This window comes from Dama dama, chromosome X, assembly GCF_033118175.1.
Source record: "Dama dama isolate Ldn47 chromosome X, ASM3311817v1, whole genome shotgun sequence".
Classification (NCBI taxonomy): Eukaryota; Metazoa; Chordata; class Mammalia; order Artiodactyla; family Cervidae; genus Dama; species Dama dama.
The window spans coordinates 109,893,721-110,020,868 of record NC_083714.1 but is presented as its reverse complement, the minus strand read 5'-3'; the positions used below and the strand labels follow the sequence as shown (position 1 = coordinate 110,020,868).

At 40.8% G+C, this 127,148-nt stretch overlaps 1 protein-coding gene across 2 annotated transcripts; it reads right to left on the bottom strand.

Moving 5' to 3' along the window:
- Positions 1 to 9,585: 9,585 nt before the first annotated feature.
- On the bottom strand, positions 9,586 to 123,221 carry MAOB (monoamine oxidase B). 2 transcript variants are annotated; one of them, XM_061137382.1, is made up of 16 exons: positions 123,053 to 123,185; positions 107,105 to 107,219; positions 86,417 to 86,511; positions 84,651 to 84,788; positions 43,388 to 43,492; positions 42,604 to 42,695; positions 35,701 to 35,842; positions 34,093 to 34,242; positions 32,938 to 33,097; positions 27,481 to 27,577; positions 26,261 to 26,314; positions 22,944 to 23,001; positions 19,519 to 19,616; positions 12,644 to 12,755; positions 11,793 to 11,855; positions 9,586 to 10,600 (listed from the first exon to the last, which is right to left on the bottom strand). In XM_061137382.1, exons 2-16 carry the CDS (start codon positions 107,175 to 107,177, stop codon positions 10,448 to 10,450), a joined length of 1,590 nt encoding a protein of 529 aa, XP_060993365.1. In that variant the 5' UTR covers positions 107,178 to 107,219; positions 123,053 to 123,185; the 3' UTR covers positions 9,586 to 10,447. The 2 variants fall into 2 exon arrangements, with proteins under 2 accessions (XP_060993365.1, XP_060993366.1); XM_061137383.1 differs by lacking the exon at positions 107,105 to 107,219 and having other exon boundaries at positions 123,053 to 123,221.
- Positions 123,222 to 127,148: the final 3,927 nt, after the last annotated feature.

The following is a 127,148-nucleotide window of genomic DNA, read 5'->3' as shown; positions in this document are numbered from 1 at the left end:
GATATAAGCAAGTAAGGATCAAGGATCTTCATTAATATTCAGATTTTACTGTGAAACATCATCTGCAAGAGAAAAATTAAAAACCCTCTATCATTTTCCTGGCCCAAAATTTCATATGGTGCCCAGTATCATAATGGTAATGACATAGCTTCAAACATATCCAACCACAAATTCAAGTCTTCTGCTCTTTAATTATTTTGCTTCCATTGTAACATGTCCTCAAAGGAAGGAATTTAAATGAGCCAATTAGTAACCGGAGGTCAGTCTGGAAGAAATAATTGACAAGACCAGTCCTCAGATCTCACCAGGGCTCCTTGGATTTAAATTGGAATCCAAGAGAGAAGCATTTATTCATTATTTATTTCACTCGATCATTTATGACATGCCCAATCTTGAGGGGAAACCAGGTGTCTGGCTGAAATACAAAATTAACAAATTAAAATTAACAAGCACAGAAAGGAACAAATCCAGTCTTGCCTCAGCTCACTTCAAGGGCTGGGACTGACACAGAAGCATCTAGGAAGGGCACCCCTGGCTTCTCGAAGTTGGGCCAGTCTTTTCCTCCACCTTCTGCACCCCCACAGTCAAGCATGCTTGAATATGTCCAATGTAGACATTTCTAGTTAGGTAAAGACACAGGACAGTATTAGGACAGTATGAGCATTGTTTGGGCTGCCCAGGTATACTAGTGATAATGAACCTGCCTGCCAATGTAGGAGGTGCCAGAGACATGGGTCAGGAAGATCCCTGGGTCAGGATGATCCCCAGGATGAGGCCATGGCAACCCACTCCAGTATTCTTGTCTGTAGAATTCCATGGAGCCTGGCGGGCTCCAGTCCATGGGGGTCACAGAGTTGGATATGACTGAAGCGACTTAGCGTGCATGCACCAGGGTTGTTTAGCATCAGGTGGGTGCTTTCAAGCACTTGGCAGACAACATCCTTCATGGATCAATGTCCAGGAAAATTAGATCTGCATGGCCAGTCCCTCTGAGACAGAAAGAAGAAGCCTGTGCTTGGCACAATTCTGTCTCCTGGGGCAGAGGCATCATGGGGCCGAGGGGAGGGGGGCGGCTAGGGTGAGCCAAAGGGAAATGACAGTCTTGGTGGTCAAGGAGCATTCAGGGTAAAAGAAGAGCTTGTCATGCAAGGGTCCAGCCATTCTCAGTCTGGGTTTCTCTGGAAGTTGGCAGAGAATAACAACAGGAAATATTAATCTGGGGCAGGACACCTTTTCGAGTTCAGGCAGGAGGGCCTTCCCTCCCCCAGGCCAAGGAGCAGAGGCTGAGCCTCCCACAGAATTCCCAAGGGACTGCTGATGGCTACTGGACATGGAGCCTCTGTCATGTCCCCTCAGGCAGACCCTTTGTGAAAAGATGAGGTCTGGGGCCATCCTAAGTCAGGGGTCAGCACTGAGCACCTCACCCTGTTCTCACCACATCTCCCTATGAGACACAGATATCACTGGAACCCAGATGCTGCCAGTCTCCTACCTCCCCACCCTCACAGCTGAAGTAGACCTTTCATACCCCTGTTGAGGTCTGGGCCCCTGAATCCACCTGCACTGGTCTCCATGGAACCACAACTGAATCACCTACCAACCTGGGATCTGGTGTTCTGCCCCACTCACCTGGGCTTCCCTGGTGGCTCAGATAGTAAAGAAGCTGCCTATAATGCAGGAGACCTGAGTTCCATCCTTGGGTCAGGAAGATTCCCTAGAGCTGGAAATGGCAACACATTCCAGTATTCTTGCCTGGAGAATCCCATGGGCAGAGGAGTCTGGTGAGCTACAGTCCATGGGGTCACAAAGAGTTGGACACGACTGACTGACTAACATCCTCCACTCACCTGTCCGGGTCACCCTACCAAGCCAGGTGTTCTGTGTGATTGGCACTACAAGCCTCGATGGGTTGGCTTAGGGGGAAGGGTATGGGCTGGCTTTCTTCCCCTTGCCTTCCTGAAGAAGGATATTCTGGAGTTGAGTGGCTGAAGACAAAATGTAGCCATTCTCCAGGCTGACAACAGGGAAGGACACCCAAGGCAGAGGAAATAGTATTGTCCACAGGTACAAGTCCCGGGAGAAGGTTCTCAGGCCGCGGTCAGCTGAGTAGACAAAAGGTCAACCAAACTCATTGGAGCCTTCCCTGCTCCCTCCACCTATGTTTTGGTTCTCTCACCCATCCACTTTTTCATGGAACTCTTTCAAATAAGGAACCCATCTTTCTGAGGGCAAGCATGAAAAGTATCCTTTAGCATCCCCCTGTTGGTCCCTGGGAAACACTGGACATGCATGGCACCATCTTCTCTCCATCAGCAAGATCTTGGCACCATTTATGTCAAAGAGTATCCTTCCTATGCTTTCCTCTAGGAATTTTATAGTACCTAGTCTTACATTTAGGTCTTTAATCCATTTTGAGTTTATTTTTGTGTATGATGTTAGATAGTGTTCTAATTTTACTCTTTTACATGGAGCTGTCTAGTTTTCCCAACACCACTTATTGAAAAGACTGTCTTTTCCTCCATTGTATATTTTTGCCTCCTTGAAAGTAAAAGCATTAGTCACTCAGTCATGTCCGCCTCTTTGTGAGTCTGTGAACTGTAGCCCACCAGGCTCTTCAGTCCAGGGAATTCTCCATGCAAGAATGCTGGAGTGGGTAGCCATGCCCTCCTCCAGGGGATCTTCCTGTTGCAGGGATAGAACCCAGGTCTCCCACATTGCAGGCAGATTCCTTATCATCTGAGTCACCAGGGAACATTCTCCTTGACTCCTTGGAATCCTTTGCCTCCTTGGTCATAGATTAATTGATCATAGGTACATGGGTTTATCTCTGGGCATCAGCAGGATCTTGGAAAGGAGGAGGTCATCAACTGAAAGGGCTCCAGGCAGAGGTCAAGGAGAGACATGAGGAAAAGCTGATGTGGAGGAAGAGGGCAGAAAGAGGAGCCCAGAAAGCCATGGGGAAGGAGGAATCCTTGGGGCTCCCGACATTCTGCAGTCACCTCAAGCTGATGCTCCCCAGAAATTCATTTTCAGAGTAGATTTTATTCTAGGTTGACCATAGTTTGATGAAGCTTATTTATACTAGCTGGGAAAGACTAAGGGCAAGAGGAGAAGGGGGCGATGGAGGATGAGATGGTTGGATGGCATCACTGACTCAGTGGACAAGAATTGGAGCAAACTCTGGGAGATAGGACAGGGAGGCCTGGTGTGCTGCAATCCATGGGGTTGCAAAGAGTCAGACATGACTGCGTGACTGAACAACAGCAATAAAGACTGCCAGGAATCGACTTGGTGAGTTGAATGTCCATTTTGAGAAACCCTGATCCAAGAGGATTTCTAATGTAATATTTCACCAGTGTGACAAAACAAAATAGCAACATTTCAGGCCTGGGTCAATGTGTCCCTGCTAACTCAGATTCTGCACTTCAATGGCAGTTGGCCTTCCCTGTGGCCGGCTCTTCATCCATCTTCTCTTCAACCACTTACAGCTCATCCACCATCTCCTTTTTGGCATGAGTCTTGATATTCTGTTTTTGTTTTGTTAAGTTTATATGTTCATGTACTGCTGGATGTTGTCTCAAATTCTTTGGGAGGTAGCAGACAATAAACAAACACCTAAATACAGCAGCAGATTGTTTAACTAGGTGTCTGAGCTCCAGAAATATATAACACAAATGTTGAAAGGACATTTTTTAAAAAATAACTACTCACTTTTTAACATCAGGTTATAATATTCATTGAAAAGCTGTAATAGTGTGGCTTAGAAGGCATGTCCATACTTAACTAATTATGAGACCTTAGGCTCATAGCATCTCTGAGAGTCAGACTCCTCATCTGCAAAATGTAGATGGGGATGATGTCATGATAAAATGAGATGATGTACAGTGCACGCCTGTACGTGCTAAGTCGCTTCAGTTGTGTCCAACCCTTTGCGATCCCATGGAGTGTAGCCCACCAGGCTCCTCTGTCCATGAAATTCTCCAGGCAGGAATACTGGAATGGGTTGCCATGAAAAGATTTTTGACAGCAGGTTAGGGAAAAGAAACTGTAATGCAATGAAGATAGCCTAGAGGTAAGACAGTTAAATATGTCAAACTCAAGAGCAAAAAGCTCAGTGCCACTGAGCATTCTGCCTTGCATGGAAATGGATTTTTGAGGAGAATAAACTGAACCACAGTGCTTGAGGAAGAAATGGCTGAGGATTAGAGATGTAAAGAAGGGTGAAAGAAGAGGTCAAAGTGATCATGGATGGAGGCCAGAGGCTAAAATGTCTTTCTGCCGGAGTGGTATATGTCTTGTCAGTGACTCACTGTGAGATCTCAGCAGAAACGCCAAGAACAATCACATCAGAAAGGAGCAGCCCAGGCTAAGTGCAGGGTCTGATTAGATCAGCTGTTTCTAATATAGGGGCTTGGCTTCCACTGTCCACAGGCTGAAATGTCATTAAGATCACTCTCCAGGAGACGTTTCCACTTGGATGAACCTTGCTCAGCACTTAAAAAGCAAACTGCTGCTGTTGCTAAGTCACTTCAGTCATGGCCGACTCTGTGTGACCCCATAGACGGCAGCCCACCAGGCTCCCCCGTCCCTGGGATTCTCCAGGCAAGAACACTGGAGTGGGTTGCCATTTCCTCCTCCAATGCGTGAAAGTGAAAAGTGAAAGTGAAGTCGTGTCCGACTCTTAGCGACCCCGTGGACTGCAGCCTACCAGGCTCCTCCATCCATGGGATTTTCCAGGTAAGAGTACTGGAGTGGGGTGCCATTGCCTTCTCCATAAAAAGCAAACTAACAGAAAACAAATGACAAACCCACCACCACATTCTACCAAGCTGTCTTTACATTCACTTAGAGTACAGAGCATTCTAGATTTTTCCCATCTCTTATGTCTCCTGCATTGGCAGGCAGAGTCTTTACCACTAGCACCACCTGGGAAGTCCTCTATTTGGTTACAAGATGTAATTTATTGTGAAAATGGGAACCCACTCTTCTTAGTTTGGAGCCAAGGCTAAGATGGAAGTTAAGGGATCCTACCAGATTATCCAGGAGACAAGACCCTTAAAGGTATACAGTGACAGGGGTCATTGGGGACAAGCAGAAGTTGAAATTCGAGAGGAAGCAGATAGGAGGGAGGTGAATGTTGGCAGGAAAAAAGACATCTCTTTTAGATACATTGAGTTTCTATAGAAAAACTAGAGGAAGTAAAGAAGTTGGGGAGATTAGGCCACTAGGGTTCAGGACACTTCTAATGTCCTGGCACATTGGCCATTGCTGCTGAGATGCGTCAATAGGTCGAGTGACACAGAAACCACTCTACTGTCACTCCCTTGGAATCAGCCAACACTTCTCCATTCCTATGTCTTGGTCTGCCCCTCCTTGTGTCCATTTTACCTTCACCACTGCCACAGAAAGGCTTTGGGTCAGGCCAACTCATGGGCCACTGCCCACTCATAGAGTTCTATCTTTGACTCAGGAATCAACCCTAGTCCAATCTGTTGTGGCCAGAGTAGTAGGATCACAAAAGAAGGTGTCCTACCTGCAAGGATCCACTTTTGACCACTTAAAAAAATTTTTTTTAATTTTCAGTTTTAGTTTTAGTTATGTGTATGTGCTGGCTTCCCAGGTAGCACTAGTGGTAAAGAACCCACCTGTCAATGCAGAAGATGTAAGAGACCTGGGTTTGATCCCTGGGTCAGGGAAGATCCCCTGGAGGAGGACATAGCAACCCGCTCCAGTATTCTTGCCAGGAGAATCCCATGGACAGAAGAGCCTGGTGGGCTACAGTCCATGGGGTTGCAAAGAGTCAGACATGACTGAAGTGACTTAGCATTCACGCAAAACCTTCACAAAGTTCTATGAAGAGACTTGCCTTCTTCTCAACCTGCTAAATTAAACTTATGTAAAGCATGAAGACATGTGGGTCTTTCCAAAGCACCCCACTAATTTTGGTGTGTACCCTCAGTTGAGAATCATTGCTTTAGACTCATCACCTACTCAAGAAGAAAATCAGATCCAACCACTTATTAGAGCTACCTCAACTAAAACATGATCAAGGCAGTTGATACTTTCAAAATGAATATGAGGAAATATGAAAATTAGCTCTCACTGATACATTCTCTTTAAAAAGAGTAGGTATGATAGGATCATCAAATCCAAAATTATAATGAAAATTACAGGAATCTATTCATTTATTTTTGAGAAATTTTGATGGCTTATACACCATAGTGATAAGGAAGATGAAAAGATGAATACAAGACAGTCTCTGCTCTCATGAATAGGTGACAATAACATCAGTGCATTGAATAGGATGCATAGAAATCACAAGTTTATCTTCTGTTGTTCATTTAAACCTGAACAGTGAGAGAAGTGTCTTCCCTTCTTGCTGAAAACCTGGGCAGGTCTATGATTTTACCAATCACTCTTAAATTAGAGGCAATCCTAAGGTTTCTTTAAATCACAAAGCACAGCTTCAATTCAGTAATTTGAATGTCTAATATTAAAAGTGTGAAAGTGTTAGTCCCTCAGTCGTGTCTGACTCTTTGTGACCCTAGGGACTGTAGCCAGCCAGGCTCCTCTGTTCATAAAATCATCCAGGCAAGAATACTGGAGTAGGTTGCCATTCCCTTCTCCAGAGGATCTTTCCAACCCAGGTATCGAACCAGCGTCTCCTGCATTGCAGGCAGATTTTTTTTTTTTTTTTTTTTTTTTTTTTTTTACCATCTGAGCCACCAGGGAAGCCTGTCTAATACTGTGGAAGAAGCAAACCTCTAAACTTGATTTAGGATCTTGCAGGAGCCTCTCCTTGCTTATCTTGCCAAATGTGAACTCTGGGACTTCATGGGTTGAGTGTGGAAAGTGAGGAGGGAAAAGGGCCCCTGAACATTCCTACTTGACTTGTCCTCTTCTAAGAGTTTTATATGCTCTGGGCCTGGCTGTTATGAGAACTGACTTTTTCTTGTGGGGACACTTACAGACTTTTTTTCAGGGAATTTTGCGCTGGCCTTTTCTGACTTTGACTACCATAACACAGGAAGACCTCTCCTTTGTCCCTCAATGTTGATCCCCATGCAGCTTCTGTTTTCTGGCAGTCTCAGTGACATACCCTCACTCTCTAGTCAGAAGTGTCTTGAACAAAAGCCAAAACTTTAAATTCCTCTGGGGTGTTTCAAGTGGTCGAAAGGGTATCCTTGAAGCCCTTCTCACAAAGCTTCAGATGAGAAGGTAAAACCCTGGCCCTCCCTTTTGGGGTGGGTTGGACTCAAGAATGGTAACTCTCTCTAAAGAGATCTCTTCACAAATCTACCCCTTCAAATCCCCTCCGTGTGCTAGACAGTAGAGCCTTGTTATTTATTTTATATTCTCATGCATGTATGCTAAGTCACTTCAGTTGTGTCCGAATCTTTGCAACCCCATGGACTGTAGCCCGCCAGGCTCCTCTGTCCATGGGATTCTTCAGGCAAGAATACTGGAGTGGGTTCCACGCCCTCCTCCAGGGGATCTTCTGATCCAAGGATTGAAACTGCATCTCTTAATTCTCCTGCATTGACAGGCGGATTCCTTATCACTAGTGCCACCTGGGAATCCCATTTTATATACAGTAGTGTGCATATTTTCATCTCAAACTCCTAATTTATCCCTCCCCCCTTTCCCCTTTAGTAACCATAAGTTTGTGTACTATGTGAGTCTATTTCTGTTTTTTTTTATTTTTTTTTATTTCTGTTTTGTAAAACAGTTCATTTGTATCATTTTTTAGATCCCACATATATTCATTTTCTTGAAAAAAACCTATAACAGAAGAAAATGAAAAAAATATATGTACATATATGTATGTATACATATGTAACTGAATAACTTTGCTTTACACCTGAAGCTAAACAGAATATTGTAAATCAACTATATTTCAAGAAAAAAAATTTTTTTAATTCCCATTCTTTTCATACTCAAAACTGATGAGAGGTTTCATCAGACAAGAAATTGGTTTTTAGGTCTTTCATTTACAGTTTTCCATTTTCATCTATCTCAGGATTTACCTTGGTAATTAATATCGAATGTAACTTGGCACCTCAAATCATGTAATTTAACAAGATGTCATAATTGCAGTATCACAGTTTAAGTGTTACTCTGGTGGCTCAGACGGTAAAGAGTCTGCCTGCAGTGTGAGAGGCCCACATTCAATCCCTGGGTTGGGAAGATTCCCTGGAGAAGGGCATGGCAACCCACTCCAGTATTCTTCCCTGGAGAACCCCATGGACAGAGGAGCCTGGAGGGCCACAATCCATGGGGTCACAAAGAGTCGGACACGACTGAGCGACTAACACTTTCATTTTCTTTTCTATGTCAGTACAGGACAAGAAGTAATACTGGGAGAACACTGAGCATCATCCACTGGCCTGGCTGGAGGACGAGTGGTCCAGGAGATTCCTGAAGAAGGTAATCCCTTACTTGACTCTTTCATAATGGATGTTCCCTCATGGCTCAGATGGTAAAGAACCTGCCTGTATATGCGAGAGACCCAGGTTTGATCCCTGGATCAGGAAGATGACTCAGAGAAGGGAATGGCAACCCACTCCAGAATCCTTGCCTGGAGAATTCCACGGACAGAGGAGCCTGGTGAGCAACAAACATTTTTCACTTAATGGATATGCTGGAGTTGAGTAGTATGACAACTCTCAGGGTGGGTGGGGCTGTTTTAAAGGGCAACATGCTCAAGTAGACACTCCTAGGACAAATACATTATATTTCTAGACAGATCCAAAAACCAAAATTGTTGCAGAAGTCTTTTTATTTTGGCCATGCCACACAGCATGTGGGAACCTCAGTACCCTGACTAGGGATCCAAACTGTACCTCTTACAGTAGAAACTCAGAGTCCCAACCACCAGACTGCCAGGGAAATCACTTTAGAAGTCTTAGTTGGTTTTTTCATCTCCTCATTTAGTCTCTAAAGTTCCTACAAATTCACAAGTGTAAATGTCACTGTAAAATCAGAAACTATATTATTATTGATTAATCCTAGGAGATTTCTTAAATGTCATTTATGCTAAGAATAATAACATTCATTTTCTAAAGGAGCATGTGAGAATTGTCATTTATGGATTTAAAATATATCCTGATAAAAGCTGATCTTGGGAGTTGAGATGTATGAGTACTTTGAAATGAAGATCTCATTTAAAAAGTAGTTCAAATAGGATTAATGGACTGTGGAACTGTGGTTTTAAATTAATGAGTGTACCTAGTAAAAAGCTTTGCACTAACAGGCATATGAAAGGCCAACTGAAATATTACAATTATCTTAATTGTTAAAGCATCTTGCTTATTAATATGTCAATTATTTTGACAGCCTTTTGTGGGGCAGAAACAAGGAGCTCTGTCTTTTAGCATCCTTATCATATCATTATAAATCACTTGCCAAGTGCTCACATAGACGCCACCCATGATGGATCACACAATCAAAATGCATGCATCATCTGAGCTTCAAGGAAATTTTGACTAAATGCTTTTAAGCCTCAATTATATGCCTAATACTGAATCTTGATTTGATCTATCAAAACCCTGAAAGTCATTACCCAAAAAGAGAAGACAACAGACATCTGGTCAATCAATTTTATTTGAATTACCCAAATGTGCACCAACCTTTGTATCCAGATTCAGTGGAGGATACAAAAGGAAGAAAAGACAAGAACTCTTACCATGAAAAAAAGTAAAATGAGCTGAAGACACACTGCCTAAGACAGTAAGACTTAAGGATATATACTGAGTAGTAGCATCTGAGTAGCACAAAACAACTTAGTACAGAGTAAACCCACCCAAGGGGACACTATCAGCGACCTTGGCAGGGAGTAGAGAAGGGTGATTGGGCAATCCATCCTGAGAGACGGGATAAAGCAATGGACCTGTGTCCTAGTCACCAAAATATCAGTGGCTTATTGTGGACATTAAGCCATTAAGTTCCTCCTCTCTCCATTTCAGTTTGCTCAACTCTAAAACAGAAAGTAAGGATTTGATGGTGTCTAAGTTCTTCCAGCTGTAACAATATGGGATTTTAAAGACAAATGCAGAGAGCCTGGAAGGTTGTGGACATTACAGGAAAGAGGAAGGACAAGCACAAAGCCACAGAGGTAAGAAAAAAGTAGTGTTTTATGTGTGTGTGTGTGTGTGTGTGTGTGCCTGGGCAATGTATAGTAGGATAGCAAGGACCTTTCACAAGCCAGTTTAACTACTGTAAAGATTCTGGAGCCAGTGAACTTGGAAGTGGGTGAGACAGAGCTAGGTACTAGACAATACACAGGTGTCAAAATGGAGAAAGAGAGACTGTGTATTCTGTGGTCAGAAAGTCTGACTGATCGTCATGCTCCCCGCCTCACTCTACATTCTTCGCGTCTTTGTGCAACTTTATTACAGTGCCTTCCCCCAAACCCATACACCAGGGTGTGGTTACAGATGCCCTCTCTTTAGATTCGCACCAGGAGCCCCCTCTTGTGGGCCAGGTAGCCGAGAGCAGTTGCTGAAAAGATGGTGGTCATTCCAATCAGCTTCAGCAGGCCAGGCACAGAGGGCAGATGCCTTTGCAAGAAGGTGGTGGTGATGGGCTTTGCAGGAACATCCTGGGGGCAGAGAATACTTGGTGTCAGTACAGGGCTTGTGCACCTTGCTCCAGGAAGTCTGTATTTCCCCCAGTTCTCTGAATGTGGCTCACATTTGCCAACCTCCAGGCCACAAAACATCACACTCCCTTTGCTCAGAACATTCATCTCCATTCCCCACTGGTTGTTATTGTTCCGTTGCTTGGTCACGTCCAACTCTCTGCGACCCCATGGACTGCAGCATGCCAGGCCTCCCTGTCCCTCACCAACTCCCAGAGTTTGCCCAAGTTCACAGCCACTGAGTGTGATGCTCTCCTTGAATTAGTTAACTCTGACCACTAACTTCAAGCCTCAGTTTCCCCCTCACTTCCTCCGGGAGCCTTTCCAATATCCCCAAGCTAAGTTGACTCTCTCTGTTTACATTCTCAGCATGTCATCTTCATCACACATGGGGCTTTTTGGTTGTCATCTCTTTTCTCCACCACGTGCTGAGCTCTCAAAGTATGGTTGTACCATTATCCCAGTGGCTGATGACACAATAAGTATTGTGCCAGTGGCGGGTTGCACAATAAATATGTGTTGAGTGAATGGATCTGTGGTCCACTCAGTCCTCAGTCCCATCTCTGACAGAAGCACTAAGAGAAAGACTTTGGAGTGACCAGGCTATTGCCTTTGACCTTCTACCTGATAGACGAGTAACTCTGACCAGATACTTGTCCTCTACAATGCATTTCACTCTATCCCCCTATGTATCCTTCCTTCCAGTCAGGAAAATCTCCTGGGGTCTTATTACAAAATGATAGGCTTATTGAAAATGCATTTTTAATTTAAATCTGCCCTGTTTCATTCCACTTCTTTGCCCTCCTAACAGAGGATACTACTTATCTTCCCTTCATTTCCTCCACCCTATCACCAGGTTAGAGAGTTATTCAAGAGACCTTTATCGAGTTCTTAATAAGCCTAGAATTCTCTGAGTAATCTTACCCGACCCAAAAATATTTTTCCTAATAATCTGCAAGGCATGTGGCAGCTACAAATTTATCAAAGTTCTTCTAAATCCCTCACCTCTGCCCTTACCCATGAAATCCCTTTAAACATCCATGGGTTGAATCACTATGGGGAGGGTCTGTGAATATATGCAAGTGTGTTCTATTTGCAAATAACTGTTCTCAAAGGAAAGAGATTTAAATTCATGAAATAAAATAGAACCTACCACAGACTCCGGTTCAGGCAGCCAGATTTCATCCTCTGGGATCTTGCCCATGGCATGCAGGATCTGAAAAGAAAGAGCATCTTGGTGAATAACAAAAACAACACTGTCTTTCTCCTCATCTACTAATCTTTCTCTTAATCTCCTAATCTGCTCTTTAAATACAGATTAACAATGTCTTTTGGGATATCCATTAAACGCCCCAGGGTACAGGCCAGTGTAGTCCACTGAACCTTCAAAAAAGATCCAAAAGATCTTTCATCTGTGGCATCTTGGGCTTCCTTGGTGGCTCAGTGGTAAGGAATCTGCCTGCAACGCAGGAGACTCGGGTTCGATCCCTGGGTTGGGAAGATGCCCTGGAGGAGGGCATGGCAACCCACTCCAATATTCTTGTCTGGAGAATTCCAAGGACAGAGGAGCCTGGTGGGCTACAGTCCATAGGGTTGCACAGAGTCAGACAAGACTGAGCAACTAAGCACAATCATTAGACTCACAATAAATTTTAGTAGCCGCAAACACGTCTTAATAGGGATGAGACCAGAGGAACTGTCAGGAAATATATAAATGAATTCTGAGTCCTAGGCTAAACATGTTTGGTTTCATAATATTAGACCGAGGTTCTCTCTCAAGTATAGCCATGGTGATATTTTGCCCCATGGAGTCTTTTTACCTTGGACTCATTACTTTGGGGTTAAGGTGCTTGTTTCACCCAAGACTACTGTTAAAAGGGTGTTCTGTGGTTTTTCAGATGGGGGTTAATGGGGAGTTGGCCTCTAGGATCTCAGACATCTTTAACCTGCTTGTCAGGACCCTGAGTTACTTCCTTCTCCACAGCATGTGACCTCAGGCCCTACCTCTCGGGCTGCTCTCTCGCCAGCCTCCACAGCTCCCTCCATGTAGCCACTCCAGTGTGTAGCAGTCTCTGTGCCTGCGAAGTAAATCCTGCCCACTGGCTGGCGTAGAACCCTTGAAATGAAAGCAAAGAGGTAACTGGTCAGTCTCAGAGAGCCGGAGGACAGCCTTCCTACAAAATCCAAGGCTGGTCACTTTCCTCAGATTCTAAATGTCAGGAGGTCCAATGGCAATTTTGGAATGAAGTTCATAGTTTCCTTCAGTTCTTGCATTATCTCTGTCACAGACAAAAGTGGAATAAAAGCCAAAATTCACTCCTGCACCAAGAAACTTACAGGTAAAGGGGCTGTGATCAACCGAGGTAAAAGAAGCATTTGCTTCCAGTACATGAAGTGAGGGACTATATGTGCCCGGTCATGGATAGCTCCTTTTATGATTCACCAGGTTTGAGCAAGGAGACCCGTGCCCCCAGTTTCCCACCTGGTCATTCCACCAGTGAATTTGGCAAAGTGTTCTCTCACTGAGCTCCAGCTTCCCCAACCCTTAAGGGGCATGATCCAATGATTTTTAAAACCTTTCTTACCAGCAACATTCAACAAACCTGTGCATATCACTATGGCTCCACAATAACCATTCATTAAGCACTTTATCAATGTGAAGAGTTTTATTGCATTAAATGATAACAGTTAACATTTTGGGGGGCACCAAGCGCTCCTCTAAGTGCATTAATCTTTACCACAGCCTTAAGAGTCAATACTATCATTATCCTCATTTTGCAGATGAGAATATGAAGGTACAGGAACTATGGTGGACATTAGGTCCACCTAGACCTTCCTTCAAGAATGAAGGACTTACTCCCAGCTGCTGAAAGGTAGTCTTCTGATGTCAGCACTGTTTGGCTATTGCCTCAACTAAAGAAAATTGCCCTAGGCTTCCTGGTGGCTTAGTGGTAAAGAATCCCCCTGCAATGCAGGAAATGTAAGAGATGCAGGTTTGATCCCTGGGTCAGGAAGATCCACTGGAGGAGGAAATGGCAACCCACTCCAGTATTCTTGTCTGGAGAATCCCCATGGACAGAGGAGCCTGGTGGGCTATAGTGCATGGGGTTGCAAAGAGTCGGATATGATTGAGTGACTAAACAACAGCAACAACAAGAAGCCCATATGCTACATAATAGTACAGAAGGTCACAGCATTTGGTTTCTAAGAGGGGTAGTTTGCTGTTACCTTGACAAAAATACCATAAGGGAGGCACCATCAATATGGCATTATTCATCCTAGTCCATGTTTCCATTATATTCCAGATAATGGATGTGGATGTCCAGAGCTAATACCCTGACTCTTAGCCACCACTGTACACCACTGAACTTTTCAGAGAAAACAAAACGAATTGGTTCAAACTGGTGGGTTTTCTTTCACCTAACCTTATTGCAGCCATCAAGAAAAAAAAAGGAGGAGAATAGAAGATATTATAAAAGACTAGAATGCTGATAACAATACACAGCATCATCTGGAACTACCCATAGCCAGCATGGGTTGCAGAGCCTAAGGGTCTTCAGGAAGGGTTCTCCAAGCAAGAATACCGAAGTGGGTTGCCAGGCCCTTCTCCAGGGTATCTTCCCAACCGAGGGATTGAACCCGAGTCTCCTGCATTGCAGGCAGACTCTTTACCACAGTGCCACCTGGGAAGCTCCAAAAGAGCTCACCTCCGCTTCGGGGAATGTAACCCCGGTCTCCCACCTGACAGGCGGGGATACTCATCACTGTACTAACAAGGAAACTATGCACTACGAAACCAAAAAAAAAAAAAAAATTGTGTGACTCACTTTATTGTAGTGGTCTGGAACTGAACCCTCAATATCTTCCAGGTCTGCCTATACTGAAGTTTTCAACAGAATGCTTGGCAAATAGTTGGCACATAGGTAATAAGTGATGAATGAAATAATTATTACTGACATAGTCTACAATCAGCATATACAAAAATTAGCTTATTGACCCAGTAACTAATCAGGTGGCACCCTTTTACCCCAGAATGATCTCATAGATGATATTTTGCCATCTTCAGGAAGATGCAGACAGTGCTAACCAAAGCCTCTATGTATCTTCTCACAAGCAGGTTTTAATCCTTCTTTGACTGGTTTTTACGAACATATTGATTAGCCATTTACATTTACTCACACCCTTTTTTTTTTCTGTTGCATATTCAGCCTTTTACTCATCACTCTACATTTCTTATTCTGTTTAGATTGAGCTCTTGATACCAAATGATTCCTTGGTTTAGTATTGCTCTAACGGTCATAATAATTACTGCTGTATTATTAATTCATACCTTGTTAACTACAATAAACTAAACACTAATGATTCATACTTGTCTGCACAACACTATAAAATGCTAAAGCCATTGAATTATGCATTTTGAATGGGTGGATTTTATGGTATGTGAATTCAGTTCAGTCTCTCAGTTGTGTCCAACTCTTTGCGACCCCATGGACTGCAGCATGCCAGGCTTCCTTGTCCATCACCAACTCCCAGAGCTTACTCAAACTCATGTCCATCGAGTCAGTGATGCCATCCAACCATCTCATCCTCTGTCATCCCCCTCTCCTCCTGCCTTCAATCTTTCCCAGCATCAGGGTCTTTTCCAGTGAATTAATTCTTCCCATCATGTGGCCAAAGTATTGGAGTTTCAGCTTCAGCATCAGTCCTTCCAATGAATATTCAGGACTGATTTTCTTTAGGATGGACTGGTCAGATCTCCTTGCAGTCCAAGGGACTCTCAAGAGTCTTCTCCAACACCACAGTTAAAAAATTTTCAGTGCTCAGTTTTCTTTATAGTCCAACTCTCGCCTTTCCCAATAAAATCTCTTGCTTTATCAGCACATGTGTCTCCTCGGACAGTTCATTTCTGAGTATTAGAAAAGAGCCCAGTTTTGGGCCCTGGAAGGAGTCCTCCTTCCTGCAACAAATGGCAACTCTGGTGGGATTCTTCTTTGCTGAGACTGACATCCTGACCACTTGGGGTACTCAGGGGCCTGCTTGCCTGCCAATGGACCAGACCCAGTGGCCGCAACTGGGACCCTTTTGTCCCTGGTCTCCTCCTGACATGGACAACTGGCTAGAGTGCCCTGATCGGCCCTGGATTGGTCTATAGAGAAGACAGCTGACCTGATCTCACCTTAATGATGCTCAAACAGGAGAAACTACACTACACCAGGATGAGAAGACAGCAACATCAGAGGTAGACAGCTTGTCCAAGATGCTGGACCTGATTCGTATGATCATTTATGTTTTCTTGACTTCTTAGACCTTTGTGTATAAATCAAATGCTTTTTTATCATAGGCCTGATCCTATGCTAGTTTTAGAAATCAATCCAATTGTTGGGTTTGTGGCCAATTACCTGTGTCTATCTCTGGGTTACTTTAGTAAATTTCTCTACTCCAAGGCTCTAACTGGTTGGCCATGAGAAAATTCACTTAAAAAAAATTATAGTCATATTCAGGTCACTGTGATATTACTAGATGGGATCCCCTCACCGGGCCAATTAATAATGTCTGCTCTGACTCTGGCCATAAATTTGAGCTTTTATCTATTACTCAAGCTCAATCAGAGCAGCAAGAAAAGTTTCAGCAAAGGAGAAAGAAATCTCCCACAATTATGAGAAGGATTTATATAGATAACACCAGGCTATGGTAATTTAGGTTTAAAGTCTCCTCTGTGTTGGAAACAATTAAATCATACTAAGGATAATCAGTCTAGTAACACTAGAAAACTGGGCTATGTGCCTTATAGATGGTGGTGCCAATGTATAATTTCCCTGAAAGATAAAGATTCGTACAGAGTAGAATAAGTCAGATGACCTGGGATATACTGGGCTACATCTAATGGAAGCTCTTAACTTAGGTCTTACTTCTGACTTTACTAATACTGCTGGCTATGTTCTTTATATTTCACCTGTTTTACAAAACTGCTGTTTCTTACACTGCCAAATGTATGACTGAGGCCTCTGATAGAATAATACATAGTTCCCTATGAGATCAATGATGATAACAGTATAACTCTAGATATGAGAAAAAGCAACAAGAGGGAATGTTTTCCTGGACCAAGAGGCTAGTAAGACAGGTGGTCCAGAGAATTTTGGATACTGTTTAATGGCCTAGTCCAGTAACAGCACATTGAGTGGCCTGTCAACAAAATCTTTGCCAAACCTGAGAATAGACATTCTCAGCACTATGGGATAAAATGGTCACGAAATGCCCCCCTCAAAATCATAGTCAAGTTTGTGAGCAAAAAGGGGCTCTGCCAATTGAAGATTGACACTTGCCATCTGCATCTACAGAGATTAAATCATGGCCTGTGCAACTGCTGACTTTCAACGGCCCTGAAGGGAGTTCAGGGTGAAAATCAGGAATGAGGCACTCTGTGCTCTAAAAAAAACTGGCAAAACAGGCCTTCAGATAGTTAGATCTTTTCAAGAGATTTTATGAGTCCCAATTCTTGCATCTTCTCATACCTAGAGAAACACTGACATCATTAATAGTGACATCTGCTTTGGCTATTAAAGAAAATTTTACAATTAAAAGTCAAAATAGAGTACTCAGCTATGGTTCAGACATCCTGGGGAATAACCAGGTGTTACTATGGGTGTAATTTCAGACTAGACCTTGTATTGTTAAACACTTGAGTTTTCTGAGTCGTGTCAGGCTTAGATACCACCATTCTCAAAACAATGTCTGCTGGAAGCTAGTAACTTATACCTTACTTTTTATAAAACTAGGCAACTGGCCACCTGGCTAAAAGTCTCCCCGAAGTGCCAGGTACAGACTGGGTTTCAGACCTATTCTTCTAAAAAAAAAGAGAGAGATTTATTTTGTCTACTAAAATTCCAGTTATCCCTCCTCCAGCTACTACTAATTGGGTCTGTTACAACAAAATGGCAGACCAAGAGATTGAGATTTTAATCATACAAGGCTCAGAGGACTTGGAACTCAGGAATACTTCCAATTCAGTGTCTCTTCTCCAAGCTGAGGCAGTCCTATGCCCCATTTTGACAGGAAGTTATCACAGTCATAGTTGCCCTATTCCCTAAATTAAAACTGAGCAGGACTCTGTGGGGTGGCGATTCTGGAGTACAGATCTGCTGTGTGTTCTCCATTTCTTATCTGTAGGATATAGGCTTCATTCAGCCTCCTTGACCTTCCCTGAGTTCCAAAGGGTGGATTCAAACAATTGCTAATCAGGGAAGGGAGGGAATACAGAAACAGAGGAGAAACAATCAAATGGTGGTACAGCCTTGAGACAGGGTCCTAGTTCCTACTCAAAGAAATATGCATAACAATGTCTTTTGAGTTCTTCTACAGAACTGGAGCCCCCACCCAGGTGGAAGGTGGTAACTTCAGACTAAACACAAGATTCCTGGAGCACAGCTCTGTTGCTTCACCACCAGCCAATCCAAAAAAAAAAAAAAAGTCACAAACCCTGCAGCCCTCACCCCAAATGTTGCCTCCTGTTTCTGGGGACCAGTGATGACCATCCTTTTAGGTCTCCTGTTTGGCCCCTGTCTATTTCAACTCTGAGAGACGCCAACAGTTTCAAACTAAAATGCTGTTATTACAAGAGTGAAAGCTGGTTTCAGATATGGAACACCCCAACTTAGATCAGGTAGAGAGAGACTTCTGCTCTGCTAGGCAGACCTACGCCCAGGCACAGCAGGAAGAAGTTACAGAAGAAAGAGACCTCTGCCCCAATTCCCAAGAAGCATCTTGAGTATGAAGTCTCTCGGGGAAGTTGTTAGGGGAAGCACACTGACTGAAACCGCCCACCCTGGCCAGGCACCATAGTAACCATTTGCATGAGTTGTTTTATGACAGGAGATCCTGATAAGGAATACGGAACTAATAAGCCACCATCAACCGGAAGAGTTCCAGAAAGGTCAAAAGGAGACACTGCGTGTCTGTCCACTTCCCAGAATCCCTCTCACTAGCACCCATCTTGGCTGATGCGTGTGCCACCAGGAAAGACTCTGAATTAGAATGATTGGCCAAAGACTACCCGGAAACAAATCCCATCACCATAAAACCCAAGACTGCGAGCCACGCAGCAGAGCAGTTCTCCTGGGTTCCCTTACCCTCCTGCTCTCCACCCGGGTGCCCTTTCCCAATAAAATCTCTTGCTTTATCAGCAAAAAAAAAAAAAAAATAGTCCAACTCTCACATCCATACATGACTACTGGAAAAACCATAGCTTTGACTAGACAGACCTTTGTTGGCAAAGTAATGGTATGTGAATTATATCCCAATAAAGATGTTTTTTAAAAGTATGCTCTCATTAATATACTGATTCTTGTCTACTGTATGCTACCTTGTGTTTTCTCATACACCTGATAAGGAAAATAAGGTTCAGAGAGAAATGGCCTGTCCAGGATGGAAAAGTTGGTTATTGGTAGAATCAAGAGTGGAACCCAAGTCCCTTTATCCTCAGTCTAGAACTTGATTTGTTTTTATAATGCTGTACCCATGTTGGCACTTATGTGGTGCCATTTGAGGAAGTTTCACTGAGCCCTACACTTGCTATAGAGACAGTTCTTCTGACAATATACATGAATCCCCTATCTAAATTCCTAATCTTAGGCTGCAATCTTCTTTGGTTCTATTGACTGGGATTGCTCCTTCAGAGGAATTCAGAGTCCAAAGTGCCACCATGATGTAGCATTGCAAAGACTTCAGTAGTGAGATTGACAAGATACAAAGGAACCCGGGGATTTGGGGATTTTTTCCAAGCATTTACAAGAAACAAGAGAGAAGAGCTACATGAACCTTCTTAGAGTTATGGATTCAGGTTCAGGGAATTTCAGTTAGAACTGAGCCCACTTTTACTCTACCTTCCATATTGAGTCATGATCCCAGGAGGGAAATAAGAAGTGTAGCAACCTGCTGAGTACTGCTCCTCACACCAGTTCTTCTCTTCATAGTGCACCGGCTGCAAGGCAGAGTGACAAAAACTCAGAGAAGAATCAAAGGAAGTGATCTCATCCAGAATAAATCAAACACATCACGGTAGGCTTCACTGGAGAACCAACATATATCTAAAGTATCACTCAGTTGTGTCCAAAACTTTGCGACCCCATGGACTATACAGTCCATGGAATTCTCCAGGTCAGAATACTGGAGTGGGTAACCATTCCCTACTCCAGGGGATCTTCCCAACCCAGGGATCGAATCCAGGTCTCCTGTATTGCAGGCAGATTCTTTACCAGCTGAGCCACAATGGAAGCCCAAGAATACTGGAGTGGGTAGCCTATCCCTTCTCCAGTGGCTCTTCCTGACCCAGGAATCGAACGGGGGTCTCCTGCGTTGCAGGCAGGTTCTTTACCAATTGAGCTATCAGGGAAGCCCTATGTCTAAAATAAAGCCTTATCGTTCTAATGTTTTTAGAGATATGACTTTGAACATGTAAATGTCCTTGGTTATAAACTTCTAAGAAATTCTGACTTAGAAAGTTTTCACACTTGCTTCATTCATGTCCCAGGTACCATTCATAAATTGCAACTGTCTAGCTCCATGTTTAGAGTGGTCTTAGGTATTAAGAAGCTTTTAGTGCCTAATAGTTTCAGGACAAGTTTGAAAAAGGATTTATGCTTAATGGAGTAAAGAGGAGGAAAAAAAGTAGAAAGACTGACTGTTAAGTAAAAAGAATGACCAGATTCACGTTTTTGGTGCAAGTCAATTTTGTTAAGAGAAGCTAGGACAGACAAATTAATGTTTTCATGGGATGTAGGCAATTCTGTTGATGGCAATGTGCAGTGCTGTGCTGTGTTTAGTCGCTCAGTCATGTCCGACTGTTTGAGACCCCATGGACTGTAACCCATCAGGCTCCTTTGCCCATGGGGATTCTCCAGGCAAGAATACTGGAGTAGGTTGCCATGCCCTCTTCCAGGGGATCTTCCCAACCCAGGGATCAAACACAGGTCTCCTGCATTGCAGGCAGATTCTTTACCATCTGAGCCATGAGGGTAGCCCAAGAATACTGGAGTGGGTAGCCTATCCCTTCTCCAGGGGAACTTCCTGACCCAGGAATCAAACTGGAGTCTCTTGCATTGCAGGCAGATTCTTTACCAGCTGAAGCCCATTGATGGCAATACATGCAGGCAATGATCAGCCTGAAAAATATGTTTTTGCCATGAATAGGCAAAACATTAGCTGAGGTTTTGTGAAGTGCAAGTTTTATTTAAAAAAAAAGTAAACGTAAGTGTTATCATTAAGCATTATTTTGAAAAGTTATTAATAAAATCAACATGGCAAGTCTTAAGAGAAAAATGTTAGTTGTAAAAAGAGATTTGGAAAAGTTGTTTCATTTAAAACAATTGCAGTCACACATGGGACTTTGAATAGCTATTTGTAACAGTTAACAAAGCACAAGGCCCTTTATGTGAAGTATAAGTGGCTCCTATGCCTCTGGCCCAGCCCTCTTCCCTCTCTGCATCTGAGTGTGATAACCACCTCATAAGCATCCTTCTCTGCCTATATCCAGTCAGCCAATCAGAAGAAAGTTTGGATTTCATGTTTCACCTTTCCCTGCTCCCAGGACAAATGCCAAAGCAAGTGCCACTCTCTATGCCAAGAACAAACAACTCATTCTTATCATCAAAAATTAATTATCCATATTTTTCTAAGAAAAAGAGACTGTCCCCCTGTTAAAAATGATCAGCTTTTGGGGAATTTGAGAACTGTTTTCCCCTCCCACTGGGGTTCCCCAAACAACCATCTCACAGGTGGTCGGAGGATTCTCAGCTCTGCACTGCCTCAGCCTGAGGGTGTCTCAGAACGTAACTTCAAAAAAACTTGAGTATCTACCAGGGAGAAATATCTTGAACTGTATTTTTTAAATAGAAAGACCAGCCAATTTCAGCAGCTGTGACAGGATTAATTTTTAATGTGCGTATAGTTTGGGTTTTGCTTCTTCACTCATAGTATCCTTGTGTCCAGAGGCTATGCTTATACTTAATCTTGTTAAATGGTGTATGATAATGAAAAATGAAACAAAACCCATTCTTCATTATTATTATGTTTCTCTCCAAACCAATCAATTTGTCATTCTTGTTCATTTGCTGAGGACGAATTCTTCGAAGCTTCAAGAGCATGTGTTTCACCTATAACAAGTAACTCTTGCTTTAAAAGGATGAACAAAAATGACAAATTCAAAAACCACAACTTGACTAGGAGGAAGTCAGGCATTGCAAAGTTGAGCAAAATAAATGTTCAAGGGATTAGATGAAGCCATGGAGCTGTTCAACTAGGTCATGATGTGTGGTGCAGAGATTTAGATTTAAGAGGCTTAACAAGTTAAACATTCTTAGCCCCTTCATTAGATTTTCCTTATGCTTTAACCGCTCACTCGTACATTGTTTTCCATTGTCTTCAAATGCTTCATGGATAACTGGATTTAATAATAACTTGCAAAAGGTGCTGTAATCCGTGTCAAAACATTAAAAACCCAGCAGTCTGGTGAATGGAAGGAAACGTCGGCTTGTTTTAAATATTGATGGGGGTGGTGGTTATGGCTACTGGTTATGGGCACATTGGGTCCTTTGACTATATCACCAAATGCCCCTACAGCCCTACCTCCCATATCATCCCGTCTTTAGCCATGAGGAGGGGAGGAGAACTACCTGCAAAGATGTCTAGGAAGCTCAGCTGACAAGGCTCACCTTGAGCCAATCAGCATGTCTTCCCTGCTCCAGGAAGAGCTCTGAACTCAGGGACAAGGGTAGCATCACATAAAACACATTAGTTTGCAGGGTCCCTAAGCTGCCACTTGGAGAAGGAAATGGCAACTCACTCCAGTACTCTTGCCTGGAAAATCCCATGGATGGAGTGGCCTGGTAGGCTATAGTCCATGGGGCCACAAAGAGTCAGACATGACTGAACGACTTCACTTTCACATTTCAAGCTGCCACTAGCCAGGGCCCATGCCCTCTGGGACAACTCATAAGTTGACCAGCCCTGTTGTGCACACCCCACCAAGAATAGATCAAGGAAAACATGAACTCTAGAACCTGACTTGCATGAGCCCATCACTGCTAGGCCCAACACAACAAAGAAAGATCTCTCGGGTTCCCTGGTGGTCCAGTGGTTAAGATTCCCAGCTTCCACTGCAGGGTGCACAGGTTCAATCCCTGGTCAGGGAACTAAGATCCCACATGCTGCACAGTGCTGCCAAAGTTGGGAAAAAAAAGAAAGAAAGAAAGAAAAAAAGAAAAAGAAAAGCAAGATCTCTCTCCCATAGGGAAGGGTTGGGAAGCCTTACGTGCAAAGCTTCTTGTGAGCCCAGAACCTTTGCATAGAGGTCGCAGAGTTTCTTCAACCTATGGGAAGAGGGGAGAAAAAAAATAAATGAAAATGAAGAAGGAAGCAAAAGTGGAAGAGGTGTCTATGATTCTCATCATTCAAAAAGATTCTGAGCCTCTGAACTTTTGCTTCCACTTGACATTTGATTTTAACTTTTCAAAGCAAGGCACTTTATTTTAGTTCCAGTATCTGAAATCTACGAGGTCACAAAAAGTTATAATGAAAAGAAAGGGATGCATTGCCTGCATCACCAGGGGCACAGGGCAATTTATTCATTCATTGAAGGAAAACTTGTGTACCTGTTGTCAATTTCCTAAGCACTGGAGATTCTGGGAGGACCAAGATAGGATTCCTGCTACCTTCCTCTCTTCTCATCCCACTAAGAGGAAATGGGCAAAGTGGAGCAAGAACAACTTTGAATTCTGCTTCTGTCTCTTCTATGCTGTGAAGTCTTAAGCAGGTTACTTAAGCTCTCTGACCTTTAGTTTTGTCCACAAACTCGTCTGATTTTTTCACTAATCACGGTAAAACAGTGTGGCCCCAGGACCAGTAGCAACTGCATCATTTGGGAGCTTGTCAGAAATGCAGACTCTCAGATCTCATCCCAGACCTGCCAACTCAGAAACAGCAGTGGCAGCATCTGTGTTTTCACAAACCTTCTAGGTGATTAAGTTTGAGAACCATGGGTAGAAAGCATATAAAGTTTCCAGTTGAATAACTGGTTATTGTTGTTCAGTTGCTCAGTCATGTCCGACTCTTTTTGACCCCATGGACTTCATGCGGCACTCCAGGCTTCCCTGTCTCTCATCATCTCCACAACAACTGGTACATACATAATAATGCTTGATAAATGATAGCTCTTAAGAGATTTAGTCTTATGGGGGAATCGTATATAAGCCAAAAGTTATAATTAGTCAATTATGGTATAAGATTAGACTTATTTCCATTCTGATTTTTATAGAATAATATTGTTAAATGTGATCTTATAGGTGATATAGAGTTAGGCCAATGACTTTCAAAAGTATTATTAGTATTATCATTATCATTATTTTAAATACAGGAACTCTTTCTACAAATAAAAATATATGAAAATGCCTACCTAGTATATATATGTATAATTGAGTCACCTTGCTGTGCAGAAGAAATTAACATAACATTGTAAATTAACTATATTTCAATAAAATAAATTAAAAAAGAAAATTCCTAATTTCTCCTCCCTTCTTCCCTCTCTTCCATCCCTTCTTCCTTCCATCCTTCCTCCCTTCTTTCTACCCTGCCATCTCTCTCTCTTTCATTTTTTCTTTCTAATTTCTTTTTACATAAATGGACTAATCTGGCAGAAGCAGAGGAATAGTCAGACAGAACAAAGAAAATTAAATAGAACCAAATATAAGGGAATTTAGAATCATAAAGGCGGGCATTTTAAACTCATGAAGAAAAGATAGATTATTCAATAAAATGATGCTGGGACAAACAGCTACCCATGAAAGAAGCAAAATTGGACTCCTATGTGACTTCTTACACCAAAATATATTTCAGAAGGATCAAAGATTTACACAGAATAGATGAAAACAAAAAAGCACTGAAAATGAGTAATTTAAAACGATCTTGAAACGGAAAAGTCTTTTCTATGCATGATAGACCATTCAGAAGCAATGATTTTAAAAACAGATCAACCTAACTTCATAAAAAGCTAAATCTTTATTATAGTATAAAATGAATAACCCATAAATATGATCAAAAGACATATTGGGAAAAGATCTGTTCCAGGCACTGGAGATTCAGCAGTGAACCGACCAGACAAAACTTCCTACTTTCACGGATTTTTTTTTTTTTACTGTTTTGCAACATTTTATTTTACTTAATACTGTAATTATTAATATTTACAGATAATACTATTTTCTTATTGGTTTATAATATGTTTTATTGTATGCAATTTTTGTACATTCTTTTTTTCATATTCTTTTCCATTATGGTTTATCACCAGATATTGAAAATAGTTCCCTGTGCTATTCAGCAGGACCTTGCTGTCTATCCATTCTATGTATAAGAGTTTGCATCTGCTAATTCCAAACTCCCAATCCATCCCTTTTTGGATCTTAATATTCTAGTGGGGACATTTTTTAGGTAAGTGGCCCAATCAGACCTCCATAGCCCTGGCCAAGCACAGTGGTGGCAATAGTCATAAAGCAGCAAGCTAAGGATGGAGGCAGGAGAGGATGTGCCATAATGTATTCATGGGCTCTTGTGTGTGCACGCTCATCATGTCTGACTCTTTGTGACCCCATGGACTGTAGCCCACCAGGCTCCTCTGTCCATAGTATTTCCCAGGAAAGCATACTGAGGTAGGTTGCCATTTCCTTCTCCAGGGGACCTTCCCAACGCAGGGATCAAACCCACGTCTCCTGCGTCTCCTGCATTGGCAGGCAGGTTCTTTACCACTAGTGCCACCTGGAAAGCCCTCCAGGGGCTCTTAGTTGGTAAATATGTTATCAGGGAGGCTCCCAAGGTGGCAGAGTGGTAAAGAATTTGCCTGCCACTGCAGGAGACACAGGAGACATGGCTTTGATCTCCGGGTTGGGAATGTGCCCTGAAGAAGGAAATGGCAACCTGCTCCAGTATTCTTGCCTGGGAAATCCCATGGACAGAAGAGCCTGGCGGGCTATAGTCTTTGAACTTGCAGAGTCAGACATGACTAAGCATGCACACCATGCCAGAAGCACACCATGTTATCAGGGGTGGTATGGGAATAAATAGTTGGTAGTGGTGAATACAAATTGCTGAAAGAAATTGCCACCTCCAGGGAATCTAGTCCATCTGTAACTATACTTTTTCATTGTTATGCATCCTTCATGCAGGATGTATGGCAGAGTGCCCTGCAAGGGGTTATTTATTTACCTGGTTGTCTCCTCCCCCAGTAAGTTTTCAACTCCTGGGCTATATCCATTTTTGTATTCTCCATAGCTCCTTGCATGGTATCTTATGCATGATAAACTCAACAAATTTGAATTTTGAACACTTGGTTCTTCAGTTATCAGCATTGTGCCTCTCTACAAGACCCTCATGATGAAACATAACAGATATGTCGTGTTAGGAATACACATTAAGCAGTCTTTAAGTTAAAAAGTTAAGTGAAGTTGAAAGTAGGTAGAAAGAAGAAACAGAGGGGACAAAGGAGAGGGGTATGGGGCAGTGCAGGAAGGGAGAGAGGGGGAAAGGAAGGAAGGGAGGGAGGCAGAGAGGGAGGGAAGAAAAAACAGATACTTTTTTCCTTACCTTTCCTCCTTGGTAAGACGGGCCAGTTTTCTGGCTTTGTGGGCAAGGATAAATCTAAAACATACAAACAATAAAATGGGGGGAAATCAATGGATGCTATCATCTTGGCCTCATTTCTATAGCTACACATGTGTCTAGTGTACAAGTTAAAAGTAAACCAGAAGAAACAAACAACACACTATCTTATTTTGTGTTCCATATTTTACTATTTAGGTGTTACATTCCTGACATTAAAAGATACCTTCTAGTTTTAGGAATTCAAGGGACTAAAAACAGATCACTGGCCATAAGTTTTGCCTAGGGGTTTACCATGACTAAGCCATCTCCCCATATATGACTGGCGGTCAATAGGAATACACTCTGGGTCTCAAATGCCTATCTAAGATGTGCCTGAGACGTTACAGTTCCATCCAGTCCTTGTTCTTTGGTGCTGTCTTCAATATGCTTCTCCCTAGTGCCCAGCCTTCTAGAATCTGCCTCCATTTCCAGCCCTATGATTGCCTTCAACTAACCAACTGGTTTTTATTTCCCTCTTTTGACCTTTGGCTCTCTCTGAAATAAACTCATACATATCTTAAGACCCATCTCAGTTTTGGCTGCTCCAGGTAATCACCACCTCTCCATCCCCATGACATCCGCATCTGCATTGCTCTTCCCTACCAAACTGAGGACTGGGCTGGTCTTGGCTTGTCTCTTATGGGAAATCTCAGCATCCCACCTAAGTACCATCGATGCTCATGTAGCCTCCACAAGAAGCCTTCTTAGTGGAACACCCTAAGTCAAATCTTCATATCATACTTTCACAAAAGATAGCTTACCATAATATATCAACTCCCAGTGCTAAACATGAAGAAGAAAACTAGTATAACACATTTTAAAATGTTATTGATATTCTAATTCCTTTCTAAATTTTTATTCCTTGAAAGACATTATTTTTATTTTTATTTTTTTTGGCCTTGCCATGTGGCTTGCAGGACCTGAGCAGAGATCAAACCTGTGTCCCCTGTAATGAAAGCGTGGAGTCCTAACCAGTGGACTACCAGGGAATTCCCAGAAGACATTATTTGTAAAAAATCAATAAGATCTTTCTTATTGCTAGATTTGGAGAAAAGTGACATTGGGTAAAAAATTATTGAACAAAGTTTGGGACACAATTATTGATAGTATAGGAATATATTATAAATATGGAAGATCATCACACCACCACAAGCATGCCTTACCCTATTATGGCAGGATAGCTGCCATCAGGTTTAGTATCATCCAATGCATAGGCAACTGGAGCTTCCTCTCCTTCAATAATCATGCTTCCACAGTAATCTTGGAGAAGAACAAAATGGAAAAAGACATTCATCACCCTATCAAACTACCTGTAGCAGTTACAATGAAGCATACAGTTTTCAATTTGAGAAGCCCAAAGGATGAAAATAAGACCTTATACTCTAAATATATGAAGGCAAATCAAACTGATGTTTGAAAAGCGAAGGAGCCAACATTTGGTGAAAAACTCAAATGCTAAGTTCCTCTCTGCAAAGAAGCAATGTGATGTCATGAATTAATCCAGGCCACCATTAAATGCAATCTTGTTTTCCCTTACCGTTACCACATGTGTCCCCATTTCTTTTTTCACAAGAAATCACATAAAACCAAAGATGTGTCAAAGACATGCTATTCTATTCCTGTAAAATAGAAGGCACTGAACATTCACATTTTATGAGGGGCCACTTGGATGGCGCTAGAAGTAAAGAACCCGTCTGTCAATGTAGGAGACATAAGAGATGAGGGTTCGATCCCTGGGTCAGGAAGATCCCCTGGAGGAGGGTATGGCAACCCACTCCAATATTCCTGCCTGGAGAATCCCATGGACAGAGGAGCCTGGGAGGTTATAGTCCAAAGGGCCGCAAAGAGTCAGATATGACTGAAGTGACATAGCACACATGTACTTATGCTAACTAATTCTTGATTATCTGTAGACAGGGCAGAAAGCATTTCACACAGCACCTCCAGAACAACTTGGGAAACAATTTCAGCTCATTCTGGACAAAGTGTTTATCTGATTCCCCTCCTGAACAAAAAAGATATGTAATTTTAACAAAAGAATACAACAGGGCAATGGTGAAAATGTCAGGGCAGAATTTTAAATGTTAGACTAAGATCCTACTACAGTGTACCACTCTTCCTGCTCCATCATTTACTAGGAAATTGGGATTGTTTGAACAAAATTATGGTGGGACACTTCGGAGCAAAGGTTGCATAGAAAATCCAATGAGAGGGCTTCAAAATGAGGAATAAAGACTAGAGAAAGAACTTGGAGGATATGCAACGCCCCCAACTTGTGTGTGAGCAGGCACACCTGTAGACCTTTTAACCTGCATTTGCTTCTCTGTCTCCCTTCATGACCCTCCCCACTTGGCATCTGTGAGAATCAGTGTCCTAGTCGGTCACTGGATTGAGGGGCATTTGCATGTCCCTAAGGTGTTTTGGCGGAGAAGGCAATGGCACCCCACTCCAGTACTCTTGCCTGGAAAATCCCATGGATAGAGGAGCCTGGTAGGCTGCAGTCCATGGGGTCGCGAAAGGTCAGACACGACTGAGCATCTTCACTTTCACTTTTCACTTTAATGTTTTGGAGAAGGAAATGGCAACCCACTCCAGTGTTCTTGCCTGGAGAATCCCAGGGACGGGGGAGCCTGGTGGGCTGCCGTCTATGGGGTCGCACAGAGTCGGCCATGACTGAAGTGACTTAGCAGCAGCAGCAGGTGTTTTGGGGTTAGGAAAAACATTGAGAAAAACTGAACTACAGGGAGAAGAAATGTCCGAAAATTTAAGAAGATTTAAGAATACAAGAGAAATAGGTAAGGAATCACCGTGTTATAAGAAGACAAGGAAGAAGATAGGATGTGATAAGAGGAAAGAGCAAGGGCACACTGGTCTCATAGTCAGCTGAACTGGCTGGGGTGGAGGCCCTGCTTCCTGGGCAGAGACGCTGCTTGGCCTCTGCACCACCCAGGTGCGCTGGGAGGAAACAAAGGACCAAAGGGCAGAGAGAAGAGTCCTGTTCATGCCAGGACAAATCAGGTGACAACAGTAGTATTTCTGTCATTTGTAGGTAGAAAGCTGAGGAGTTCTGCCCATGCATGGGGACTTCTGATTAACTTGCTCCAGCCTTACTCTTAAAAGGGGGCATTCAAGGACATCTAGACATTTAACAAAGTCCTTTAACAAAAGAAGCAGACAAAAGCAGAAACAAACTAACAAACAAAAAGGAATCCTCAGGAAAAAAGGACACAGTAAAGTGGCAAGTAACATCCTCAGGGAAAAAAGAAGATATCGTACCTACGGTGTTGACAAAGAGGACTATTCCCAGGTGGTGCTAGTGGTTTAAAAAAAAAAAACCTGCCTGCCAACACAGAAGACATAAGAGATGTGGGTTTGAACCCTGGGTCAGGAAAATGCCCTGGAGGAGGGCATGGCAACCACTCTAGTATTGTTGCCTGGAGAATCCCATGGACAGAGGAGCCTGGCGGGCTACAGTCTATAGGGTCACACAGATTCAGACACGACTGAAATGACTTAGTACATGCATGCAAAGAGGACTATTCAGAATAAAATAACACTTGAGCAGCTTTTTTTAGTGTGGGAGTGTGGAAGGACTGCTGAGCAGATGATCACATTCATCTGGAAAAATAACTGATATTTACCAAGGACAAAATTATAGGAAAAATAATGAAGAGAGAATGTGTATGTGTACTAAGCTGCTTCAGTGGTGTGTGACTCTTTGCGACCCTATGGACTGTAGCCCTCCAGGCTCCTCTGTCCATGGGATTCTCCAGGCAAGAATACTGCAGTGGGTTGCCATGCCCTCCTCCAGGGCATCTTCCCGACTCAGGGATCGAACACAAGTCTCTTAGGTCTCCTGCATTGACCGGCAGGTTCTTTACCACTAGCACCACCTGGGAAGCCAAAGAGAGACTCTTGTACCAGATATCAAACATATATATTATAAAGCCACAGGGATTACAATAGTACAAGTGCTGCCAAAGGACTAGATAATAGAAATCTATGTTCTCTAAAGTGGAATGTGCACACCTAGATTGCACATCTGGTAGGGGAGAAAATTCTTATTTTCAATTTTAACTGTTTTGACTACTTTTGTATATCTTATAATAAAGATATCTTTTTTTCCGACATACTTTAGAAATAATATATTCAGTGGTTTTTTGTTTAGTCGCTAAGCTACACCCGATTCTTTTGCGACCCCCATGCACTGTAACCCACCAGGCTCCTCTGTCCATGGGATTTCCCAGGCACGAATACTGGAGTGGGTCTCCATGCCCTCCTCCAGAGGATCTTCCTGACCCAGGGATCCAATCTACATTTCCTGCACTGTGGGCGGATTCTTTACTGCTGAGCCACTGGGGAAGCCCCTTTTATATAGAGTGCTACAAAAAAAATTTGGAACCCAGTGACAAAGATCAGAGAAAAAGAATGGTTGGTCCAGAAAAGCCCCATGTAGATGTATTTCCTAGTAGGATGAAACCATCATAAACACGTTTTTGAAAATTATACACTGGAAGAAAATATTTGCAACAGATGCAGAAAAAAATTAATGAGCACAGGATAAAAAGATAATTGACAAAATGATTTTACATGGTTCTGAACTCTTATTAATGATAAAACTTACAAATTTTATCAAAAGGAAATGCTTCTATTCAAATCTTCACAGCGATATGGAAGAAGCTGTTTATTGCAGCATCGTATATAATAGCAAAAACTTGGAAACAATGGAAATACCTATTATCAGCATAAATACTGGACACATTTTTATAGAGCCATACAGGGAATTATTGTTTATTCACTTGTTGAAATAAAGTAGATTTAAATGCCAAGATGTGGAGAAATGTCTGTGGTCACGGAGGGAAGCAGCTTAGCACCAACAAGCTCTCCATGTTGGGTCACATCCGGTTCTTTGGAAAACATAGATTACTTGCTCAAGTGATGCACCAACCCAGTAACAGTCCTAAATATAATGTCCTGCAAAGGCGGAGGATTAGGAGGCTGCAATGTGGTGGAAAGGGGTAGATACAATAAGAACTGTCCTAAGAGAAAAATGTGGAACTTTCCCCCTTTGCCTGCAACACAACCTTCCTCTCATCTTCTCTAATCTAGGTCCTCATTTCAGTCCACCCTTCCCTTTGTCTTCAGTCTCAGGTACTGACTGTTCTTACCTGGCCTCCTCTTGGAAGAAAAGGAGCTGTGATGAGGGTAAATGTGAGAAGACTCTAGCATTGTGCTGTTCAATACAGTACGCATGTATGGCTTTTTTACATTTGAAATTTTTTTCTTTTTTTAAGCTTTTAAATTTCATATTGGAGTAAAGTTGACTAAGAGTGTTGTGGTATTTTTAAGGGTATAACAAAGTGACTCAGTTAATACATTAATATATATACACATATCTGTATTCTTTTCCCATTTAGGTTATTATAGAATATTGAGCCAAGTTCCCTGTGCTATACATTTAAGACCTTGTTGGTCATCCATTTTAAATAGAGCAGTATGTACATGTCAATCCCAAACTCCCTAACTATCCCTCCCCACAACCTTTCCCCACAGGGTAACCATAAATTCGTTCTCTACGTCTGTGAGTCTGTTTCTGTTTTGTAAATAAGTTCATTTGTATTTTTTTCTTTTTAGATTCCACATATAAGTGATATCATATGGCATTTGTCTTTGTCTGGCTTACTTCAGTCAGTGTGATAATCTCTAGGTCCATCCACGCTGCTACAAATGACATTATTTCTTTCTTTTTAATGGCTGCATAATATTTTTTAAATTTAAAGCAATTAAAATGAAGTAGCCATGTGTGGCTTCTTATATTTGACCTTGAAGCAATTAAAGTGAAACAAAATTGAAAAATTCAGGTCCTCAGTCTCATTAGCTACATTTCAAGTATTCAGTTCTCAACACAAGTGACAAGTATACTGGAGAGAACCACTCTGGAACATTTCCATCGTTGTAGAATCTAGTATTTTAGTGGGCATCTCTGTAATGTTCTATCCAGCACAGCAACACACTTATTGAATATCTATTTTACACAGTAGAATCCTGACACAAGCGAGAAATTGCCTGGAAATTTTCAGAATCCCCATCTTTGTGAATGGCTCTATAAACTCATACTTTAAAAAAAAACTGTATTAGAAAGTGTTAATAATCTATTTTCACAAAATTATGTGAAAGGATTAAGTAAACATTATATTGAATTATTATGTGCTGTGCTAAGCTGCCTCAGTCGTGTATGACTCTTTGAGACCCCATAGACTGTAGCCCACCAGGCCCCTCTGTCCATGTGGATTCTCCAGGCAAGAATACTGGAGTGGGTTGCCATTTCCTCCTCCAGGGCATCTTCCCAACCCAGGGATCGAACCAGAGTCTCTTACATTGGCAAGCCGGTTCTTTACCACTAGAAGCACCTGGGAAGCCCATATTGAATCATAAAAAGAGTTAATCATATTCTAAGGAAAGTTAATACCATGAGTTTGTGCCAATGTACTTTACTTGATGGAACTGACCTTAGAACCTGGATGAATGTTTTATGCTCGCATGCTAAGAAAAACAGTTATGCACAAATGTGTAACTTTGCATCAAGTTTTTTGGACCTTCTACCAAAGAAAAGTACTCACCCATATTCCTCCAGAAGGGCTCTTTATAATAAACTATACTCTTGATGACTGAACCCAAAGGCACACGAGTGATCAGCTGATTTCTCATCATTGGCAGAGGGGGATTGAAGTGAATCTTCATGCCCAGAACAGGAGGAACAGCGCTAATCACATACTTGGCCTGGAAAAAAAAAATGGTGCGATTAAACATTGTTGGTGGGTTGTTTTTGCTCTTTTTTTAATGTTTCTCCCTCATTTTACCTTTGTCCCCCGACTCAATCTCTTCTTAACAGAGAAGCTAGAAAGGCCCTGTTAAAATCAAAATGAGCTCTGATTGTTCCTTAGTTCAAAACCTCCAATGACTTCCCATCACACTTGGAGTCAAAGCCAAGTTCCTCACAGTCACTTTCAAGGCCATACATGAGAGGAGCCCCTGTCACACCTCTGATCTCATCTTCTGTTACTCTTCCCCACAATCCTCTTAATATCACCATTTTTACTACCTTGCTGTTACTTCATTATGACAGGCTTGCTCCTACCTCAGAGCTTTTGCACTGATGTTCAGTCTATCTGAAAAATTATTTCCCAGAGAGCCACCTGGCTCAATCTGTCATCTCTTTGTGTTATGCCCTCAAACATCACCTTCTGAGTGAGACCATCCTTGATGACCTTGTTTCAAACTGTGTAACCAGTGGCCCACCCCGCCTCTGGCACCACCCCCCCATCCCTTCCCTGTTTGGTTTTTCCCACAATACTCATCACTATCTGGCATTGTCTATGTTTTAACTATATATTTAATTACAGCTTTTCTCCTTCACTAGAACGTAAGTCACATGAAAGCAAGCAATTTTACCTGTTTTGTTCACTGCTACGTTTCCAACTCCAAGAAGAATGCCAGGCACATAGGAAGCACTTAATATGTATCAAATCATTGCTTTCTTTGGTTTTCTAATTCTGCAGGAGCCCAATACAGAGGATTGATAATATATATTTTATAAATCTTCCGACTTAGCCCCAAATATTGTGGTTCCCTTTTCCTTTCTTTCAGATAGAGGTAGCTTTTTCACTTTGGGCAAAGACATTGTCTGTGAAGTCTGGAATGTTCTTAGCTTTATTTACGCTCTGGTTACCTATGGGACTCTGGTCTCCTCCACCTGGTTTAAGGCTCTTGGTTACCTCGTACAATTCATGGTTTAGGGTCTCCACAAGGACATTTTCTCCTGTCTGGTCAATGTGGATCACAGGCCTCTCCAGCTTCACTCGATCCCCCAAGAGGTCCATTATCCGCTCACTCACTTGACCAGATCCACCCACAATTTTCCTCTCCTGGAAAGGAAAAAAAAAAGACCCAAGAAGTGAGTAGGAAATATAAGAATAGATATAAATTGCTAGTTTCCCTCACACATCTTTACTGTGTGAGGTTTTATTTTATTTAACTTCCTGTTGCTCTCATGGCTGCTTTCTTCACCATTGCTTTCTAACTAATGATGGATGCATCTGTCCTCAGTCGCCTCAGTCATGTCCTACTCTTTGTGACCCTATGGACTGTAGCCCACCAGGCTCCTCTGTCCATGGGATTCTCCAGGCAAGAATACTGAAGTGGGAAGCCATTTCCTCCTCCAGGGGATCTTCCCAACCCAAGGATCCAACTTGGGTCTCCTGCATTGCAGGTGGATTCTTTACCACTAGCGCCACCTGGGAAGCTGTTTTCAACAAAATCACAGGTTTTCTAACAGTCACATTTCATACTGTGTTCTGATGGGCTCCTAGGCTCCAATCTCAGGTGGACATCCTCAGCCTGACTCCCAAGTCCCACCTGCCTGGCCACTGCCCCCACTCTGTGTCCCACCTGCATCCTTTGATTGGGTGGCTCGGCCAACCACTTGCCTGAGCCTGCCTAGGCCTGTTTCCCCTCTCCTTGTCACTCAGTCTCAGAACCTTGCTGGCCTACCCATCCCCAGGCCAGCTTACTCCCTGTTACAGTCTGTCTGTCTCACCCTGGGTCAGGTACCTGCTGTTTCTGTGGTCACTGAGGTCATTTCACCTCCCTGCACCCCCTTGTCCCGAGCCCAGGAAAACACTTCAAAATGTTCTGTGTGATTGTACACACAGTTGAACTGACCACCTCCTCCTACATGTTCAGTTCAGCTGAATTTTAAAAATACTATTTCAAACAGTTCTCAGAAGAAAAAGGTGAAAGAGAAAGAGAACAGAGGGGGAGAAGGAGAAGGGAGATGAGAGGAAGGAAGGGGGAGGAAGAGTAAGGAGAGAAAAGGAAAGTGGCTGTCAATCAGATTATCTAAGAACTCTAATCCATTTCCTACAGTGCCCAGCACAGCCCCTTATACAAGGCTGGGGTTCAGGAAATAAGCATGAGTGAATGAATAAGAATGAGTGAATGAATGAATTCCACATGGTGCGTGTGGTTTTAATTGAAAATGTATTTCTGATTTTCTCCGTTGAGCTTTCTAAGAAGTACCCAGTTCATCAGCCGGTCTCTTACAAACTTATTAAACTATCATTGGATGTATATCCAAATGGAAGATTGCAAAAGTACATTAAAAAGCCCAATTTTTAAATGCTATTGGCCACTGGGTTGTCACATTTGATACCTAACAACAGACTCCCCCTTTCAAAAGTCACTTTGAGCTGCTATGCTTAAATTCCAAAAGCCACAAGTGTGCCTCCAGCTCCATCTGTTCATGACTGAAGGATGGATGATGGGAATCTTTCAATTAGGCAGTGGTGGTTTTCTGTTGGAATGGTCTGGGTATGAATGGGTACCTGCCCTCCATTGGATGTTGAGAAGATCCTGGTCGTGCCCCCACACTGCTTCACATACCACAGGAACCAGAGAGCGGAGACCTCATGGATCTCTGCAGCGACGCAAAGGTTCACAAAGAGAATAGCAAGCTGCTTCGAAGATCTGCTCAGGAAGAAATAAGGGCAACATTGGCAAATGCAGGGGAGCATCTTCTTCATTGTCTGGAAATTATTCAAACAGCAAATTTACTTGGCTAAGTGGAATGCAATTTGGCAAGTTGCAGAAATTTGTCACTAGAATCTAATATTATAAAACATGACATCAGAGATTTGGGGAATAAGAGATATATTTTTCCCTTCATCAGAAGACCTAACTCAGAATCAGGCTACTCTGGTGGCTCAGGTAGTAAAGAATCTGCCTGCAATGCAGAAGACCCAGGTTCGATCCCTGGGTCAGGATGATTCCCCTGGAGAAGGAAATGGCTACCCACTCCAGTATTCTTGCCTGGAGAATCCCATGGACAGAGGAGCCCAGTAGGCTATAGTCCATGGGGTCACAAAGAGTCAGATACGACTGAGCAACTAATACACACGATTTCTCTCCACACACTTGCTACTCTTCCAGTCATCCCCGTCTCAGTAAAAGGCATCACCATTCATCCACTTGCTAAGGCCAACACTAGAGAAATCAACTTTAATTTCTCTTTCCATCATTCCCCTCCCCCATCCAATCCATTGAGAAGTCCTATTGTTTCTCACCACATAACTCCATCTTCATCACTACCAATCTCTTGCCAAAGTCATCGCAATTATTTCCTCTAGACTGGTTCCTGGACAAGGTTCCACTTGTCCTCATCTAGTATCTATTTACCATGCTTGAAGCCAAAATCTTTTTATTGCCTTTGCCTCTGTGATGCTCTTTTTAAAGTGTAAAGTCACGTCATCCCCCTGCTTAAAACTCTCCAGTGGCATCCTTTCAAAATCAGAATAAGATTCAGATTTTTTACCACAGCCTTCAAAGCCCTAAGTAGTCTAACCCATTTCTGTGTTTTCTACTTCATCCCATACCTTCTCTACTTATTCTAATATCTCCTCAGAAAGATGAGCTTTTTAAACTAAATTTTAAATTTTTTGTTTAGTTGTTAATTATATAGTTACCTTCGGCTGTGCTAGGTCTCCATTGCCATGTGGGTTTTTCTCTAGTTGCAACAGGTAAAGACTACTCTCTAGTTTTGGTTTGCAGGTTTCTCACTGTGGTGGGTTCTCTTGTTGTGGAGCATGGGCTCTAGGGCTGTGTAGGCTCAGTAGCTGTGGCACATGGGCCTAGTTGTTCTGTGGCATGTGGGATATGGGTCCGATCCCTGGTCGAGGAGGATCCCACATGCCACAGAGCAACCAGGCCCATGGACCACCAGGGAAGCCCCAAATGAACTCTTACATGTTCATGAAAGTGAGCACCAGCTTCTATATTCCCAGCACACTGGCATTCTCTTTCATTTTACCACAGTATCATTTAAATCCTTTTCACTGTCTTATCTTAATTATTGGTTTATTATTTTTTATTGCTGTCTCCCACACTAGAATATCATCAGTGAGACGGGAATCTTAACTTTTTTGCTCACCATAGTGTCCTCTTTAATAAAATAGTGTCTGGCACATAGTAAGCACTTAATAGACTACTTGTTATATGACTGAATGAACACACATTGATGAGAAATATCAAATCAACATTACTTTCATTTTATTTATTTATTTATTTTTTTTTTTTTGGCCATGCCACACAACTTGCAGAGCTTCACTCATGTCTCAGGAGTAAAGAATCCACCTGCCAGTGCAGGAGATGCAGGAGACCCAGGTTCGATCCCTGGGTGGGGAAGATCCCGTGGGGAAGGAAATGGCAACTCACTCCAGTATTCTTGCCTAGGAAATCTGAGCAGAGGAGCCTGGCGGGATACAGTCCATGGGGTAGCAAAGAGTTGGACACAACTGAGCAATTAAACAACAAAACAACTGGTGGGATCTCAGTTTCCCAACCAGGGATTGAAGCTGTGCCACAGCCTGGAATCCTTAACTACTAGGCCACTAGGGGGAACTCCCTAAAAATTATTTTTTTTCCCTCTTTTTTTTTAATTTATTTTTTATTTATTTATTTTTTATTAGTTGGAGGCTAATTACTTCACAACATTTCAGTGGGTTTTGTCATACATTGATATGAATCAACCATAGATTTACACGTATTCCCCATCCCGATCCCCCCTCCCACCTCCCTCTCCCTAAAAATTATTTTTAAATTATCTATAAGCAAGGAGATCAAACCAGTCAACCCTAAAGGAAATCAGTCCTGAATATTCATTGGAAGGACTGATGCTGAAGCTGAAACTCCAATACTTTGGCCACTTGATGCAAAGAACTGACTCATTGGAAAAGACCCTGCCGCTGGGAAAGACTGAAGGCAGTAGGCGAAGGGGACAACAGAGGATGAGATGGTTGGATGGCATCACTGACTTGATGGACATGAGTTTGAGCAAGCTCCAGGAGTTGGTGATGGATAGGGAAAAGTGGCATGCTGCAGTCCATGGGGTCTCAAAGAGTCAGACACGACTGAGTGACTGAACTGAACTGATAATGCTCAAAGGATATGCTAGGTGATGTACCAAGTACAGAATTAGTCACAGTTACCTATTCAGTTATTTTACCACCTAATGGAAGACTAGCCCAAAGAATGGAGGAGGCAAAAAATAGATGAACTTTTGCTTGAGGATGGCAGGTAAATGATGAGAGGTTATGTCCTACCTATAGCCACACCAGAAGGTGAAAGATCTCATGCAATTCCAACAACTCAGTTACATCTAACAGATCCTAAAACTGACCAGGAGTAATGTGTACCCTGGGATATCTTTAATTAGGACCAACCCCACTTTTGACTTTGACATAAAGTTTGCATGTTGTTTTACATCTGGCGTAGAATTTGCAACCTGGTAATGCTGACAATGCATGGAATAAATAATACCGTCTTTTACTTATTGAACTCGTTCATACTCCATGGTTTTTTTTAAACCCACTGTCTTACTGATTTGCTATAAAAATGACAGTTATTATTTTTCCCCAGTTCATAAGCCCCAAAACTGAGTCTCAGGGAGCTCACTAAATGGTACCACTGTAAACCACATCATACATGATTCAAACCTCATGCTTTTAATACCTCAAAATGCTTTATAATTAATCAGCTGACCTCGAAGGGACAAATACTTACCAAGGGACACCTCTTTACTTTAGCTCTAGAAGTTTGTAGAATCACATAACACACACCAGTTACTTGTGACAATGTTTGCAACCATAACCACCTGGTAGCACTTTTGTATGGAGAAGGAAATGGCAGCCCACTCCAGTATTCTTGCCTGGAGAATCTCAGGGACGGCAGGGCCTGGTGGGCTGCCGTCTATGGGGTCACACAGAGTCGGACATGACTGAAGCGACCTAGCAGCAGCAGCAGCAGCACTTTTGTGATAGTCCCCATCATTAAGCCTGAAAATAGTGTAATATATATGTTCAAGTGACTTAAAGTTAGTTTTGCAAGATTCCTCATGATAATTGAAGGGACAGAAATTGCTGACACATGCTTTCTTTGCAGAGGCAATTTTTGTCATCTATCTAAAGCAAAGAATGGTTTAAAATATTACTTCAAAGTAAAAATATCCTTTGCTGTTTCCTGACGTCTTTTTTCCTTTGTTCTTTAATTTATAGGTGAATTCGGACAATATAAGGTAAAGGGAGTCATAAATAACTAAAATCTAATATTGCCCTAGCTAGATAACCAATATCAAACATAAAAATGGTGCTGTGATTGTTGCTGTTGCCACTTTAGTGAGAAAGAAAATAACTGGTTTGAAATCAAGGGAGATGTATAAGTCATTCTCTCTGGAGGGTCAGGCCATATCTAATGCTTTATTTGATTTACTCTGGGAGCTTCAGTGGGAAAAGAAATGAGAAGAAAAATATCTGAGGGATGGAAGGTCAAAGAAGCGAGTGCAATAATATTTTTGTGTTCCTTTCCCTGTTGACTTTTTAAAAGGTAAGTGTTACTATATTTTCTACATGGAAAAAAATATATATATATTATATAAAATTTGGAAAATTCATAAAAATAAAAAGATGAGAGAATGAGTATCTTCCACATTTCTGCCTCCTCCAAAGACAATCCCTAGACTCATTTTGGTGCATTTTTTCTAGTTACAGATTTTAAAAAGTATATTTACATAGTTGTGACTATATCATAAATTTGATGTGTTTCTTAAAGCATATTATAAAATGATAATAACAGACAGAATGATCAACATTAATCTTTGAATGTATGATTGTACTTTAGTTTGAATCACAGTAGGTTGGATATGGTGAGGATTTAGTTCAGTTCAGTTCAGTTCAGTTCAGTCACTCAGTCATGTCTGACTCTTTGTGACCCCATGGACTGCAGCAAGCCAGGCCTCCCTGTCCATCATCAACTCCCAGAGTTTACCCAAACTCATCTCCATTGAGCCAGTGATGCCATCCAATCATCTCACCCTCTATTGTCCCCTTCCCTTTATTTTATTTATTTTTAAAATATTTATTTGGCTACACCGGGTCTTAGTTGCAGCATGTGGGATCTAGTTCTCTGACCAGGTATCAAACCTGGGCCCCCTGCATTGGGAGAGCAGAGTCTTAGCCACTGGACCACCAGAGAACTCCCAAGGGTTACTTCCTTTGAAACTAGGAAATGATATCGTAGTTATCTTGCTTAGGAAAAATTTAAAAATTAGCTTGTGTTCATATAGTCCTAGCATCTCAGAATGCAGTATTTTGTCAGCCAACAACCTTAAATATTCACTAACAGGAGGACAAGGCCAAGGACTATGACAGAAAAACTCAGATCTCTATGAGACCAAAGAAATATAATTAGTCTTATCTTCAGTGAGCTTTAAGGCTCTCTGGAGAGTTCATGAATTTATTAAAAGCTTTTTATAACGAGTTATAAAATATATGCAGGTAATAAATACTCATTATATTTTGAAAATCTCATGTATAAAAATTCAAACTTAATACTGCAATTTTATTACAAAAAATACTTTGCATCACAAGCTACATTCTCAAAAAATGTGGTAAATCACATGTGTTAAAATGATGTAATTAATAATAGGCATAATTTCATGACAATAAAAGGGTTTTACTCTTTCAAAATTGGTTGCTTTCAAAGGCTGAAGACATAAGAGTAGTACATTTTCATCACAAACTATTATATAATAATAATGGCAATGAATAAAAACTGGAAGTAACTAAAATGTCTAATGATAATAGATAAACACATTATGATATTCACTTTTCATGGAATAGCCTGCAACCATGAAATATGGTATTTGATGAAGAATTTTAATTACTTGGACAAATGTTTGCATTGTAATATATGTTAAAAAAAAGTTCTGATGGGTGTCCATTGCTTGCAATGCATATACTGTTTTCTTTTTAGAAATGAGATCACACTGTACATACTTGGTTATAGCCTGCTTTTCTATTTGTTTAATAATACAATTTTTTCAAGCCATTAAATAGTCTTCTACAACAAAATTTTTAAAGATTTTAGGGTATTCCAATTTTCAGACAAAGCATAATTGATTTAACCAATCTTCAATTACAGGACCTTTAGATTTTCCTTTTAAAAATAATGCTTTGAGGAAATTCCCTGGTGATCCAGTGGTGAGGACTCTGTGCTTCTACTGTCAAGGGCCTGGGTTTGATTCCTGTTCAGGGAACTAAGATCCTGCAAGCCATGTGACCAAAAGAATAATAATAATGCTTTGAATCTCCCTTTCTCTCTCCTTCTTTAAGCTAAATTTTTAAAGTTGAATTTACATATGAAAAAGTATGTACATTTTATGTCTTTTGATTATTTCCATATCTCAGATTCAGATATCCCTAAAATCTTTTTTTTCACGTTTAGTTGCCAGAGCTCCAACTTCCCTCCCCAATGCCTAGAGGATGAAGCTATCAACCGCAGAGTCATATTCCCAACTAATGTTGTTTAGCATGGGCAAATACCCTCATTGCAATTCCATTTTCTTACTTTGCTTACCACAAATTCACCACATGCTTGAGATTTAATCCCTTCCCTTTTCCCTGATGTCCAAGATCAATGAGGCCTCTCCATCTTGTCTGTCTATACAGCTTCCACAACTCTGCCAACTGCAATTTAATACTTGACTCATGTGCACTTTCTTTCAATGCTACCTATATCTCCTTAATGGGGAGTAGTCAGTTCAGTCATCCATGTTTCCTGGATACTTGTGAATGATCCAGAGACTTCTCTAGAAGTTCCTCTTCAAAGCTTTAAAGAGTTGCACCCCATTCCATAGGTGTTTGAAATGTATATCCTGATACACTATCTCCATATCTGACCTTTAGCAAGGAGTACAAAACTATCTTTACTTCAACAGCTTGATAAATGAGATCTTTAAACTATTCCTTTTTAAAAAAAACACATAACATATTTATTTTTTATTTATTTATTTATTTTGGCCATGCCATGCAGGATCTTAATTTCCCCCACCAGGGGTTAAAACTGTGCCCCCTGCACTGGAAGCACAGAGTCCTAACTACCGAACCTCCAGGGAAGTCTCCCTTTAAGCTGTTCTAAATAAAAAAGATGGTGCATTCTAGACTGTCCTGAGGACTTCATGGGGCAATATCACCTCTGTGATGCAAAACTATTTCAAAGAAGTAGGTTTGATGTATAGACACCTTTAGGACATGATCCCAATATTTTTCAGCCCTCCCCTTGACCAACTGTGGTTTTAGACACAAAACAGCTCTTTATCTCAGAGCTGCTGAATGGAATTGCCAAATACATCTGAAAGTGGGTCACAGTCAATGCTTGGGCCTCATGGCAAGTCTTACTCTGTCCAGCAGATCTTGTCTAGCAACTCCTTCATTGTCATCAGGTCCCACTGTTCTGCAAGGGGTGCCTTCCACGGGGCATCACTGGGAATCTACATTCAGGTGATGATTCAGAGGGGAAAAAACAAATGCAATTTTCCATTTTAAATAACCGTTTCAATAGTATTAAAAACTCTAACTTAAACAAAATTCCAAATTCCTTCAATAGTGGTTTTTATTGCACAATCCATTTCCTATTCCTATTCACTCAATCCATATTTAATTTATGCTAACCTTTCCTCTACTTTAAATGGAGACAATGCTGTAATCAGGCAGTTTCCAAATAACTACTAAGTTACTAATTTAGAGAGAACAATATAGAAATTCAATGCCTTAATAAAGATCAGTCAGTTGCACCAAATCATGTTTAAACTGGACCTTCAGGTGTGTTTACTCTGTCTGTGTTTACTTAGGAGATGCAGGTTTGGGCATGGTGATGACTCAAAGATCCAGAAATCTTATTTGCCATTTCTGAAGATATTCTAAATTAGAAACATTATCACAGGAAGGTTGAATGATATAAAATCTCCCCCCAACCATTGGTAGTATGCAAATAGGAGCCTGTTGGACATCTCATTCTTTCAAGGGTTAGAAACAAGTTCATTCATTCATCTCACAAATCTTTACTGTGAGTCACTGTGCTACACAATGTGCTAGGCATTGGTAACATGTTTCACCTTCTTTCAAGGACTAAACTTATCATGAAGAATACAAATGTCATCAAACAAGTTTGTGGAAGTTTTACCTCTCGTCCCATGTCATCCATCGTCCTCCAGAGGTTGTTATGATCTAGGTAGGCGATAGGATTCCACACAGAAGGGAATGAGCCCCTGAAGGGGTAGGATTTGCCCTGTGAGATACAAGATATTTTTCAAAGGAAACATTTACTTCGATGGAAGAGTAGTTAAATATGTTAAGTTGTTAAATAGCTGTAAGCAAAATCATGTTATCAGTATGTGCATGCTAAGTCGCTTCAGTAATGTCGGACTCTTTGCAAAACTATGGACTGTAGCCCTCCAGGTTCCTCTGTCCACTGGATTCTCCAGGCAAGAATACTGGAGTGGGTTTCCATTTCCTCCTCCAGGGGATCTTCCCCACCCAGGGATTGAACCCAGGTCTCCTAAATCTCCTGCATTAGCAGGTGAGTTCTTAACCACTAGCACCACCTGGGAAGCCCCCTACCAGTTTGTGATAGACACTCAAATGTTTTAGTTCCTTGTGTTCTGAGAACTTAACTTTTCAGCATAAAGATTTTCAGCAGAATTTTCTGTTACTAAATAAATTTGGTGCCACACCCAACACAACAGATAAGCTTCTTTCTGAAACTGGAACTCTTACCATGTAAAATATAAATGCCAGTACAGAAGTGAGGTTACCTAATCTCATTTGCCAATAGTACTTACAAATATCTCAGAGCCAGGACATCCCTGCATGGTGGAGGGTCAGAAAATGGAAACTATAAGTATTACACAATTTAGAAGTGGAAGGAAAACCAATCGCAGGAATGCAAATATCTCTAGGGAGAATCACAAAAGAGGGCCCAGCAAGTTTTTCCCAGGAACAGATACACTAGGTCAACACAGGAGTTCCCAAAGATCAAGGTCAAAGCAAAAAGAAGAGACAAGTTAGGGAGTTCCCTGGTGGTCCAGTTAGGACTCCTAACTTTCACTGTCATGGCCCCAGGTTCAATCCCTGGTTGGGGAACTAAGATCCTGCAAGCAGAGTACAGTCACACACACAATAAGAGATGACTTTAAGGCTCTCTTTGTGACATGTTTACACTACCTGGTGCTTCCAAGAGAGCAGGGATACCTCAACACAGAGATAAAAGGCATATATTAATATTTCTGCAAGGATCACTACTAATATGGCAGCATGTAAGACATCTCTGGGAAACTTAACTTGTTAATGCTGGAAGAAAACAACCATTAATCACTTTTGGTTGATTTGAAAACCTGAGTCAGAAGTTAGGCTGTGTATTCTGACATCATCTTGCAACCAAATTGGAGTAACTGAAGGTCCACAATCAACCCAAATCTCACAATAATCTCAGTCATTCAGCAGAGTTGCATCTCATACTGATTTTGTGGTCACAGAAATAATTTTAATTACAAACTCTATGGTCATATTGCTCTTTCTCCAACAAGGTCCTAAGGTTCTCAGGGAAGAGTTATCATATAGGCTTATTTTTCTTCTTCTATTAGTCAAGATTCTCCAGACAAACAAAGCCAATTGAATGTGTGTGTGTGTGTGTGTGTGTGTGTGTGTGCGTGTGCACGCATGGGAGTGATGAGAGAGAGATTAATTTAATTTAAGGAATTGGCTCAGGCAATTGTAGAGGCTTGGCAACTCCATAATCTACAGGGCAGGCTGGCTGGCTGGAAACTCAGGGAAGAGCTGCAGTTCAAGTCCAAAGACCATCTGCTAGCAGAATTCCCTCTTCCTTGGGGAACCTCAGTGTTTTCTGTTAAGGCCTTTAACTGATTGGATGAGGTCCACTCACATTATGGAGGGGAATCTGCTTTATTCAAAGTCTAATTTAAATGATAATTTCATCTAGAAAAATACTTGCACAGAAGCATCTAGAAGAGTGTTTGATCAAATATCTGGGTGTTGTGGCCTAGCCAAGTTGACATATAAAATTAACTACTACACCTTTCAGCCGGCAAAGAATCTTTCTGCAGTGCATGAGACCCTGGTTCGATCCCAGGATCAGGAAGATCCCCTGGCAAAGGGAATGGCTACCCACTTCAGTATTCCTGCCTGGAGAATTGCAGGGACAGAGGATACAGTTCAGGGGGTCACAAAGAGTGGGACACGACTGAGTAACTAACACTTTCACAAGGTATAATTCACATACAATGAAACTATTTTAAATGAACCATTTGGGAAGTTTTTGACACATTGTATGTACCTGTGTAACCATTATCACAATCAAGATATAAAACATTTCCATCACCCCAGAAAGTTCTCTCTTACCCCTTCCCAGTCAATTCCTATTCCCTTTCTGCCCCTAGACAACCACTGATCAGTTTTTCGTCACTATAGATTGGTTTTGCGTTTTCTAGAATTTTTTTTTTTTACAAATGGAATCATGCAGTATGTATGACTCCACCTTTATCTGCCTTCTTTTGCTCAACATGGTATTCTTCAGGCTCATCCATGCTGCAATGGTCCCTTTTGATTGCTGAGTGTTTCACTGTATGGATGCACCATGGTTTGTTAATCCATTCCTCTGCCGATGATTGTTTCCAGGTTTGATTCCTTGTGAATAAAGCTATTATGAACATCTTTGTACAGGTCTTTTTGTCACACACACATTATGTATTTTTTTTCTCTTGAATAAATGCCTAGGAGCAGAATGGCTGAGCTGCATGGTAGCTGTACATTAAACTTTTCAAGTTTAACAGTTTCCCAAAGTGATTCTACCACTTTACATTCTCACCAGAAATGTACAAGAGTTGTACTTGCTCCAAAGCCTGAACAACACTTGGTTGACTTTTACGCTTTAAGTACCCTTTTGATTTTAGAATATTAGACTTATAGAGAAATTGCAGAGACAGTACAGAAAGTGTCTTTATACCTTTCGACTAGTTTTCTCTAATGCTAATATTGTACATTACCACTGTACATTTCTGAAAACTTGGATCCACAGGATCATTCATTGCAAAGGACATGTGGGTCCCACTCCAGCACTGCCTCTCCAAAGTTGATTGACATGGAAAAAGTAAGTTGCTTGATCTCATTAGGCCCCATATATCAATCTTTCCAACTCGACAACTCTTGGCCCCATCTTCTTCCTCCAGGAAGTATGTCCAGATTACCATAAACAACTGGGTTGGGGGCCTTCTCCATGTCCCAGAGCTCACCTGACACTAACTACACTGCACTAGTGTCATGCATTTACCACTCTGTGTTAGCCACTGGACTCTAAGCTACAAGATCACACACTCTGGAGCCAATCTTATGATCAGGTCACATCTCTGCCACTCACTAGCTGTGTTCAGCTGCTTAAGCTCTCTGTCCTCAGTTTATCCATGTGTAAAATGGGATGACAGTCACTACCTCATAGATGTACTGGAAAGATGAAGTGAGATGACTCACGTGAGTTACTCTGACATCTGGCATATTGTCAGTTCTCAACAAACAATGTTGCTGTTATTCCTGCAGCAGTTACCACTGCTGTAATTATTATTTTTGCATGTCTAGGACCTGTAGGCATAGACTGCTGGCACACAGTAGGTTCAGAATAAATGTTGGATATCATCTCAGGTGTGTGACTTTGAACTTACTTTTTTGACACACAGTGTCCTAAATTCTAAGAAAGATCTTTGGTCTTAGTCCCTTTGGGCTGCTCTAACAACAACAACCCCCCCCCCCCAAAAAAAAAACAATACACTGGGTTTTTATGAATAACAGAAACATATTTCTCAAAGTTCTGGAGGTTGGGAAGTTCAAGGTCAAGACACTGGCAGATGTGGTGTCTGGTGAGGACCAAATTCCTGGTTCACAGATGACCATCTTCCTGCTATGTCATCACATAGTAGAAGAGACAAAGGTGCTTTCTAGGTCTTTTTATAAGGGCACTAATCTCATTCATGAGGACTTTGCCCTTATGACCTAATCACCTCTCAAAAGCTCTGTCTTTTAATACTATCTCACTGCGGGTTAGGATTTCAATATATGAATTGGAGGGAGGGCACAAACATTTGGTTTACAGCAGGTTTCCTACGCTATTATTAACTTCTTTGCTTTTAAGTTCCCTCTTTGGGCCCCTGCAGCTCCCCACCACCAATCTTTGTCCCTCTTCCCACCACACCCCAGAGATGCACTTATAAAAGGAGGTGAGAGATAGAACTCCCGCAGTAAAGAAACAGGTCAGGCTACCCCGCAAAGACAGAGTACACCCAAGGCTGGCACTCGAAGACCTCTCCCTGGACTCTTTGGGCCTTCTGCCCACAGGTAAAAGAGATTAGAAAGAGATAAAACCACAAGCAGGTTGAAAAATCACCCCTTAAATGGGAAGCACAGCCCATTTTTGCTGCAAAAATCTTTAGGACCAAGAATCAGTTCAATTCAGTTCAGTCGCTCAGTCGTATATGACTCTTTGCAACCCCGTGGACTGCAGCACGCCAGGCCTCCCTGTTCATCACCAACTCCTGGAGTTTACTCAAACTCATGTCCATTGAGTCGGTGATGACATCCAACCATCTTATCTTCTGTCATCCCCTTCTCCTCCTGCCCTCAACCTTTCCTAGCATGAGGGTCTTTACAAATGAGTCAGTTCTTCACATCAAGTGGCCAAAGTATTGGAGTTGCAGCTTCAACATCAGTCCTTCCAATGGACATTCAAGACTGATTTCTTTTAGGATGGACTGGTTAAGAGTCTTCTCCAACACCACAGTTCAAAAGCATCAATTCTTCGGTGCTCAGAGTCCAACTCTCACATCCATATATGACTACTGGAAAAACCATAGATTTGACTAGATGGACCTTTGTTGGCAAAGTAATGTCTCTGCTTTTTAACACGCTGTCTAGGTTGGTCATAACTTTTCTTCCAAGGAGCAAGCATCTTTTTATTTCATGGTTGCAGTCACCATCTGAAGTGATTTTGGAGCCCAAGAAAATAAAGTCTGCCACTGTTTCCACTGTTTCTCCATCTATTTGCCATGAAGTGATGGGACTGGATGCCATGATCTTTGTTTTCTGAATGTTGAGCTTTAAGTCAACTTTTTCACTCTCCTCTTTCACTTTCATCAGAGGCTCTTTAGTTCTTCTTCATACCATAAGTTCTTCTTTCTACCATAAGAGTTATGTCATTTGTATATCTGAGGTTACTGATATATCTCCCAGCAATCTTGATTCCAGCTTGTGCTTCATCCAGGCCAGCATTTCTCATGATGTACTCTGCATATAAGTTCAATAAGCAGGGTGACAATATACAGTCTTGATGTACTCCTTTTCCTATTTGGAACCAGTCTGTTGTTCCATGCTCCAGGACCAAGAATGGAGGGGAAGAAATTAGTAATCAGACAGACAATTAGCTTATTCAGTGCTTTGAGTGTGCTTGTTTTCACAAACACTTTGGTTCTGCCAGAAATCACCATCAGATGACTTGAAGAAGCATGTGAGCCCAGCAGATTTGATTAATTGGTGCCTGCTCTGTCACTGCCAAGGTCTGCACCAACAGCCACAGCAGCTCCTGGGAACATAAGGGCAATGGCTTCAGAAACTGGGAACTTCCAACTGATGCATGTGGTTTGGCCCAAGAAAAGGTGAAGAACACCTTTTGGGTGAGGGCAGAGTTACCATGACCTGCACAGAGAGCCCCATCCAACAACAGTGACCTATTTCTCCTTTCTGGTTAATCTTCAACCTATTGTGAAATGGGTACCTCTCCACCATCCCTCCCTCCTTTCTCAAGGATAACGCCTTTGTACAGCACACATCATATGGAAAGGATATGATGGAGGTGGGGAGGTGGCTTCCAAGACTGCACTTGATAGATGCCAGCTTAGCAGCCCAGTTGAGACGTCACCCCCACTGAAAGCCAGGCATTCAACTGGGTCCTAAACACAGTGGGGGCTGCACCAAACAGCAATCATTCCAGCAACATGATGGGGTCAGAGATCAGCTGCCAAAGCCCTCCTAAATCAGAAATGTTCTTAGATAGGAGGTGTGTTCAGAACTCTAAAGCCAAAACCAAAGTGAGAAGTGACCACCACAAAGAGCTCTGTGTGAGTAAATGGAAACTAAACAATGTACAAAGATCACCATGATGAAGAAGAATAAAACACTTTACCCTTTTTATGTGCTCATTTACTGACAGTTCTTGGTGTCTTACATCCAAGCAAGTAGCACCTTAGCTAAGTTTATAAAAGCGATTACATCTTTTAGTGTCTTTGGGGTACTGTTTCCAAGACCCACAGCAGATACCCAAATCCATGAATTCTCAAGTCCCAGGGCTGACCCTCTGTATCCGTGAGTTCTATATCCATGGATTCAACCAACCACGATCATAAATATAATACATGATCTGTGGTTGGTTGAATCTGCAAACATGGAGAGCCAACTGTATTGTTGTATAAAATTACAGAAATCTTATGATAAACCCAGGAAATAATTATTATTAGAGCCGTAAAAACTCAAGTCTTCAAGCTTCAGGGAATAAGTAGGGGAAGTAGGAAAATGTCTAAATTTGTTTGACATGACCAAAGATACTGCGAGACTTTTGTGCCTCAGATTTGGCTTTTGTAGAAACATTCCAGTGATTATTACTATTTACAATATTGCCCAGGGAGGCTTGTCTCATCTGAGGAAATCATGGGAAGATATCAGAGTAAGTCCCCAGCTCAGGGACAAAGCAACATATCACAACAGATTGAATGCCAAATGTAGATAGGAGAATCCAGCTATTTCCTCTTCAGCAAGATGGGAAAGATATGCAAAAATGAAAATCAATGCCACTCACTCATGTGTTTGCTTTAGAAAACATCTTTTTTTTTCCCATAAAACTATGTTAACTTGTCATAGGGGTATTATTGTTACTTTAGGTGAATTGGGCTTCCCTGGTGGCTCAGCTGGTAAAGAATCCACCTGCAATGCGGGAGGCCTGGGTTCAGTCCCTGGGTTGGGAAGATCCCCTGGAGAAGGGAAAGGTTACCCACTCTAGTATTCTGGCCTGGAGAATTCCATGGACTATATAGTCTAGTGGACTATATATGGTCTAGTCAAATGGACTATATATAGTCTAGTCAAAGCTATGGTCTTTCCAGTAGTCATGTATGGATGTGACAGTTGGACTATAAAGAAAGTTGAAATGAAAAGAATTCATTTCAACTTTCTTTATAGTCCAACTGTCACATCCATACATGACTACTGGAAAGACCATAGCTTTGACTAGACTATATATAGTCCATTTGACTAGACCATATATAGTCCACTAGACTATATAGTCCATGGAATTCTCCAGGCCAGAATACTAGAGTGGGTAACCTTTCCCTTCTCCAGGGGATCTTCCCAACCCAGGGACTGAACCCAGGCCTCCCGCATTGCAGGTGGATTCTTTACCAGCTGAGCCACCAGGGAAGCCCAATTCACCTAAAGTAACAATAATACCCCTATGACAAGTGGTGCACTGGGAAGACCCAGAGGAATCGGGTGGAGAGGGAGGTGGGAGGGGGGATCGGGATTGGGAATACATGTAAATCCATGGCTGATTCATAGCAATGTATGACAAAACCCACTGGAAAAAAAAAATAATAATAAAAAAAAAAAAATAAATTAAAAAAAAAAAAAAAAAAAAAAAAAAAAAACTTGCACAGATGTTCATATAATAAGCATTATTCATATCAAACAAAAAGTAGAAACAAATCAAATTTATATAATTGGATGAATGAATAAATAATACATTGTATATCCATAAAAAAAAAAAAAAAAAAGAAAGTTGAGCACCGAAGAATTGATGCTTTTGAACTGTGGTGTTGGAGAAGACTCTTGAGAGTCCCTTGGACTATAAGGAGATCCAACAAGTCCCTCCTAAAGAAAATCAGTCCTGAATATTCATTGGAAGGACTGATGCTAAAGCTGAAACTCCAATACTTAGGCCACCTGATGCGAAGAACTGACACATTAGAAAAGACCCTGATGCTGGGAAAGATTGAAGGCAGGAGAAGATCAGACGACAGAGGATGAGATGGTTGGATGGCATCACCAACTCCATAGACATGAGTTTAAGCAAGCTCTGGGAGTTGGTGATGGACAGGGAAGCCTGGTGTGCTGCAGTCCATGGGGTCGCAAATAGTTGGACACAACTGAGCAACTTTCACTTTCACTTTAGGTGAATTAATAGATATTGTTTAAAACTCTCAGTTTTGATTCCTAATATGGAAAATACAAACAGATGGAGTCATTTGAGCCAAAGTTACTTGAAGTTCTCAGTAATTTTCAAGAATGTAAGTCTGAGAAGACCTGAAACAGAAGCACAGGAGGAGGGATGCAGGGTGGCTTTAAAAGACCAAAGAATGGACTCAAAACAGTCTCTGAAACTTGATAGCTGTGTGACTACAGGCAAGTTGCTCAACATTTGTGTACTCCAATCCTTAGATTTGGAATAATGGTACCCATCTCACAGGGGTATTGTAAGAATTAAACCAAATGATACATAGCAAATAGGATGCACTCACTAAATGGATGGTGCTGACGGTTTTAGGATCATGAGGCATGCCCTGTCATTTATACAACCACTTCTTACCCATAAATCCATGTTTATCAATTAATCTCCTTTGGGTAAATTCCTAGAATCAGAAAACCTGGCTCGGAGATTGATGTGTGACAATTTAAAGGAAACTTGCAGACAACGAGCAACCAACTTGATTATCACATGGCCTTATTTTGTAGCCTTTGAGCCATGTGAGCCAGTGAAAACACCTGAAATCTGCCTTCTCGGCCCATAATGGGATGGGCTGGCTTGGCAGGCACACACATCACTAACGACAGCAACAATCCTGATGTTCCAGGTATTCTCGCCCTTCTCCTGACCCTCCTTCTCTGGAGGCAAAAGCTGCCCACCCTGAATTTGGTCCCATATGGGATGCCCTTTTGCCATCTTATTTCCCACATTGATGCAAAGAACTGACTCATTGGAAAAGACCCTGATGCTGGAAAAGATTGAAGGCAGGAGGAGAAGAGGACGACAGAGGATGAGATGGTTGAATGGCATCACCGACTCAATGGACATGAGTTTGAGCAAGCTTCAGGAGTTGGTGTTGGACAGGGAGGCCTGGTGTGTTACAGTCCATGGGGTTGCAAAGAGTCGGACATGACTAAGTGAATGAACTGAACTTCCCATGCTGACCCCAGTCTCTGCAGTAAGGACAGGTGAGCCCAAGCTACTTCCAGTTCTCAGTAATCTTCAAGAATGAAAAAAGTCTGAGAAGGGCTGGAATACAACCACAGGAGAAGGGGTACAGGGTGACTTTTAAAAGACCAAAGAACAGATTCAAAACAGATTCCTTCTCAGTGTCTCCTCTGCTGTTCATGGAAATCTTGCCTTCCTCACGGCTGCGAGCCAGAGCCAGCCACCCAGCCCCTCTAGAACTCAATCATTTTTACAGCTCTTGGCAAGGACTCCAATCGAGTCACAGACAAAACAGGAGGAGGACCGAGCTTAACTTTTGATCTATATTTCCAGTTTGGAAGAAAAGAAATTTAATCTACCCCATGGGGGAGGAGGGCAGGAAGCTCTACTTGGGCAAACGGCTTTCTTCCTCTGTTAATGTGTTCTCATTTCTAAGTGCTTGGAGCCTGGTGTCAGCACTGTGTTCTGATTGCATCATCACATGGGTGAAGCTGGAGGGAGGCACAGACAACAGTGACACTTAGTAGAGGAAAGGCCTGGAGAGGTTAGGCAACTGTTGACTGAAACCACTCGCCTTGGCCAGGCCAACCTGACTTTCTCACAACAGGAGGTCTTGATAAGGAATAGAATGCTACTTCCAAAAAACAACCAGGAGAATCTGGGAGGTGCCAAAAGAGGGAGGGTCAAGGCTATGGTTTTTCCAGCAGTCATGTATGGATGTGAGAGTTGGACTATAAAGAAAGCTGAGCACAGAAGAATTGATGCTTTTGTCTTTTTCTTTTCTTTCTTTTTTTTTTTTATTATTTTCTTTTTTTTTTTATTAGTTGGAGGCTAATTACTTCACAACATTTCAGTGGGTTTTGTCATACATTGATATGAATCAGCCATGGATTTACACGTATTCCCCATCCCGATCCCCGCTCCCACCTCCCTCTCCACCCGATTCCTCTACTGTGGTGTTGGAGAAGACTCTTGAGAGTCCCTTGGACTGCAAGGAGATCCAACCAGTCCATCCTAAAGGAGATCAGTCCTGGGTGTTCATTGGAAGGATATTAAAGCTGAAACTTCAATACTTTGGCCATCTGATGCGAAGAGCTGACTCACTGGAAAAGACCCTGATGCTGGGAAAGATTGGGGGCAGGAGGAGAAGGGGACGACAGAGGATGAGATGGTTGGATGGCATCACCGACTCAATGGGCATGGGATTGGGTGGACTCTGGGAGTTGGTGATGGACAGGGAGGCCTGGCATGCTGTGGTTCCTGGGGTTGCAAAGAGTCAGACATGACTGAGTGACTGAACTGAACTGAACTGAAAGAGGGAGGAGATGAGCAACCTCCCAGACATCCTCATGTTGGATTCCATCTTGGCTGAGAGATGTACACCACCAGAAAGGACCTTGAGTCAGACCAAGCAAGGTGACTGGTTAGAGACAACCCAGAAAGCTAACATCATCACCATAAAACCTGAGACTGCGATCTACATGACAGAGCAGTTCTCCTGGGTTCCCTTACCCTCCTGCTCTCCTCCTGGGCATGCCTTCCCAATAAAGCTCTCACTTTGTCAGCCCGTGTATCTCCTCGGGCAATCCATTTCAGTGTGTTAGACAGGAGCTCACTCTTGGGCCCTTGAAGGGTCCCTCTTCCTGCAACAGAACTGTCCATGTAGGGAGAAATAGGGAAGGTGATTGTGGTAGTGGCTGAGACATTAGGCAAAGCTCTGCAGGAATTATAATAACAAACATTAACAGCAACAATTGAGAGTGAATGTTTACCCCATTCGGGCCTTGTTCTGTATACTTTGCATGTATTAATTCATTAACCTTCACAGCCATCCTTTCAGATGGAGAAGCTGAGACACAGAGAGGTAAAATAATTATCAAAGTCTCACAACTACTAAGTGGCAACAGGATTGAAATTCAGACATTCAAAAGCCAATGCTCTTGATCATGAAACTTTCCAGCCTTTAATTATAATTATTGAATACCATTTGCCAGACACTAGGTTAATGGTCTTACTTAAATTAATTCTCACAACAACCCAGTGAGTAAATTGCTAATTGTATGTTTCACTTTACAGATGCGTTCTGAAGCACACAGAGGTTGAGTGATATGTTCAAAGGTCACACAGCTTGCATGCAAGTAGAACAGAATTTAACCTCAGGTTTGTGCATTTAGAGCTCAAGCACTTACTTAGATCTCTGCTCTGTGAGCCGCTGCTCAAGAAGGTCTCTGGAAAATATTTAGATTCAGGAACCACTTGAGATTCTTACAAACCAGGTGTAAGCTAATGATGGGTTCAGTAAACTGCCAGATCTTCTCTGTGACTCTCCAGGCAAAGACCAGTCCACCCCCCTCCTCAGATGACTTCCATGCCAGTTCATTAGCTCACAGATACTTCTTTTTCTTTCTTTCTTTTTTTTTGGGTGTGAAACAAGATACAGGCATAAAGAACAGAATTTTAGAGTTTTGAACTCAGAGAAGGAGAGGGTGGGATGATTTGAGAGAATGGCATTGAAACATATATATTACCATATGTAAAATAGATAACCAGTTGCAAGTTTGATGCATGAAGCAGGGCACCCAAAGCTGGTGCTCTGTGACAACCTAGAGGGATGGGGTGGGAGGGAGCTGGGAGGGGGTTTCAGGATGGAGGGGACACATGTATACCTATGGTCGATTCATGTCGATGTATGGCAAAAACCATCTCATTTTTGTAAATAATTATCCTCCAATCAAAATAAATAGATAAATTTTTTTGAAAAAGAAATTTTAAAATTACATAGGTCAACAAATATTTCTTGACCACCTCCTAAGCACCTATTCCAGGCTCTGGGGGCACAGTACTGAGTGACAACAGATAAAAGTCTCTGCTCTCCTGGGAGCTTGCACTGTAATAGACTGAAACAAAATAAACTAAAGCAGAGGCTAAAAACTTAAAGAAGAAAATCATGTGGCATATTAAAAGATGATAAGTGCTATGAAGGAAGTGCTGCTGGGTGCTCCGTGGTGACCTAGAGGAGTGCAATGGGGGATGCGGGTGGGAGGGAAGTCCAAGATCGATGGGGATATATGTATACATATAACTAATTCACTTCATCGTATAGCAGGAACTAATGCAACATGGTAAAGTGATTACACTCTAATTAAAAAGCAGAAAGAAAAAGAGAGTAGGAAAGGCAAAGAGGGAGTGTTGTTGGTTTGGGGTTGATTGTAATTTTAAATAAGGTGGTCAGGGAAGGCCTCACTGAGAAGGTACTGTTTGAAGGAAAAGATGAGAAGAGGGAACCATGTGACTCTCTGTGGTGGGGCAGGAGAGGAAAGAGTGCTTTAGTTAGAGGGCCCGGCAAGCATCCTGAGATGAAACAGATGCACAAAGAACAGAAAGGAGGCCTGTTTCACCCTCTTTCTTCTGCTCACTGGAATAATCCAGGCTGGAAGGAGGTGGTTGCTGAGGAGAGGCCTTCATGGTCTGATCTCTGCAGGACAACCTCACCCCGGCATCATGGCTCCATGTGCCCTCAAATGTTCCTTTGCCTTCTGAGTTGTGGCCGTGCAAAGCTTAAACTACTTTCTACACCCAGCTCAAGACTCACTTTCTTCAGGAAGCCTTCCAAAAATTCACCTCACCCCCTATTACTGTTCAAAACATAAAGTTCACTCCACTTTGAATTCTTACCATAGCAACTTATATTAATATTTTGTCAGCTCGACATTATTCTCTAGGTGTTCCATGTGATTTTGTCTTCTTTCCCCAGCTACTCAAGGAAAAGAATCAATCATTTACCTCCTCCCATGATGGTTTTGAACTGTGGCGCTGGAGAAGACTCTTGAGAGTCCCTTGGACTGCAAGGAGATCCAACCAGTCAATTCTAAAGAAAATGAGTCCTGAATATTCATTGGAAGGACTGATGCTGAAGCTGAAACTGCAGTACTTTGGCCACCTGATGTGAAGAACTGACTCATTGGAAAAGACCCTGATGCTGGGAAAGATTGAAGGCAGGAGGAGAACAGGACAACAGAAGATGAGATGGTTGGATGGCATCACCGACTTGATGGACGTTAGTTTATTTATTTATTTAACATTTATTTTTTTTCATTTATTTTTATTAGTTGGAGGCTAATTACTTTACAATATTGTAGTGGTTTTTGCCATACATTGACATGAATCAGCCATGGATTTACATGTGTTCCCCATCCCGATCCCCCCTCCTGCCTTCCTCCCCATCCCATCCCTCTGGGTCTTCCCAGTGCACCAGCCCTGAGTACTTGTCTCATGCATCCAACCTGGGCTGGTAGTCTGTTTCACCCTTGATAGCATACTTGTTTCAGAACATCCCACCCTCGCCTTCTCCCACAGAGTCCAAAAGTCTGTTCTGTACATCTGTGTCTCTTTTTCTGTTTTGCATATTGGGTTATTACCATCTTTTTAAATTCCATATGCATTAGTATACTGTATTGGTCTTTATCTTTCTGGCTTACTTGACTCTGTATAATGGGCTCCAGTTTCATCCATCTCATTAGAACTGATTCAAATGAATTCTTTTTAATGGCTGAGTAATATTCCATGGTGTATATGTACCATAGCTTCCTTATCCATTCGTCTGCTGATGGGCATCTAGATTGCTTCCATGTCCTGGCAATTATAAACAGTGCTGCAATGAACATTGGGGTGCACGTGTCTGTTTCAGATCTAGTTTCCTCAGTGTGTATGCCCAGTAGTGGTATTGCTGGGTCATATGGCAGTTCTATTTCCAGTTTTTTAAGGAATCTCCACACTGTTCTCCATAGTGGCTGTACTAGTTTGCATTCCCACCAACAGTGTAACAGGGTTCCCTTTTCTCCACACCCTCTCCAGCATTTATTGCTTGTAGACTTTTGGATAGCAGCCATCCTGACTGGCGTGTAATGGTACCTCGTTGTGGTTTTGATTTGCATTTCTCTGATAATGAGTGATGTTGAGCATCTTTTCATGTGTTTGTTAACCATCTGTATGTCTTCTTTGGAGAAATGTCTGTTTAGTTCTTTGGCCCATTTTTTGATTGGGTCATTTATTTTTCTGGAATTGAGCTGCAGGAGCTGCTTGTATATTTTTGATATTAATCCTTTGTCTGTTGCTTCATTTGCTATTATTTTCTCCCATTCTGAGGGCTGTCTTTTCACCTTGCTTATAGTTTCCTTTGTAGTGCAAAAGCTTTTAAGTTTCATTAGGTCCCATTTGTTTATTTTTGCTTTTATTTCCAATATTCTGGGAGGTGGGTCATAGAGGATCCTGCTGTGATTTATGTCGGAGAGTGTTTTGCCTATGTTCTCCTCTAGGAGTTTTATAGTTTCTGGTCTTACCTTTAGATCTTTAATTCATTTTGAGTTTATTTTTGTGTATGGTGTTAGAAGTTGTTCTAGTTTCATTCTTTTACAAGTGGTTGACCAGTTTTCCCAGCACCACTTGTTAAAAAGGTTGTCTTTTTTACATTGTATATCCTTGCCTCCTTTGTGATGGATGTTAGTTTAAACAAATTCCAGGAGATGGTAAAGGACAGGGAAGCCTGGTGTGCTGCAGTCCATAGGGTCTCAAAGAGTCAGACACGACTGAGTGACTAAATTGACTGACTGATAATGCTTAAGGGTGATGTATATTTGACTGGTGTTTGACAATTGTTGGATAATGGGATGATTGGATGGATGGATAGATGATTGATTGTATGAATAGTGCTACAGACTGAATATTTGTTTCCCCCTCAAATTTGTATGTTGAAGCCTAACCACTCCCCACCCCGCCCCGTGATGGTATGTGAAGGTGGGGGTCTTTGGGAGATGGTTATGAGGGCTTCATTCTCATGAATGAGATCAGCGCCCTTATAAAAGAACGTCTGGAAGCTTCTGCCAAGCAAGGACACAGCGAGCAGACAGCATCACCAGATCTGCCAGTGACCTTGATCTTGGACTTCCCGGCCTCCCGAACTGGGAGAAATAAATTTCTGTTGTTTATAAGCCATCCAGTCTATGGTATTTTGTTATAGCAACCCAAACGGACGAAGGCAAATAGTTTTAAAATAAGAAGAGGAATTCTTCACCGTCTGAAACAGAAGAGCGACTGAATGCTTTCTAAACACCATGAAACTTAATATCTTCTGAAAAAAAACTTAAAGTGTTTCAACTGGGAAACTGAAATTTGTAATTTTTACCCCCACCCAAACTTTATCAGTATCTTTGTTCTCTTTACTTTCCTAATCTTTTCTAAATACACCTGCTGATGGAGATGGAGACCTCCACAGGAAATAGTTCCCAAGATAAGCCCATACATTTACCTCAAAGAATAAGAGTGTATTGAGAAGGATGCAGGATTTTGTGCCCCTAATCCTCTGCTACTTGTATTAGCCATTTCCAGCTGTATCACATTGCAAACCATCAGGACACATCACTGATGGCAAGAGGTTGTTTCCAAAGCAGAGTAACTCCCACAGCTAAAATCTATCTTCCTGAGTCATTTTTTTTCACTCCTTCAATTAGTAGACACGTGTTTATTTGATCAAATTAGCACAGACACCTAAAATACCCCAATAAATATCATCTCTTTTTTTATGGCATAAAATTTTGAACATTGCCAACACACTGCCCGACATCCGCCAGCACTAGCAAAATGCCAGAGTGCTTTGGCCTTCCATAATGTGCTTTTCAAAAATAGAGACAGCTACCCAGCAGTTTTAGTTTTCCCAAGAGGAATCTTGGCTCGAATAAACACTACGTGTACCATTACAGTGTTAAGGATTATAAGAAAGCCAACAACTTGAAGCTGTGGTCCCTGGCCTTCTCTGGGACAAGGGACTGAAGCTCTGTAGAAAACCACGTAATCTCTCCAGTAAAGCACACACATACAAACAATTCTGTATATAAAACCAGAGTATAACTGAAACTTAACTTGAGCCCTTTCTCAAGAGTCACGAATTTGAGGTTGAGAAAGCTTGATGACAACACCGAGCGTTGGTGAAATTAAGAAGCAACCAGAACTGCCATGTCCTGATAATGATGGTGCAACATAGTATAACCACTTTGGAAAACTCTTTGCCAGTATCTACTAAAGATGCTTATGCACACAGTTTATGACTCACTTCCAGGTAAACACGCAAGAAAATGGTCCCCAAGCACCTACACAAGAATGTGAAATGTCCATGAACATTTGTGTATTGACTCATTTTACAGAGGAGGAGAGTAAGTCTTAGGATAAACAACTTCCCCAGGATCACCCAGCTAATGAGAGGGGTTCAAGTTTAGCCGTGTTTAAAATCAAGCTGTTTCAAATCAAGCTGGTTCCCCACTTCATGCCACCTCTCATGATGCAGCAGTGTTGCAGGGAGAAAGCCAATTCTGACTCCAAGTTGGAAACAGTTTCTTTGACTTGCTTTTCGTTGCTCTTGTTATTATAATCATACTTAATGTCTTCCCTGGAGAACCCTGACCCTCTGCTTGACTGTAAACTAAAGGGTCTTTGTTCAGCTCCTGGAGAGATAGCTTGTTCCTGCCCACCTGTGAATAGAAGAGATTAACACACCCCTTCCAAAGGCTGCTCATTTGGAGATGTTTTGCAAGGCTGAAGACCCTTTCACTTTACTTCCCCACTGCCTTTCCCTCTCTATTCTGCCTTTTTACTTTAGTTACTTATTGCTTCTTTCTCTCTGATCTATAAAAGAACCTGGCCTCCGGACCCCAATAAGATGGTGATTTTGAGGCACTAGCCTGCCATCTTCTCAGTCTGCTGGCTCCCCAATTAAAGTCTCTTTTTGCCTCAGCACCTCATCTCTCGGATTCATTGGCCTATCACGCGGCAAGCAAAGTGAGCTAGGACTCCGTAACAGCAGGAGATCCAAGATCTGGATGGTCACAAGGGCATAAACAACAGCAGGCACCAATGTGGCCCACTTCACTGTCATTCCACTCTGTCTGCTTAAATGTGTTTGTGACTTTTAAAGTCCCAAGCAAAGGATAACTATCAAATTAGAACTGAGACTATATTTAGCTAAATGATGAAGAGAATTAAGATCATTTTACTGATAGGCTTGGATGTTGCTGTGCTTAGTCGCTCAGTCGTGTCCAACTCTTTGAGACCCCATGGACTGTAGCCCACCAGGCTCCTCTGCCCATGGGGATTCTCTAGGCAAGAATACTGAGAGGGTTGCCATGCTCTCCTCCAGGGGATCTTCCCAATCCAGTGATTGAACCCAGGTCTCCCCTAATGCACTTGGATTCTTTACCATCTGAGCCACCAGGGAAGCCTAATGATAGGCTTGGATAGGCCCAGAAAAAAAATCTCTAGGCATCATATTTTTAAGTGCTAAGAACATTAGGACAATTTATTTCAATCACTGATAGCATACTGACCACAGATATGAGACAAGCACCATGTGACCCTCTGAAGACACAGAAATGAAATAAGACACAATCCCAGGCTCAACGAGCTTCAAAGTCTAGTTGGAGAGCAGGTCCACGGAAACAGTTACAGCACCATAATTACAACATGGCACATGGTTGACTTCATGGTGTCACCTGGCTACATGGCTGTAAAAGGAGCTTTGCAGAGTGCAGTCAGCAGGATTCATGAGGTCATCTGCCTGCGTGCATGCTCAGTCACTTCAGTCATGTCAACTCTTTGCCACTCCATGGACTGAAGCCTGCCAGGCTCCTCTGCCCATGGGGATTCTCCAGGCAAGAACACTGGAGTGGATTGCCATGCCCTCCTCCAGGGTATCTTCCTGACCCAGAGATCGAACCTGTGTCTCCTGCCTCTCCTGCACTGCACGCAGATTCTTTACCCCTGAGCCACAAAGGAAGTCCCGTGACTGCACCTATCTTACCCCAAACACCCCTATGCATATCCATCCAGAGCCATTCTGTTAGCCAGGGGGCTAAGTCTACAAAAGCTCCAATAAGTAAAACTTGGTCTAGAACTATGTAAGAGCAGAGTGGTCTACCCAAATGGTCAATATGGTGGATGCTGTGATGAGCTTGCCCATCTCCCTACCCAGAAGTAAGGGTCTTATTTCTTTACCTGCTAAGAGTGTTCCTGGCAGACAGCCCTTGGCTCTTAGCTTCCTTCAGAGATGACCCCAGCTGCAGAAAAAACCACTTTACCCAAGGTCATGCTCCCTTCTCTGAGCAACACACTTCCAGTGACTGACTGATGTGAGGGCAGAGAGGTCTTGTCCTCCTGCCCCAGTCAGGACAGCTCTGAAGTGTCATCCCATCTTCAGAATTCCTTGCAGGGTGGGCTGAGGATTCCACTGAAAATATATCACAGTTTGACTTCTCCCTCTGCTGGGTCCTGCCTCTTTCCCCTGCCATCCACAGCTGTTGATGCCCAGAGCATGCCCCAATAACCCTCCAGCATGCTATAGACATTACTTTGCCAACAAAGGTCTGTCTAGTCAAGGCTATGGTTTTTCCAGTAGTCATGTATGGATGTGAGAGTTGGACTATAAAGAAAGCTGAGGGCCGAAGAATTGATTCTTTTGAACTGTGGTGTTGGAGAAGACTCTTGAGAGTCCCTTGGACTGCAAGGAGATCCAACCAGTCCATCCTAAAGGAGATCAGTCCTGAATATTCATCGGAAGGACAGATGGTGAAGCTGAAACTCCAATACTTTGGCCACCTGATGTGAAGAGCTGACTCATTTGAAAAGCCCCTGACGCTGGGAAAGATTGAAGGTGGAAGGAGAAGGGGACGAGAGAGGACGAGATGGTTGGATGGCATCACCGACTCAATGGACATGAGTTTGAGTAAACTCCAGGAGTTGGTGATTGACAGGGATGCCTGGCGTGCTGCAGTCCATGGGGTTACAAAGAGTTGGACACGACTAAACGACTGAAGTGAAGTGAAGCGATGCTCCTCTCCATCTCAGAGATCTGCTTCCTGGGAAACTCCCTCGTAACAGCCATTCAACGGAATGGACACAACAGACAATAGCAATGTCTAAAGACTCAATCTCCAGGCTCTGGGGGTGGGGGAGGGGGTAAATCTCAGGAAAATATATAGAACCAGGTACAATGGGACCCCCTTTGAGAATACGGGTTTTCTTTGGGGAGGATTAGTGAGGAGGTCCCAATCTTCTCCATGATCCTGACCAGAGACTTGCTAAAGGAAATAAGAAATACAGCCATAGCTGTTACAAACATATTCAGATAGGTTAACAGACCAACAGGGGGAATTGAGAGGAGAAAGACTGTAATCAAATCTAAGTGAAACTGAGCAGGACCCTGCAGGACTTCCAGGTACAAATCCTTTCCGAGTCCCACCCCCAGTCCCTGTTTCTTGTTTGTGGGGCCTCCCAGGTGGCTCAGTGGTAGAGTCTGCCTGCCAATGCAGAAGCCACAGGATACACGGGTTTGATCCCTGGGTATGGAAGATCCTCTGGAGGAGGAATTGGTAGCCCACTCCAGTATTTTGCCTGGAGAATCCCATGGATGGAGGAGCCTGGTGGGGTACAGTGCACGGGGTCTCAAGGAGTCGGACATGACTAAGCATGCATTCATGTTTCATGTTCACAGGAAATAGGCTTCATTCAGCCTCCCTGACCTTTTCAGAGTTCCAAGGGTGCTGATCAAGGAAGGGAGGGAATGCAGAAACAAAGGAAGAGCAATTAAGAAACAATTTGTTGTTGTTGTTCAGTGGTTAAGTCGTAACCAACTCTTTGCAGCTGAATAAGAAACAATAGCGTGGCCATTAAAGCAGGGTCCTGGTTCCTGCTCAAGGAATATACATAATATCTTTGAGGTCTTCTGCAGGAATTAAGGCCCCCATGACCCTCCAGACTTCAATCAACTAAAACTTGGCCTCTGTCGACCTTGGTCCCAATTCTATGCTGAATTCTCCTTTGCTCAAGCCCTTTCATGAATATGCATGTACCTTTAACTTAATTTTGTTGGGGGCTTCCCTGGTAGCTCAGCTGGTAAAGAATTCGCCTGTAATGCAGGAGATCCCGCTTCGATTTCTGGGTCAGGAAGTTTCCCTGGAGAAGGGATAGTCTACCTGCTCCAGTATTCTGGGGCTTCCCTGGTGGCTCAGATGGTAAAGAATGCACCCCAATGCGGGAGACCTGGGTTCGAATCCTAGATTGGGAAGATAACCTGGAGGAGAGCATGGCAATCCACTCCAGTATTTCTGCCTAGAGAATCCTCATAGACAGGAGCCTGGCCGGATATATACATTCCATGGGGTCACAGAGTCGAACACGACTGAGTGACTAAGCCAGCACAATTTTGCTGTGGGGAGACACTGATTTGGGAAAGATCCCTAGTGTTCTTCTTTGCTGCAAGTAATAATAAATTCTCCTTCACTTTGACTTGGGTGTGTCTATTGGCTTGACACCCATGAGTAAACCAAGTTTTCAGGTGACTGAAGGCCTACAAAGCAAAACTCACTTTTATATCATACGTCATAATTTTAAAATCTCATTGAGGTCACATAGAGGTTTGCACCAGGAGCAAGAGTGAATTTGCTATCATAAAAGTATCTCCAAGGACTTAAAAAAAATAATTCCTATTGAATGTTTTGAGTTATTTAGGCAAAAACCTGGTAGTTAAAATCCACATGGTCTCCAAATTCCAATAAACTTTAAACAAATCTAAATATTTAAATCTTCCCTTCCATGCAGTTTTAACATGCTCTGTTAGCTGCATTAACTTATACACAATCTTAAATTAGAGAAAAGATCATTGTAGTCTCACTAAAAGACTTTATAAAATCCTCCATAAATAATTTACATGAAATATAGTTTTCTCAGCTCTAATATTAGAGTTTAATTAATAAATCCAATGTGGCTTTTCACAGGGAAAAATACATCAAATGCTTATTAAAATAGCCATTACTGAAGAGCTGTAAGAGCTTATATAGATATTTGGAAAATGCTACTTTAATAGTGTGATATTGTGATAATATACATTTGGTCTTTATCTCAAGTTCCTGGCACAAGAGCTTCTAAAACCTTTAGGAATTCTTGAGCAACAGGGGTGAGAAGAGTGTCTTTTGTTATTCCTAACAAGCCCCCTTCAACCAAATCAGAGTTTATGCTAATGAGGGTGACTCTTAATGGTTCTTTAGATAGCTTCTGGATGGGAGCTGGTTGCCAAGGAAACCCACCACGTGAAGAGAGAGTTGGAACTTTCAGCCCCTCCCCAGAACCTCCAGGGAGGAAGGGGGTTGCTGATTATTGATGTAATCAAATGCCCAGTGATTTAATCAATCACGCCTACATAATGAAAACTCTATAAAACTCCCGAAGAAGGGAGTTCAGAGAGCTCAGGTCAGTGAACTAGAATGCAACCATGTGCCTAGAGGGTGGTATACACCAATTCCTTGGGGACAGAAGCTACTGCACTTCCAGACCTCACCCTGTGTACCTTCTCATCTGGTTGTTCATCTGTATCCTTTATAATAAAACCAGTAATAGTAAACTGTTTTCTCTGAATTCTGTGGGCTGTTCTAGCAAATTTTCGAACCTGAAGAGTATGTCCTGGGAACCTTTGAATTTCTATTGGTCAGTCGGAAGTAGGTGAGGACAGGAAATTTCAACTGGCATGGGAAGAGGGAGCAGTTTTGTGAGACTGAGCCCTTAACTTGTGGGGTTTATGCGAACTTCAAGTAGTTAGTGTCAGAATTGAATTGAACTGTAGGTTACCCAGTCTATGTGTAAAGAGTTAAAGAATTGGTTGGTGTGGGGAAAAAAAAACACACATTTTGTGTCAGAGGGGTTGTGAGTAAAAAATAGATCATAGGTGACTGAATTGTAGGACATTAAAGAAATTAAACACAATTAGTCCTGACAAAAAAGGGACACTGGCTTAGTAGTAAGTGTGGCCAACTCTTATTTTAGAATATTCAGACATCAGAAGTCACTTGAAAAAGATCCCTTTTTGTGCCCAATTACACGCGATTAGAGATGAGAACACAGCTTGTGATGTCCAGCACTAGGCAACCATATGAACTCCAGCAAGCAACTTCCACTGTCTAATCTCTGTATAATATGGCTTTAAATAGAACCAATGTCATGGTGTCGTTGCTGGGAAGCAGTACATCTCTTAACAGAGTGCCTTGTCTATAGCAAATGGGTAAATACTGACTAATATCATCACTACTGTCCCTACACTTTTCTTTCCACAAAAAGTATCACCAATTAACCTTTTTTTTTAATTAAAGTATAGTTGATTTACAATGTTGTGTTAATTTCTGCTACACAGCAAAGTGACTCAGTTATACATACATATACATGTTTTAAAACATATTCTTTTCCATTTTGGTTTACCATAGGATACTGACTATAGTTCTCTGTGCTATATACAGTAGGAACTCGTTTATCCATTCTGTGTATAATAGCTCAAAGCTCTTAACCCCAACCTTTCACCCCATCTCTCCCCAAACTCCCTCCCCTTTGGCAACCACCAGTCAGTTCTCTACTTCCCTGATTCTGTTTCTGTTTTGTAGATAGGTTCACTTGTGTCATGTTTTAGATTCCACAGATAAGTGATATATGGTATTTGTCTTTCTCTTTCTGACTTCACTTAGTATGATCATCTCTAGTTGTACTCATATTGCTGCAAATGGCATTATTTCATTCTTTTTTATTTACCAACTGTCATTTAGAGGCCAAGAGACTGAAAGAAACAGATTGCATAGAAAGAGGCTGATTCTCTGACCAACTGTAGGTAAGTTACTCTACACCGCTGACACTTTCATCATTTATAAAATGTGTGTAATAATACCTACCTCCAGGGCTGAAGAGAGGATTACATGAGATACTATATGTAAAGTTTAAGAAGGTTACTAGTATTACTATTTTAGTAAATACAATATCTCTTTACAAACACATACTGACTCGATGGACATGAGTTTGAGCAAGCTCCTGGAGTTGGTGATGGACAGGGAAGCCTGGCATGCTGCAGTCCATGGGGTTGCAAAGAATCGGACACGACTGAGCAACTGAACTGAACTTTACAAACACAGTGCCCTGGGGTCCTCTAGGGGAATTCCACTGTGTGAGTCCCTGGAGGACTTTGCAGCAGAAGGCGCAAAGCTTCCTGCCCTTACGGTGTCACTCAGCATGCTAGGGTTTACCAGCAGAAAACAATCCTCACTGCTCACCCCAAAACACCCTTGTCAGGGAAGGTGTTCATCCAGCCACCTTCTCTGTCAAGGACTCTCTCAACCTCCTGACCTGGACCCTGAACTCCAGCCTCGGAGAGCAGCTCAACTAATCCCAAACAACTGCACCCCTTTCCTAGTCCAACTGTAGCCTCACTGGGCTCACAGGTGCCAGACGACAGGTGCGTCCCTAGTCTTTCAAAGATATTATCCAAATGCTTTTGATGTCCCTAAACTATATAGAGTAATGAGAAGATGAAAAAGCTCTTTGTAACTTGGGCACACACAACATCAAAGGGGAGAAAGAGAGAGATTAAGTCTCCTAAAAGAAATAATTTTTCTCACAATGGGTTTTTCCTCAGATGTCAATTATTACCCTCTTTGGGTTACCACACTATCATTTTGAAATCTGAGGATATATGATGATCTATGTCTGGAAAAATTGTGTCTAAAAAGTAAATTATAAAAAAAAAAACCCACCTGAAAGGTTTTTCTGCCACATAAGATTTTATAAAATAGTAAAAGTACCTGATATTTATAACATCATTTTATATCTTATCATATTTAATTTTCATGACAACACTGGGAGTGGAAACTAGTAGTCCCTCTTTACAGACTAGAAATTGAGGGTTCTAAGAAACAGCAAATGATATATCTGGAGTCCATAGTGAATTTATTGAAAGCCCAGGACTTAACGAAGGGCCATGACTCCAGAGTTAGTCTGCCTTCGTCTATGGAGAGGTCCTCTCCCAAGATGGAAATTCATATTCTTGAATGTATCCAACACAACATGTATTCTACTTTCCACTGAATAACTCATCCAGTTCCAAAGTCAGCCACTGATTAACACCAGTAAAGATTTCAACTTTTCACTCCATAAATAGTTTGGGGCAAATTGTTTACTTTCTCTAATGGTACAGACTAAAACGATGATTCACTTTAGATGAGTCAGAAGATTTCAAGATTTCAAATGCAATGCTTTGAAATAAGAACTCCACATTGGAATAAATCAAAAGAGATTTTATGCATAAATAGAAAGGTTTCCTTGGCCCCAAAATGAACATTGCTGCTATGGACATTAATCCCTGTGGTGGAATCTGGTAGAGAAGAGACATGGCAGGAGAAACTTGGAGTGAAATTCAGATGAATAACGAGGCAAATCTGGCAAAGAGGCCACTCGTGAATTTTACATACACTCTATAGACACTTTAAGGGAATTCAAACTTTACCAACCAGCCTGAGATGAAAGGAATATCCCAGAAGTATCTGTTCATTTGAAAAAAATTCTTATCAGAAACAAAGAGTTTTCAAAGAAATTCACTTAAGGGGTACTTCTGATGGATGTCCATATACTTAAAAAACAACAACAACAACCCACCACTGCAGAAGGGAAGTCATGAGCAAGAAGAAGGTGAGTAAGAGAAATAAGGATTGTGATAGGCAAGCATCATAATTACCATCATCACCATGGATAACACTTTCTGGACCAGGAATTCTGGACCAGGCATTCTTCCAAGGATTTTACAAGTTTCATTCATTTCTCTCTCAACAACCCTACAAGGAAGGTGTTATCATTATTTTCATTTTAGATTAAGAAATAGAGGTGCAGAAAGATTAAGAAACTTGCCTCAAATTGCAGAGCCAATAAGTAGTGACTCAAATTCAAATTCAGATCCTCTGGCTTCTAAGCCTATGATCCTAATCTTTAATATTTATTGTAGTTTCTTTACAATGTTGTGTTTCTGCTGTATAGCAAAGTGGACCAGTTATACATATATCTCCTTTTTTTTAGATTTCCTTCCCATTTAGGTCACCACAGATCATTGAGTAGAGTTCCCTGTGCTGTACAGTAGGTTCTCATTGGTTATGTATTTTATACATAGTAGTGTATGTATGTCCCAACCTCCCAGTTCATCCCACTTCCTTTCCCCTCTTGGTAGCCATAAGTTTGTTTTCTATGTGTGTGATTCTATTTTTATACCTTGCAAATAAGTTCATCTGTACCATTTTTCTAGATTCCACATATAAGTGAGGTTATATGATATTTGTCTTTTTCTTTCTGACTTACTGCACTCTGTACGACAATCTCTAGGTCCATCAATGTCGCTGCAAGTGGCACTATTTCGTTCCCGATCTTTATATTATTACAGATGGGAGAGTTGTTTTTATCTTTTGATTTTTGTCCCCAAAATGTATTTTCAAGGCTATGGAGAACCTTAATATGATACTGCCAACATATCTTCAAGCTGGTGGAAGATCATAGCAAAAGACCATTGAGACAAAGGCTGTTTCACTCATAGTTAAGAGAGATACTCTTTAAGATGTCTTATATTTAAGATTTATTGTAATTAAGACATATTCACGGTCTCTGTTAAATTTATAAGCATTTACCTCTTTCTTCTTCTGGACATTATTTTCAACCATCTCACTTTTTCTGTCTCCAAGTCTATGTATTTACACTCAGGAAGTCTGTCACCATACAAGTATTTTTTCTTTCTTTGATCTGTATCATTTAGACTCACTTGAAATTAATCTATTAACTGAGACGGTTCCTAAAATACCTCTAACACCATTCATATGCATAGCTTCAATTGTAAAATTCCATTCAGGGATACTGTCTCATACGGTTGTTTTAAATTCCGAAACAGTCCACAAGGTGCTAGCTAACTTATGCTGACTGAAACTAGATTTAAAGGATGATCATAGCAATGAGAAATGCAGACTGTCAAAGTATAGTTTCAAAACGCTCCCCTTCAAAGTTATTGAATGTCTGCTGACAACCCTTATGTTTCCTAAATGTACATAAAATAGAATGCTATGAGCTTCCAAGCTGGAGGACAGAGCAGGATCCTAAGAATATTTTTAATGAAATGAATATAACTAATTGTGATGACAGCTTAAGGCTTCACAATGTATGCTGAATTTTGCTTTTATGAGAAGCTCTAGGGTTGAATAAGCCACATATTCTTAAAAGCTATGATAATATATGGCATTTTTTATTTCAGCAGGCTCTTGTTTAAATGCCTCAATGAAGCAAAAGGATCAGCCCTTCACAGGAAAGGATGTATGTTCTTCTCTTGTATCTGCCCCAAAGAAAAAGCAGAGTGGTGGGGCTGGGGGGGGGGGGGAATTGACATCTATGAAGAAGAAATACACACATAACCATGTGGTCATGTGCATATATGTATATGTGCCTACACACACACACACAGAGTATCTATTTTCTCATGAGCAAACTTCTGTAGAATATAACTTTTAAAACAAAATTAAGATCATGTTACCTCTCTACTTAAAATCTTCCAATGTGGATTTCCTTGGCAGTCCAGTGGTTAAGACTCTGTGCTTCCAATGCAGGGGCCTTGGGTTTGATCCCTGGTCAGGGAACTACATGCCACGGGATGGCCAAAAAAAAAAAAATCTTCCTCTGGATTCTCATAACACCCAGAATAAAAACCAGTATTATTATAACTGCCTATAAGAACTGACCTTCCAGTGGGGTTGCTGGGGCTTGTGCATACTGAGTCAGGAAAACCCACCATGCTCGTCTCTTCCCAAGTCTATATTAATTAACAGTATGTTGGTAGGTTGACCTGAGCCACAGTGAAGTATTTACATCATGCAAACCCTACTGATTAGAGTTAGGTTTTTGTTGGAATGTCACCCCCTGGGTGAGGCCCTACTTTATTTGATATTTGATCCCACTCTCTTACACTCCCATACCTCCAATTATTTGTAGCACTTGGGACTTTCTGAAAAAAAATATATATATTCATCCAAATATGGTTGAGCAGATGTTTTATTACACATTGCTTTAATGTATACGGGGGATTTAGCAGATCTGGTTAAAAAGTTTAAACCCTTCATAAAAATTTAATTAAATCTTGACATGGGAAAAGTAACAGGTTTTAAAAGCCAAAGCTTTCTGCATAATTCCACAAGTTAGTGGTTAACTGATTTTTAACTCTAAAATATATTTGAAAATTAACTCATATACCTATTAGAGTTGAGAGTGTTAAATTATAAATGAACTTTTAAAAAAAGTTTCAGACAAAGAAATATATGAATTTTTGGTACATCTGAATTAACTTCACTTTTAATAAAATCCGTATTTTATACCCTTTTTTATTTTGCACTTTTTCATATTTCTTGATTGTGCCTGAAAAGTAATATAAAACCAAACATGGTTAATCCTAATTCTATTTTAGGTATACAAGTTGGGTTTTCTATATATTTTGTTTGTTTACTACAAGTCCTACCCAGTTAACACATAAGCTCCATGAACACAAGGATTTTTGTATGTTTTGTTTGCCTCTGTATTTGTAAGTTTATTTGTAACTTAATGGTGAACAAGTCTTTAGTTGTGAAATTCTAGTGGGAACTGGTGGTGGATGTATTGAGATGGGGGTAGGGTCTCCTGGTTTCTTGACATCAGATGAGGTAGGCATTTGTTATCTTATAAGACTAGATTTCTTGTGACTAAAATATTTCACTTTGCTCCTAAGAGCAATACCAAATCAAAGTCCGCCCAATTGTGTTCCTAAAAGATAGGCTCACATGGGGTCGAAGATCCATTCTTTCAGTCATTCATGCCAAAAACATTTACCTAAAGCCTAACATGCACAGGTCCTTATCCAAGTGTTGGAGGTATCTCAGTGGTCAAAATAGAAACAAAATTCTTCCCTCATGGAACTTATATTCTACTAGGAGAAAGCATATGAAAACTGAATACATGGGGATTTCCCTGTTGGTCCAGTGGTTAAGAATTCACCTTCCAGTGCAGGTGATGTGGGTTTGATCCCTGGTCACAGAACTAAGATTCCACATGCTGTGGGGCCACTAAGCCTGTGTGCCACAACTAGAGAGAAGCCTGCAGGCCACAATGAAAGATCCACATGCCCGCAACCAAGACCTAAGGCAACCAAAAATAAATAAGTATTTAAAAAGAAACACTAATACATACATAAATGATGCTAAGCATGTATAAATGCATTGGAAAAACAATAAAGCAGGGAAGGGATAAATTAGGAATAGAGAATATTAGGTAGGAGTGGGAGAGGCTACTCCTTAAGGTGAGGTTATCAGAGAAGGTCTCTCAGGAGGGGATCTTTGAGCTGAGACCTGAGACAGAGCATTCCAAATGGAAAAAACAGCAAGCATGTGTTGGTTATCTATTGATGCATAAAGAAATAGTCCATGTCAGAAAACATTAGCCTGTTCCTATCTCTTATAGTTCTAGGGATTGACTGGGCTCAGCTGGGCAGTTGTCGCTTGAGGTTACTAGTGTGGCTTACGTCAGAGAATGGCTGGGACTGGAGTTATTTGAAAGCTTGACTGTGTTGGCTGTCTAAGACAGCTTCACTGCCAAGTTTAGTGCCTTGAAAGGTAAGGCTGGAAGGCAGCATTCAGCTGGGACAGGAGACTATATATTCAGCTGGGACAGGAGACTATGCATATGCAGTTTCTTCCAGCACAGGGGTCTCAGGGTATTTGGACTTCACATACGATGTAACTCAAAGGCTCCAAGAGTGTAGAAGTGTTTTTGCCAGTTTTTCAAGTCCTGGACCCCCAAACTAGAACCGCATCACTTCCATCATACTCTACCTGTCAAATCAGCAACAGAGCCCTCTCAGCAGCGGTGGGGGGGGGGAGGTCATAGAATCCCCCTCCCACTCCCCATGGGAGGGGTGTCAAAGAATATCTAGTCACTTTTTTTTAATGTTTTAAAAATTGAAATATAGTTAATTTACATTATATTAGTTCCAAGTATATAGCAAAGTGATTCATATACATGCATATAGCTACATATGTATTATTTTCAGATTCTTTTCCATTATAGATATTACAAGACATTCATATAGTTCTCTGTTATACAGTAAATTCTTTTTATTTATCTATTTTATATATAGTGATGTGTATCTGTTAATTACAACCTCCTAATTTATCACTCACTCCCACCTTTCCCCTTTGGTAACCATAAGTTTGTTTTTGAAGCCTGTGAGTCTGTTTCTCTTTTGTAAATAAATTCATTTGTATCATTGTTTCATATTTAATTTACTTCAAAGTGAAAAAGCCCTGGGATAGGAATAAACTTGACATACTAGAAGCCAGAGTGCCTGGAGACTAGAGTGACCTGGGTCAGGACACTGGAAGGGGCATAGCATGTAGGTAGTTGTAAGCCGTAACAAAAATTTAGTTTCATTCATTCTAATTTATTTTTTACTGCTGTTTTTCTTCCAGGGTTCTACAGTCAAGAAATCAGCCTGTATTCATAGACAAAATGTCAAGAATGACCTGGGAAAAATGCCTGGAAGTAATAATGGAGAAATATGAGGTCCCTAAAATAGCAGCAGTACAACCACCCTGGCCTTAGAAAAGAGAGGTAGGAGCTTAAAACAACCTGTTGTTTTTTAGAAGGACTCTCATCCTTTCTAATCCAAAGGATCAGTGTCATTAGGTATCATAATGACCCCATTCAACTGCCAGAACACCTACCCTACATAGGTCACCCTTAAATATATAATTTTACCTTTTCTTTTCTGCCTTAGCATCAAGTTAGACATAGAGCAATGCTTCTTCTTCTAACTATATTATGTTTACAATTTGCAGTGGGAAAATGAAATAAATGTGAGACACATGTATGGTTGTCTACTCTCAGACTGATCTGGTATAACAGAGTTCCAGCAGTCTTACCAGAATGAGCAACTTTAATACTTTCTTAAACTCCTGGATATGAATGAAATGAGATGGTTCAATATCTCTCTGAGATAGAGATACTGAGAGCCTCTGATTAAACCAAAAGGAAAGTTCGTGTCAGTGGCCTCCATAGGCTCCTAATGCCACCAGGAGATCACCTCCTGAGACGTCAGGAGGTGAAATGGAGGTTTAAAAAATCAGCAATGAGGAATAAGACAGAAAAAAGGTAGCCTTAAGGAGCAAGACTCTGAGCAGAAAGAAGAGGGTTGAGTCCGCAGTTCAGTTCTGAGCACCTTTACCCTTTTCTTTGTTTTTCTTGAGACTTCCGCTCCTCTTACATAAGGATTTCTGGGGTTAGCACTGCAGCTATGGAGCCAACTACACAAACTCTGGAGTGAGGGGGATCATCACTTACCAATTGAGAGATCTTGAGCGAATCACCCAGACATCTTGTGCTGAAATGCCCTCATTTGTGAATAAGAGATAGTAATAGCTATATGGCTTTCCTGAGGATTAAGATAATGCATATCAAATGCTTAGAATGGTGCTTTGCACATATTTGAATCTCAAAAGGTGTTGGCTATTGTTACATTCAATTTTGAACTGAGTTTCCAGGAACCACAAGGCACATATGTGTTTGATTCCACGTGAGAACCTAAACTATAGGTGATTGTGAATTGTAATTTTTTTTTTCTTGGTTTGTATGTGACTAGACACTGTCTGCACCAGCTGCCCTTAACATTTGCCAACTTAAAAAAGAGGGAACAGTAAATGTCAGCAGTAAAAGGCTCCAGGTCACTCTGCAGCCCTTTTGCTCAAAGCTTTGCATGGAGCAAAAGATGAAATGAATAAACATCTTTCACTTAACTATGGCCATATCTTCTCTACAGCTCATTACTTGTGGGAATTTTCCTTAACTCTATTTTAAAATAATAATAATTTATAACACTTTGGGCCAGTTCCATGGTTTCTCCAGAGTCAGTCACAGAGACAGTTTAACAACTTCATTAAAATAATATTAAAGTAATGCCACCATAGGAAAAGTATTTATGCTCTCCACAAAGTTAGTCCCTTAAATTTAACAGTGTCTTTCAAGGTTTTGAGAAGTGTCCAAAGCGCTCTCTACGGAAGCATCTCTGACTACCTCAATCCTGTTTAATTCCAACTTGCTCACTGTCTTATACATGAAAACCTCAGGGACATGGCCTCTTTCTGGGTACCTAGGAGAGTTTTTAAAAAGGGATTCGAAGCTGGTTCGCTCTTAGGAAGCAACAGGCACATAAGGAATTTCACTCTTTGTTTATTTCCAAGTTCTTTGTGATGCCATACATTTGGAGTTGCCAGAATAAGCAAAATTAATCTATGCCACAATGCAGGGTTTTTGTTGTAATATTTAGACATGTTTTAGACAAACTTTTTAAAAAATTGAAGCTGGATTGGAAACATTTGGAAAAATACACAGAATCTGCTAACTTTCTAGGCCTCTGCTGTTCCCATACAGTAGCCACTAGAGCACTTAGTATGGGTATAGTCCAAATGGGCTTCCCTGGTGGCTCAGATGGTAAAGAATCTGCCTGCAATGCAGGAGACCCGGGTTTGATCCCTGGGTTGGGAAGATCCCCTGGAGAAGAGAATGGCAACCCACTCCAGTATTCTTGCCTGGAGAATTCCATGGACAGAGGAGCCTAGAAGGCTACCGTCCATGGGGTTGCAGAGTCAGACACAATTGAACAGCCAACACATTGTTGGTCCAGTGGCTAACATGTGCACTCCTAATGCAGGGGGGTCTGGATGTGATCCCTGGTCAGGGAAATAGATCCCGTGTGCCACAAGTAAGACCCAGTATAGCCAAATAAATACAAATTTTTTTAATATGAGAAATAAATAAAGAAGACAGGATTTTACAGTAAGAGAAGTTATATTTCACTGTATAAGGCGCCTGTGAAAATATTTTCAGGGTGAGTTTACTGACCTGGTTTTCATTTGAAAAGAATTTGTATAGCTTTATCCTATCTGGTGTCTCACCATTTAAATTTTTACTTGGTAGTAAGAACCCTCAGAGCCTATTAGAAAAGTTTGTTTTCAAAAGGAAAGGATTTTGTCATACATTGATATGAATCAGCCATAGAGTTACACGTATTATCCATCCGGGTGGAGAGGGAGGTGGGAGGGGGGATTGGGATGGCGAACACATGTAACTCCATGGCTGATTCATGTCAATGTATGACAAAACCCAAAAAAGAAAAAAGAAAAAAAAAAAAGGAAAGGAAACAGGCTCTATCAAAACATTCTTGGTATCTTCAGTGTCCCACAGTAGTCTTATTGGTGAAAATAATGTTAATCAGTGTCTTCTGTTCTCTTTTTTGTTTAAAATCTCAAAACACTAAATAGGACAGGTATAAATATCCACCTTTTGCAAATGGAAATCAAAGTACAAAGCAGAAATAGCATGGCCAAGGTCGCGAAAAAAGTCAATGATGAAGTGTGTGTGTGTGTGTGTGTGTGTGTGTGTGTGTGTCTGTAGAATACACTGGGGAAATTCTGCAGCCCATTAATACCAGGATCAGAATCTTTGAGGTTCTGCATTCAAACAGCTGCTTTGGGATCTAGACTGTCTAAACTCAAAGGGTCAAAGCTCAGTAGCTAAGCCTGGCTGGAAGCAGTTTGGTTCTTGTTAATAGTTATGTCACCCAAGAGACTGCTGCCTGGGCATGTGAGAATAACAGAGATCTGCTAGAAACACTGGGCCTAACCTCTTCTCATAGACCATGAACTCTCAAAGTAGCATCTTTACGTAGAAAACAAATTATGGTTACTGAGGGGGACAGGTATGGGGAGGCATAAATTAGGAGTTTGGGATTAGCAGATATATACTACTATATACAAAATAGATAACCAACAAATTCCTACTGTATAGCACAGGGAATTATATTCAGTATCTTATCATAAAGTATAATGGAAAAGAATAAGAAAAAGTAGAGTATTTGTCTAATTACACTTTAAAAATAAAAATGAAAGGAGCTCTTCATAAAAAGTTTGAGCAGTACTCAAAAATACAATGAAGAAGGCCACAAATTACTTCAAATCGTATTACTCCAGGTTAAAAAAATAGCTTATAACATGACATTCCAGACCTCTTTGTATGCATCTACAACATCAAAAGTTGGTATGGATGGACAAGTGAACCAATGGATGACTGAGAGAAAGAGGAAGGAAACAAAAAAGTAAGAAATGAAGAGAAGAAGGAGCAAAGAAAGAAATACAAATATATGAGAATCAAATCAGATAATATTTGCTATTTTAATGACATGCATGCGTGCTTAGTCGCCTCAGTCAGAAGAAACACAAACTGAAGGGAACTGAAGAAAGGGTTAAACTTCAAATGCATGTTGCCTAAAACAAGAGAAAGAGCCCTGTAGCATAAAGTCAAAAGATCATAAAGATCATTAAGAGATTTGACTCTTTTTTTTATTAGCTACAAGTATAATTTTGGTATATACTGATTCCATGCTATGATGGAAAATTTCAAGTAACACTCATCTTTCCTATACTTCTTCCTTTCTCACCTTCCTCACATTCTGATTTTATAGATTCATAATGTTTTACCATATAAAGGTTTTCTTTAAAAAAACAAACTATAGTACATTTTGTACTACAATCATAATTCTTCTAATTCTTTATGCTTAAATCTTTATTTAAATGTATTTAATGTTCAGTGCCAATTTCATCCAAGCTGGTCCATTTCAGAGTTCTTTATTTGGAGTCACCATGTGATGATAACTCGAAGTGGAGCATTGCTAGGACAAAATTTTAAATTGTGTACCATTAGCTTAGTGGACCTGGTGCAAGTGCCCAGAAAAGAAATGGCACAGGATTGAAAGGTAGAGAAAGCAGTAGCTTAGTTGCATCCAACTCTTCATGACCGCATAGACTGGGGCCCACCAGGTTCCTCTGTCCATGGCATGTGTGGATTCTCCAGGCAAGAATACTGAAGTTGGTAGCAGGTGATATTCCTGACCCAGGGATCAAACTTGGATCTCCTGCATTAATAGGTAGATCCTTTACCGTCTAAGCCACCAGATAAAGTGGTAAGGCATTGGCAAAACTGTCACCTGGATGATTGGGAAAGCAGACCAAGTAACTTAAGGACCTTGAAGCGCCAAGAGAAACTGTGGAAGTCCTTAGTGATTTTTTTACTTTGTAACACGTTTGCTTTCAGCAAAAGAGTAGTTCTGGGATTGAAGAGTCAGGAATGAATTTTTTTTTTTTTTTTTGCCATCAGCCACCAATTTTCTTGCCATCAATTCTCAAATTTTATGATCTATGGCTGCAGTCTTTTCCTGGTTTAGTTGCACCATGGAAATATTTTTTCCCCTGCTTTATTTTATTTAATCACTGTGCCTTTTTTTGTTTCGTTTCACATTAAAAAAAATTTTGATTCCACAAATCCCACAACAACTTTATCTCAAATTGTCACAAACTCAATTATTTAGTCCTGTGCCTTGCATAGTAGTAACCTATATTAGATCTGTATTACATGTTAGACCATTTGAATAGAGTGGAGAAGCTTAATTAATGCAACCAACTGGCAAAATAGCCACTATATTGCAGAATGTTCTTGGGACAGAATATTGTATATCTGTTTTAAATGGTATCTACAAAGAACTTCTAAGGACATTAGGAAATATCTGTGAATATTTGTAAGTGAAAAAAGCAAACCTAAAAACTTTATGTGAAAATACAAAAATAAGAATCCAAGAATGTCAAATGTAAACAAAATATGTTCTCTGTGTGTGTGGGAGGTAGGGGTCAGGGTGCTTAATCATAAAGTACAAATAACAGACTTCTTTCTACTTTCAGTGGCTTCCCTCACAGCTCAGCTGGTAAAGAATCTGCCTGCAATTCGGGAAACCTGGGTTCGATCACTGGATTTGGAAGATCCCCTAGGGAAAGGAAAGGCTACCTACTCCAGTATTCTGGCCTGGAGAATTCCATGGACTGTATAGCCCATGGGGTCGCAAAGAGTCAGACATGACCGAGCGACTTTCACTTTCTACTTCCAAACCACTTTTCACAAAATGTAATCAAGAAAGTGAGGAGGATACAGGACTTGGGAAGAAGTCAGCGGAATAACTGGAGTCAATTGCAGATAATTTTAAAGAAGGGAGGATCTTCAACAGGGTTTTTCCAAGATGCTAGAGTGTAAGTTTGGCAGGAAAGAAGGAGGACAAAGGCAGGTGCTGGGGTTCAGATGGAAATGACAGAAAGTCTCCCATACAGAGGACAGCGAGCTCTTTAATGTGTATTCTTGGCATCTCAGTTCATGCTCTGACTGCATTGCTTCCTGCCATATGCAATTAATCTCTTTAGCCTTTACATTCTCATCTGTTAAATGGGGATAAAACTTCTAGCTATTTGAGACTCACATTTGTGAGGTCCAAATAAGATATCATGAGGACTTCCTTGGTGGTCCAGTGGTGAGGACTCCACTATAGCAGGTGTGGGTTCCATCCCTGGTCAGGGAATTAAGATCCCACATACCAAGCAGTCAAAAATAATAATAATTAAAAAAGAGGTCATGAGTGAAAGCACTTGGAAGGTTCTTGATGTCCATACCATAGCAACATTCCCATTGTTATTATTTACTAGTTGAAGCAGAGGCCAATAGAAAGGCATGGGCTCTGTGAGGGTGTGGCAAGGTAGGCTAACATATTTTAGGCCATCTTCTACTTCGTGCCAATCCCTACAGGCTGCTGAAGCTTTGACTTACTACATGGTCACCCTTGTTAGTCACCATCCTTTGATGAGTTGGGCCTCTGCCAACGCATCTCCTTTGGACTACTTGGCTTCCCAGGTGGCACAGTGGTAAAGAATCCACCTGCCTGTGCCCTAGACACAAGAGACTAGGGTTTGATTCCTGGGTCAGAAAGATCCCCTGGCAACCCACTCCAGTATTCTTGCCTGGAGAATTCCAAGGACAGAGGAGCCTGACGGGCTACAGTCCATGGGGTAGCAAAAAGTCAGACACGACTGAGCACGCACGTAGTCACGTGGTTGGACTACTTGGCCATGCTCCATGATGATATGGTACAGCTGCTGTAAACGTTTCCCACAAGATTTTAAGCCACAGGCTTGTTTCCCTTCGTGAACTTCACCACCATAACTGAATTCTATACATTCTCTACCCTCTACCTCCACTATAATTTAAAACTCTGTGTTACCCACAACTCTAATCATTGTTAAATTTATCCAGATGTGTGTGCATGTGTGTTTTTACATAGAAACTATGTTTACAGATTTTGGAGAAGGAAATGGCAACCCATTCCAGCATTCTTGCCTGGAGAATACCATGGACTGAAGATCCTGGAAGGCTACAGTTCATGGGGTCACAAAGAGTAGGACACAACTGAGCGACTTCACTTTCTTTACTGATTTCATCATATTTTAAATTCTAAAAAGGAATCTTGAAGGCTTAAAATAAATTCCTCTCGTATACCCAAATATTCCCCCACATTCAGCCACTGAAAGCATCATCCTCATCAATTACATGTCAAAAATCTGCCTTTTATAAACACAAATTAGCACTTTGATTTCCAGAAGAACCTAACATAAGCTTCAGAATGATCACTAGACAAACAGGTTTTGCCTGCTAAAGAGGAAATTACTATTCTACATATTTAGAGGGGGGCATATTCCAGTGATGATAAGACACATCTGTTTCCAACAAATAAGAAATGAAGTGGAGTAGGGGTGGGTATGGAAGAGAAGGTTCAGGAAGCCCATCTCAGAACCAGCGAGCTCTGGGTGACATGTGTGAAGTTCATGGGAAAATGGCAGCTGTTCCTGGGTGAAATACAAAATTTTGTCCAACCTGTTCCTGGATTCTTCTGTCATTGTGAGAAAAGCAAGTACACCCTTGACTTTGATCCAGGCTTCTCTGGATTAATAATGTTGGAGGGAGAGGCATGCTGAAGGGCATACTAAGAGTCTGAAGAAGACTGGACGCTCCTGGTCTGTTGATTTCTGCAAGATACTGAGGTCCTACATGTTACAATGGTTTTCATTCTCCAAATGCAATTCAAATTTGAATATTTTCTTTTTCAATGTCTCCTCTAATTCTCTCCCCAACACGGAGAGACAGTGATCTCTTCCAAGAAGTTCACCCAACTGGTCTGATCGCTAGAGATCTAGTTTCTACTCTATGCCTTCATGTGCTCTTGGGGGTACCATATTTTCTATTGGCTTTCAGCGTTCTTAACAAATGGAAAAGTTCTGCCAAATGGTGCCTCCTCCACAAAGTTGTTTAAGCAATAGCAGTTGTAGCAGCAACACGTAGGCAAAGTATTTTAGAAATGGCTCCTCATCCCTTCAAGCATTGATATTGACCACATACAACACAAAAGCGACTTTGACAGTGATCTTGGCTTCTGCTCATTGGGAAGTAGACTAAGACCAGAGCATTTTTTTTCTTTCTCAGTTTATCACAAGAGCTGAAGGTTGGAAACACACAACTATCAGTTTGAAGTTGGACTCTTAAGTTCAAGTCATGCTACATCTTTACATTCACCAGACTCCTAACAGTTCAGCCTTTGGGCCTAAAGAAGTTGCATGCATACTTTCACTTGACACTAATTCTAAATTTCAGACTTATAAAACTCCTGAGACAGAGAAACACTAAATGTCAATAGCCTACATTGTACAAAACCCCTTCAAAGTATGAGCCTGAAAGAATAAAAAACAAACAACACAATAACCACGCATGTGAGCATGCAAACACACACACACATAGACACACACTAGATAAAAGAGGAAGAGGTGCAAGGCAAAATGCAGCAACATTCCTTAAGAGGTTTATATTTCTTGTATTTTTCTCTTTAATTATGAGTTAGTCCCTAAAAGGGGACATTTTTCACAAGTCACTTCCAAGGCACGTAAACAACTGCCTTCTAAATCATCCTAGCAGAAATTAGCATGACTATCTGTGAAATAGATTATAAACTTGAGTAGATGTTTCACAATAATTGTTAAGCATGAAGGACTGTATCACTGATTTGAGAAGTGTGGAAAACACCTTCTAAATTATATAAATTTGAGCTGAAGTGATCATTTTCCCACTGATAATTAAATCCCCATATAGCTTGGTACCACATCTTCAATTCACGAACAAGGGTTTGGAAAGCCACTTTTTAGCAATGTAAGACAGATCTACTGTAGCACTAAAAATGAGTACCACTCAGTAGACAGAAACATTTCCGGAGATTAGAGGCAGAGAGCAAAACGTGCTGTATATCACAACACACCAGGGGTTGATGCATGCTTGTTATGGGACAAGCATGGGCACAACCCAACTGTCAACAGACCACTTCTAGTACTATCAGAGAACTGGTGATACTGGGGGTCCTCGTTTCTTGGAAAAAAACATCCTTCCTTTGGATAGCTAGCCTATCACGGGCTGCTATAGCCCCTCACCCCTCTATGTGAGTAGCTCCATCCATTTCACCAGTTTCAATTCCAACCACCACCTTCAAACTCTTTAGCTTAATGTTATTAAGGCTACATGTAAAACTCTGTCTTATGTTAATAATCATGTAAGAAATTGAAAAAAAAACAAAGTCCTTGAGCAGGCTGATTTGAATAGCAGGATCTGACAATATGAGAAGTAACACACTTGATACTCGAGATTCTTAGGCTTTGGGTTGAGAAATACAATGCAGGTCCACTGAAGAAACGAGGCACAAATATACTAGATATTTGCATGAATCGTTGTTTGCATTTGGGAACAGTAGTTGTTGAAATAGGTAATAGGTAATGTCCAAATGGCTAAAGTACCTCCTACCATTACAGAGGAAACAAATTTCTGAACTACGTTCTTTGTCAGAGATCAGATGTCAGAGCTCTGGTCAATAATTCCAGAAATGGATGGAAGCATCTGAGATGCTTTTTACAGATTCAAAAGAAGAAAAACGACATATGAGCAAAGACACGGAGGTGATGATGGTGGAGAACAAATTTTTAGTTTAGGGAGGACTTCTTGGCTCTAAAATCTTTATTATTATTTATTATCATGTAACACTTCACTGGATACAACCAGTTTTCAGTGGACTAAAAACTGAAATCTTTCATAAATTCATTAGTGCTTTAATTGTCTCAGGATGAGAATTAAAGAGTAACTATATCAAACATATACACATATGCATATGTATACAATATTTTTAAGTGTACTGATATTTCTTATTTCCTCCAGCAGAGGTCAGAAAATAGCAACACAGGAACATGAAAATCTATGTACCAAAAGAATATTTTAGAGTGATTTTCTCTAGATGAGATTATTGAAGGGGTTTTTTAATTGTTTTTCTCTACCCAAGTTTTCTTCTTATATTTTTACAAAAAACCTGCTTTCCTTTTGTAATAATTAGAAAGCAATAACATTCATTTGAATTTCATGAAGACCAACGTTGGCATATATATTTATTCTCTATCAAATCAGAGATAGTGCTTAATTATTTTCTTAGCTGCATGTGGATTACATGAAATAGCTAAAGAAAGAAGCATATTTGGTCATCATTCTGAAAAATTCAAGTATAACATCCTTGCCACAATTGATGACTGTGAGCAATCTCTTTCAAACAAGGAACATAGTGTTGGCGGAAAGATTTCCAGAAAAACAAAGTGTCCTGAACATAGCCCCTGACTGCCAAGAAACCCTGCCCACACAAAGACAGAAAAATGAATTTAATTTCTAGTCATCATCTCCTTTGTCCAGAGAAATCTAAAAGAGATCCTAATGTTCTGGGAATTCAGTCTCTGCAAGTCTTAAATGTTAGGACATGAAGACAGAAGAAATCAGTCAAGATGATCTACATATAAAAGCCAGGAACACAATGAACGATGTTTACAAAGAGTTGCTGATGAATGTTCAATAAATCACACTATCACCATGCTTCATTTTCATTTCTAATTCATGTGTCTCTTTTCCCACTAGACACATAGGGAAGCAAGGTGAAAAGGCTCATAAAACAAAATCTGAAGGTCAAACAAAACATTTATTATAAATGTTACCCACATTATACCAAGTCATATAGATTTTTATTTTCTGTTTCATTAAACAATTCACAACATATAGTCTATTGTTTGTCCTTCTTAATATTATCACCCACTAATAATATAACGTTGACACTATTATGTGATTCAAAACTAACTGTTGCTAGTTTCTTCTGTCTCCTAAGGGTGTAATTTTTCCCAGTGAGGAACTTGTCTCTATATTGCTCAATTCCATTTTAGGAGGTAAGTGAGGAAGAGAGAGGAAAGATTGAAATTAAAAATCTCTGCCAGCAGTCCTTCTGTGGGACTTCAGAGTAGGGTCCAGCCCAGGTGACTGTTTGTCAGAGAACATCAGTAATATTTTGGACCAAGACAGAGATGCTGGGAAAACAAGGATCAGGGAGTTGTGAGAAGAGTCTAAAGGGAGAAACATGGTGGGAGACTGGAATCCACAGAAAAATGTGGCCAGTGAGAAATCACCAAGGGCACCCTGTTTGAAGAGCTTCCTAGAATTACAATGTCCGATATTCAATTCTAAGTCGTTTCTGTGATTGAACCCCTCACCCCCACTGTTCAAAATTTCAGTCCAGTCTACTGGACTGGGGTGGTCCAAAGAAAGTCAAGACAAAGAGGTGAATTCGAACCTAGGTTGACATAGAGCAAAGGAAAGAAGAGAGTCACAGGCCATGAATGTGAATGAGCATATGTGTCATGGAAGCAAGAACCATGGACCACAAATGATGAGAATGTGAGACCCAGTAAACTCACAGAAACTTGAGGGAGATCAATGGAGCTTTCCCACAGAAGATGAAATTTTGGACTTGACCTATTTTTATGTAAATCTCCAAAAGAGAGTGAGTTTAGCCTATATATAGGACATAATAACCAAATTTCAAAATAATTACATTAGACATATAGCAAATACTCTATCACGTGATGTCTAAAATAGCATTTGTAAAACTGTACACAAGTTTTTGTATACATGAAAGAGCCCTAATTATTTTAATAGAGGTATTTAATAAATCATAAATGTTTTTTCTTTATTGGTTTTGTTCAACTTGTGACCAAATGGTTAATACCACTTCATCAATAACCTTCCCAAATAGGTTTAGAATTAGTCTTTGATAACAGTAAAAAAAATTCTTAGAATGGTTGACATATACTTATAAAATACATATGCGTCATTCAAGGATGAAGGAGATTGTCTGAGGGGAGGATCTGGAATTTGTACTAATATATGGAAATACCGATAGAAAAATCTCCAAATCCTTCAAAGGTTGTTCCAGGCTTACCTTTGTATGGTGAATCAGACGCTCTACTTCATTCACTTTGTAGGTCTCCAATCCTAGCTCCTTGGATAATCTTAAGATATGATTCTGAGTTGGCCCAACATAAGATCCTCCAAGGTCCACATATTTAACTTTTTGGTTCTGTTTTCCCATGGGAAGAAATAAAAATAAATATTTGTGAACCTGTTATTCTTAAGATAAAAAAGACAGCCCTCAAAAAAGCAGATTGGCATTTCACAGGTTCTAGACACACCTTGAGGAATATCTATAGAAAATTGGACTCTGTTCTCGACTCTACCTCATTCATGCAACTAAATGGTTATTGAATCATTCCTAATTTTAAACTAAAATTGATTGGACTTGAAATAAGCAAGAGATTTCTGAACCCCATCATTCTTACTACGTACCACAACGTGCTCTGGGTTTTACTGACTTAGATTTGTAAACTATGAATTATTGATGAATTTCTCTTTACTTAGCATTTCTGGCTAATTTTGAGGCACCTAATGCTAGAGGAAAAGCAAGAAAGGAAAAGACCACGTTTTTATTGAAGTATAGTTGATTTACAATGTTTCAGATGTGTAGCAAAAAGATTCAGTTTTATGTGTGTGTGTGTATATATATATATGTGTGTGTATATATATATGTGTGTGTATATATATATATATATATATATTATTTTTCAGATTATTTTCCATTATAGGTTACTAGAAATTTTTTTATATACTTCCCTGTGCTATACAGTAGTTCCTTGTTGTTTGTCTATTTTATATATAGTAGTGTGTATCTGTTAATCCCAAACTCCCTTCCCCTCTATTCACTTTGGTAACCATGTTTGTTTTCTATGTGAGTCAGTTTCTGTTTTGTAAGTTCATCTGTATCATTTTTAAGGTATCTACATATAAATGATATCATATGATAATTGCCTTTCTTTGTGTGACTTTCTTCACCTAGTATGATAAACTCTAAATTCATCCAGGAAATGACAATTTCTTTTGTGGTTTGTTAAACCAGACACTTGAAAGATAGCACTAGAGTCCTAATTTAAACCTTTGAAATTGCTCTTATGTTCAGTAGAAAGGTTTTCATATGGTTTTGAATTAGCTTCCTTTGCAATAAGGACCAACCTTTGAATCAAAGAGTGACTAGAAAAACTCCCTATATTTGAACACGTCCCAACATAACTGGATTCCTAATAGTCAGGGACACCAGAGCAGGTCCTTCTTTTCTGTTTTTGTTTGTTTATTGTATGATGGTATGGTTTAGTCGCTAAGTTGCATCCAACTCCTGAGATCCCATGGACTGTAGCCCGCCAGGCTCCTCTGTCCATGGGATTCTCCAGGCAAGAATACTGGAGTGGGTTGCCATTTCCTTCTCCAGGGGATCTTCCCGACCCAGGAATGGAACTTGGGTCTCTTGCATTGGCAGGTGGATTCTTTATCACCTGAGTCACTATAGCTCCCCCACTTAAAAAAGGGGGGGATATATGTTTCACAAGGACAGGGAGTCTTTGTTTTACTCACTAATGTATTTCAAACATCTAATTATTGATGCAATTGTATATGGGGAAAGGGCCAAATGTTATGAGGCAAGAAGAGAAAATGGACAGAAGAAAGACATGGAAAGAAAGCAAATTGAGAGGCTGTGGAGTGTTTTGAAATAATTTTCACTCTCTTGAAAAGAGTCAAGTGAAGTTCAAGACTTTCAGAAAGAAAAAAGGAAACTCAGTTTCAGGGTCACATTTTTCCAGCCCATTCTTATTGTCTTACCCTAAGGGTGTAAGTCCTGCCTCCCACGCGGTCCCGGGCTTCCAGAACAATCACATTCAGGCCAGAGTCATGCAGAAGTTTCGCTGCTGCCATACCTGGTAGAAAATACAAGAAGAAATCAGAATCAAACACTCAACTCCAGATAAGCTCCCCGTGCTAACAGCCAATGAGAAAAGTCTATGTTGGCTAATACACATAACATATCATCACGTTCAACTTAACCAACTTACAGGTGTCTAGGGTTTCTCAATAGAGACCCAGATTCCAAGTCTGCAAAACCAACTGCTATTTCTTGAAAGAATAAAAAAGGGTTTCATTTTTAGTAAAAGTCTCAAACCTTAAAAAACTTCTTTGGTCACTATATCAAAATGTTTATCTTTAAAGACTAAATTACATGATTATGTGTCTGACAACATGAAAGAAAACACAAAGCCCCACAAAAAAGAAATGTATAAGCCCCAGCAAACCCAAGACCAAATGGAGCAACTGACTTCATTCTCAAGGCAAATCTGAAAATCCAATAAATTTAGGTGAAGGAGTGAAGGGGTGAGTCAATCTTCAAAGCATGTGAAAGGACCTAAAATCCACTATTAAAACTGAACTTTGGGAAGTTGATGTAAAGTTACAAAACCAAAGACATAAAATGCAACTCATTTAATTGTCCTCATTCCCTGTAGGACCCATCACTGAAGAATAAAATGACTCCATTCATTTATTCATCTATTAATGTAGTCAAAAATACTGTATGCCTACTACAATTCCAACATCATGAATTCAACATAACAAAACAGTTTACTGAGATACATTTATATAGAATAAATTTTAACCAATGAGTTCAGTGAGTTTTGATAAAGTATAAAGCTTAGTGTAGAGTTCAAATATGTAATTTTTGGTATAAGTACATCCTGAATGTAGTTTTTGATCTCACAAATCTTCAAATTCTGCTTCTTTGACTTACAGGGTTTAGTAAGAGTTTTTTCAGACAAGATAACTCTAGTGTTCTTACCATAATGAATTGAATTTACTCAGTTCCAAATACCTTACTCATTTGCTTTATGAAATCAAACAAAATCAAGGAAATGCCAAAATGCTGTGCCTTACAGAGAAATGAAACAGTTTCTACCTTGTCTTTTAAAAATAATAGCTCTGGAACTTTTAGATCTTACTAGTGGTAAAGAATCCATCTGCCAATGCAGGAGACACAGGAGATGAAGGTTCAATCCCTGGGTTGGGAAGATCCCCTGGAAGAGGAAATGGCAACCCACTCCAGTATTCTTGACCAGAAAATCCCACTGACAGAGGAGCCTGGTGGGCTACAGTCCATGGGGTCGCAAAGAGTCAGACACGATTGAGCGAAAATCCCTATGAAAATAGCTCATATTCCTATAGTGCACACAACATTTCAGATGCTATTCTGAGTGTTTTAATGTATCAATTCAATGAAGTTTCACAGCAATCCAATTTAAAAAAAAGGTACTATTGATATTCCCATTTTATGGCTGAGGAAACTGAAGCACAAAGAGGTGTCCAAGATCACATAATGAGCCAGCAACTAAGCCAGGCAGTTTCACGCCAGTGTCTGCTTCTATAACCACTATGAGCATTGGCTTCCATGGGGCCTCAGGGCCATCCTTTTCATAAATCGCATCTCTCAATTTCTGCTTCAGGAGAAATTACATTTCAAAAGTGTTTTTCACTTTGTTTGGGTCACCATGTTTTGAAAGCACATTTGTATCTTGTAGTTTGACAAGAATCCGTGGAACATAAGATATGAGTCTACCGTGGAAGCCATAATGAAAAGACAAGGCTCCATCCACCCTCTGTGAGCTGTCCTAAAAGAGGAAACCCATTTTTTTTTAAAGAGGCTTATGTGACATTTCATTATTTGAGTTAATCCACCTTCTGATAATTGTCCTTGGGGCCATGGCCAGAACATCCAGCAGGTGGTGGGGTGATGGTGCCAAAGTCCACCCCCCTACACACACACAGTGTGCACAAGCATTGCACAACCCTAATTTAGAAATACAAGCCTTGGATTTTTAACTACAGTTTCCTAATTTTACCTCCATAAAGAAGAAAAAAGAAAACCTTTCTACTGAGTCAAAATTGCCCACGATTCAATGCCATCTCTCTTATCAAGCATCAGTTCATCAAATGAAATATGAAATAACATGCAGCCATAGTAACAGCAGTTATCATGGAATTCAGATAGACTTGCTAAGCATGTTGAGGCTTAAAAAGGGGCTCAGAATGAAACACAACATCACTCAAATACACTAGTATTTTATAGTCCACAAAAGACATTACTAAGTAAGTACCTGATGCTATACAGAAACATTTACTAGAACAAGCCAGGGCCTTATCAGATCATTGACTAGAATTCTCTAGGTTCATGTGCTTTAGAAAAGCATAAATAGAAATTACAAAAGTATCTTCAAATAGACCAATACAAAAATATGTTGTGGGAAGTACCTCACAATTTGTCTCACTCATGCTCATGCGTGGTGGTATTCAAAATGCTTGTTGGACATCAACCGACAAAGACTGATTTGAAAAATAACTGACCCAAATAACAATGGCTTAAGAAAGTCCCTGCAGTTTGTTTCTGTTCAGTCGCTAAGTTGTGTCTGACTCTTTGCAACCCCATGGACTGCAGCACGCCAGGCTTCCCTGTCCTTCACTATCCCCCGGAGTTTGCTCAGACTCATGTCCATTGAGTCGGTGATGCCATCCAACCATCTCATCCTCTGCATTTTAGGAAGAGGGAGTTTTAGGGTACCAAAGAAACTGAGGAGTTGGAGTCTGGTCTGGAGGTTATTAAGACTGTCAAGATGTATAAACAACATGGTCTTACTGTACAGCACAGAGAACTATATCAAATATCTTCTGATAAACTACAATGGAAAAAACACTTAAAAAAGAATGTATGTATGTATTGATAGATAGATATAACAGAATCACTGTGCTGTACAGCAGAAATTAATCCAAACACTGTAAACCAGTTATATACTTCAATAAAAATTTTTTTAATAAAGAAAATTTAAAAAGATTGTTTACATGTAGCTCTCAAGCGAGGGGCTTCCCCAGTGGCTCAGTGGTAAAGAATTCGCCAGCTAATATAGCAGACAAGGAGATGTGGGTTCGATCCCTGGCTTGGGAAGATCCCCTGGAGGAGGAAATGGCAACCCACTCCAATATTCTTGCCTGGGAAATCCCATGGACAGAGGAGACTGGTGGGCTACAGTCCATAGTCCATGGTGTTGTTCAGTGTTACACAACTGAGCAACTGAGCTCTCAAGGGATTCCTCACTGATGACTGGCAAAAGGATTAATGGTTTGATTAATCAAAAGATAAGCAAACAACTAAGGACTCAGAGCCCCCAGGGCTGACAACAAGGTTGTTTCCCAAGAGTTCATGTTTATGTCAGTAATTTGGAACTTTTAACACATTTTGCCATAAACAAAAATAGGAGAGATGGTGTGTTCTCTTGGAAATCTGAGAATTTTAAAATGTAATACTATTGTGAAAAATAATATAAAGTAGAAACACTAAACAAAGTAATCAGTGCTGTTGAAACCCTTAGGCAATCATTCCCTGACACAATGCAGTAACAGCTAAAAAAGGAGAAAGAAAATATCCACGATAATAACAAACGCCATCATAAAGCATTGAGCATTGCTTTGCTCTGTGTGAAGAAGCAGTGTCTCACATAGAAAACCCATTTGATTTTCACCACAGTACTGACAGGTATTATTATCCTCATTTTAAAAAGAAAAAAAAATGGAGGCTAAGAGACATTCACTGACTTGCCATAGACTACACAATTAAATGGTGAGGGTTCAGCCCCAAACCGGAATTCTTAGCCACCACCCTTGGACGAAAAAGCAAAAGTTAAAAATGCAGTAACTCTATACACAAATTGATGCAATGTCTTAAAAACATTCTGCTGTCCATCTAAACAGAAGAATCTTAAAATATTGGTTTTTCTTTTAAACAGATATTTAATTTTCACGAACAGTTTGAAAGTGAAAGTAAAAATAAAGTCTCTCAGTTGTATCTGACTCTTTGTGACCCCATGGACTGCATGCAGCCTGCCAGGCTCCTTCATCCATGGCATTTTCCAGGCAAGCATTCCTTCTCCAGGGATCGAACCCAGATCTCCCACATTGTGGCAGACTGTTTAGGCAACCAGTTTAGAAACAAGTATATAATTATTGCCTACTTTTAAAAAGCTAATAAAAACTTGAGTTTAATACGCAGGATCAATGAAAATTTCACAAACAAATGATTATTTGGTGCGTTCAGAAGTAGCGCCTATGTGTCCTAGACAGATCCCTGATAAGATCATCTCACTTGTTAGTTCTAAATGATGCAGGATCTATGGTATTTTGGCTCAGGGAGTCTCCTTTGGATGACTAAGCATAGTATGGCATAGCTGACTAAATGGTAGACAAAAGCCTAATGCCATGAAATGATCAAAATATTGCATCTCCCTTTCCACGTAGTTCACTTGGAAAATGTTTCCTCAAAGTGATGACTATCTCAATTATTTGGATATTTCAATCTGTATTAGACACCCAAATTATTGTAAGTACCTAGAAATCAGTGGTTTGCAGCATTATTAACATTCTATGCTTCCTGTTTTGTGCCATGGAAAAGGGCTTAAGAGTTAGAGACTGTAGGAGACTGAAAAGTACACAGTGCAAGTAACAAAAAGGCTTCTAAGAGTCTTAAGAACAGTGAAGGAGTTGGGATTTGGAAGGAAGATAAAAATCAAAATCACCATCTGCCTCACTCTTCGCTTTGTCAGTCTGTCTCATGTCCTTCCTATCAAAAGCTATATTTAACAGAATTTTTCAGCATTTTGAAATGCAAGGCTAATTGTTCTGAAAACATTATCAAATATCAGTACTTCCGTGTTACAAAGGACTTTTTCTCAGTTTAAAATTATCAAAAAAGTATAGTGTTGACCAAAACTGAGAGAAAAAAATTCACGGTACCGCAAAGCATCTCTAAACTTATAACCCTAGTAAACCTTATAAGCACGCTCTTAGGAAAGAAAAAAGCCAAAAACATGCAAATAGCCCTCATCACCTCTGTCACTTCTGACAAAGCAACAGTTTTATGAGAAAATTCTACAAACAACCAAGTGACCTTCTAATCAAAGAACTGGAATTCTTTGATGTCTCTACAAAGAATGCCTTTTCAATTATTTAACACATACACACACAAAAGAGGCTGGGGTAAGAAGAAAAAATATCACCAATGTGAGACTAAATTCATTAAAGGAAAGTGGCATTTATAGGTACAATTCAGACGTTAGTTGCTGAACTCTTCAACACAGAGTAGAGAGGCAGGTAGACACGGGTTCAATCCTTGGTCAGGGAACTAAGATCCCACATGCCCTGCAGTGCTGCCAAAAAAAAAAAAAGAAAAAAAAGGAGAATAAGAAGAAGAAAGAAAGTTGTGATCAATGTGTTCTCAGGAAAGAGGAGTCAGTCTGGACTTAAGGAGAAGGAACTGTTTGGTCAAAGCATTTCTTAATGAATAGTTTAGTGGTTTAGTTCCCAAAAGACGGGAATATTTTGAGCACTGACTACAGGCCAGTTTCAGTTCCAAATGTTTTACATACAAGAATTTATTTATTCTCCTAACAATGCTATGACGTTGGCAGATGTAAAAAGCAAAGCACAGAGAAGTCAAGTAATGTACCCAAGGTCACACAGCTGGCGACCAGCAGGGCCAGTATTCAAATCTAGGCAGTATAACTCCAGAAAACAAACATGGAAAGCAGTCTTCCTCACACTAAACGATGAAACACTGAAAGCCTTCTGTAGAACATCACGAACCACATAAATACCAGGGCCACTGGTAGCACATTCCATGCCTTTGTGTAAATTACAGGAAGAAAGAAGAAATTACACTCGTGGCAGGTAAGTTTCAAAAAAGCATCCCTTTTTCAGGTGAATACAGCTCACATTGATACTTGGCTAGCAGTGTGTGGGCTGGATTGCATTCCCCCTCTTTCTCTGCATCAGCCTGAATAGCTCATGCTGTGGCCTCAAAACTCAGAGAACTTATTTCCTGAATGATAAGAATTTAATTACCTAGTCTTTGTGTCCTCAATGTGAGTACACAGTTGGCACTTACCTGGATTCATTTAATAGCTTTCAGCAAAGTTGATATTTAATTAGTCAAGGAATAAACAACTGGCTGCAGAGTGGTGTCTATATAACCATATTTAATATAATATGAGAAAACTAAAATATTTATGCACATTGAAACTGATTTCTTGTCACACCAGAAATGGTAAAGGGACTTTACCAAAGAAAAAGAGCTGGAAAGAAAGCCAGCCAATCAGTTATAATAACCACCTTACATTGGTACAGCACTATAGTTTCCAATCCTCACACACATTCAGTTCTTAACAATAAGCCTTTGAGGCTCGCATTGTTTATCCTATTTTTCAGATTAGAAAATGGAGGCTCATAGAGATTCTCAAGGGCTTGCTCAGTGTAACACAATTAGCGATGGCAGAGCTCGGTCTAAAGTTTAGCTCTGTTTCTGTGTCCTGGGTGTTTTTCATTAGTCACTTGACTTCCTATAACATACAAAGGCCAAAGTTGTTTAAAAAAATTGCTCAAAGTGTTCAGAGGGGGGATCGGGATGGGGAATATATGTAAATCCATGGCTGATTCATGTCAATGTATGACAAAAACCACTACAATAAAAAAAAAAGAAAAAAAATAAATCTCAAAAAAAATAGAATATTTCTTTATTGACTTTCTTGGAAAGGAGATATTGATAAAAAACCACCTTAAGCATATCAGTATGCAAAACCCCAGGACCATGTCATTTACAGGCAGACGTGAAGACAGTAGGACACCTCCACTAAACTACTGATTAGGAGATGCTTTGGCCAAACAGTTCCTCCTTCTTAAGTCCAGACTGACTCCTCTTTCCTGAGAACACACTGATCACAACTTTCTTTCTTTTTTTTGAGCAGTGCCACATGGCACGTGGGATCTTAGATCCCTGACTGGGGATTGAACCCATGCCCTTGCATTGGGAATGCCGAGTCTTCACCACTGGACCACCAAGGGAGTCCCACAACTTTCTTGAAAACTGAAATAACACATGATATGAACCAAACATACCAATGTGCACTGTCCTTTTGATCATGGAGAAGCAAAGTCTAGAATAAGATTATTCACATCTTGCTCCCAAATACGAAAAATGTACGACTCCAAGCCTTCTTGGAAGCCCTTTGCTCTGTTTTCTCTTAGACAGTCAAAATATACAACCCCCAAAACAAATGGCAATAGCTGCTAAAATACAGGAGACCTTTACTGAAGCCTTAGGCCGTAGGATGATTTATGCTCTTGAAAAGGAAAGAAAAAAAATCAAACTTTCATGAGTTGCCATAGAAACCTTTCTCCAGATGTGCTGCTTCTGAAATACTATAATGAGACTGCCTTCCAAGGCCTTTCAGAATATGTCTAAAACCATACAAATCATTTTATCACACTTTATATGTAAATTATTGCATTTTCCTAAAATGTCAGCCATCATCATGAGTCTTGTTTCATAGCCAAGTTCTTGTCTTTCTTTGTTATATGAAAGGAGTGGGGTTATCTTTTGTGTTCTACAATTGTGGTGGACAAAATTTGTTCTTGTCTTACCTCAATATGATCTCCCAAGAAAAAAGGAGGTAAACCCAGAAATTCCAGCTTGGTCTTTCCCAAATATGTGTGGTATAGTTTTCATTTTTAAAATTGGCACATAAAACTATAATCATTTAATTCACCTGCCTTGAATCCTTTTGGAAATTCAATGGAATATGTATAAATAAATAAACATACTCCTTTAGCAATACTGTTTTTGAAGTATCAAAAACCATCATATGATTCCACCATAATTTCCCTGACTATGATTTAAGGGTGAAATATCTCATTGCCATGATAGCAGCCCTCCTATGGATTACCAGCATGATTAAAAAAATTTTTTTTTACCAACATGGTTTTTAGAATCACGAACATCCTTAAGGTGGAATATAAAATCGCAGAGATATCATTCCCACTTCGGCTCACCCACTCTCTACACCCTAGTCTCTGAAAGAGCTGGGTGTTACAAATGCCCAGAAAAGGGTCAGAAGTCTGCTGTAGAATACTTTAAACACTTCTCATTTAAACAGCTCCATTCACCAAAACTGAGATGATCAACTTGGAATTCCAGAACAGAATAAAATGTAGGCATTGTTAAGGAAAAGAAATCTGGATGAGATTAACAAGTAACTGGAAGAAATGAAGTTACAAGGCAGTCACTTGGGAGTCTAGTTTGGAGCCTGGCCCAGGAGTTTTACTTCGCCCCAGAAATACTCTTGTGAGCTAGACACCAAGGCAGTCAGTAGTGTGCAAGGACTAGAGTGAAGGGAAAACAGAATCTTGCCTTGTCCTTAAGGACAAGGCATTCTGTAGAAAAGCTCCATGTCTAACAGGCCTAATAAGCTGTATGACCTTGGACATGAGTCCTCACCTGTCTGGCCCTCACTTTCCCCATCTATAGAATAAAATGATTAGATTAACCCCTTTCCATTCTGTGATTAGACTACATGAGACAAGACAACAATTTTAAATAATCCAAGATTTCATGATATAGGTGGTGTCTTCACAACCCCAAAGCATTATCCCAAAGCCTGCCCTGTGGAGAATGAAATTTGAGTGACCTCCAGAGGTGTTAATAAAAAACATGAGATTTTTGTGCTCTGCTGGAACCAGGAAATGCATATTCAAACAAAGCTGGTTGAGGATAGGCATGCTAAGGTAATTAGAGGTAAAAGGTCCTGATGCTGTGGTTTCCTCCGAAATGCATCACAAAATAAGAAGGACTGATGGATAAAGAGCAGGATGGATAGATAGACAATACGGAATAAGGCAAATACAGCAAAAATGTTAACCACAGAATTTAGTTGGTAGGTATATGAGTGTTGACTGTATAATTCCTTGAAAATTTTCACAATAAGAAAATCTGGGGGAAAAAACCATTAAATCAAGTGGTCAAAAGGTACAAACTTCCAGTTAGAAACTAAGTCATTGTGATGTGATGTATCATATGGTGACTATAATTAATAATACTACACTTACATATGAAAATTGCTAAGAAAGTAGATCTTCAGAGTCCTCATCACAAGAAAAAAATTTGTACCTGTGTGGTGAAAGTGAAGTTGCTCAGTCATGTCTGATTCTTTGCAACCCCCTGGACTGTAGCCCACCAGGCTCCTCCATCCATGGGATTTTCCAGGCAAGAATACTGAAGTGGGTTCCCATTTCCTTCTCCATACACATCCACACACATCACCTATGTGGTGATGGATGTTAGCTAGACATATTGTGGTGATCATTTCATAGTATATACAAATATTGAAACTTTATGTGGTGTACCTGAGACTGATATGATGAATGGTACATGTCAATTATATCTTTATTTGCTAAAACTGGCTATAAAGCCAAAATTATGAGGATGATTATTTGAAGTGTGAAATAGGTGGAGATATATACACACACACATATATATGTATATCTTTAATTGCAAAATACTTAAGGTTCACCCAACTTAAAGATGAGTGAAGCACTGTTTAAGTACAAACATTCAAATATTTGCTGACATTTTCTGTATCAACAATGACTGTTAGTAATACGTTACCAAGCTGCTGTAAAATAAACACACACGCACACACACACACAAGTTAAACTGGTTTCCATCCAGATGGACTTTCAGAGTCTTTAATTAATGTACTGCATATCTCCATCAGGGCTCCCCTGGTGGCTCAGACAGTAAAGAATCTGCCTGCAATTCAGGAGACTCAGGTTCCATCCCTGGGTCAGGAAGATCCCCTGGAGAAGGGACTGGCTATCCATTCCCTTCTTCTTGCCTGGAGAATTCCAGGGACAGAGGAGCTTGCCGGGCTACAGCTCATGGGGTCATAAAGAGTTGGACATGACTCAGTGACTAACATGCATACCTGCATCAGCAGATACTATATATGCATGCTTGTGTGCATGCTCAGTCGCTCCAGTCGTGTCCAACTGTTTGCGACCTTATGGACTGTAGCCCGCCAGGCTCCTCTGTCCATGAAATTCTCTAGGCAAGAATACTGGAGTGGGTTACCATGCCCTTCTTCAGGGGATCTTCCCCACCCAGGGATCAAACCCATGTCTCCTGCATCTCCTGCATTGCAGGCGAATTCTTTATCTACTGAGCTACCTGGGAAGCCCCAGGTGCTGTATGTACTATTTACATCATTTCTTAGTCTCTATAACCTATTGGGTGACTGGGGATGAAAGTGACTTTCTCAAAGGCAGAAATGTCTTTTTATATATTTTGGGGAATACTATCCTAAAGTAACTGGTCCATTTGGTCAATGTGGCTACAACTGGTGGTAGATTGGTCACAGAAATCCCTCTCAGAAAGAGTCCTCCTTTCTTCCCCCCTACATGTAAAACATTCTCAACCACACCATTGTCCTTAAGCTGCACATAGTCAAGGAGTTGATTCTCAAGCATGATTTGCCTCTAGATGAGAACAACGCCCAACAAGAGAGGCACCAGAGCAGCGAGAAGAAGATGACTGTAATGTATTTGGAAAGGGAGCTTCCTGGAGAGGCTGAAAAGTATATTTAGTTCCACCAAGTGGAAAATAGTGAAACGAGAAGGAAAAAGTGTCCTACCAAGAATGAAAGGAGAAGTTTCCCTCTTCCTTTCTCTTTCAAGACATGTACTACAGTAGGAAGGCCCATTGGTTACCAGTTTAGAACCTCTACTCTAAACTACTATCTGGGCCTCAACTCATTAACAGTGACATGGCTTCAGCAAAGGACACCATTTTCTTGGGTTTTACTGATGCATTAGCTTCTCACATGGCTTCAAAGATGGCAGTCCTTCTAACTACAAAGCAGGGCTGTTCATCAAACCAGTAAGGAAATCCCTAGTTTTCAGCATATTTACAATGTAGGGATGACTGACAAACCTGAAACTGGTGAATGATCAATTCCTATCCATTTTCCCAGGTTTTTTTCTTTCTGACTCATAATGTGGGCCCAGTCATTTGCCCAAGAGCCCATGGAATGAAACCTGGAATTCATCTTTTAATTTTCCTGGTCCCTTCTCCCATCTTACCCTTAATGCCCTAAAGATCCAGCATGACTTCGTCCCTGCCAACTTTTCTATCCTTATCTTTCAGCTCCCCACCTGGCACCTTATACTCCAGCAATATTGAAATCCTACCCCACCCACCCCCCTCCCCATGATTCTTTCCATATCCCACACGATTTAGTGTTTCTAGGCCTTTGTTATACTGGGAAGATTTCACTTAGTTTCATCTCCCCCCCAAAAAAATTTGGCTCAGACTCTAGACAATTTGCCCTAACGAGCCTCCCACCCCAAGATGGGTTAGGAGCCCAGAGTCGAGGTTTTCATAACAATGAGTATGTTACCCCCTTTTAGATCACCTACAGTAAGAATGAGGAGGCCATCTGGGGCTGAGGCAGAATTTGCATCTAAATCCCCAAGACTATTTTGAGGGTCCTATAATTCTAAACTTCTCAATCAAGTTATTTTTGGAAAGAGGATGTTCCTGTTATTTCATATCAACAGTTCAGAGATAGGTTGAAAATGCTCCATGTCTGTTCAAAACTCAGCCTGTGGTTTGATAAAAGGCTTTCAGAAAGCCAAAATGAGCTGGCAATGTCTGTGAAGACAAGGCCTCAAATGGAACATCTGAGAAAAGCAATCTGGCAGTATCTATCAAAACCTTTAAATCCATATCTTTAAATCAGACATTGTTACTTTATGATTTAATTCCAAGAAATAATATCAAATGTGGAAAAATATTATTCCTAAAGATCTTTAGGTTGATGTCATTTATAATAACAATACTCATGCAAAATAATAATGTCCAATAATCTAGTATTAGTTAAGTAAGCTATGGTAAGCTTATTTGATATTAAATTGTGTTCATAAAGACTGTAAAAATGTAGAAAATGTTCATGTTTTAATATCAGGTGAAAAGATATAAAATTATGACTATAAATATCAATGTGTCACACACACACGCAGAAAAAGCAAACAAATGCATGAAAAAAGACTGAAAGAAAACACACCCAAGTGTTAAGAGTGGTTGTCTTTGGATGGTAAGACTCAAAAATGAACTTATGAAAATAATTCATCCAGGAATAGTAAGAAAAAATTATTGTGATGCCAAATGAGTGGTTTAGTTTATTGGGCTATTTCCAGGATTCACTGTGTAAATGATTGACTTTTTGTTATAAATTTATACGTTTTAGAGACCTAAAATTAAGCACTCAGAGTCCCATAGTTGTGAAACTTCTCTGTAAATCTTAGTCTGCCTTCATATTGACACCAACCCTCCCTATTTCAGAAGAAAATTGCATGCAAGTAAATTCATAGACGTGCTTACCCAAAGCTGTCAAATCTAATAAACTCAACTCCTTGATATTTTATGAAATTTACTCCATTGCAACCTAATGATGAGATTGGGGGAAAAAAGCAAAGGATGTACATTATTTTTTCAAGGCTCAGGAGCTGTTTCCCTTAATTGTTTTTTGAACACCACCAATATATCTTTATTAGATTACCCTCTAAAATTTGGAACTTAGTAATATTGTTTATATTGTGCTTTCTAAACTAATGAATACAATGTAATTATCGTTCACCCATTAAAGGACTGAATTTGGCATCATGATCTGTATTCCAGGCTCACAGGCCAGCTAAAATTCCCCAATGCTCATAGAAAAATTGTAACTAAGAAAAATACTTCTTATATGTTAAATACAATATCTAAATATACACATAAATATACTCCTGTAAATATACACATTCTCTATATAAGCATATACTTAAATATACAGGTAAGTATTTTCTTTGGTTAGGGTTTTCATGTGAATGTTGGAACATTTTGCCCCAAGGATCTCTTTCAGTCCCAATCATCTGGAGAAAGCATTCAGGAGAAGCAGGCAGCTCGACTGGTCAAGTTCCCTCTGTCTCATTCCAATTTCCTGGATTAATACAGTCAACTTCTCCTCCCAGAAGGCAACAAAACATACCAACTTTCTAGGTGCATCCATACAATGTGGTATCCAGAAAACCACTGAAGGTGACATTTAAAAACCTTAGGTATAGAAAACAGATTTGTGGTTCCCAGGTTGGGGGGCGGGGGATAGGCAAGGGAAGGAATGGGAGTTTGGTATTAGCAGAGGCAAGCTATTATATACAGGACAGATAAACAGTAAGGTCCTACCATATAGCACAGGGAACTATATTCAACATTCTGTGACAAACCATAAAGGAAAAGTCACACACACACACACACACACACACACACACACCTATGTGGGGCTTCCCAGGTGGCTAGGTGGTAAGGAATCTGCCTGCAATGCAGGAGATATGGGTTCTATCCCTGTGTTGGGAAGATCCCCTGGAGAAGAGAATGGCAACCCACTCCAGTATTTTTGCCTGGAGAATTCTATGGACAGAGGGGCCTTGTGGGCCCCAGTTCATGGGATTGCAAACAGTCGGACGTGACTGAGCAACTAAACAACCACAATATAACACATATATGTATATAAACTGAGTCACTTTGCTGTACAGAGGAAATTAACACAACATTGTAAGTCAACTATTCTTCAATAAAATTTTAAAAAATCTTAGGAAGATGATCCTCAGAAGGTTACACATAGATTTACCATACAACTGAGCAATTCCACTTCTAGGCATCTAACCACCACCCCAAAAAATGAAAGCATAAGGCCACACATGCATGAACGTTCATAGCAGCACTATCACTATCCACGACCACTCCAAAGTGGAAACAAACAAAATGCCCATCAACTAATGAATGGATAAACAAAATGTGGTATATCCATACAATGAAATATTAGTCAGTCATAAAAAGGAATCAAGTACTCATACATGCTACAAAGTAGATGAACCTTGAAAACCTTATGCTGAAAAAAGCCAGACACAAAAGCCATTTATGGTATGATTGCATCTGTATGCAATGTCCAGAACAAGCAAGTATCTAGAGACAGAAAGTAGATTACTGGGAGGGCAGGAAAGGTATAAAACAAGGTACTATAGGAAGGAAGAAGCGGGGGGTGCAGGGTAGTGTGCAGAAAGTTGTCAGATAAGGAGACTCCCAAAAAAGTAAGTTTCAAAATAAACTCTGAAAGACAATCAAGTTGCCAAAGGGATAGGTAGGAAGGAGAAGAGATAGGAAGAGATCCACATGAAGAGCAAGTGCAATGGCCAAAGACTGTGGTAGACTGAGAACTTGAAGGTGGACTAATGTGGCTAGAGAGTGAACCAAAGAGATCATGGGAGATCAGGCTTCCACTGTTAGGCAGGGCTCAGGTTTGCAGCATGTCTGGGTCAGAGTCATCATTTTGGACTTGATCTTAGGTGTAATGGAAGGCCACTGAAGTGTTTGAAGCACATGGGTAACCTCATGAAATTTATATTTTAGAAAGAGTATCCTTCCAGGGGAAAAGTCTGGAAAGATACATACCAGACTGTCAAGACAAGTCACTTCTGAAGGATTGAGATGGGGTAAAGTCTAACGGGTAGTTAGCTTTGTCTCTGAACAACTTTGTTTACATCACTTCTGACAATAAATATTTTTTTTGTCACTTAGAAACATCAAATTGTGCTTTCCCACTAAAGACAAATTATTCTTCTTCCTTCAGTGTAAGAATGGACTGGATGGCTGAATCTTGAGGGTATTATGCTAAGTGAAATAAACCAGACACAAAAGGACAAATGTTGCATGATTTCAGTTACATGAAGTCCCAGAGTAGTCGAATGCATAGAGGCAGGAGGTAATATGGAGGTTACCAGGGGCTGAAAGGAGTGAGGAATGGGGAGTTAGTGTTAAACAGGGACAGAGTTTCAATTTAGGGTGGTGACAAAATTCTGGAGATGGATGGTGGTGATGGTTGTACAATGTGGATGTACATAACACTACTGAATTGTACACTTAAAATGGTTAAAATGGTATTTTTACATTATATATATATTTTATCACTGTAAACAAAGAAAAAGAATGGCCTGGAGAAGGGCTGGACCAAATGACAGACATAAACGAGCAGACTCAGAACTAGAGCGGTCCACATGCAGAACCCCAGATTCACAGGGACACAGAGGCGGTGAGATGGACAGATACAAGTTATATTTTGAAACTGCAACTAACAGGGTTTTAGGAAGAAGAAAAGGAGAAAAGAAGAAAATGTCTAATATCCCAAAGCAGACTGTGAAACAAGGAGTTCGATGCCACTAGTTAATTTGTAAGGAGACCTCAAGAGGCCCAGGTAGGGCTCAGGGGAGGTGAGGCAAAGAAGGGAAGGGAGGTAGTAAAGGTGTAGTATCCAGCAGACTGTCGCTGTGGGCAACTGATGATTGATCATTCTTGGGACCTCTGAAGACTGTGTGGAACATGCCTCGGTGATTCCAACTAAGCGGTGAGCCATCGTGTCAGTCTTAGGGAGATGGCTGCTCCTGGGGGCATTAACCCCACCCCACTGCTGGCCTGTCCTGAATGGAAGCCCCTTATGGTTTCCAGTGGTCAGAGAAAGCCCTCAGGCAAAGACTTGCAGCACTCAGAAGCCGTAGGTCCCCATATAGGGGAGTGCAGGGGGGACAGTGGGACCCCTCCAATGTCTGCTACCAATGTCAAGGGTCCTGGCTGGAAAACTGGTCTGAAAGTGATTCTGTTTCCCAAAACAGGGGACACTGGAGGTGAAGGGTGTCAATGCTGCCACAGGAGATGGAAGGAGCAGCTAGAGAAGGAGGAGGGAAGCAGGAAACAGTGGGATTGTGGGAGTGATGAGAAGAAGTGCTGTTTTAAAATGCTTGGTTAATACATAGCATAAGAAGCTGAAAAATCTTTTTTCAGACAGTGGGAACTCTTTTGGAAAACAGTTATTAAATAAAAGGTTATAGTTAAATAAACTACACAGTATTAGTTAAATATATAAAATAAACACCCTTATCCTGTGCTGTACCACAAGACTCAGATGTCAAACATGGAGGAAACACTATTCAACCAGACAACCCACAGTGAGTGAAATAAAAGCTTCCAATGTGGTTCCACACTCCACCTCTTTCTGACCTTCCACTATATGTAAAATCATACAAATCAATATATTGCACATACCACCTTATAGGAAGGATGTATTTGGGGAGGAAAAAAAATCCTAAAATTGCTTTTATTTATATGTTCTTATATGTACAGAAGGTCCTTATATTAGTTTGTAATCAAGGTCCTTTAGCAATGTCAGGCAGATATTTTTGTTACTATATTTTGCACATGTGCTTTGTTCTTCACATCTCGTTCCAACGGTTTTACAAGATGGAATAAGCTCTCACTTTACCAATTACTTGTAATTTGAAAAATGCAGACATCATTTTTCATTGTCATTGAGGTCTTCTTCCACTGTATTTAAAAAACACTGAAAAATAATGCTAAGAGTTTATATATAGAATGCATGATTTGAATACTGATTTAAATTCTAATTGCTAATACTGTTTAAAATCCTTATTTTTCTAAGAAAATTAAAATCCCTAACACACAAACATTGATTGGAAATTATAATTCACTAATGCTTAGAATTTTAAAGGTTGGTTTTAAACTTGCTCTCGCATAATCTTAAAACCTGTAAATTTACCTAACGGAAAGGAAGCCAGATTTAAAAGATAACTGTTTACTGAAATATACCTTTTAAAAGAATGCAGTAGGAGAAGAAAATGCCTTCTCATTTCCATCGCTTCTAGTCTATGGCCATACCACCCTGAACGCGCCCGATCTCGTCTCATTTCCATCGCTTCTCATACTATTCTGTTCACAAACTAAAACCCAGAAATAAAGCAAGCGTAAACCCAAAAGATTTTTATTTTGCAAATAAAATATGTTTGCCTCCCTTATCTTACAGTCAGCTCAACCTTTTTGTACTTTTCCCCATTTCTCAGACCTGTCCACTGGAAGTGCAATATTGTGGGCCAGCAGACTGATTTATCTACAGAAAACTCATTTCCCTTTGGACATATTCTTCATGAAATCAGAGAGAAAGGACCAAGGGGAGAAAAGCAGACAACAGACAGTGTATTTTGGATGTTCTGCCTTTTATCAACTAGGGTGGACCATGTGATTTCCTTTCAAATTGTGACTGTTCCTGCATGCAACCCAATTTCTAATGACAGAAAAGGTATTTGTGATGTTCTCCTTACCCCTCCTGAGGCCAGAAATATCACACTATCTATGAGTAAGACTAAAAAGCTAGCATAATACTTGGAAACTCAACCCCAAGTTATCTTAGTACCTATTCTGACTTGGTCCAAGGGTGATCTCTTGAAAGGTACCCAGAAGCTTCTTTCATCGAAAAAAAAGACATTTTGGCTCATGCAATAACAATAAATAGGCACAAGAAATGTAACTTAACATCTTTCCTTGTGTGTGCACCTGTGTTAAACTGGAACTGTTTCTTGACTGTTTGTTCCTAGCACCTGGCATGTAGAAGGCTCTCACTTCAATTCAGTTCAGTCGCCCAGTCGTGTCCAACTCTGTGACCCCATGGACTGCAGCATACCAGGCTTCCCTGTCCATCACCAACTCCCAGCGCTTACTCAAACTCATGTCCATCAAGTTGGTGATGCCATCCAACCATCTCATCCTCTGTCCATTCTCCTCTTGCCTTCAATCTTTCCTGGCATCAGGGTCTTTTCCAATGAGTTAGGTCTTCACATCAGGAGGCCAAAATATTGGAGTTTCAGTGTCAGCATCAGTCATTCCAATGAATATTCAAGACTGATTTTCTTTAGGATTGACTGATTGGATCTCCTTGCAGTCCAAGGGACTCTCAAGAGTCTTCTCCAACACAACAGTTCAAAAGCATCAGTTCTTTGGCACTCAGTTTTCTTTATAGTCTAACTCTCACATCATACATGACTACTGGAAAAGCCATAGCTTTGACAAGATGGGCCTTTGTTGGCGAAGTAATGTCTCTTCTTTTTAATATGCTGTCTAGGTTGGTCTTAACTTTTCTTCCAAGGAGTAAGCATCTTTTAATTTCCTGGCTACAATCACCATTTGCGGTGACTTTGGAGACAAAAATAAATAAATAAACTCTCCCACTCTTTCCATTGTTTCCCCATGTATTTGCCATGAAGTGATTGGACCAGATGCCATGATCTTTGTTTTCTGAATGTGGAGTTTTAAGCCAACTTTTTCACTCTCCTCTTTCACTTTTATCAAAAAATAGAGTAGCCATCATAGTAAACAAAAGAGTCTGAGATGCAGTACTTGGATGCAATCTCAAAAATGACAGAATGACCTCTGTTCATTTCCAAGGCAAACCATTCAATATCACAGTAATCCAAGTCTGTGCCCTGGCCAGCAATGCTGAAGAGGCTGAAGATGAATGGTTCTATAAACACCTACAAGATCTTATAGAACTAATACCCAAAAAAGATGTCCTTTTCATTATAGGGGACTGGAATGCAAAAGTAGGAAGTCAAGAGATAGCTGGAGTAATAGGCAAATTTGGCCTTGGAGTACAAAATGAAGCAGGTCAAAGCCTAACAGAGTTTTGCCAAGAGAATGCACTGGTCATAGCAAACACCCTCTTCCAACAACACAAAAGAAGACTCTACACATGGACATCACCAGATGGTCAATACTGAAATCAGATTCATTATATTCTTTGTAGCCAAAGGTGGAAAAGCTCTATGCAGTCAGTAAAAACAAGACTGGGAGCTGACTGTGGCTCAGATCATAAACTCCTTATGACAAATTCAGACTTAAATTGAAGAAAGTAGGGAAAACCACTAGGCTATTCAGGTACGACCTAAATCAAATCCCTTACTATGATACAGTGGAAGTGACAAATAGATTCAAAGGATTAGATCTCATAGAGTGCCTGAAGAACTATGGACGGAGGTTCATGACATTGTACAGGAGGCAGTGATCAAGACTATCCCTAAGAAAAAGAAATGCAAAAGGCAAAATGGTTGTCTGAGGATGCCTTACAAATAGCTGAGAAAAGAAGAGAAGCAAAAGGCAAAGGAGAAAAGGAAAGATAAACGCATTTGAATGCAGAGTTCCAAAGAATAGCAAGGAGAGATCTTCCTCAGCAATCAATGCAAAGAAATAGAGGAAAACAATAGAATGGGAAAGACTAGAGATCTCTTCAAGAAAATTAGAGATACCAAGGGAACATTTCATGAAAAGATGGGCACAATAAAGGACAGAAGCAGAAGATATTAAGAAGAGGTGGCAAGAATACACAGAAGAACTGTACAAAAAAGATCTTCATGATCCAGATAACCACAAAGGTGTGATCACTCACCTAGAGCCAGACATCCTGGAATGTGAAGTCAAGTGGGCCTTAGGAAGCATCACGATGAACAAAGCTAGTGGAGGTGATGGAATATCAGTTGAGCTATTTCAAATCCTAAAAGATGATGCAGTGAAAGTGCTGCGCTCAATATACCAGCAAATTTGGAAAACTCAGCAGTGGCCACAGGACTGGAAAAGGTCAGTTCTCATTCCAATCCCAAAGAAAGGAAATGCCAAAGAATGTTCAAACTACCGCACAATTGTAATCATCTCACACCCTAGCAAAGTAAGGCTCAAATTTCTCCAAGCCAGGCTTCAACAGTACATGAACGGTGAACTTATCTCACACCCTAGCAAAGTAAGGCTCAAATTTCTCCAAGCCAGGCTTCAACAGTACATGAACAGTGAACTTCCAGATGTTCAAGCTGGATTTAGAAAAAGCAGAGGAACCAGAGATCAAAATGCCAGCATCCACTGGATTATTGAAAAAGCAAGAGAGTTTCCGAAAAACATCTACTTCTGCTTTATTGACTATGCCAAAGCCTTTGACTGTGTGGATCACAACAAACTGTGGAAAATTCTTCAAGAGATGGGAATACCAGACCACCTTACTTGCCTCCTGAGAAGTTTGTATGAAGGTCAAGAAGCAACAGTTAGAACTGGACATGGAACAACAGACTGGTTCTAAATCAGGAAAGGAGTACGTCAAGACTGTACATTGTCACCCTGCTTAATCAACTTATATGCAGACTATATCATGTGAAATACTGGGCTGGAGGAAGCACAAGCTGGAATCAAGATTGCTGGGAGAAATATCAATAACCTCAGATATGCAGATGACACCACCCTTATGGCAGAAAGCGAAGAGGAACTAAAAAGCCTCTTGATGAAAGTGAAAGAAGAGAGTGAAAAAGGCTCTCACTTAATGTTTTCCCAATCGAAGACTAGCAGCAGATGGATGGAGACAGATTGGCATGCTGCCAGCCAAGATTTTTTTGATAGATTGTAAACAAAAGAGGCTGAATCACAGGATTAAAAACTAGACCACAATTTCCTTTTACAGACATTTCCATAAGTCACGGGCTTCATCTTTTTCAATCAGAGAACAGAATCCTCCAATTGTCAATGTCATTATAATATTAATAGTCTAGCTCTAAAATGTTTGATCTGGTGGGATGTGGGAAGAATGGACTTTCTCTTTTTCTCTCCTCTGTTTTGCCATGGAATGGGACAATGTGTTGCTCCTACTGGACTTTACATAATGCCGAATTATATATAGTCCTCGCCTTTTTCTATGCTTTTCCAATCATCTTCAAGATTCTTGCGTTTCTCAGTCCAGCAGAGGGGTCTTCCAGACATCCCTGAACTTAGGCTAAATGACTAGTTGTCTCCTCTGTCCACCTGTAAAATATCAGATTAATTACTTTTTTTACAGCATTCATTTTTCTGGTCTTTAAACCATTTGTTGAATCACACAGAGAATCCCATCTCTGGATATGCTGATTCAAAATGTTGCAGCTCATATAAATGCTATTAATGGTCATTTCCGAGAAGTACAATCAAAAGGTTGTCTGCCAAAACACTATAGCACTCTCCCTTGCAATCATGATCTTCTATCTTTCTAGTTCACTTGTTCAAATCCATCGAATATGAATGCCCTTTAACCCAAGATCTTCAGTCTATTAACCTTTCCACTTAAATCCTATCAATGTTTCCCTCACAGTGTCACTTTCTTGTTCATCTGGGATTCCATCATCCATTTCTGTAATCACTTTCAGTATCTCTGATTCCTTGTGAGAAATCCTACAGGAAGCTGCATAAAATGATTGTAGATTAGGGGAAGAATAGAGGCAGATGCCAATGTAGATTTAAATGTCAAGCACATAACACTCTATTTGATGAAAGAATATTTGAATTGGCTAACTATCTCTCCAATAAATCCTATCACCAAATCTTCCTTTGGGTCCTCTGAGGCCCCGAGGTGAAGCTGCCATATTCCTCTCTTCTGTATCACCTGAACCAGATGAATTTATCTTTCTCAGCGCCCACCACCGCTCAGAGAATTCACCTGTATGTAGCTGAATGTGCCTCCCTCTGCTTGGTGTATGCTTCGAAGAAAGAAACATGGATTACCCATCTGTATATTCCCATGTCTAGCCCCATGCTTGGTAAATAGGGCCCTCAATAAGGGTTTATTGGATGAATGGATGAATCACTGAATGAACAAACTTGACTTTTTTTCCTCCCCTGCAGAAACAACAAAATAAAACATGTTTGATGAAATGAGGATAACTCATCTGAGCATATGCGTTTATGGGTGCTTATCATCACTACTTAACAAGGGCTATTTCATTTTAACTGGCATAGCATAAAAAGGCTATTCTGAAACAGCCAACTGTATCTTACAGGACTCCTAAACAAACCAAAATCTATCACAGGATTTGAATGTAAACGGGAGAGGAAATTAAAATGTAAAACATGAAACAGCTGTTTGATCAGCTTTTACAACAGACTGTGGACATAGGCAATATTCATGTCTTATATAGATGGGCAAAAATAATCATAGAAAATGGTTTGCCACAGGACTATTCTTTGTTCTTTTCTGCACTGAAACACACAGAATGATCTAATTAGTTATATCAAACTTGTAGAAGCACAGGATAACGGTATTCAAAAAATTTTAAAGCATTGTATAATACATAAATACATAGTAAATAGTGGTAGGCATAAAGCATTCATTGCAAAAGTGGTTTGCCTGCATGTTATAGAGAGAAAAAGAGCAAGAATTATATGCCACCACTGAAATTTTACAAAACTAAAGAACGTTTACAAAAACTAGTACCTACAACTTCATTAAATTACAACTCTGAACAGGGGAAGATCCCTGATTTTCTTTGTGTTGTGTCAAAAACGGAAAAATACTGGCTTCCTAGAGAAGTAACTAAGAAGCCCATTATTAAAATTCCACCTTAAACTGACAAAACTTTCTTGGAGTAACAATTTTTTAATCATTAAGAAAAGGTTTAAAATGATTCCCAACACTTATGTCTAGGAATTTCCTAAAGAAGAAATCAGAATTATGCACAAAGGTTTAGGTATAGGATATTCACAATAGCTTTGTTTAAAATAGAAATTTGGAAACAACACAAATGTTCAGCAACAGAAGACTGGTAAATAAATAAAATCAGATGAAATAATATAAAGTTATCAATATTGTATAGAAGAGCATTTAAGACATGGTTAAACATCAATAATATGTTGTTATTTATGTTAAAAGGACTACCAGTGAGTATGGTAAATCCAGTAGATGGTTTGCAAACAGAAATACAGGTGACAGTTGTAACAGTGGCTTTTTTGTAGGAATCAATTATAGACTATTTTCATTTTCTTTCTGCTTCTTTCTTTAATTTACACATTTTCACAATAAGTATGTATTATTCCTCAATTCGCCCTATTAAAAAACATTCCTACCTCTCCAAAAAACTCCTTAAGCTGTAAATAACCAAGAAGGAATGTGATTTCACCTTTCATTTACATCAGTGGCCTGTCTTCCTAAAAATTTTTGAGGGAACTTTGGTCATTAATTTGATTATTAACTCTTTACCTGAAGTTATCTGAAAGGGGGCTGTGTTGGATAACAAAATTTTTTCCAAAGAATTTGTTGCTTTAATGTAAAAAACTGGAGAATAACCCAAAGAAGTGAGATAGAATTAAACATGATTATAAAGACACAATTTAAGACAGAAACACAACTGGGATCACAGGAATAAAAAAAAAATACAAAAGATGAGGTCAGGATTCTGAATTCACTATAAATGAATCATTGGAAATGTCTGCAAGATAAATAACAAAGGGGGGTATTATTTAGGTTGGAAGGAGAGCAAATAAAACTAAGAACCTAGAAGGACACTTTCAGCATTGTGCAATTCTGACAAATGTGTTTTTTTTTAAGTTTATAACAAGGTTTTAAGACTGCTTGAGGTACAAGGTGCAAATGGATGCTTCTCAAAATGAATGAACATACAAATCATTATATATATTAAAAGCAATATGTACATGTCAATCCCAAACTCCCTAACCATCCTTTTCCTCCAAACTTTCCCGGTGTGTGTTTAGTCGCTCAGCTGTGTCCAACTCTTTGTGGCCCCACGGACTACAGCCCACCAGACTCCTCTGTCTATGGAATATCACTGGAGTGAGTTGCCATTCCCTAATCCAGGGAATCTCCCCGAACCAGGGATCAAACCTGTTTCTCTTCTAAGTTTGGGAGTCTGCTTCCACTTTATAAATATGTTCATTTGCATCATTTTTTTTTTTTGAGACTGAATTTGTATTTAAAACAGATATTATGTTTTTTTTTCTTTTCTTTTTTTTTTTTTTTTTTGTGGGTTTTGTCATACATTGATATGAATCAGCCATGGATTTACACGTCTTCCCCATCCCAATCCCTGCTCCCACCTCCCTCTCCACCCGATTCCTCTTGAAACATCCCACCCTCGTCTTCTCCCACAGAGTTCAAAAGTCTGTTCTGTATTTCTGTGTCTCTTTTTCTGTTTTGCATATAGGGTTATCATTACCATCTTTCTAAATTCCATATATATGTGTTAGTATGCTGTAATGTTCTTTATCTTTCTGGCTTACTTCACTCTGTATAAGGGGCTCCAGCTTCATCCATCTCATTAGGACTGGTTCAAATGAATTCTTTTTAATGGCTGAGTAATATTCCATGGTGTATATGTACCACAGCTTCCATTTGTATGGAAATACAAAAAACCTCGAATAGCCAAAGTAATCTTGAGAAAGAAGAATGGAACTGGAGGAATCAACCTGCCTGACTTCAGACTCTACTACAAAGCCACAGTCATCAAGACAGTATGGTACTGGCACAAAGACAGAAATATAGATCAATGGAACAGAATAGAAAGCCCAGAGATAAATCCACGAACCTATGGACACCTTATCTTCGACAAAGGAGGCAAGGATATACAATGGAAAAAAGACAACCTCTTTAACAAGTGGTGCTGGGAAAACTGGTCAACCACTTGTAAAAGAATGAAACTAGAACACTTTCTAACACCATATGCACAAATAAACTCAAAATGGATTAAAGATCTAAATGTAAGACCAGAAACTATAAAACTCCTAGAGGAGAACATAGGCAAAACTCTCTCCGACATAAATCACAGCAAGATCCTCTATGACCCACCTCCCAGAATATTGGAAATAAAAGCAAAACTAAACAAATGGGAACTAATGAAACTTAAAAGCTTTTGCACTACAAAGGAAACTATAAGTAAGGTGAAAAGACAGCCCTCAGATTGGGAGAAAATAATAGCAAATGAAGAAACAGACAAAGGATTAATCTCAAAAATATACAAGCAACTCCTGCAGCTCAATTCCAGAAAAATAAATGACCCAATCAAAAAATGGGCCAAAGAACTAAACAGACATTTCTCCAAAGAAGACATACAGATGGCTAACAAACACATGAAAAGATGCTCAACATCACTCATTATTAGAGAAATGCAAATCAAAACCACAATGAGGTACCATTACACGCCAGTCAGGATGGCTGCTATCCAAAAGTCTACAAGCAATAAATGCTGGAGAGGGTGTGGAGAAAAGGGAACCCTCTTACACTGTTGGTGGGAATGCAAACTAGTACAGCCGCTATGGAAAACAGTGTGGAGATTTCTTAAAAAACTGGAAATAGAACTGCCATATGACCCAGCAATCCCACTTCTGGGCATACACACTGAGGAAACCAGATCTGAAAGAGACACGTGCACCCCAATGTTCATCGCAGCACTGTTTATAATAGCCAGGACATGGAAGCAACCTAGATGCCCATCAGCAGATGAATGGATAAGGAAGCTGTGGTACATTTGCATCATTTTTTTAGGTTAAATATTGATGCTGATGATGAGTCTAGAGTGAAAAATGACCCAGGTAAGAGATGACTAACATAAGATCAAGAATGTAAACTTCTGACTTAAAATGGAAATTAACCAGAATATGACATTTAAGATGCCATTAAACAGAGACTCTGGTAACATAACTAACATTTGAAAGGTCAAACTTTGACCCTACTTTCTGATTTTGCCCTCTCTCTCACAAAACAATAGGTTTCAATGAAAACTCTTACATTACAAATAGGATGAACTATTCACTTTGTGTTTGAGATTGCTCAAGATGTGTGTTTGTCATTTAGTAAGCTGGGTCACAACCCTTAGGGAGAAAATCTCTTTGATCTTATTTTTTCGAAAAAGGAATATTTTAAATACAATCAAGTCCTTCCATTTCAACTGTAAAACTTCAGGGGGAAAATACTAATTACTTTTTGTGATACCTCTTTTCTAGGTGTTTTCTCAGTAAAACAGAAGAACTTGTCCCCATTCTTGCCTCCCTTCACTTTCTCTTGCAATCTGCTTTGAGCTTCAGGGTAACTCTATTATAATCAGCTAATCACCTTTCAACCTATTCCTGAATTACTACCTATCTCTTTTTTTCTTTGGCTCTAGGGTTGCCCACTTTCACAACTGCCCATCTTATCTTTTTAGCAAAAACTGTCAATGCGTCTTTAGTTCCAATCACTGAAAAACATAGCAAACTCACTTTGCTTTTCAACATTTCATTGCTTGATCCTGCCCTCCTCCTTCCAAATTTATCACCCATATCTCCCTAGCCTACTATCCTAGACTTATTACACTTTCTACCTTCCTATAAATAGAAATATCACCTGCAAACTGTAGTCTATGGCCTTATGAGGTTAAAGTGTCTGCCTCCAATGCTGGAGACCTGGGTTCGATCCCTGGGTCGGGAAGATCCCCTGGAGAAGGAAATGGTAACCCACTCCAGTATTCTTGCCTGGAGAATCCCATGGATGGAGGAGCCTGGTAGGCTACAATCCACGGGGTCGCAAAGAGTCGGACACGACTGAGTGACTTCACTTTCACTTTCACTTTCCCATCTTTAAAGCCTCTCCTTCTCTACCAACCCCAAACCTTGACTGTTCTTCAGGAACTGTTCCAATTTCACACCTCTAAGAAGAACTTCTCCAATTCCTGGGGTCTTCTGTGATTTACTTGGGTCCCGCAGTACAGAACTCAATTATTTATTATTTCTAGTCATTTCTTATTGCCTGTATGTGCTGGTCTTGTGTCTCCAATTGCATTTTAAGTTTTCTGAGAGTAAGAACTTGGTCTTACAGAAGACTTTCTGTATCCCCCTTAAGTAAACTGACAGATGATGACTTGAGATCATGGCTTACTGATCTTCGTTTTCTGTAGTACCTTTGTTTACTGAGTTAACCGAAGAGACTGAACATGGATCCATTTTGTAAACTTGAAAGTAAAAACAGTGCATTCGAAATGTTAGTCATTTTTATCTTCCACATAGCAACATTTGGTCAGGTTCTTATTCCAACTGCCCTTTCTCCTAAAGCTGAGGGTTCATCCTCCAGAATAGGGACTTTATTCACTGGAAAACCAGGTGCTGTCACTAATAGATAAAACTAAAGATGCTTCCATCTTCAGTCACCAATGACTCTATTAGAGCAAAAAAATTTTTCTCTGCACCACATGGCAGGCAGGATTTCTGTTCCCCTACCAGGGATTGGAACCATGCCCCGCTGAAGTGAAAGCACAGAGTCCTAACCACTGGGCTACCAGAGAATTTCTTAGAAGATGTTTTTAGTAGAAGAAATTTATGGGATTTGGATGGTTAAAGTCAAGAAAAAATTTTATACCATTATCAAGGGAATTACTGACTTCTAGTCAGTGAAAGTCACTCATTCGTGTCCGACTCTTTGTGACCCCATGGAAGAGTCCATGGAATTCTCCAAGCCAGAATACTGGAGTGGGTAGCCATTCCCTTCTCCAGGGGATCTTCCCAACCCAGGGATCGAACCCAGGTCTCCCACACTGCAGGCGGATTCTTTACCAGCTAAGCTACTGAAGACATCCCTAAAAAGCTAAGCCCAAGGAGCTTGGGGTCCTTGCAAAATGATAATGCTGTACTTTTCACATGAGGAAATTTCCAAAGTATTCTGTTATGGGGACAAAAACTCTCATCCTGGATATGGCCTCTACATTTGGCTCTGTTTTGGGGACCTAGAAGTGTATTCAATCTTGTACATTTCCAAGATCCCCTCAGTTAAGCCCTGCCTGCTGACTTGTAAAAATAGCAGTGTTAACACTGATTGAGCATCCCAGAAGTTAGCCCCAGGAACATCACTCCACTTAATAAGTGAATATATGGAGGCTGAGGAAATAGGTAACTAACCGAAGCTATACAGTTAGGGACACAGGTAGGATCTGAACCCAAGTGTTAGGCTCCTAGGGTTCTTGCATTTAACTTCTGTGTTATCCTGCTTCCTCCAAGAGGTAAAAGGTTAGTCCCATCCTTCCAACAGCTCTCTGGTTGTAAGGCTTACCTTCTCTGAGCCCAAAGCCTGAGAAGACCCACAATTTTGATCAAGGGATTCTATCAATTTAATTCAATTTCTGAGGGCTAAGGTGAGCTGGGTTCTTTGCTAAACACCAGAGATAGGGAGACACATTGTACAAAGTCTTTGATTTTGAGCAGCCTATGATCAGGTGAAGGTTCACGGATGGTTAAACAAGTAATTTAAACATGGTAAGTGAGATCCAGTAATAGACACACACATGGAACACTGCTAAGACTATATGCATAATGGCCATCAAATCCAAAGATGAAACTACAGTTAGTGTGAGTTCCAATTCAGAGTGACATGCTACTGTACACATTTCATTTGTCCCAGGTGTCCCAGATGACATTATACTATATGACCTTGCCACCTGTAATAATTCAATATTACCTAATTTTAAATGTTATTTAAAATGCAGAAGTTCTAATTCAGTGTACATCAGTTAAGGGCATGTGTATATAGACTTTGAATCTTGACAAGAATAAAGAAATGTACAAACATTTGAATTCAGTGATAGCAACATTTGTTGTCATTACTGATATCTGGAGAAATGCTTGATACTGGAACATTTTATTGACTTTATTGTGTCACTAGAACATGAAAATGCCACTGAAGCCCAAAATGTTAGAGAAATAAGTTAGAAACTAAATTATCTCATCAAGTTCACAGGATACATTTGAGTCAGAGCCCATCTGTATATTTATTGACAAAAATGTAGAAATCAACAAAGCAGCTGATTTTTTCTTTTTTCTTTTTCTTTTGCCCTATTTGTTGCATTTAAAAGCAGATTTTTTTCCAGTGATAATCCAGTAATCTGTATATTCTTCCTTTCTTTGTCTCTTAACCATTTTAAAGTTGAAGTAGATTTAATGTACAATGCTGTGTTAGTTTTAGGTGTACATCAAAGTGATTCAGATATGTATGTATGTATATATATATATATATATATATATATGCATGTTCTTTTTCAGATTCTTTTCCATTATAAGTTATTAGAAGATATTGAATATGGCTCCCTGTGCTATACAGTAGGTCTTTATTGTTCATTTATTTTATATATAGTAGTGTGTATCTGTTAATACCAAACAACTAATTTATCTCTCCCCCATCACTATCCCCTTCGGTAACCATAAATTTACTTTCTATGTCTGTGAGTCTATTTCTGTTTTGTAAATAAGTTCACTTGTATCATTTTTTATATTCCACATATAAGTGACATCACATAAATTTTTCTTTCTCTGTCTGACTTACTTCACTTAGTATGATAATACTTAGGTCCATCCAGGTTGTTGCAAATGGTATTTTCATTCTTTTTTTATGGCTGAATACACATGTGTGTCTCAGTCGCTTCACTTGTGTCCAACTCTTTGTGACCCTATGGACTGTAGTCTTCCAGGTGCCTCTGTCCATGGGATTCTCCAGGCAAGAATACTGGAGTGGGTAGTCATGCCCTTTTCGAAGGGATCTTCATGACCCAGGGATTGAACCCATGTCTCTTACATCTCCTGAATTGGCAGGTGGATTCTTTACCCACTGAGCCATCAAGGGAGCCCATACACACACACACACACACACACACACACACACACACACACACACACCACATCTTAAATCCATTCATCTGTTGATGGACATTTAGGTTACTTCCACGTCTTGGCTATTGTAAATAGTGCTGTGCACATTGGTGTGCATTTATCTTTTTGAATTAGAGTTTTTTCTGGGTATAGGAGTGGGATTTCAGGATGATATGGCAACTCAATTTTTAGCTTTTTAAGGAACCTCCATTCTATTCTCCATTGTGGCTGCACCAATTTACATTCCCACCAACAATATAGGAGGGTTCCTTTTTCTCCATACCCTCTCCAGCATTTATTATTTGTAGACTTTTTAATGATGGGCATTCTGACTGGTGTAAGATCGACTACTCATTGTGGTTTTGATTTGCATTCCTCTGCTGCTGCCGCCAAGTCGCTTCAGTTGTGTCCGACTCTGTGCGACCCCAGAGACGGCAGCCCACCAGGCTCCCCCATCCCTGGGATTCTCCAGGCAAGAACACTGGAGTGGGTTGCCATTTCCTTCTCCAATGCATGAAAGTGAAAAGTGAAAGTGAAGTCGCCAAGTCATGTCCGACTCTTAGCGACCCATGGACTGCAGCCCACCAGGCTCCTCCGTCCATGGGATTTTCCAGGCAAGAATACTGGAGTGCATTGCCATTGCCTTCTCTGTTGCATTCCTCTAACAATTAGCATATTCAGCATCTTTTCATGTGCATATTGGTCACCTATCTTTGGAGAAATGTCTATCTAGCTCTTCTGCCCATTTTTTGACTGAGACATTTTTTATATTAAGGTGTATGAGCTGTAAAACAACTGATTTTTCAAACTGATGACATACATATCACTCACATTACTCAATATATATGTCTTTTCCACTGTTCCAATGTGAACAGATTATATCAAAACAAATCCTAAGTTATTGCTACAGACTGGAAGGAACTGTTCCTGTAGTGCCATTATCACTGGGAACAGAAGAAATCAGCAGTGGTAGAGTACAGAGGTTAAGAGAATGGCATTTATTGTGGTTTCACCACTCACTAGCTGTGTCACCTTAAGCAAAATCGGTAACCTTTCGATAACTTAGTTTTCTCATCTGGAGAGTAGGGATAATAAAGGTATCTACTTCATAAAGTGGTCTAGAGGGTTAAAGGAGAAAATGCATGTAAAATGCTTGGAATGGGGCTTAGGATCTGGCAAGCACACAGTAGACCTTGCTATTATTGCTAATCAGGCCAACAAAATGGCCTCTAACCACTAGTGGATGTGAAGTGTCAGTGTGCCTGCCAACTCCACTGTCAAACTTTGGCTGGAGGAGGTGGCTAGTGGCTTAGTGCTGTGCATGTACATGTGCCAACACACAAACACACACACACACACACACACACACACACTCATGGAATATTGTCTTATAACAGGGCTGCTGTTTCACAGCCCTACTTTCTTGTATATGATTTACCAACACAGATGATGTAAGAAATGTAGCAGCTAAACTGAAAGAAAAATCTGAAATTCTAATTATTTTTTGTATATAGTTAAGAGATAAATATGTCAGAGATTCTAAACACAGAACAGATTTCTACACTAAGATTTTGAATTCATTTGGTGCCTGGCAGATGCTAATATTAAGATCACCTCACTGTTACTCAATTTAACATATAGACAACACTCAAAATGCTGACTCTTCTATTATTTATTAAATAATTAATATTATTCAAGAGAGAAATAATAGTCCCATTTATTATTTCTTATAATTAAGACGGGTGTCAAGTGGCTGAAATGAAGACCAGATCGGAAGAGGAAGAGCAGCCAGGCTGGGGTAGTGATGAAATACAGATCGAGGGCTTTGAAAATTTCTTCTGATAAGGAACACAATGGGTTTGGTGGCTCTGAAGCCCAGGGTAAGCCTGAGCTTCTCGGGCTCCTCACTGGAGGGACTGAAGGGCTGGGGGCGGGGCAGGATGAGGTCGGAATGATGCCTGTATGGATCCTGCAGTCACCTTATAAATGCCTCACAGCAAGAAAAATGACTGGTCAGTAAAGAGGAAGACATGATTACAGAGATGCCTGCCTCTGCTCCCACAGATTAAAAAACCCTAGAAGCTAAAAAAAAGGATGTCTTTTCCAAAAAGACAAGCTGTCTTTTTGGTACAAGCTGTCACCATAATGGCCACTGTGTACAGTCCTTTATGTGCATTCTTTCTAATCCTAGCAACAAGCTCTCTGCCAATAATGGCACAGGGAGTCTCATTTTAAAAGGCAGATGAAGAACAGAGAGGTGAGGGAAATTTTAAGGTGACACACTAGCTAAGTATAGGAAACGGAATTCATAACGGGTCTGACGTCTGACGTATGCACTTTTAACATTGCATACTGCCTCTTTATATCCTGTCTTTGACTGGGATATACACATTTCCAAGCACTTCCATCCAATTACCATTTTTTAGAACATTCAGGTGGGTTATAGGTGTCCAGGGAAGTTCTCCATCTTTCTTCATCAAAGGTGAGGCGGGGGCTTTGCCATTAACACACAGGCCTCGTCTGCCTATCACATGCCTCAACTCATGATCCCCTGTGGGCCCTCTCTGATGCACCCTGTCTAGGCCAGTCCCTCCAGCCTGCAGCAGCCTTGCCCTCCTAGCCCTCCTGGCTGCAGAGATCACCTTCCAGGTGTTGATTACCACTTGGAAGGCTAACTTTGACTCTTCCAGGCTGTTAGCCGAGTGTCTGCCACACTCAGATAGCCAGATCACTTCTCTCAAGCCTGGAAAAAAAATTCTCCTTTCTGTTTCAAGTTTCACTTTTTTAGCTTTTATTTTGAGGCTTGAGCAAGAGTCATTCCAGAATTGCAAAAGATAGTTTCCATGGTTCTACCAAACCAAACATTAAAATCGAGACTCAGAACAGAAGCCTTATGCTGTTGTCCAGCTCCATGTGGGAAATGCCATTACTCTGCCAAGTCCCCAGAGATGACCTGCTCCTTGGGTGAAAGAGATGTCAGCAGGTGCGCGTTTATATACCACATGCATTTTCCAAAACAAAAAGCTGTTCTACAGTCGCCTTGGAATTTTTCAAACATTAAAAAAGAAGATTATATATTAACCATCCATACCCCCAGTCCATCTCTGCTTATGCCAAAGGGAGTGATTAAAATTTGCTGACAGCTTCGAAAACTATCAGAGAACTACCAGAATGGCCCAAGTTTAATAATTAACAAAGTTAACTGCGTCAGTCACCAACTAATCCTAAAATTCTGATTTTACCATTTTTCCCTTACTCAATAAGATTTGGCAGGACATGCAAAAGGGTCAGGAGTAAGTGGATGTGAATTTCAGATGCAATCAATTGCTGCTTTGTGGGGATAATGTTAAAGTTTGTTCATTCAACACATTTGTTGAGTGCTAACTAGGCCAGGCAGAGCTCTGGAGCTGGAGTTTGGGGGTTCTCCAGGAGACATAGAAACACTTCCCAGGGCTCCAGGGGCTTACAGCCTAGTGGAGGAGAAAGTGATTGAACAAGAAATGACACTAATATGTGAGCAATTAAAAACTCAAGGAAAATAACAAGATGGCAGAGGAGAGTTAAACAAAGGCATCTCAACCCATTTGGAGGGATTTAGGAAGGCTGCCCCCAGTAAATGACATATGAGCTAAGATTTGAGATTAACCAAGTGTTTTTCAGTTTCTCAGTTTCCTCATCTCTCTCATCAAACTATAAAGACTGAAATATCTTCCTCCCAGTGGAGGACGTGAGCACCCCCTCAACCAGTTCTGTCCTAGGCATCCTCTCTTCTCTCTCCACTCTTGGTTTGGGTCATTTCATGGACTTCAGGGGCTTCAACTAAAACGTCTCTGTCACACAAATCTGTTAGCCCAACCTGTTCTTTGCACTTCCAACTGCTAGACATCTCTCCCTGGGTGTTCTATCAGCACCTTCAACTCTAGATGCTCCATCTTTCCTCAAACCTGCTCTTCTGCACATTCCTCTTTTTGTATCATCATATTCCTGTCACTTGACATATCACTTTGTGAATAAAAAATCATTAGTGGCTATTCATTGACTGCATGTGTGCTAAGTCACTCAGTCATGTCTGACTCTTTGTGACCCTATGGACTGTGGCCTGCCAGGCTCCTCTGTCCATGGGATTCTCTAGGCAAGAATGCTGGAGTGGGTTGCCATTCTCTCCTCCAGGAGATCTTCCTGACCCAGGAATCAAACCGGCATCTCTTATGTCTCCTGCATTGGCAGGTGGGTTCTTTACCACTAGTGCTACCTGGGAAGCCTCCAAAATTAGCCACTCAGTCGTGTCTAACTCTTTGCGACCAAGTGGACTGTAGCCCACCAGGCTCCTCTGTCCATAGGATTTCCTAGGTAAGAATACTAGAGTGGGTATGGGAAGCCATTCCCTTCTCCGGGGGATCTTCCTGACCCAGGGATTGAACCTGGGTCTCCTGCATTGTAGGTGGATTTTGTACCATCTGAGCCACTAGTGAGCTAAGTCTTTGGGTGATGACATATAAGGCTACCTACAACTCATCCCAACCCACCTTTGTAGCTTGGTCTCCCACAAGTCCCCCTCAGTTCTCCACACTGAAGTTCTTTGTTTTGTTTTTTTTTTTTAAGATTTTTTTCCTGTGGACCATTTTTAAAGTCTTAATTGAATTTGTTACAACATTGCTTCTGTTTTATGTTTTGGGGTTTTTTCCTTGAGGCATGTGGGATCTTAGCTCCCTGACCAGGGATTGAACCCGCAACCCCCTGCATTGGAAGGCCAAGTCTTAAACCACCGAAATACCAAGGAAGTCCCTGTGCTAAAGTTCTTATCTTTCCTAAGCATGAGAATATCTCACATATTTGTGATTTTATTTAAGCTATTCTTTAAATTCAGATACTTTCTTCATCCAGTCTCCTGGTGAATTCATATCCATTCCTTAAGATCTACTTCACCACCCCTGTGAAGTCTGCCTGGATATTCTCAGGCGGAGTTCAACATTCACCTAGAGTTCAACATTCACCTTTCCTATAACCTTCAGTAGGAGGTCCTAGGAAAAGGCATATATCATAGGTCATTAGTATCACTTGTTCATGACTCTGCCTCCCACATCAGCTTGTGAGTACCCCAGGGGCAATGGCTCTGCCTAATTCATCTTTCCTTCCCTTTGGGATAGGATGTGGGACAGGAAGCAAATGTTCCTTGAATGAATGGATAATGAACTAATGAATAGACCTCTCTTGTGGCACCTACCACTTTCTACCTTGTATTTCCTTTGTCTGGATACTTCATCTCTTTTCCTAGACTGACAAATCTTCCGGGACAAGAAAAACATGATCTAGTTTTGCATCCTCAACCACAGCCTGCCCTAATGTGTACTGTTTGAATAAATGAGCGAAACTCTTGTAATCCCTTGTGTCATACATATGTCAGACTTTGCAAAGCCATTTTCACACACATTGCTTCACCTACCTTTTAGAATGACCTTGCAATCTAGCTATGACTAGTTGGTGTTATCCTCACGTAGCAGATAAAGCAATTGAGTAAGGCCTTGGAACCCTGCTTTCTCAGTTTTTAGAACAATGCCTATTCCATGTGACATTCTTGAGAAAAGGTAGATCTACTCACCAGTTCCTTGTTTGGAGAGTTTGGGAGTCAAAAGCAGAGATTCACCACTGCTATAAAAGATAGCTAAACCCTTATCTATCCTTCCAGTACGAGTCTTACATGAATAATTTGAGTGAGCGTGAAGTTTTGGAGAATGAATTAGAAAAAACAAAATAAAGGGGGAAATGAAGAATTGGAACACGTTAGACATAGTTTGGGTAAGAAAAGGACTTTGAAGGCCTAGAAAGAGAGGTTTCCTCTTCCATAAGATGCGAGTGCTGTGCAAGGCAGCACGGACACACACTGAGTTCCTCTAGGAGAGATGATGTCAAAAATACTGAATGAAAATGAAATCTATATAGCCAGAGTCCACCACAGCATGCTGCTGTACTTAAAACATCTGTAGCACCATGCACAGAGCCTGGCATGGGTGAGCTCGGGGAGGGGGTGGGGGGACCAGGCAAACAGAAGGGATAGCCTGAGATCTGACTCAAAGGTGAGGAAGGCTGGAATGGAGGCATGGCATCCAACATCCAGCACCTTGCTTTCTTCACCTGCCACAAGAGAATCTGAGTGTCTCTGCCCTGCCTGTCCCCCAGGGAGCAAGTTTGAGGCCGGCTCCTGACGTCTGGTTAAAGCACGTCTTAGACAACACAGTGCTGGATTTTGGAGGTGTCCTCATTATTGCTCAAGCACGAGGAGGTCCTGGGGGTTGGACCAAAGCATTCTCAGGGGTCTGTGAGACAGGCTGTTCTGGACTGACCCCACCTCATAGGATCTGCCTGACTCTCTTCGGGAGGGGGGGGGGGGGTTCCCCCGCTGACCCCATCCATCTTCTGGCATCTGTTTCCTGAGGCCCAGTCCCACCTCCCTCCCCCGTGTCTGTGAGGGTACTTTCTGTCCCCCATCCCTTCCAAGCTTTTTGGCCACCCTCCACTGAGTGTGAGGGAGAGGAGAAGAAGGGGCAGAAGGAGAGGAGACATTTGACAAGAAGGCCCTGCAGCTGCAGGTAGACCCATGGCAATCGTGGAATCAGAAAAAATCGGGGTCAGGAAGGTCGATGCCCCAGGGTCCAATCCCTTCTTTTTGAACCGGAAGCTGTTCAAGGTCGTTTTCCTGGTTCCAGAATATCAACACGTCGTGGTCCATGCCTGCTCCAAGTGAAGGTGTAGAGTGTCCAGGTCGGGCCGGAGCAAAAGGACTGACCTTTGCTTGGGGGCAAGGGACTGACAAGGGCATAGGGGGCAAGGGCATAAATGCCACCCCCTAGTAAGAGTCTCTCCCCTGCCCGTTTTCTCACCACCACCGCCCTCTCTCCCCGCCCCCCGGCGCTTTCAAAATTCCAGCAGTCTCAGGCTTGGCAGCTGTCGGGGCAGAAGTTCAAAGTCTAGCCCCAGACCTTCAAAAGACATCCTCCGGCTTCTGTCCGGGGAGGGAAGGGGGCCACCAAATCCTTCTACCCCGGAGGGAGGATTCCGTGTACGACGCTTGGGACCGTCTAGATCCCCTCCCGCGCACGGATTGTCTAGGGGCTCCAGGGGACACCCCGCCGCACAGCCGCCCCGCGTGCCTCCCAGGGCGGCCACTTGTCGGAGCCGGGGAGGGGGAAGGAGGGCGCGCAGCCGCCACTGACCTGAGATGCCGCCCCCCACCACGACCACGTCGCATTTGTTGCTCATGTTGCTCGCCCCTCTCCGGGCCACCTGGGTGCCAGCTGCTTCGGTGTCTGGATCTCGGCCCCGCCCGCAGCGCTGCCCCCGCGTACTAGCGCCTCCGCCGAGCGCCTATATTGGAGGCCCAGGGCTTCGGGTCGCAGAGCCCCGCCCGCCCGCCCGCCTACGCGCCGGCGGGGCTGGAGCGCACCGCCCTCCTTCCCGCCCGGAGGTCTGCGGCTTAAATCTGGGGAGGGTGGACGCCAGGGCAGAGAGGTCACCCAGGGCCTCCAAGAGTCCATCCCTGGGGCCACCACTCCCCGTTGGCGTTATGCACTGCACGGTATTTCCCCATCAGCTTCCCTGGTGCGCTGTTCAGCTGGGGGGCTGGGAGGATGGCAGATAGGGATGTCCTCCTCCAGCACCTCAAATTACTCCCTGGAATGGAGCAGTAGAGAAGGGCAAGCAAATAACAACAAATAACTCAGTTTGAACTCTGTACTAAGGATTATATAACAACAACGTATCCTGCTTCACTAGTGTGAAGGCTTTCCTGGTACCAGGCACCGTACTCGGCATTTTACATGCATAATTCCAGTTAAACCTTACAACCCATTTTATGGATGAAGTAAGTGAGATAAAGTCGTTAAGGAGGGGCAAAGACAAGAGAAAGAGTCAGAAACAACAATTTCCTGAGAGCCAGGAAAATTCCAAGCCCTACCTTGATCTGCTACCCAGGATTGTCATTATCTTGGCACTGTACTTGAATGGGAAATAGATGGGGAGACAACGAAAACAGTGACAGACTTTATTTTCCTGGGCTCGAAAGTCACTGCAGATGGTGACTGAAGCCATGAGATTAAAAGATGCTTGCTCCTTGGAAGAAAAGCTATCATCAGCCTAGACAGCATATTAAAAAGCAGAGACATTCCTTTGCCGACAATGGTCCATCTAGTCAAAGCTATGGTTTTTCCAGTGGTCATGTATGGATGTGAGAGTTGGACCATAAAGCTGAGTGCCGAAAAACTGATGCTTTTTTTTGTGTATAGCAGAGTTTTATTAAAGTATAAAAAGGGACAGAGAAAGCTTCTGACATAGACATCAGAAGGGGGACAGAGAGTGCCCCCCTGCTAGTCTTTAGCAAGGGAGTTATATACTTTTTAATTAATTATTACAATAAATCAAAAGAATGTCTCAAGGTTGTAAAGATCTTGATCTTTACTGGATCCACTCTCATAATTTACATTTTAAGATAACAGGATTAGCCAGAAGGTTTTCAGGAGGAGAAACTGTCCTCAAGCAGAATATCTTGTTATATAATCCTTAGTACAGAGTTCAAACAGTTATTTGTTGTGTAATCATCAGTTCTGGGCTTTAAAAAAAAAAATTTTATGTGACTAAGACTAAGGAATGTAGAGAAAAAAAAAGATGCTTGCCCTTTCCTCCTCCTTGAGAATTCCAGACCCCTATCTCCTACTCGAGAGCCCCAGACCCCTTTCTCCTTGAGGACCCTGGACTTCTTATCAATCTGCCTAGGAACTGACTCTCTCATTTCTCCCTTTTCTTTTAGGAGAATTATGTTGAAAAGGGAAGGGGGCATCATTCTCATTCCATAACTACTCCCTGCTGTTGAAGGGTATCATCCCTAAATTGTTGAGGCAACATTTTCTCCTAACCCTCATATTGAGGGTTTCTGATCCAGAGGCCCCAAGTAATAGTAGGAGGAGGCTATGACACTCATAGGAGCCTGGACAACCATTTGTAACCTAAAAGACTTCACACGGTTAGAAACAAACCCCATTATGTAGTTTCAGATGTAAGGCAAAATAATCATTAAATCAAGTTACAGCTTAATCAAAATTAAAAGTTACATTATGTTTATATTACATCAGTCCATCTTAGGATTGCTAGATGTCATCAGATCAAGAAGAGGTGTCACATATGATTGTTGTTGGTAAAGTTATTCGCAGAGCTGAAGAAAGTCCTTTCCTTGAAGTGGAGAAACCCATCATGGGAAGCCTTCAATTGATGAGGAGGTTGAAAAGCTGAAAGCTGAGTCAAATAGTTAGTTATAAGGCTTGAGGACAGCCCCTTCTTCTTAGGGGCAGTTCAAGCCCTCATTAAAGCTATGGGTAAAGCTTTAAACTGCCTTGTGTTTCCTGAATTAGCTTACATGGATGTCTTTTAATAATATCATTAGCCTTTTCAACTTTTTCTGAAGATTGGGGTTTCCAGGAAGACTGTAAGTGATATTCTATTCCTAGAGCTTTCGATACCCCTTGAATTACAGCAGCTTTAAAGGTGGAGCATCTTTGCTCTGAACTTTAGAGTTTAAGATCCCACTTACATCATGAGAAGTCAGTACAGTAAAATTTCACCCATTAGTAAACCTATGAGCTTTAGGCACTAGCAAAACAATAGTAACAATTACCCTTAAGCAATGTGGCCATAGCCTGTTTTTTTTCAGTAACACACAAACTCTGATCCTGTGGGCAAGCTCAAAGTGGGAGCCTGCAAGAGAGCAGTTTGAAGAGCCTTAAAAGCATTTTGAGTCTCTGGGGACCAAACCAGCTAGTGGATTTGCACGTGCTGAGTCTCAGTTATAAGTTTATATAAAGGCTAGACAAGTCCCTATATCCCAGAATCCAAATGCGGCAATAGCCTGTAATGCCTAAGAATCCTCTCAATTGGCTTAAAATCATAGGTAGAGGATGATCTAATATAGGTTTAACTCTAGAAAGCATCCTTCAAATAAATGATTGAAAAAATATTTGGCTTGTTTAGGAATATCAGACAATATAGTATAAAGATTAGACACTTATTACTTGTATATCTTGAACAAGTGTCCATTTATCATTTGACTTTTTTACCCCCAAAATAGGAGTGTTGTATGGACTATTACAGGGAATTAATAACCCCTGTTCCTTTAAATTTTCAGTGATGGGTTTTAACCTTTCCTCAACACCTCAGGCTTTAATGGATACTGCTTTAATGTGAAAATAGGTTAGGGTCATTGAGCTTGATGACGACGGAAACAGTATTTTGTGCTCGACCCACAGTTTTTCCATCAGCCCACACTTTAGGATTTACATTTTGTTCAATTAAAAGGGCAGGTTCCATATTTATGAAAACAGAGGCCTGGACCTTGCTCAGTATATCCCTACCCAGAAGGGGTGAGGGAGACTCTAGCAAGGTTAGAAACTCGAGAAAATAGCACAGAGTCCCAGTTTCAGGTTAAAGGATGACTGAAATAATAGCATTTGGGTCATCCAGACAGCCTCATTATAGTAGTGGATCAGGAGGAAAGCAGACCAGGGGCTTTAGTGAGCAGAAAGTTGCCCCAATGTCCAAAAGAATATCGACAGGGCCCTAGTAGGCCCTCCACAGTTATTAATACCTGGAGTTCCTCAGGTGTTATTAGAATAAGGGCTTGTGTGGGGACCCCTGGGCACCTTCAGTTCCGATTGTCTTGAGATTCCACCTCTGGGGCCTACACCTTGGAGGGCAGTCTCTTCTCCAGTATGGTCCTCTGCAGACTGGACATGGAGCCAGGGGCAGCTTAGATGCCTGAAGGCAATCTTGCTTGAGATGCCCCTTTTTTCCACAGTAATAACAAGTCCATCCCTTTTCACCTGGGTTCCTCTGGACATTTTTCCTCAGGCTGTTTCAGAGCAGATCTAACTGTCATTGTTGGGGCTTCAGTCCTTTGTCTGGTTCTTTTTTCCTCCTTGTATTCTCTACCATAATATACTGTCTGAGCCAGCTGTAACAGTTTTTTAAAAGACTGATTTGGTCCAAACTCCTGTTTTTGTAATGTACAGCAAGTATCTGGAGCCAACTGAGTGATCTATCTTTTAAGATCATTTCTCCCTCCGAACTTTCGGGATCAACATCAGTAAACTTCCAGAGAGCCTCCTGTAGTCTATCTAGGAATTTACCAGGAGTTTCTTCTCTCCCTGTTTTATGTTAACCAACTTAGCATAGTCTAAAGTCTCAGGATGTGCGCTCACTTGAGGCCTTCAAGACTACACCCGACAAACTGGCTCTGTTATAGGAACTGCTTGCCTCACAGTAGGG

Excerpts from the sequence above, each read along its gene's own strand:
- MAOB (XM_061137382.1), bottom strand. The coding sequence starts at position 107,177 with ATGTCTGGAAGACCCCTCTGCTGGACTGAGAAACGCAAGAATCTTGAA. Across the intron at positions 27,578-32,937 it reads GCCCTTCTGGAGGAATATGG|ATTACTGTGGAAGCATGATT; the intron begins GTGAGTACTTTT and ends TTCTTCTCCAAG. Across the intron at positions 10,601-11,792 it reads TGCCTGAACCGGAGTCTGTG|GATGTTCCTGCAAAGCCCAT; the intron begins GTAGGTTCTATT and ends CTCTGCCCCCAG.